General features: G+C 37.2%; 2 protein-coding genes and 1 long non-coding RNA gene across 6 annotated transcripts; 1 reads left to right on the top strand and 2 right to left on the bottom strand.

Moving 5' to 3' along the window:
* Nucleotides 1-18,906: 18,906 nt before the first annotated feature.
* Nucleotides 18,907-47,389, top strand: LOC148127390 (uncharacterized). 3 transcript variants are annotated; one of them, XR_015742325.1, is made up of 3 exons: nucleotides 18,918-19,745; nucleotides 27,120-27,277; nucleotides 28,704-28,840. It is a non-coding gene; the product is annotated as an uncharacterized LOC148127390 (long non-coding RNA). The 3 variants fall into 3 exon arrangements; XR_015742323.1 differs by lacking the exon at nucleotides 28,704-28,840 and adding an exon at nucleotides 47,059-47,389 and having other exon boundaries at nucleotides 18,923-19,745; XR_015742324.1 differs by lacking the exons at nucleotides 27,120-27,277; nucleotides 28,704-28,840 and adding an exon at nucleotides 47,059-47,389 and having other exon boundaries at nucleotides 18,907-19,745.
* On the bottom strand, nucleotides 25,189-53,139 carry GCNT4 (glucosaminyl (N-acetyl) transferase 4). 2 transcript variants are annotated; one of them, XM_026717972.2, is made up of 3 exons: nucleotides 52,675-53,139; nucleotides 29,081-29,252; nucleotides 25,189-28,882 (listed from the first exon to the last, which is right to left on the bottom strand). In XM_026717972.2, the coding sequence occupies exon 3, from the start codon at nucleotides 28,879-28,881 to the stop codon at nucleotides 27,526-27,528; it is 1,356 nt and encodes a 451-aa protein (XP_026573757.1). In that variant the 5' UTR covers nucleotide 28,882; nucleotides 29,081-29,252; nucleotides 52,675-53,139; the 3' UTR covers nucleotides 25,189-27,525. The 2 variants fall into 2 exon arrangements, with proteins under 2 accessions (XP_026573757.1, XP_087783308.1); XM_087927182.1 differs by having other exon boundaries at nucleotides 52,670-53,139.
* A 6,540-nt stretch (nucleotides 53,140-59,679) lies between these two features.
* On the bottom strand, nucleotides 59,680-115,262 carry ANKRD31 (ankyrin repeat domain 31). Its single transcript, XM_087927175.1, has 17 exons — nucleotides 114,646-115,262; nucleotides 109,854-110,101; nucleotides 109,490-109,617; nucleotides 107,501-107,644; nucleotides 106,869-107,011; nucleotides 95,063-95,207; nucleotides 89,234-89,452; nucleotides 87,785-87,973; nucleotides 84,747-84,889; nucleotides 83,764-83,923; nucleotides 80,096-80,196; nucleotides 78,282-78,369; nucleotides 75,540-75,636; nucleotides 74,187-75,171; nucleotides 70,475-70,615; nucleotides 61,410-61,500; nucleotides 59,680-59,828 (listed from the first exon to the last, which is right to left on the bottom strand). Exons 1-17 carry the CDS (start codon nucleotides 115,150-115,152, stop codon nucleotides 59,680-59,682), a joined length of 3,678 nt encoding a protein of 1,225 aa, XP_087783301.1. The 5' UTR covers nucleotides 115,153-115,262.
* Nucleotides 115,263-121,896: the final 6,634 nt, after the last annotated feature.

Raw genomic sequence — 121,896 nt, forward strand, 5'->3', positions numbered from 1 at the left:
TTAATTTGTTCAGGCCAGATTCCCCAGGACTGTGCTATTTAAAGCTGTTGTATGAGATCATTATTTATCTCCCAATGGTATTTGCAACATTTCCATTCCTTTGAAAATATCATAATTTGGGTTTTGGAAAAATTGTGAACCTTTCTTCCATAGAGTAAGCTGGCAGACTTGTAGACTTCTAAGGTCAACTTGGGTTAGAGAAAAGAGTTGCTTTTTGTGAGATGTGTTGCTATATAAATTTGATTAATAAGTAAAATAAATAAATTCTACCTTGGTTAAGGGATGACCACTGAATTCACAATGATGTTGAAAATACAAAAGAGATCAGAATACAACTGTTTTACCAGTTTCCGGATTGTGATGTCTGCAGGGAAATGATCACTACCACCACATATAATTGATATAACAGTGATCAAATGTAGCATCCTAATTGGGTAAATGAATCCTTGATCTATAGAAGAATGAAACAGTTTTGACCAGAGTCTTCCTACGGGGAAGGAAGGCTGACTTTAAATCAAGGAAAGCAATGTATAGAGAGTGAATGGATAAACATACTCAGATTCTTCTACCAGCAATGGTGGAATGACACATTTGTCCATCATTCACCCACCCTGTTACTAATATGTGTAAATAAGAATATTGCCTTTGCCTCATGCCTAGTCTACGGTAGAGGCAGCCATTTGCTTTAGCCATTCCAGTCTTAAAATAATATTCTCCCTCTTATAACACAAGTTTTTGCTGTATGGACAGTTTGCAACATTTCATCGATAATGTTGGTGATGATGGAGCAGTGGCTACCCAGCTCATATTGGGGTCACCCTCTCATCATTGCAATTGAGAAGGCTCTGTCTTCTCTGGTCAATTTTGCTTGGGCTGGAAGAAAGGCTGGACACCTAATGGCTAACCCACTTTGCAAAGTGCCTACTATGAAGGCTCTTTCTGAATGTGGGCATCACCAAGCAACTTGAAAACTGGCTGAAGCTTCTGGTATAGGCACACAGTCACATTCATCCCCACTTTATTGTGCATTAAGGAAAGCAATTGGTGGTTGATTGTCGTAGGGGCCAATGATCTTGTGGGAGGGGAAATGTATCAAGGGGACTCAACTAATCATTGCCTCTAAATTATCTGACTTAAAGCAATATGGGCAGTATTATTTGCAGTCTCTGCAAATAGTCTCCGATAGTTTCTATGCCATCAGATAAACTTGGTTTGAGCCAAATTCACTAATTAAACAAAGTCATCTGTCAGAACTCACGAAGGAGGCCTTTTCTGTCGTTATGCCTGCCATCCGGAAAAGAGTTGCTATGGCTGCTATATTGACTGTTTAAAAACTATTTAAAAATCTGGCTGCTATCTTGACTGCTTAGAAAGGTTTCTAAAAAGCTGGCTTTTTTCCCAGGCCTTGGCATAGGTTGGGTGATGAATCTTTTATAGGATTCTGAATGTTTGAATAGTTCCCCCCCGCTCCCCCCGGTTTGGAACATTCATTAGGTGTTTTTTTTATTCTTTTTAATATATGCCATCCAGTGCAGGGGTAGGATTCAAATTTTTTAACAACCGGTTCTGTGGACGTGGCTTAGTTGGTGGGCATGGTTTGGTGGTCATGTTATTGGCTGGGCATAGCCAACTCAATATCACTCACATTGAGGCACACATCTCCTCGCCTGGCCTCTCATGACTGTGGGGATGCTGCAATAGTCATAAGTGTGAAAATGGTCGTGTCACTTTTTTCAGTGCCATTGTAACTTTGAATGGTCACTCCACACAAGCAAAGTACCAGCAAAGGAGGGGGGAAAAACTTCAGAGAAGTTCCTGAGACAGGAAGTCTAGTCCTGCCAAGAATGTAATAAGGGATGACGGAGAGGCAGTTTCTCTAAGGAACACCAGAATGTTTCCTTCCTGCCTTCTTTACAGGATTAGGCCAGTAATTTCTTCTAACAACCGGTTCTCTGAATTGCTTAGATTGTTAACAACCGGTTCTAGCGAATAGGTGCGAACTGGTAGAATCCCACCCCTGATCCAGTGTCGTCATGGATTTAGTTAGCCCTATCAATATGGCCAACAAACAAATCTGACAAATAAATAACTCACCCTTATTATTGAGGCAGGCTATAAAGATAAAAGGTAAAGGTTCTCCTCGCGCATACATGCTAGTCATTTCCGGCTTTAGGAGGTAGTGTACATCTCCGTTACAAAGCCGAAGTGCCAGCGCTGTCCAAAGACGTCTCCATAGTCATATATGGAGCATGACTATACAGCATGACTAAACGCCAAAGGCGCATGGAATGCTGGCAGGACAAATTATTATAGCAAATTATTCTGGCATACTTTTCTACTACCTCAAAGACTGGAGGAATGCAGATAAATGTGGCCATCTGGCGTTGTACATACAGTAGGATGAGCGTCAGAGGAAGTGATGTAATCACAGAAGACATTTTGGTTTATTTATATACTGGAGTTCTTCGGACTCAGAACGAAATAGGCCTTGAAATGCATAAACAACTCAATTTATTCTAAGCCCTCTTTTTTCCAAAGAAACTTTAAGCACACATATTGATTTGACAGGGCTGGGATAAACAAACTGTACAGGCATCTTTCAAAAAAAAAATGTACGTAGCTATGAAGCAGCCATCCAGTTTTTGCATGACGGAATGATTGTCAACATTAAAGCTAAACATATTATCATAAAAACTTTCTGAGACTATAGTAATTATCAGTGAGGGGTGGGATTCAAATTTTTTAACAACCGATTATGTGGGCATGGCCTAATTTGTGGGTGTGGCTTGCTGACTGGGCATGGCTTGGTGGTCACATGACTGGCTGGGTGTGGCTTCTGTGTAAATATTGTAAATATTTATGTAAATATCAATTTTTTTATTAAAAAAAGAACAACTTTTACCCAAAATCAGGCAAAGCAGGCAGGCAAATTGAGTTGCTCACAGAATCACAGATTCACTCAGAGATCTACCTTTCTGCAATCTATTGCCTGAGTCTACAATGAAAAACAGAAGCTTCAGTCCTAAGGAAGGTTCAGCTCTGCTTTTAGATTCATTTCTTGCTTTCTAGCAAATCTAAATCTCCCGGCACAGCAGAACAGCTGATGGTCGGGGGGTGGGGGGAAAGGAAAGATAGCAACTTACCAAACTCAGGCACGCATGCCAGGTAAGGAATGAGTGGGTGGAGAAGGGAAGGGCCAGCCAGTGGCATGATTTATCGGTTCTCTGAACTGTGCAGAATCATAACAACTGGTGCAACCAGGTAGAATCCCACCCCTGGTCTTACCACATGAGTCACCATGGCCCCACAACAAATTGTAGTTTAATATGAGATGTATTGTAGTTTAATATTAGGGCCTGATACATAATTTTGCCTTACCTTTGGCCTGAAAGCAAATATGTGCAGTCATTTACAAGATTTTTGTGATTTTTTTTTCTCTTAATAGCCTATAATCTGTCAAGCTGGACAAGATGCCTTTCCCAGTTGAAAAGTTATAATTCTTTTTAATGCCCCAAGCAACATTCTAATAAGCTTTGACTGTTTTTAGGTGTACATTAAAAGCAGAAACAATAGTTGTTTAAACTCTCTCCAGAAAAAATATTACTTATCACATTTTAGCTTTTCTATAATGTTCTCCTGTCTTCTCCTTTCACTCTTACAATACTGTAAATTACTAACACCATATAGATTGTAAGGGCTGCCAAATATTGGGAATGACATGCATGAGCTAATGTTATGTTCTGGAATTGTTTACTCCTGCTCAGTTCATAGTTGTGAATTTCAAAGCAGGAAACATGAGGTCTGACTATTGAGGAGTATCATATGCCCGTGCAATGCCAAATGAGGCTCAGGCTATGCGCAACACCCTACCCTGTCTCAGGAGTTAGCACTTTCAATGCAAATCAGCTAATTATATCTATTCATTAATATCTCCATCGTAATTAAGGTTCCTTTTCAGGGCCAGGTTCAATAACATGCTTAGCACTGCTATGTAGGAAATGTATTATCTGTGGCTAGTCACACCTGCCCTTGTGCTGAGGATTCAACTGAATTTATCTTTCATTTGCAGTTACACTGTCCATTTTACAACAGTCTCTGATAATGGTTCATCTTTCATCTGTTGTTACAGATTTTAGATTGGTCTGAGGTATTTTAAGTTGACTTTCTTCTATCACGTTCTAATATATAAAATGTAACCAAGTTTTATATAACAGCGGCAGACAGGTATAAAGCTTACACTAGTAATTCCTCTTATATTTTTATTTTAATAATTCTTTATGGTTGACTGTAATTTTAACATTTTATAGGATGATTTATGTTTCTATTGTCAATCTTTCTATAAATTGAATATTTACTTCTCTTTTTAGATTCAGATACTAATTTTATTGAGGAATTTTAGCAGTGGTGGGATTCCAAAAATTTTACTTCCGGTTCTGGGGGCATGGCTTGGTGGTCATGGTGTGACTTGGTAGGCATGGCAGGGGAAGGATACTGTAAAAATCTCAATTCTCACCCCACTCCAGGGGAAGGATATTGCAAAATCCACATTCTGTATTTCTGGATCTCCCCTCCCCACTCACCTGCTTTCCAGCTCCGTTCTCCTCTGCAGAGCAACCAAAGAAGACCCAGATCATCAGCTGGGACTCAAGAGGCAGAGAATGGATGGGGCCAGTCAGAGGTGGTATTTGCCAGTTCCCCAAACTATTCAAAATGTCCACTACCGGTTCTCCAGAACTGGTCAGAACCTGCTGAATACCACCTCTGAATTTTAGCTATAATAATAAAGGTAGCCCTTGCTTTACAACAATTCATTTAGTGACTGTTCGAAGTTAAAACAGCACTGAAAAAAGTGACTTATGACTGTTTTTCACAATTATGACCTTTGCAACATCCCCATGATCATGTGATCAAAATTCAGATGCTTAGCAACTGTTTCATACTTATGACCATTGTCCCAGGGTGATATGATCACCTTTTGCAACCTTCTGATGATCAAAGTCAATGGGGAAGCCAGGTTCACTTAACAACTGTGTTGCTAATTTAACAACCACATTGATTCACTTAAAAACTGTAGCAAGAAAAGTCATAAAATGGGGCAAAATTCTCTCAACAAATTTCTCACTTAGCAATTTAGATTTTGGGCTCAATGTGGTCATAAGCTGAGGACTACCAGTATCTTATTATATCATTTATTGTATTTTGTTTACTCATGTCATATTTATGCATTGCATCATATTATACTTTGTATTTCCTTTTTCCTTTTTGTACATTTGTACATTTGATCTCATTTTAGATTGTACTTTCCCCCTTTTTACGCTGGTCATACTGAAAATGGTAAACTCTTACCTTATGGAACCTACATGCCAGTGGTGGGATTCAAATTTTTTTACTAACGGTTCTGTGGGCTTGGTGGGCATGGCAGGGGAAGGATCCTGTAAAATCTCCAGCCAGAGGTGGTATTTGTCAGTTCTCCAAACTACTGGTCCTCCAGAGCTGGTCAGAACCTGCTGAATACCAACTCTGCTACATGCATAGTTGTACAGACTGTGTGTTCATATATTTTATAAACACATAAATTGCACTAAAACTTTCAAACTTTAAAGTGATTTATTAAGTTTCAGTTTGTGTATTGATTCAAATATTTTTGTTACACTGTTCAAGGGGCCGGTAGAAAGGCATGTCCTCTATCAGTTTCCCCAGTTCCCAAAACCCTTTTCTTCAGAGGCTGGTCACTGCCAAAATGTTTACATTCCTAAAAACATACTGAGCAATACATGAGCAGAATGAATATTTCCCAGTAAATCTTTGCTGCAAAAATTGAGTTCCAAATAAACAAGCTTCAAACTGGCAGACTTGGGAAATATAGTGAAAATTGTTCTGTCCTCACTACACGTTAGTCTTGTGCAGTTCGATATGCAGCTAAACCCACCTATCCTCCAATAAAACAGACCAAGTGCATAGATGTGAATGCTTTATTGAAAGAACAGGATATGATGAAGCTGGGGAAAATAGGGATACATACAATAAGAACCAAATACAAGATAGATAGTATTGAGTTACTGCTGAACATAACAATTAATAAATACAAGCAATTTATATGTTACTAGTGATGCTCTGTGTGTGGGATGTGGGCTTGTCTTTGGATGACCATGTGCCACAGATTAAGATGGATTCTTCTTTGTGCTTCTGCCTTCTCCAAATGCTAAAGAAAATGAAGTCTGGCTTCCCAGTGTGCACTTGCGTGAGAGTACAGATTGATGAGCAAAATGGGTTGGGTCAGCTTCAAACAATATAATTAATATTTATCTCTCTGGCCACTAGATAGGGCTAGAAAGCAACAACAGTATATAAAGATTGTATGTTGGGGCATATTTGTCCCTTGGCCACTAGACGGGATTAGAGAGCAACAACAGAATATAAAGTTACATGCTGGGGCATGACGAAAATAATTATTATAATCATTCTATCACTTAATGTTATTATGCTTTAGCTGTAATCATACTTCAAAACAATTTATGGAATTCAGCGAAACTGAACTTAATTAAATGTAACCAAATATTGACTGAATTCCTGCATGGTGCTAAACTATAGTATATCATATTTAACAGCAATTGATAAACATGTTCATTGAGAAAACTTTTCCTCTGTAAAAATAATATTAGCAGAAGGAGGAAACCAAATGAAACCATTCATTATGAATTCTACTGATTATATCAGATACATATTTTTTTTTCAGGTGTGTCCTTCTGTGTGTCCTATGCCTAATTTCAGTCAAGGGGTTTTCCAAAAACAAAATGTATACGCCTAACACTGGGGTGAAAGAAGCGGTCACATTATTATATTGCAATTGCACATAACTCTGCTACCTTCCTCCTCCAGTGATAAGGTAGGCGTGGATAGATATCCTTTCAAGATTGCCTTTGGCCTGAAGGTGTAGTCTGATCTTTGACCTAGCAGCCTGCTGCCATGATTAGATAACAGAGTCCAAATGTATACAATTGCCAGCATTCCAGTAGTAGACAATCTGTAAGCAAAAATGATTTACCATCACAAGCATTGATCCAGGGAGGAAGAAAAAGTAATTTAACAACGTATTTTATTTTATTATTTTTTATTTTATTTCCATGAAGAGGAAAGGAATGTTTATTCACAAATAAACCTGGGGGGAGGGTCAGGTTAACTGGCTGTTAAGGAAACATGGAGTGTCGGGACTCTGTTGGATATTTATTTTGTTGCTAAACTTGCAGTTTCTGGAACTCACAGAATTCAGTATGTGAGCCATATCAAAAACTACAGAAACTACATCATAGTGTTTTTTTTAAAAAAACCAACAACATGGAAAATCCTATGTTTGTTCTTGACTTAGTGAAAATAGATAGATGGCATGTTCCGAGTCTCCAGCACCAAGAAAACCACAAGTGAGATAGTTTGTTTGGAAGCGCTGCCAACTCCCGAAACGGCAAGCCACTGGCGAGCTGTCTCAAGGTTGCCAGTAGAACACAAAAATAATAGAATAACAGAGTTGAAGAGACCTCGGAAGTCTCATCCAACTCTCTGCTCAGGCAAGAAAACTTGTGCCATTTCACACAAGCACCATTTGATATTTCTTCATGTTCCAACCTGATGGGATTTAAATGGGAGCCTGAACTATGCATGCCTAATAATGTGTCAGAGAGACTGCTGTCTTCTGATTTCTGTTTTCCCATTCTTTAATTCCAGGATTGATTTTTTATTTGTTGTCTTTGCATATTTTTTCACAAAGTAGAGACTCATCAAATTTTCCTTTCATTACTAATATTAATAACCTTTATCTTCTTTTGTATTCTTTCAACATCAATATAAAATATGGGCAGAGAAGGTAGATGTTCACCTATTTTCTTACTTTCTCTTATAAATATGTGCTAGCATATTTTATTTGCCTTGTCAGCTAGAATATTGTAACTATTTTATGGGTGTACAGATATACCCATAATTCTATCAGCAAAACAGTATTTCCCTTTCTTAAAAAACAGCATGAATATATTAGTTTATGTGACTTAGAATGAATGTACTAATAGCTATACCTGGTGATTAATGCAAATTTGCTATTAGTCAAAATCATACTCAAATATCTCTTGGTTTGTCAACATAGACCAATCTACCTACAAGATTGGAGCTATGAGGATATAGTAAGAGGAGACTGCCACACACAACATCTTGAGATCAGAAAGGATAAGCTGAATATTAATGTAGTACAAGGTAGGTAGAAAGATACAATGGGTTGGGAAAAAGGCAAGAACTAAACCCACCCACCAAAAAAATGTTCAGTGACCCCATGATAGTTAAACCTTTCCAGTTTTGCCCATTGTATAATTTATGAGAACTATTTTTCAGAATATAAACTCTTAAATTTTGAGACATACAAGATAATATGCAACAGTAATGGATACAATTAATATATATCCTATTAAAAGGCCTATGATATAAATGTGCTATTTATTAGTGCATAAATCAAAGAATCAAAACATATGTCTAGGCAACATTATACTCATTTCAGATTTATTTTGGAATATGCAGTTATTTTCCATGGAGACGTCCTGAGTAAAGCCATCATTTGAAAAAGCTGCATAACAGGAAGATGTTCTCACTTGTGAAAAGAAGTTTATCTCGATTTTGGGTCACTAAGGAGAAATCCCTTCTTCTGCAGAAAGCTGTATTATTATTATTATTATTATTATTATTATTATTATTATTATTATTTTGCAGAACTGCCTTGACTGGCAACCAGTGAATAAGGAATGGCTATCACCAGCACCTGAGAGGTCTATTGAGGAGACAACTGGCTAATTTCTATAAAAAAGCAAAAACAAATTTTGCTTTAAAAAACAAGATCTGCTTTAAGAGGCTGCTCTTAGGAGATTTCTTTAGCAGTTCTAATACTCTATAGGACAGTTTCGAACAGCCTTAGATGCTTCAATGCAGGTTCCCAAAACTGCCTCCAAATGAGGTGGACTGCAAATCCCCTACTCTCTAGCCAGTTTTATTGTGGAAGGCTGTTTTCACATTATGTAGATCAGGGGTGTCAAACTCAAGGCCCAGATCCAGCCCACAGGGTGCTTAAATCTGGCCCATGAGGCCAGCCTGGAAATATCAAAGGACCAGCCTGCAGTGCCTCTGCCAGCCAAAATGGGCATGACCTGTTTTCAGTCTCCCTGGCCTCCAGCATCACCCTGCTGGTCAAAAATGGGCCCCATGGAGGCCCTGCGAGGCCCCCACGCAGTCCATTTTTCTCCCCCCCAGCCTCCAGCAGCACTGTGCCAGCCAAAAACGGGTCCCACGCCCCATTTTGGCCAGCAAATTGCTGCAGGAGGCATCTGTCCCATCTCTCCCCCCCACACTCCCAACCCCCCTGGTGCACAGAGGAGAGCTATAATGCTGATCCAGCACTCAAAGAAATCCAGTTTGACACCTCTGATGTAGATGTGAGGAATTAATTTATTACACTGCATTTGCTTTATTCGGAGAACATATATGATAGCTCATACAGCAGGGATTTAGCCCATTGCATTCCCATTAATCTGTAAAGTAACTTGGTTATATGCTAGTGCAGTGTTTATATCTACTCAAATGTGGCTATTCAACAACCCATAAGTAAAAAAGCCCATGACTCAGGACAATGAGTAAACCCACTTAGCAAGCACAAAAGTTTGTCTGTGCCTGTCCTTCAAGTGTGAATGAGAACAAGCTATGAATTCGCACGACTTCTTTCTCTTTGCATTGTTTTGCATTGCTTATTTGTTTTATTCAATTTGTATAGCCACCCATCTCAGCAAGTGGTTGGGCAACATCTTAAAATAAATTACAAACTTAATTTCCACCCTCAGTACAAAAATTAAAATGCTCAGCAGCAGCCTAGGAGAATGTTACAATCCATGGTTACTAATATAACCAGGAGACAGCGCCTTTTAGCTTACACACTGACAACTCTGCACTTTATCCTCCCAGCATTTTTTTTCTCCAGTCAGCTTAATCTATATACCATTAAAACTTCATTTCTATAAACTTGAACTGGGTGGAACAGGGCATCATAGGGCAACAATTTGTGAACTAGGGTGCCTGAATGGGCTAATTTACTGAATGTGCCAAAATATTGGGATCTATGACTCCCAAGGGTATGAAATTTGGGGAAGTTGTGGCTGTTTTAAATTGCTACTGAGCAGTTTAATTTGGGGAAATTGTGGCTGTTGCTGCAGCCTCATGATTTTCAACGTTCCAATTTCTCAGCCATTCCTGCTCACTCCCTCTCCCAACCAGTAGCAGCCATTTCTCTGCCTGCTGGGAAGGGAAGGGAAGGGGGAGGGGAGGGGAAAGGATGGAACATGCTACACATCCTTCTTGGTCCACACCGCCCACTTGTGTACTTTTTACAACCCTTTGGCTTGTTTTAAACACTCCCGTGTAACTTTGCAGTCTATGCCATCCCCCACACGCTTTCCCTGAAAGGTGAGCATCTCTTGCACACCTCCAGAGACTCCCAAACTCACATTCCACACACACAACTCTCTGGTCCTCGCAGCACCTCGTGCTTCCCAATCCATGCCATCCCCTGCATGCCATCCTTGACTTGCATGGCGCTTCTTGTGCACCTCCAAGCACACCTGACACCCTTCATAAACCATACCACCCCTGCTCACCTTTTCCAATCTGCGTTTGCACTCTTGCACACCCCCTTGAGCCCACATAGTCTTCTCAAAACATACCATCCCCTGTGAGCCCTATGTGACCCACACAGCATCTCTCACACATTACCCAAATATCCTTCCCAACCCATGCTCTCCCACCTGCAAGCCCTACGTAACCCAAGTCAGTACCTCTTGTGCACACCTGTGTCCCCTTCCCAATTTACACCCCCATGCACTCCCTTACCACCATCCAGCAGCAGCCACTTACCTGTCTGCTGGCTTTGGACTTGCAACTTTCTGAAAGCTTCCCCACTGATTTTCTCCCTGCAAGCTTCCCTTGGACAAAGTAAATGTGGAAGCCAGAAGAAATTCTTGATAGAGAGCGCAGGAAGAGGAGGAGGTTGGGTTAAGGAGGGTGGGAGGGGATCTGGAACTGAATCTTCGTGATTAGAAAACCTTCCCTCATTACAAATAATTATTATCAGTAATAAACTTGGCATCCCAAAGTGAAAATTCCAAAATGGTTCTCTGAAATCGAGTATCTTTAAACTGGATTGACACCTTGTGCTAAGCCACAAACAAATTATAGCTACTTTGAATTAACACAGTGTATGTATGGCTAAGTGGGTTGTGTGAATCCAAAGTACGGTTACCAGAAACCACGGCTTGGCACAATGTATCAAGCCAGTTTTATTAGTACAAAAGTCTCTGCTCTAAAGTTATACAACACTAATCATCTGGTAAATTATTATTATACTTCTTGAGCTTTGTAAACAAGCCAATCATGGCCAATTAGAGTCATAATTACTAAAATAAATTAATCTATTATTGTAAAGTAATTAGTTTAAACTTCACTCATTTGGAACTCATTCCAAAGGAGACATAATGTGATTGATACTTACAACATAAACTATGAATCTTAATTTAAAGATGGATGTATGACAACCTGATAACCCAGCCAAACTATTATTTATTAATTTGTTTATATTTGATATTTCTAAATCACTCATCTCCCTCAAAGAGGAGCTTGGGTGGTAAATAGATAGAAACATAGATAAGAACATAAAAAATAGCATTTTTAAAAATTGGAAATTAAATTAAAAAATTTAAAATTACAGAACAGCAATTTAATATCAAAAGTGGGGAAAACCTATGATGGCCATTTAACATTGGAGCATTACAGGATATAGTTCTGTATCAGAGATTGTAATAGAAAAATATATAATTTAAGGAATACTGGTTATAGGGACTATTTATCTACCCAAGAATTAATTTGTTGGGAACTTTAGACAAGACTACTCACATATTTACTGTTCCAATCAATACAAGACAAATAAACAACTTTGGGATGTGATGCATAAATATAATTTTATTTATGAGGAGTCCTTAGTGCTCTTAGAGCTTGTTGTTTTCTTCAGATGTTTCATTACCCAAATTAGATAACATCATGAGTGCTAGTAAGTGGGGTTTGCTCTCAATTTATATTTTGTTAGTGTTGGTGGGAGTGATCTTGGTGGGGTATTTTAAGTTGGGCTGTTTACTACAGGCTGTTCTTTGGTTGGGGATTGTTCACTTCTAGATTGTTGGTCTGATGTTTATCTTGCTGTTAATTTATGTTCATCTGGGTATTGATTGCTGGTGGGGAGGTGTTTTGGTTTGTTGATTGCCTCTTTTACACAGTATGTTGTAGATATTGTTTATGCCTTTGTGACTATTTGATTTGGCCAATTTGTCAAGAGTGCCAGGCTTCTAGGAATTTGGTAGCATTTTTAGACCTCACTTGGTCTAGGGTGGTCATTGTTTCTCAGTTGAAATTATGGTTAAGTTTGTCCAACTGTTGTGCAATTAAAGAGTATTCATCATGTCTTCTGACTGATGGTTGGTGTTCATGGATGCATTCTGCCAGTCATCTTGCCTGTTTGTCCTATGTAGTAGCTATTGCAGCACTTACATTACAGACTGTAGATGACTCCTATTTTTTCTTCTGAGTGCTGGGTCCTTTGGCATATTTAGAGATTTTTGGAGGGCTTCAGTTGTCATTTGTGCTGCACTGATGCCATGTGGTTGTAATAATCTGAATGGACCCACATGCTGGCACACAGAGAAGGGGATAGTCTTGTGGGAATTTGTTTAAAATACAGTGTTTCTAATACCACACATCTATTGCTCATTAGTAACCAAGTTCCATTCCAACAACATGCTTGTTAAATGACATAACAGCTAAATGACAAACACAGAGAGAATGAGAGAGATATTGCAAAGAGCAGTGGTTGCTACTATCTTGTTCAGACAGAGTTGTCTCATGCATCCATGGTAGCCTTATTCTTGCTCTGGCATTTGTTGTTTTCAGGCACCTGAAATAAGGTTGTACATGCATGCATTGGTTGGAAAATATTTTTTATGACTGCTTATTGCTGTCATATTTGCAAATGGTCACTCACTGAGGTAGTCATTAAATGTGGAGTGGGCAATACATCTGTAGACTGTATATATTAAAATACATGTTTTACCATTTAAAACAAACCATTTAAAAGAATAAAAATATATAAAACACAAAAGCCAGACCACTGTATGATGTTTCAGCAGTATGACAATTAACGTAGACCAAGGCATCCAGAAAACATCCTCGGAAGGATGGAAGGCTGAGTCAACCTTGACCCTGGTGGGATTTGATCTGAAAAATTGCAGTAGAAGTAACTTGCACTTCGCCACCAAGGCTGTCATCATAAAGTCTATTATTGATTAATATATAATGCATTTTTGATTGATGCATTTTTAGTTCCTCCTGTGACAGAGAAGACCCTCATAGAAATATAAACAGTGCCCTGTTTCATCAGACTCTTGGCCAATCTAGCCAAGAGTGGCCAACCAACTACACAAGGAAACTCACTAGTTTTCCACCAGATAGTCTTTGAATCTTCCTGACTGGTGTCTAATAATTACAGGGTGTAGTATGATTAGGTGATCTTTGTTGATTATTACAATGATCATCGGGCAGATCCATGTGGAACATTTCCTCAAGTATCCTGCCTCAAGCTATATAGAGCCTTCTAGAATATTAAATATGTCCTCGTAGCAAATGGATAGTCAATGCAGCTCTTTCAGTGATGATGGCATATTGTCATGTCTGGCTTAGTCATTGTATCAATGTAGATTCCATATCGTACAGGAAAGCCTCACATAGACTACATTAATCAAGATGTGAGGTTACCAATGCATGAATCATTGTGATGAGCTTATTCCTGTTTTAATCAGTTAAAATATTACACAATGGGATAATATTAATTTTAAAATAATGTAAGTCCATTTAATAAGTAACCTTGGCTGTCCTAATAGCTTTACCTTGAATCAATTCCTTTGTGAGAAAATCATTTTTAAAACTTGTGCAGGACTAACATTTAATTTACTGTAGCATGCTTGGTAATTTACTCAAGGATTTGCTGTTTGGCCCAACTGATCTAGATGCCATGGCTATTGCTGTCCTACAGGAGTTGGGTTTTTTGAAGAAGTTAATTATATGCTCTACAGTAATTTACAGGAACTTAAAGATGAGGCAATTAACAGTATTTTTTTTATACAAAGAAATAATTTAGAGACGCCCAATTTCTAATGAATTGAGGCAACTTAAAGTTAAAAAAAATACAAAAAAGAAAAAAGAAATGGTCAGATGACAAACATATAAACAAAAAAAAAACCTGTCTAACAGGAGCTTAGTTTTCACCCTACACAAAGACTGGGAAACTAGCCAGACCTTTAAGAGCTGCCTGAATGTTATCAGGGTAAACAATCAAGATCTGATATTATTCTAGAGGCAGACAATGCACATTTCCTTGGCCTACTAGATGACACCACCTGAAGCATAACCACTCTCACCAGGCTGACAGAAGCAACTGGAGACACACAGTTCCTCAAATAACCAGGTCTATACCAGGAAGTCCCTTTATAAATTATAATTAGCACTTTGAATTGCATCTGAAAGCTAAATGGCAGCGAGTACAGCTTGTGTAACAATGGGGTCACATAGGCATGAGGCACACCCATCACTGCTTACATCACTGCATTCTCAATAGTAGTTCTTCAATGGTCTTCAGGGTCTAGTCCCTTTAGATCAGCTTTGCCGGCTGAGGAATTCTGGGAGTTGAAGTCCACAAGTCTTAAAGTTGCCAAAGTAGGAGATCCCTGCTTTAGATTGCCTTACAGTAATCTATGAGATGTCAAAGATGAGAGTCTGAAGAGCCTCTTGGTCAAGGAAAGGGCACAATAGATGTACCAGTGCAATCCTTCCATAGCTGCCATTTGCTCTTCATGCAGAAGCTGTGAGTCCATGATTATGTAGAAAGGTAACACCCACTCCCCTCTTAGAAGAATGAAATATTTTAGGAAATATTAAAAAGGCAGAATATTATATTTCCCTGGATGAGAAATGGAAAAACATGGGGTTTTTTTTGAGGCAGGAAGTAAACTCACTCTTAAAGCCCCTACCTTCCTCAATAGCCCACAGTAGATGTCAGTACTTAAGAGATAAAGAAATGGCTAGCTCTATTCATAAGCAAATACCCTCACCCAAGATCCAACAAAAGTAGGATTAGCCCTCAGCCATAATAGGAATTGCCCAACACCCTTTCAGAACACAAGCTCTTTCATTGCATCATCTCAGTTGCACCTCACCCTCCAGGCTTCAACCAAACTTAATTCAGGCAAAGTTAGCTATGACCCATACAACAGCCAATAGAATACATGCTATTGTACAGGAACAGGAAGTTCAAGAGTAAGGCTCAAGAGAAGGTATAACTAACCTTCATTTTCAACTCCATGTGGTCAGCTACTCAGAATCACACGTGGTTGGTGGTTCTGCTTCACCATTAAACAATCCAATCAGCCCCCATGTTTCCAGTGTCTTTCTCCCCCCTTGGAACTGAATCAGATGGATATTTCTTCCAACAATTACCTCCAGATTCTATACCAGTTCCAAATGGAGAAGTACAATCACATCCAAGATCAATAACAGAAAATATCTACACATTTATCATGAGCAATGGTATTGCAACCTGCTAAGAGATCAGAGAGTACTCTGCTGGATGCACTATTCCTGTCCAACTCTACAACAGGTTGACAGGTGCAACCAATGGTATTGAAACCTGGTTTGGAGTTTTACTGAAACAAGCACTTCAACTGTATCTACCCAATTGGTATCCAACACCAAACAGATTTGAGCAACTTAATATGTCAGATAAGAAGAATAACAGCCCAATTGGTGTTCCAGTCGTTTCTTTCTCTCCACTGGAAATGAGATCTTAAACAGGACTACTAGATACATAACAAGTCCTCTTTAAGACGTAATACCTGGGTTGAATATCCTGTCCTATTTTAAATAATGTCAAGTGAATTTCTTAATTATTTCAGATGGTTATAAATACAAGGATGTTGCATGTATATTTCAGAGAAAATACATTTCGGAGAAGGCATAATGAGGGTTTTTTTGTTTTTATTTTGTAATTGTCTTGTTGCAGTTTAGGAGTTAGATCATAAACTATTATGATTTGGACTTAGTCTAATATTGTTGTATTTAGAGCTGAAATCAGCAGGCTAAGATTGTTTATAAGATTCTGGATTTATCACTCCATTAGAGATGCAAATATTTGGAAGATCTCTTTTTCAATTATATAACTATACCAAGAATTGCAGACTTTCAGCATGGGAGCTGGCTGAAATAATTATTATAATTTTTTTTGATGGTGCTGAGGAAAAATATCTTTTTGTTAGGAATGTTCTGTTTGCAATACAAATTTATGTTTTATTACCATAATTGATTTTGATGTTTCATTAAGTTGTTAATTTGATTAAAAGCATGTATATTTTTTTTCTTGTCTAAATTAGACTTGTAGGATTTTAAAAAATCAACAACAGTGAGAGCAACTCATCCAGCACAGTTTCCTGGATTAGGAACCAATTGCTGGATTAGGAACCAATAGGTGACCACTCATACAAGAATTCAAACTTAGTTTATTGGCATTTTTCCAGTTCACCATTAAATCCTGACACCATCCAAAGATCTGCTTGGATACTCTCCTGATTTAGATATAATGTGAAAAGTAAAGCTGTATGTCTACTCTATATCAGTGGTTCCCAAACTTTTTCAGTCCACCGCCCCCTTGGTGCTACAAACTCATCCTTGGTGCCCCCCACCCAGGGGTGGGATTCAAATTTCCATGGGCGTGGCCTAATTTGAGGGTGTGGCTTGCTGGTCATGTGACTGAGTGGGCATGGCTTGCTGGTCATGTGACTGGGTGGGCGTAGCTTGCTGGTCACGTGACTAGCTGGCGTGGCTTGCTGGCTGGGCATGCCTTGCTGGTCACATGACAGGGTAGGTGTGATTTGGTGGTCAGGTGACTGGATGGGCATGGCCAGGTGACTGGCAAACCAAATACAAGGGGTCCTCACTTAATGGCTGGTTGTTTAGCAAGTGTTCTAATTTATGACTGGCCTCCCAAGAGATCTTGACCCGTTTTTGGAGTTTTGACAGCTATGCACACACATACACACACACTCCCTTCTAATCCTGCTGGAGCAGGTCATTGCACTAGAATCGACAAAGCATCTCTGATTAGATTCTAGCAGTGAATAAAATCTAATCAGAGATGCTTTGCCGATTCTTGTTGATTTGTTTTATTTGTATCTCTTTATTTTATGTTGCTGAATTGTATTGACATGTGTATCCCTTCTTGTGCACAACCCAGAAGCTTTTGTGATTGTTTGCAGCAAAAATTACCGACCTCTGGCTTTGCTCTACTTTTCAAACATGACGACACTGCCACGTTCTAGGTGCCGGCCCCACAGGTCCACCCCATTGAGCCCACTGCACTGGAGGGATCTGCCCAAGCAAGTCAAGTCAATGGGGTGAGAGAGGGAAAGAGAGAGAAAGAGAGAGAGAGAGAGAGAGAGAGAGAGAGAGAAGGAAGAAAAGAAAGAGAAAAGGGAAAGAAAGAAAAAGGGACAAAGAAAGGGTGGTGGTGGAAGGAACAGAAAGAAAAAGAAATAAAAAAGGAGGGAGGGAGGGTGGGAGGAGAAAGATAATGAGATATCTATTCTAGTCCAATCACCTGCTCCAGCACGTTAGAAGTGTGTGTGTGTGTGTGTGTGCGCTCTCCTTGTAATTTACCAGTACATTTTGGTTTTGCTTTTTACAGAATTGGCACTGTAATACATTGGGGAAAAGTAATTTTTAGAATGGAGATCTGGTCCAATGGATCCTGTTTAAAGCCTCAACAAAATGTGAGAGCTTCCTGATAGTCTTGACCATGTTTTGTCCACAAAACCTTTAATTATAGGAGCCACAGATGTTTCAATGTGCTGGCAAAGATGTTTCAATGTGGAAAAGGGCCTCAGTCTAAACTAGGCCTCATTTCAATCTGATGCATTAGGTCTCTCTCTCTCTCTCTCTCTCACACACACACACACACACACACACACACTCCCTCCCTCCCTCCCTCCCAGACTGGCTTTGCTCTACTTTCCCAATGTGCCTGTGGGGCTGGCGTTTCAAACATGGATAGATGGATGGATAGAGAGACAGACAGACAGACAGAGATAGACAGGTAGGTAGGTAGATAGATTGGTAGGTAGATAGGCAGGCAGGCAGACCTTTTGGATGCATGTATGGATAGGTAGGTAGATCTATATCGGTAGATATAGAGTAGGTAGGTAGACAGAAAGACAGGCAGGTAGGTAGGTAGGTAGGTAGGCAGGAAGGCAGACAGACAGACAGACAGACATTTTGGATGGATGGACGGACAGACAGAAAGAAAGAAAGAATGCGACAGCAGTGGCACTTTGAGGAAGTAGAGCAAAGCTAGAGTGGGAATTGAAGTCCACACAAGTTGCCAAGGTTGAGAAACACGGGCTGAATATATCAACCCAGCCATTCTGGTTTAGAGTTTAGCATGCTGTTTGATTCCGGCTTAGTCAATGAATAAACCATAGCTAAGATCTTCCTGCCCCTCTGCCCCTGCTCCAGCGATGCAGCCGACCTCACTCTCTTTGCTTCAACCCAAGGTCCACTTCCATCGGGCCAAGCAAGGGGAGGTACTCTGCACACATTCAGAGACTCCCAGCTTCAGTGAAACATTCTGCCCATCTTTATGCTCCGCCCGGGAGGAGGAAGGTATGCGGAAGCAGTCCGGACCAGGGGAGGCGGAGGGAACGATTGCTTGGAAACTAAGCAAGCAAGCAAGCAAGTGCAGGGCTCAGTTGGAAGAACGGGGCTGCAGAGGGAGGCTGGGTTCTAGGTCCGGGACGGCCACGTAGAGCTGAACTGAACCAAGCCACGCGCCTTGGAGAACCGCAGCTGCACCCACCCGCTTCCTGCACACAAGCCCGGCTGGCTGGAGAGGCGGGGGCTGGGCAGGCGCTACGCGCTCCCTTGTTCTCTGGGGAAGGGGCCCTAACGCCCGACCACCCACCCCTTCCATTGCACGCCTTGGGAGGGTTTTGCTTTCGGGCCTCCTGGCTTGCCTCCGCCGCTTCCACCGGAGAGGGCAGCCTGCAAGCTAAGGCGCCCTCTTTCCACCACCTCCCACCTCTGCCCCCCACCCCCAGGTTTGGCAAGGCTCACTGCACGCGGGTTCCACATTCGAGGCGCCAGCTACGGAGTGATGAAACAGTCAAAGGGCTGCGTGGCCAACAGTCAGTGAGTCTGCAGGGGCGGCACCTGGAACGCCCCCCTGCCACCTCTTAGCGGCCCCCTTGCCTCTTACCGCCCCCCTAAGGCATCCCACCGCCCACTTTGGGAACCACTGCTCTAGAGCATATCAATATATTTATATAAATATAAATTACTTGTACTTCAAATTTTCTGAAATGATTTCCTGTTGCTTTGTATAGATATTGAATAGCACTGGATATGAGATAAATCTTTCTCTCAGTGCCGTTTGTTGTGATCAGCCATGCAGTAAAGTTTCCCTTACTCACAATTCATTACCTAAGAAGATACCATGGCCAATTAAAAGTTTCTGAGAGACAAAACAATAATAGGACTGCACCTTTTCTGGAAGAGTTGGAAAATATTTCCTCGAAGAGTAACCACAGGTAAACCAGCCACATCTTTAATTTGTTGTGTGAATCCATGATAATTTGTATACTATGGTTTGTATACTATACTTTTTGCTTCTGGCTTAGCCCAGTATTTAAAACTTCACTGCTTCAATGTACTAGCAAATGCTTCCTTTTACTTTCTCCTGTTGTTCAAACAGCAGTGAGTCTCAAAGGATATTAACTAATAAGAAAGAAGATACTTTTAATGAAACTATTTAAAGAAGGATTTTTAAAAGGCACCTACAGCAGGATATTTAAAACTATTTCTTTAAGCTCTCTCCTAAACTCAGTCAATGTTTTCAATGTAATTTCAGGCTCCATTAATTGGGTAAATAGAGATGCAAGCTTTGTAATAGTCTCAGCAGTTACTCACCGAAATGTGTTTTGTTAGGAAATTTATTTATTTATTCATTTATTTTGTCAAGCATATATGAGAAAACAAGTATAAGTATGAACATAACATAAACATATAAGTATAAACAGGTATAAGTATGTACATAATGTCAGATTGCGTTCACACAAACATCGACACGACACGGATCTTCGTTCAGATTGCTTTTATTCTACGATTCTGCAGAACGGGTTCACATCCAAGGCAGCAAGATGGAACCCAGAACACAGTTACACTCATCTTTTTATACTCTTTTACAAGGAACTAACGTTACAATGATTCATCTTAAAACAGGATACAGTTTGTTCTTTGTGGTTAAAGGTGTTTCAATAACTGTCACAATCCCTCCTTGGAAAACTACTTCCTCTAGAAAGTTACTGAAACATACTTTTGAAACACAGCTTACAAAATGAAGTCTGATCATAAAGTAATATTCTGATCAAAAAATGGCATGAAATGGCTTTACTCTTGTTCACTTTTCACAATAATAAATGAGTATGAATAAATGGATAAATGGGAACAGTAGGAGAGGAACGGTAGGCATGCTGGTGCACTTATGCACGTCCCCTTATGGACCTCTTAGGAATGGGTAGACAGTTTAAGATTAAAGTTTTGGGGTTTTGAGTATGTAACAACAGAGTCTGGTAGTGAGTTCCAGGCATTGACTACTCTGTTGCTGAAGTCATATTTTCTGCAATTGAGTTTGGAGCGGTTTACATTGAGTTTGTAACTGTTTGCCCATGTATTATTGCGGTTGAAGCTGAAGTAGTTGTGTTGTCCAGCCAGTTATAGTTAATGGGAATTGGTATAGTTAGGAATTGGGAGCTGTCCCCTTAAGAGAATGCATCATGGTAAATGTAGTTAAGGTATCATGGGAAATGTAGTTCATGTCATGTGGCCAAATCTGTAATTCTGATTGGTCACTGAATTGACCCTTGGTGGGTTGGGGAAAATTTCTTCACTGCTCGGACCCCAGCCTCATGCTGGCGTCTCTCCTTTGGCTGTACTACTATGGGATGAAATAGGGGAAAGATTACTATCATTTTACACTATGAATTCAACTATGCAAAGAATTGGACATTAGATGCATCTCGACATAAGTAGTCGTTGACAGATAGAATGTTGTAGCAGACAATTTTGTGCACTAATCTTAGATCAGACCATAGGCAGCGTAGTTCTAGATTGTCCAGGTCCAAAATTTCAAGCCTGGTAGCATAAGGTATTTATTAATTTAGCTAGGAAAATCAGCTAATTGCTCAGAATGCCTGGATGCACCTTTGGAACAGACTCTGTTTTCCTTCATCCTCTCACCTAAAGATAATCCAGGTTTCTGTTCCAAAAAAAAAGAAAGAAAGAAAGAACAATGTGTACACAGATTACATTGCTGGCTAACTCCCTGGAGATGTGATACGTACAAATGTACTTTGGCTGTCTGCTCAGTATGACTACCTTTGAGTTCTATGTTTCAAATAAAAGCAAACGTTTTCAAAAGCTCATGTACTTTTAACCGCTTGATTCTAAAGGGAACCAACCTCAGTAATCCCTAGAACTTCTCCAGTAATTAATTAATTTAATTACTGTCATGAATCTTACATTCATATTTGGGGATTGCAATTTGCAGAATCTTCAACCACCACAGGAAGGCTGGTCATATATACAATTCATCAGATACACACCCTTTTTGCAAGATTAGCTTTTCCCAACCTGCCATTCTCCTGCATAGCTGGGCAATACAATATATATAGACTGCCAATAAACTGGCAGTCTTAACCCATCTAGAGTTGAGGAAAATATGCAGGTTCACTGGAGGTCTAGTATTAATATAAGAAAAGCATCCCCATTTCATTATCTCAGCCTTTCTCTACTGCAGTGGTCTCCAGCCTCTCTGGCTCCACAGACCAGAAAAGAGCAGTTGTGGTGGTGATGGTAGCAGGAGGAGAGGATGATTTGGTGTGTGCAATCTAGCACAAACAAATCTTTGCATTCTCATCTGCCACTTGTGTGGCCTAGTTCCCAACAGACCATGGACCAGTATCGGCCCAGTATGGTCCACAGGTTGGGAATCCCTGCTCTATTGACACTCTCCAGACATAATAGTATTATATTCCTCATCATCATTTCCAGTCACTTCAATTTTCCCTCTCAGTGGAAAATCTAAGTTTTATTCCAATGTATTTGGAAGCCTTTCTCTTTACCCTATACAAGTTATTGGCATGGCTCTGTAGAGCTCTTATTCCTTAAATTAAATCTCTCTCACTCTCTTCACACACACACACACACACACACACACACACACACACACACACACACAGCTTTCTTCCTGAAGAAGCTATTTCAACTCCCTGCTGACTTTAGAATTTAGACTTCCCATATTCAAAGACGTGTAGATCTGCCTTGGTTCAAAAGTGATATTCTTCTTATATTTAATAAGGACCATGGCTTATTTAAAGAAAAGAGAATACAGATGCTCTTTTAAAATGCTACAGAAAACTATAAGGCATCAACCACACTTCTATTTGGAATAAGAGGAATTCTATTTCTTGTGATGCTGAAGTATCTTTACCGGCGGGATGGGTGGCAAGCAATTCTGATAAATAATAATAAATAATTATTATTTATTTGTGCTGTAATAAATAATAACTATTTATTTATACTGCTAATAAATAATAAGTTTTAAAAAATATTGCCACAACAAAATATCAAAATCCTTATATTTTTGAGATAGCATGGAAAAGGCACATAATATCAGTCCCAAGAGTTTAAAACCTGGCTAACAAAACTCTGAAGTAACCAAATATAGAATTTGCTGCTTGAATTCAGCATTAAAAAAAGGAGACCGCATGTAAGACAAGATCACAAATAAGCTGAGCAATTGATCCCAAAATTTCCCAAAAAAATATTTAGACACCTGCCCACCAAGCTGCCAGCTAATGCAATAGCCGACAATTATACATCCAGTGAAAACTATAAATTAACTTTCTCATAACCAAGGATAGTCAGGAATAACTATTTCCTGTGATTTATATAATCTTTTATCAATTTGGCATCCTATAACTGGGTTGAGGGTGCAATTCATAGAATTTTTAGAAACTAGGCATTCTGGTAGTTGCTGTCCAGCCCACATATTGAATTCAAGGTTAAAGCAGGTCACGTTAAAGTACAAAGAATGTTAAATCGTTACTGATTTCAGATTGAAAAAAAATGAGGTAAAAACAATAGGAAGGTTCTAGGTTTGAGTCTATTTTGAAAGCCAAATATTAATTAGACTTTTGTTTTTATTATTTTAGTTTATATTTTATTATTTTTATTATTTTTGTTTTATTTTTTATTATTTTATTTATTTTATTTTTATTGTTTTAATTGGTTAGCATATGGTGTACATAGCCAGGAAAGTCTACCCTGCTTTCTACCAGATTAGTTCTGGCAGCCTAAGATTGCTATTCATTTTGTTCATGCATGTGTGCTATCCACAGTATAGCCATGGGGGCCAAACTAGATTTGCAACTGCTGGTTAACAGCGTTTGAAGGTGTTGGATCATCCAGGCTTTCTTCAACCGACCTTGCCTTGCATCTGGGCAGGACTGGCACTGGCTCCTGCACGAAATGCTACCATTTGCATTTTTATGTGCTTTCAAACTGCCATGTGGAGCTAAGAGCAAATGATGGGAACTCACTCAAGGATGGATGCAATGAGTTAATGTAATATGAATACAAAACTGATTATGAAAGAAGAAATTTGAGGTGGTTTGTTCATAGAGTCATACAGAACAAAGATCAAATTGCTCAAATTGCCAACTACAGGAAGGAAAAGTGAATAGATTGAGAGAAAAAGGAAATCCGAGAAAACAGCGGTTAGAAGGAATTTATTAGATTTTCAGAAGTAATGGTGGGAAGTTTAGAGAAGAAAAGACAAAGTATGAATCATTATACATGGTAGAAATACAGATGATTTCGGGCACAGAAAGTATAATGAACAGTGTTGGTATTAGTTGAAATTAATTTACTTTTCTTTACTTGTATCTCATGCCTATTTTGTGATCAATGTTTCTTAAATTCTTTTTGCACTTTATATAATATTGCTTTCCCTCTATTTTAATGATACTTACTCCAAAGGGGAACACATGAGGAGTATATATGTATGTTTGTATATAATTCTCAGATAAAACCTTTGATGCTTTATTACATAAAATCAGAATCTTGTCAGAAATCAGAATATGCATTAATACTATTTATTTCACTCAGCTTCCTTGAGTAACTTTCTTTTGGACCCTCTGCAATTTCCAACATTGCTAGCCCACTAATGGCCATGATCTTAGCTGATTACAGAAGTGTTTTAAAAAATGATGGAATAAAAATTGTACCCATTTGTTTTAGAATAAATCTTAATGTTCTATAATTCCCATGCTTCTTCTTTCCAGTATAAAAAGATCTTGCACAACTATTTTAAAGAATTATAAAAAAAAACGGGGAAACTAATTTTTCTATAAAAATGATAATTTGTTAATTGGGTGGAAAGCAAATAATTAAAATGGATATGAGTATGCACTCTTCAAAGAAGAAGGGAAAATTGGAGTGAACTAATCTTTGCTCAGGTTTACCAATCTATTTTTAAAGTTAATATTTTTTTAAAAAGTGATTGAGTAAGAAGTGCTCATCATGTCTTATCAAAATATGATGTGCCATGCACTGCCCAACAGAATTGCAATTCTGCATTTTGTATAGAATTTATTCACCATTCTATTTGTGATACTTATTGCTGACTTGCAACAACAATGGTGGTACCAGCAAGATGAGAGAACTGCATTTAACCGGTATTGCTGACTTGATATCTTTCTTAGTTTTGGCAAAGGAGAAATTTGTGTAGAAAAAGCGGTATCTACATCTCTCATTGTTCCAGAGATTTTGTTCAAATATATTAAAATGATAAAATAAATTTTATTTTAATTAATTTTATTACATTTCATTTTATTTAAATAATTACATTATAATTACCCAGTGTACATACATACTTAAATATATATAATACACCTCATAATTGCATATAGATTTGGTAGAGTTTTCATTCATTTTGCATAGATTTAACCCATGATTATACCAAACTTCAAACTCAGTTTTTGTAAACAAGACAATAAGCAATAGTATAAATAAAATCTGATAAAAAATGTATGAGGTAAACCAGAGGTTTGAAAAGTGTAGACAGTTCTGGGGCTGGAGAAAGAATGAAAAATTAATAAGGGACAAGAGTTTGTGCAGATAAAAACTCCACATCAGCCAAAACCTGAGGGAGCATTGAACATCAACCATCAGAACACTTTTTCAAAGCATTGAATATTTCATGGCATTTTGGGGGTCTTATCCTTTCTTCCTGCTCACTTTGGCACAAAGTTAACCTACTGTCCATTTTTTAGAGCAGTGGTTGCCAACCAGTGGGCCGTGGCAAAATTTTGGTGGGCCACAGAGAAATCTCGCCCCCAGAGCACCCCCAAAGCAATTAATCCAGGCTGTGCAGAAGCACAAGGCTGCACCGCCCACATGGCCCACAGGAACCCTCCCCGCTCACTCATTCCTTATCTGGTAAACTTGCCTGCTAAATTTCTATTTTTCCTTTTTCCGACCATCATCTGTTCTGCTGTGCTGGGAGATTTAGATTAGCTAGGAAGCAGGAAATGGTTGGATTCCTTGATTTCTAGCTAGTCTTTAGATCTTCGGCTCTGCTTCCCTTAGGACTGAAGGTTTGCTTGTAAGCAAATTCAGTGCAGACTCATGGCAAGCAAATTTGAGAGACTGAGCTAGCTGATGGCAGATAGATAGATCACTGAATGATTCTGTGAGCAACTCAATTTGCCTGATTTTGGGTAAAAGTTGCTCTTTTTTAAATAAAAAATTCAATATTTACATGCATGGCGTGTTGTGAGTTAATTTTGTGAGTTTGCTTGCAAGCAAATCTTATGTGACAGATTGAGCTAGCCAATGGCAGATAAATAGATTTCTGAATGAATCTGTGATTCTGTGAGCAACTCAATCTGCCTGCCTGCTTTGTCCGATTTTGGGTAAAAGTTGCCCTTTTTTAAATAAAAAATCCAATATTTATATAAATATTTATAATATTTACATACAAACCATGCCCAGCCAGTCACATGACCGCCAAGCCACACCCACAAATTAGGCCATGCCCACAGAACTGGTTAGTGGCCCCTGGGATCTAAAATTATGAGTTTGGTGGTCCCTGAGGTCCAAAAGGTTGGCGACCCCTGTTTTAGAGGATGTGGCCTCATGATACAACCTCTGTCTTATCCCCAGTTGCCGAGGAAGGCAACCTAAATTTGTCTTCAGCTATTCCAATTTCAGGTAGTGTTTTCCATCTTCTCCCAACACAATAATGGGCATGCTAATGATCTACAAAGCTGAGTTCGTAACCTTGGTCTTAATGCAGTCTGCATCTGGCACTTGCCAAGGACCTATTGGGTAAGTGAAGATGTTGCAGCCACAACTTTCAGTCATAGGATGATGCCCTTCATTCCCATTGTGGGTTGGACTTCAGGAGAACCTGAACATCAGGTTTGCACAGAACCATCTGCCCTTCTAGTGCCTGACCTGCACTTTGCAATCTGCCTTTCGTTCTAATTCAGAGGTCTCCAAACTTGAAAACTTTAAGTCTTGTGAACTTCAACTCCCAGAATTCTGGGAGTTGAAGTCAACAAGTTTTAAAATTGCCAAGTTTGGGGACCCCAGTTCTAATCTGTTTATTATTATTTGCCTATTAGATTTTTAACCTGCCTTTATTACTTTATAAGTAACCCAAGGTGGCAAAAATACCTAATGTTACTTCTTTCTATTTTCCCCATAACAATCGTGTGAGGTGGCTTGGACTGAGAGGGAGTGACTGGCCCAAGTGATTACTGCTTTGTCTTAATGTTTCCCTGCACTTGGCTTTAAAAGTTAGAGCAATATTGTTCTTGCTTCTTTTCTTCTTTTAGTTTTGGACTAACATCCAAGCTGAACGCAAGAACAATCTATGCTGGTTAAAGGGAAAACATATGAAGTAAATGGGAGAAGTTAAGCTTGAGAACCATTGGCTTAAACAAATATAAATGAGCTCATTCTCACTAATCTTTTAATTACTGAAGTTGTACAGGTAAGTGCTTGTTTACTAACCGCAACTGGGATTGGAAACTTGGTTCTTACATGAAGGCATCCCTAGTGAAACGGCACTTGGGCTCGTGATCTTACTTCAGCTTTACTTTGCTTTACACTAAAGACCTGCAAAGGTCATAAATATGAGAATGAGTCATAAAAGTACTTTTCTGTTACCATCATAACTGTGAGTGAGCAATTCCTCATTTTAAAAATACCACATAATCGACTCATAACTATTCTATACTATTAGATGACACCCGTAAGTATTTTGTGAGTAACACGTTTTTCAGAAGCTAAACCAACCCATTGGTTTTGCTGTTGTGCAATCTTTTCTGCCAAACATTTTGTTAAAATAGGGTCCACTTTTGAGTCAAATTTATTGGCAAACCAATGCCCATGGTTGAGGAGCCATCTTATTTCTGCACTTCCATAGATGCACACACTGCGAAGATGTATACCAGTGCAGGGAGGATAGAGGAAGTTCTCATGGTAGATCCATTTAACTAAACGGGTTTTGCTCTGAAGATCTGTGATATCTCCAGCTCCTCTTGAAATCTGTCCAGGTACTCCAGGCATACGAACAAGAGTTGCCCAGAAATGTTCATCTGGTGAATAAGTATCCTTTGACCATTCCAAAAAATCTTGAACTTGGGAATTGCCAAGAATATATTGTACAAAAGCTCGACATAAAACAAAGTATGCACTGCCTACAAAAATTTCAATATTGTGTGGAGGTGGACTCTTTAAAATACTAGTTTTCTCAAGCACCTTCATATATTCAAGATACCTTTTTTGAAATTCATGGTGATAGGTAAATCTTTCTTTTTTACTACTGCTTGGTCTTATAGTCTCTAACATGTTACCTCCATTAAGTCTCTTAAGTTCATATACCAGTTCAAAGTTTGATATCAGGGGAAAATCTTGGCCACACAAATTAATTACATACTTCCATGGAACTGCAGATTTCAATAAATCAGATAGACAATTCAAGTCTGCCTGCAGCCTTGAAATATAGGCATACTCAACCACTTCCAATTTGGATGCAATGAATATATTAGAGAAACATTTGGCCAGATTCTCCAAAGCCTGTTTGAAAGTGTCAGAAGACTTTTGATCATAATGAATACAGTAGACATTCTGACTACTATAAATTGTATGAATGAGCCGCTCGACCATTATGGCATCTTTGTGAACAACCAGAGAATAAGCTAAAGGGAATTCTTCCTCTTCTGGAGAAACGGCCTTTAGGTGATATTCTCTAATTGTTCGGTATTCCTGGCAGTTAGTGGTCATTGCTATAACATCTTCATCTTCTAAATCAATGATCTTTTTTCTCTTTATCTCTAAGACCTTTCCAATTTCCATGGGATCTAGGTTATAGATGAAAGAACAATTAATTCTATATGGGTCATATTTTTTTACAGGGCTGTACTTGTTTTTCACAAATGATGAAGTACTTAAAAATGGTTCTACAAAGTACGTATCTTTATAAAAGAATAAAATCCAATCAGCTTTGAGCATCAAGAGCAGCACGACTGTTAAAACCAGCATTAAAATATGCCGTCGTATTGGACAAATATTGAAGCATTTGAGTTTCTTCATTCTGTGAAAAGAAAGAGTCAAAGACTAATTAAAGACCATTGAATATGTTTATAAACAATACAAGAGTTAGCAATATAACTATTTCAGTGATAACATAAATGCATTTCCTTGTATTTCTCTCCTACAAATGCCAGCAAAATCCTTTAAAATGATTTAATAAAGGTTTGTTTTCTTGATTCAAAATTTTCTGCAGTCTTACCTGAGGAATGGATCATCTATTGTGGGTCATCTATGATCTCCTTGGCCAACTTCTTTCACTTGCTTTCTTGCCATACTTTCTCTAAGAATTGCTGATCAGAACTGCCTCTTCTCCATTCCGGTCAGCAGAAGTGGCTTTTCTTCTTCCCTATCAGAAGATGCCTCATTTGCTCCTACAAGAGTGAAAAAAAGATTTCAGCATGCCTGTATTACAGAATACAACGTTTCATAAAATCAGTTTTGGAAGAAACCCTCCCAAAACATTACAGAAAATACTGTTAGATGGATAGTCAAGAGACCCAGTTTGGTCCAGTGGTTAAGGCACCAGATTGGAAAGTAGGAGACTGTGAGTTTAAGTCCTGCCTTAGCTATGGAACCCATCGGGGCGGGGGGGGGACCTTGGGCCAGTCTCTCTCTCTCAGTCCAACCTACCTCACAAGTTTGTTGTTGGGGAAATGGGAAGAAGAAAGTGTGCTTGATATGCTCACTAGCTTGAGTTATTTGTAAAAATAATAAAGGCAGGATACAAAATAAATAAAATAAAAATAAGGACTGTGCTATTCACTTTATGATGATTGCTAGAATCTTGTTGACACAAGCTTTTCATTCTGTCCTGTCCATCAATGGGGATGGAACCCTCTGAAACCTGTCAGTGACTCTGATGTTATTGTGAGACAAAGAATAGCAATAGCACTTTAGCATATACCACTCCATAGTGCTTTACAGAACTTTCTGGTTTACAAATATTAGTATATTGCCCCCAACAATCTGGGTCCTCGTTTTATCTTGGGAAGGTGGAGTCAACTTTGAGGCAGTCAGGATCAAACTCCAGGCTATGGCCAGAATTTGCCTGCAATACTACATTTCACTGCTTCTGAGCCACTACTACGCCACCATGGCTCAAGAGAGGATGAAAGCAAGAGAATAAATAATCACAAATGAAGGTGAATAGGCATGTCCAAGGATAATATTGCAGGATCCAATCTCCTTGTGACTGAACCAGATTGAATCCTGCAGAATAAACAGTGTAAATCGCACTTTGTAATGACCCATAACTCCCGTTGTTCCTAGCTACTGGCCATGCTGCTAGAGATAGTAAATTGCAGTCTAAAATGTCTCAAATGTTGCATTAGACTGGGGAAGGATGGTTTAAAAAATTATCTTTCTCTTTACTTGTGATCTGCTAGTAACAATAAACATTTAACTTTGTTTATTGTTTTGGGGAAAAAAATGCAAACCGTAGTATGACATAAACACAATGCCTGATTGTGAGTTAAATGTATCACTCCGAGACACATCTAGGTACCATGGCAATGTTGGGGGAAAAAATCCATTCTGGAATAAGACAATTGCAACTAGAAAACATTATTACCTTTACATCAGTTATAGTTTTGAATGATTAACATATAGGTACTCCTTGATTTGTGAGACAGTGATTAAGTGAGTTTCGCCCAGATTTTATGACCTTTCTTGCCACAGTTGTTAAGTAAATCATTGAAGTTGTTAAATTAGTAACATGGTTGTTAAGTGAATCTGGCTTCCCCATTGAGTTTGCCTCTCAGAAGGTTGAAAAAGGAGATTGTATGACTCAAGGATATTGCAACTATCATAAACATGAACCAGTTGCCAAGCATCTGAATTTTGGATCTTGTGACCATGAGGATGCTGCAATGGTCATAAAGTGTGTGAAACGGTCAAAAGCCACTTTTTTCAATACCCTTGTAATTTTGATTAGTCACTAAACAAATAGTTGTAAGTTAAGGACTACTATATTCTAGTGTGCATACTTATTTATTTATTTATTTATTTATCACATTTCTTAACCGCCCACCTCTCTCAGATAGGGACTCTGGGCAGTGTAGAAAAGATCTAGAATTATTCTAGTATGACCTCTATTTTATTTTAACAAGGTGCCTTGTTTCTTATGAAAAAGGCTTAAGAAGAATAAAACGGCCTAATACAAAGATGCTTGTAGAATAATAGCTAAGTATGAATTAATCTAAAATTGTGTTAATGCATTCTCTTCATTTTCTGAAAATCCATCGCTATACATATAGGCTATAACATTTGTACAAAAGATTATATTATCCACTTGTGACCCCAAGAAAGCTTTCATATATAACCAACAGAGCCTGTACAAGAATTGCAATGTTTAGTTTTCAGCAAAGAAAACTTTTTAAAAGCATGGGAAAATAACCATATTAAACATGGTTAAATTAATTTCCCCCAGTTTCTCATGTCTGGCATATCACTCAAAGGACAAGTGTAGTTTTCGACGTGAAAAATATTACATACTGCTGTTGAAAAGAGTTGTGGCAAACTTGTCCCAATTATATTGTATTTAGAAACAACTTTATTAAAAAAAGGGGGGGGGAAGAAGCACCATGTGCACATAGCAGAATTCAATCCAATATTCCCCCTCTAGTATATTAAGTGCCTGTGCAAATGTTATCAGTAAGGAAGCCCAAACAACAGAGCAGATCCTCTCTAATTTGTTGAAACAGACCGTTCAAAAACACACTGTCAGCAGAGGATACACATACATGGGAATTGGCAGTATAATGGCTTGTTCAGCAATGTTCAGAAAGTATTGTTCAGTCTTTATTCAAAATCTGCAACAAGCTGAGAACTTTGACTCAGATATACTGATGAATGAATAAAAAGTAAACCAATGTTTGACTGATTCTGAAATAAATGTTGAATACAGTCATGTGTTTATAATGAAAACAAAGCAAAATGAGGTTACCTCTTCCTTTAAAGCATAAAAAGGCTGGATTTAACTGCAAGGTAGAGTATTTTAACCTTAGAAGTAGGTAGAGACATCAGAATAGAATTCAAAGATGATAAGATATAGCTGATAGGACAATTATGGCCTTTCAGATGTTCCTAAATTACAACTCCCCTCATAACCTGCCACTAGGTCATACTAGCTAGATCTACTCTACAGCAGGGGTCTACAACCTTGGCCACTTTAAGACTTAACAAAGCTGGCTGAGGAATTCTGGGTGTCTACAGTACTTCAATGTTTTTAATGTGAACAATGAGGCAATTTTTTCCTCTGCATATTTATTTGATTTTCAAAGAAGAGACTATCATTTAGAAAATTAGCTTTACTAAGAAATAACTATTTAGATTTTTACCAAAATATTCTATATAACAAAGAGCAATTAAGAGCAATAAAAGTACTTATATACAGAGGTGATAGATTTCCAATTTTCCTGACCTTCCTCACTGTTTATTGTTGCATTCTGCATGCTACACACAATATTTAACTGCATTACAAGGAGTGAGAGGATGGATACATACAGTAAAAAAAGGGAGAAAGGATATATTAAGGTGGCCTGGAAAATATATTACAGGTAATCCTTAATTTACAACTATTTGTTTAGGGACTTTTCAAAGTTACAACAGTGCTGAAAAACACTGACATTACGACTACACTTATGACTGTCATAATGTCCCCAGGGTCATGTGATCCAAATTTGGGTGCTTGGCAACTGGCATGTATTTATGACAGTTGCAGTGTCCCAGAATCATGTCATTGCCATTGGCGACTTTCCCAGCTGGTTTCCAACAAGCAAAATCAATCTGGGAAGCTAGATTCACTTAATAATCACGAGATTCACTGAATGACCACAATGATTGGCTTCATTGCTGCAGGTTATACAACTGGCACGATTCACTTAATAGCTGCCTTGCTTAGTGATGGAAACCAGTCTCAGTGATGGTTATAAGTTGGGACTACCTTTACATATAGAGTGTCTGTGACATTTGTAGTATAGCAAGACATGCCAACATACTTAGATCAGGGGTGTCACACTCGCGGCATCATGCGACATATCAAGACTTTTCTCCCATTCACTAAACTGGGCGTGGGCACGGCCAGTGTGTAACACATTCGGCCTGCAGGCTGAGAGTTTGACAGCCCTGCTGTAGATGTGTTCCTCAGAAGGGGTCCCTTTGCATCTGCCTTCTAACAGAGCAGATGTTTCATTGAGACATTGTTTTTAATAGTCAGCCAGATTTTTTAGATGCCTACAACATATCATAGCAAACCATCATGGACCTCCAAAAGGATACTTGCAGTAGCTTAATTCTGTCAACTTATTTAAAACTAAGAAACCTGTCATGGCCCCATCAGAGAAATTAGAATGGAATGGAATGGAACGGAACAGAACAGAACAGAATAACAGAGTTGGAAGGGACTTTGGAGATCTTCTAGTCCAACTCCTTGCTTAGGCAGGAAACCCTACGCCACTTCAGACAAATGGATATCCAATCTCTTCTTAAAAACTTCCAATGTTGGAACAGTCACAACTTCCGGAGGCAAATTGTTCCGCTGATCAATTGTTCTAACAGTCAGGAAATTTCTTCTTAGTTCTAAGTTACTTCTCTCCTTGATTAGTTTCCACCCATTGTTTCTTGTCCTGCCCTCAGATGTTTTGGAGGCACCTCCAAAGGTGGCAGCCCCTGAGATATCGGAACACTGCTATTATGTCTCCCTTTTCATTAGACTAGACATATCCAATTCCGGAAAACATTCTTTATATGTTTTAGCCTCCAGTCCCCTGATTATCTTTGTTGCTCTTCTCTGCACTCTAGTCTCAACCTATTTTTTATATCGTGGCGACCATTAATTGGAACTCCCCCTTGCCATGTTTAAACAGGCCAGGGTCTGTGGACAATGCTGTCGCATGCCCCTCAAACATTGGGGGAGATGATCAACCAAATGGGGAGCTACCTGCCTTCACAGACACGGGAGGATCGGATGCTGACAGGACTCCAGCAGGAGATCGACTCCGACAGATCTCCTCTGGTGAGGGACAACTGCCTCCTCCACTCAATCCAAGGGCAAGGAAAGCAGAGCAAAGGCAAGCTCAGGGAATGGCTAGGAGGCGACGTGGGAGAAGGTTGCCCCTCCCCTCCTCACAAGAAATACCTGGAGTGGAGTGATTTAAGGATAAGCCATGGGGAGTTAGTCTTGCCAAGAACAATTGTTTGTTTTGGATTACACTCCCCCCGGCTTTGATGTGTGCCTTTTTCCTTTGCTTTGAGGGCTGCTTTTCACCTTTGCTTTGAGGATTGCCCTTTATCTTGCCGTAGTCTTGTGGATTGCTTTTGCCCTTTGCTTTGCCTTCAGAACTGCCTCGGCCTTGTACCTTGCCTTTGCCCCAAGGACTGCCGTCGTCTTATGCCTGGACTTTGCCTTGTGGACTTTCCTGGTAATATATGGTCTGGGGGACTGAGGGTTGGCGCCTCCAGGGTAGCATGGGGGGAAGCCTTACTGCTCATTGGAAGGCCATTAGTTGAAAACTCCTTGGGGTCAATAAAGGACTTTCTAAAGGCTTTCCTTGCCTTGACCACCTGGGTCATAACAAAACCAGAGAACATTTCTTTGGTAAATATCTGCATTTAAAGGGAATTATATGAAAATTTCCCTTTTCTGCCATTATTTTCTACAAGGATGATTTTTTAATTCCTAAGATCTTATTGGTAAGAAAGTATGAAGGCATTTTCCTTCTCCATTTTCCCCTGCCTTTTAGAAAGTTTTCTTATATGAATAAATGGTAGAAAGGATCATTATAGCAACCAGTGAGTCATGCTACCAACTGCTATCATATCACTCATATTTTGTAAGTACATGCACCTCTTGTAAATTTTGTCTTGTTTTTGTCACAGTTCCAATTATGCTATCAACAAAGACCTCAATCTTCACGCAGTATAAAAAAGCTTAAAATATTAGAGTTTTCTCCACAGATGTAAACTTTTGGAAAGGAAAAGCAACCCATGTGACGTATATACTACAGGTAGTCCTCGACTTACAACAGTTCATTTAGTGACCATTCAAAGCTACAACGGCACTGAAAAAAGTGACTTATGACCAGTTTTCCCACTTCCCCATGGTCATATGATTCAGGTGCTCGGCGACTGGTTCATATTTATGAGGTTTGCAATGTCCTGTGATCAGCTTTTGAAATCTTCTGCCAAGCAAAGTCATTGGGGAATCCAAATTCACTTAACAACTGTGTTACTAACGTAACAATTGCAGTGATTCACTTAACAAATGTAGCAAGAAAAGTCATAAAGTGGACCAAAAATCACTTAACAAATGCTCTGTTTAGCAACAGAAAATTTAGGCTCGATTGTGGTCATAAGTCATGGATTACTGGTTATCTGTAATTTTGGCTCTATTAACTGAAATTTGGAACTTTCAATTTTGCCCTGTCCTCTGACTTCCTATTTAACATACTGACTAAACTTTTAAACACAGATCTATCAGACTAGATGTGTAGTGTAATGAATGAAGTGAGGTATTTTTGTGGCATTCTATATGTGAAATACATACATACATACATGCATGCATACATACAACAGGTGAAGCTGGGCAACATCAGATACCTGTACAATTAGCCCAGAAGCCTCCCAGGGCTGTGTGCTCTCTCCACTTCTCTTCTCTCTATATACCAATGACTGCATCTCAAAGGATCCCTCTGTTAAAATACTGAAGTTTGAAGCTAATACAACAGTGATTGGTCTCATTCAGACAACAATGAATCTGCATACAGATAGGAAGTTGAACAACTAGCCTTGTACAACCAGAACAATTTTGACCTAAATACACTCAAAACCGTAGAAATGGTGGTAGATTTCAGGAAAAAACCTCCTATACTACCACCTCTTACAATTCTAGACAACACAGTATCAACAGTAGAGACCTTCCAGTTTCTAGGTTCTATCATATCTCAAGATTTAAAATGGACATCTAATATCAAAAACATCATAACAAAGAATGTTCTTTCTGCGCCAACTCAGAAAGCTCAAACTGCCCAAAGAGCTTCTGCTGATTCAATTCTACAGAGGAATTATTGAGCCTGTCATCTGCACCACTGTAACTGTCTGGTTTGGCTCTGCAACCAAACAAGACAAACACAGACTTCAACAGATAATTAGAACTGCAATTGCTAAAAGCAATTGCTACCAACCTGCCTTCCACTGTATACTGCACGAGTCAAAAAGAGGGCTGTGAAAATATCTACAGACCTCTTGCATCCTGAACATAATTGTTACAACTTCTACCCTCAAAACGACCTATAGGGCACTGCACATCAGAACAACTAGACACAAGGGCAGTTTTTCCCCAAATGTGATCACTCTTCTAAACAACTAATTCCCATAACACTATCAAACTATTTAGTAAGACTGTATTACTATTATTCTTCTCATCCTTCCTATTACCTATCTCTTCCAACTTATAACTATAACCGTATTGTTTGTATTTTTATACTTATATTGTTTTATTTGTTCCCTAGTATGATTTGATTGCTTATTAGTAACCTATGATTATCACTGTTGTATCTTATGATTCTTGATGAAGGTATTTTATTTTTTCTTTATGTACATTGAGAGCCTATGCACCAAAGACAAATTCCTTGTGTGTCCAATCACACTTGCCCAATAAAGAATTCTATTCTATTCTATTTCCCACAATATCGTCGAAATGTTAAATTTTATGGTGTCTGCCTCCATGGACAGAGGCTTTTCAGTGGTTGCCCCACTGTTACTTTCTGTCATTGCTTGTAGAGTTTAAACAGACCCTAAAAATATTTTACTTACAAGTAGCCCCTATTTGGTATGTTTTAATTATTAGTATCATACAATCCTGTCTAATCAAAACTAAATTCCAATTCTGCACTTTTTATTCAGAGGTCACCACCAGTAAACATAGTCCTTGTTTCTTAGAAGACATGCATACTTTTAAGCTACAAATTTGCTTTTTTTAAAAAAATATATCCATCTGTTCTTTTATATTCTCAAAAAAAGTATGAAATTTGCTGAATAATGTAAGATGCTTTATTTTTTTCTGGACAAGAGGTGATAAATAACCTTAATGTATTTTAATCACTTCATCTGAATCAGACTGAAGTGATTGGTACTAGAAATATTTTTCAATTTCCCCCCCTAAATTTGAAATTATTGATTGGAGTAAATTAATTACAGTATTGATGTATTCCTCATCCATGCTAATAAATCTCTCATAGCCACATTTTATTGCCTGTGAATAACTTACTTGTAAGGAACATGTTTCTTTCAACTTAAAATATTACACATACAATGGAGTACAACTCTGCAAATGACCATCATTTGTGCTTGTTAAATCATGCTATTTATTGGCAACATCAGTTGTTATTTCACTATGGTTTGCATAAATCTAAAGATCTGATTCATAAAGTTTTTATTCCATGAATGGAAGACTATTAAGATATTAAAGACACTTTAACACACAGTTTACTACTATTGAGAAATGCAGCAGTACTGGGATTAGGAGATACAACTAAGTTCTGTTTTGGGGGAATAAAATAACCCAAATTATTAAGATATATATTTTATTTATTAAGCTATGAGTGCATTAATGCTGTATGATCTGTAGGCCATAAAAACTTATCCCTTTTAATAAAATGTATTAATTTGAAAAGGTGCTACCAGACTGGATTGAGATTCTGTGATTTTGGAGAAAAAAAAAAACCTGGAAAAATGTCCAAAAGTTCTTCTCCAAAGACAAAAATAATAGTTTTAATTCTTTGTTTATTATACAGTAAGGTATCCAAGCTATGAAGTATAAATTGTTTAAAATATGTTTTAATTTTATTTACGAATTACAAAAAATGAAAAAAAATGCTTAAATACACTAAAATAACCCGTATAAGAACGTTTATGCTTAGAAGAAAAAAATCAATAGAACCTCCACAAAAAAAGGAAGAATGCTTTTTTTTAAATCACAATCTAAGAAAGAATAAAAATTGACATTTTTAAGAGAAAAGCAAGCCAGCACATGACTCTAGTTTTGCCTATGACTTCACATGTCATCTAAACATATCCTATAGAAGGGTGTGTACACTCAATCTCATATATAATTTTAAAATGTATATTACAACATTACTGTATTTAAAACGTACAGTATCTCCATACTTTAATTCAAATAAAGGCAATAATGTTGTTTAATAACTTAAAAGATTGATTATATTATACAAATGTACACAAAACAATCTCTGCCATAGTACTTCGTATACATTAATGCATATACATTAATACATTAAAAGATAAAATGGAAATGTGAAATGGAAATAAAATATGAAATAGTATACATTTCATCAAGTTTTAGATTCAGATTTTTAAATATCATTTGGAGTTTTCTTTACCCTTTCCTCCACTTTTTTTAATGTATTACAGGAAATTGTGCAGTCACCATCTGGTTTAGTGGATTATATCAGCATATTATATTATTGTCGGATATCTCTAATTAACAGTGCTTTATCAAATATGTAGCTATCTTACATGAAGGAGAAAGACAACATTTCTCTCTGTTAAGAGAAAAAGAAAAAGAGGTTAAGATATTTTAAAATATTTACAATTTCATTCTTGCTTTCCTATCTAAGCTCTTCCAAGAATTAAACAAGAAATGTGTGAGTATCATGGGTGAATGTCAAATAACATGGGTTTTGTTATTTTAACTAACATAGTTACCTTGTATTTTAATTTGATTTATTTTCTCTCTTTTAAAATGATGTTCAGATTTATTAGCTTTTAACATTCCTAAACAGAAATCAAGCTGGAGACTACCTCCAGATAAGAAATATTTGTTAGTACAATTTGGAGTCTGGCTTATCTCTTTCATGAACTCTAAACAACCTTTCCCCCTTACAATTACGCCCCTTCTGATGTCAGACATCATTTTAATGAACGTGTGTGATATTATGGGATACAAATATGTAACATAATCAGAGTTGGAAGGGACCTTGTAGGTCATCTAGTCCAAGCCCCTGCCCAAGGGGGAGACCCTACACCATTTCTGGTAAATGGCAGTCCAATCTCTTCTTGAAAGTCTCAACTGGTGGTGCTCCCACAACTTCCGAGGGCAAGCTGTTCCATTGGTTGAATGTTCTGTCAGAAAGTTTCTCCTTATTTCCTGGTTAAATCTCCCCTTGTTCAGTTTCCATCCATTATTCCTTGTCTGCCTACAGGCGCTTTAGAAAATAGCTTGACCCCTTCCTCTCTGTGGCAGCCCCTCAAATATTGGAAGATCGCTATCATGTCTCCCCTTGTCCTTCTCTTTACTAGACTAGCCAAGCCCAGTTCCTGTAACTGTTCATATGTTTTAGTCTCCAGTCCCCTAATCATCCTGGTTGCTCTTCTCTGTACTTTTTCTAGAGTCTCAACATCTTTTTGATAATGTGCTGACCAAAACTGGATGCAGTACTCTAGGTGTGATCTTACTAAGGCTTTATAGAGTGCTATTAGTACCTCCCTTATGTAACTGATATCCTGTGCAAAGGGGAGGTTACTTTTATTCTGTCCGATCAACTTTCCTCTTGCATTTCCTTTGTTGTGTTAGCTATAAAAAGGAATGTAAGATGGGCCTTGAGGTTCTCCCTTTTCATAGAGAGATCCCACATTATCAGGGTACCCTAATAAACTGCTTTTAAATGATCTTCCGACTCAGTTGCTTATTGGGAAGGTAAGCTGAGGCAGAACCAAGAGCCAGATTTGGCTTTCATGGGAGAGGTAGCATAAACTTAACTTTGTTATTATTTTGTGTAATATAACACAAAATAATAAACATTGTGTAATACAACTTCATACTATTCATATTCATTATAAATAATATTATATAAGTATATGAACATATAAACATTCACCTTGATATTTTTTCTCAGCTGCCATATATATTTAATTTTGTACTACCCTGTAAATGTTTCTAATTGTTTTATGATTGTTCATCGCCTAGACTAGAGCCTCTTGTTTGCGATGGGCAGCTATAGACTTGAAGAAACGAAACAGAACTTTGTGATATAAACAACAGAATTAAGGAACAGACCTTTTAAGACAGCTGTTTGAATAACCAGGATTTAATTTACAAAGCTATTGAGCCACAATTCATTTCAAATGCCCTGTATTTATCTTCATTGTATATGGCTTACGGCAAGCAAATAAATCTTGCTAAACCACCTGGCTTTTTCAGTTGATGGAGAAAACATGCCTGGAGATGAAAGTTGTGACTATCAATTAGCAAAAAGAGGGTGGTTTCCAGTTTCTATCATGTTTCACGTACACGCATACATACATGCAAAATATTTGCTACACTATATTGCTACTATGATCATGAAAACCTATATCCATGTAACCCTTTGTTTATACTAAATTATTTACCCATTGAAATGATGGGGAACACTCTTTGTGCCTGTTCAGTTGCTAAATATATAGTGGAATATTATAACAATGATTCTATGGGGAAAAAAATTTCTATGGTATCTACTGATTCATGCTATTCTATAAATACGTATTTTAAACCAAAATATTTATCTCATACCCAAACAATAACAAATAAACCACAATAAATATTCTTCTTTTTAAATCATCACCATCTCTTCCAGCCAATTAGTGAATATCCACAGTAATAAGCAGAATTATAATTTACTTTCCAGATTTAGGACAGCCTAACATTTCAACTTCAAACAGTTTTTAAATTTAGATAAATATGTTTAAGCATATTTTTAAGTACAGCTGCAATGTTAAAATGATGTCGACCAGAAAGAAAATATATTTTCTTTGTGGCTGCATTTAGAAAACATAATAAACTCCCCCCACTAATACACACATACACCCCTCAACAACGCGGCTGGAAAACAGGCCACCAGGATGTTCTTGCTTAATAGTGCTCAGCATATCTTGAAGGCAACACTTGAAAGAGAAGCAGGGTGTCAAACTCACGGTCCGCGGACTGGATGCATTACGTGCTGGCCACACCCATCCCCGGTTTAGCGAAGGGGAAAAAAGTCATAATACATCATGTGATGTGATGCTGCGAGTTTGACACCTCTGCTCTAATGGATCAACTTTACCTATGATTTCACATGTCATCCAAACATATCCTATAAAAGTGTGTGTACGCTCAACCTCATATACAATTTTAAATGTTACATTATAATTTTACTGTGTTTAAACCATGTCCACTATGTCCATACTTTAATTAAAATAAAGGCAACAATGTTGTTTAATAACTTAAAAGACTGATTACAGATATACACCCAATCTTTGTAACAGCAGCTTAAAATAACAGCTGTCATAGATCCACAATTTGAGTACAACTTCATGCAATGTAGATAACTCAGAAAAAGAGAGTTAACAAACTACGGTGGTAGCATAAGAGGACATGTTTACTTACAGTAATGAAGTATTTACATTCTGAATTTGAAGCTGCTATAGCAGGAAGCAATATTTTCCTACAATTGTTCTAGATGCTAAATCTTGCTATTCAGAACTGACAGAGTTGTTATAATACAAAATATGCCAACCATTTCATTCAAGAGAAGCTCCCACAATTCTTGTCATACAGAGCTGATCATTTATAACTTTGTCTGGTCTTTGTAATACAGCTGTCCTTTGAAATGAACAGTGCAACCAAGTAATCAAAGTTTAATCTATTTACAACTAAGAATACGTACTTTCATGTAGAATAGATTTAAAGGTTCAGACTTTTAAATTTTCTTCAGGACAATCCTGATCACAAGAGACAGATCAAAATAAAAACTAAGTCATACTGATAATAATACAGGAAGTCCTCGACTTATGACCACAATTGAGCCCAAAATTTATGCTGCTAAGTGAGACGTGTATTGAGTTTTACCCCATTTTATGACTTTTCTTGCCACAGTTGTTAAGTGAATCACTGCAGATCTTAAGTTAGCAACACTGTTATTAAGTGAAACTGGCTTCCCCATTGATTTTGCTTGTCAGAAGGTCGCAAAAGGGGATCCTGTGACTCCAGGACATTGGAGCTGTCGTAAGTATGAATCAGTTGCAAAGCATCTGAATTTTGATCACATGATCATGACATGAGGATGTTAATGGTCATAAGTGTGAAAAACAGTCACAACTTACTTTTTCAGTGTTGTAACTTTGAACAGTCACTAAATGAACTGTTGTAAGTCGAGGACTACCTGTACATAGTTAATAAGAGTAACTTCCTCTTTCAATCTTTATGCTCTTTGTCATTATCAAAGATTCTGCACAAAATCCTTTGCTGCTGTCTTTTTTCCTTGTGTTTCATGTTAAACCCTTGAATTCCAAGATAGGCCACTCAAATTCTTTGATTTTTTTGATAGCTGCTGTTATTTCAAATGTTTCCTATTATTTTTTAGTATAGTACTGTATTTTATTATATTTCCTCCATGTCTATTTTTTTTTGCCTGGTCCACACTTCTGCAATCAAATGAAACATTAATGGTGCATTGTTTCAGGATTGTATTTCAGCACATTTTATGTTGGAGTTCCTTAATATTTTCTAAGAGAAGGCCCAGAGCTGTGATCCACGAGCACTGTATTCACCCTAGGTTCAATCTGTTTCTTGTATACATGAAGAACAATCTTATACTTAAACAAGTCTATTACACAACTTGTTAGCGTTTATGCATTTAGAACATACTCTGTTATTGAGCAGAACATTAATTCTAATTCATACGTATAAATGGATTATGAAACTTGGAACTATGTCAAAGAAACCACAATCCAAACCACATTTACTAGGCAATATGTCCCAGTACATTTAATAGAGCATGAAGGTACATGTTTAAACTGTTCTTGTAAATAAACAGATTTATAATGACTGAGTGTTGTAAATGTTTATTAGCTCTAACTAAAAGAGCACATACCGAAGGTTCTGCCATTTATAGCTTCTATTTTGTCTGAACTGACTTCTAAAAATGTTATGTGGTTAAAGTTTGCATATCATGTATACTTTATATGTTTTAAAAAACAAATATCTAGACTAGGTGTGTCAACTGACACATATGTTTACTTGAAATTTCAGCTTGTCAGCTCATCATTAGATTATGTTGATGGGATTAATAGATATTGGGAAAGGCTGGATTCCTTTATTCAAGAAGTTATGTAATGATCTGTGTTTGAAAAGATGATTCAGAAGGGGGCGGGGAGACACATATCACACCCATTGGCAACCTCTTGAAAACTTTTTCTCAAACTTGTAGTGTTTCAGAACAATCCTGAGAAAATATATCTTTGGTTTAAGGAGGTGCAAACAGAAACAAAGTGTGTATCAACATATGCTTTGAATCATATTTTTCTTTGTTAATCCACATATAATGCAAAACCCTGCTGTTTAAGTTAGCTTTTCCTTCTTTCTGAGCATATCTGACAGATTTTAGATCAGAATTCACTTCAGCATCACCATTTTCACTGTTATATTGCTACTATTTGAAAACTGGTGGTTCTAATTTAATATTGCATTATTTAAAAACAGGATATTGTTTAAAGGAATACAAAGAATAACATTACAAAACGCTATAAGCAAAAACATTTTCTTCCAAATTGTCCCAATTGTATTTCAAATATACAGTTAGAATGCATGTAAACTTAGTCAATAAGCTCATTTTAATACCTGGATTTGTTTTAAGAAAAAAATATATGAATAAGCATTCAAATTTAATTTCACTTTTCCAATGTAAATTAATTCACAGTATGTAATTATTTTTGCTGAGCCAAGCATTCTGCAAAAAAGCCAGGCTTGCTGGCTTTTGAAAGACCTGTAGTATCAGGGCCAGCTGTACATTGGGGTGGGGGTGGCAGAGGTGGCATTCAGCAGGTTCTGACAGAGAACCGGTAGCAGAAATTTTGAATAGTTTGGAGAACCGGCAAATACCACCCCTGACTGGCCCCGCTTCCATCTATTCCTGCCACCTGAGTCCCAGCTGATCGATTGGGTCTTCTTTGATTGCCCTGCACAGGAGAACGGAGCTGGAAAGCAGGTTAATGGGATGGGGAGGGAATGGGGATTTTGCAGTATCTTTCCCCTGCCACGTCCACCAAGCCACTCCCACCAAGCCACACCACACCCACCAAGTCATGCCATTCCCACCAAGTCACAGCCACAGAACCGGTAGTAAAAAAAATTGAATCCCACCACTGGGGGGGGGGGTGTAGGGTGGGAGTTAGATCACTACCAAGAACAGGGGCTGCGTGAAGAGTCATCACAAGGGGACATTGTTTCAGAGAAGAGACCTGAAGTACGTCCTCTTTATGGGGCATGTGGCCTGGGGGATACTCTTGGAACATGATGGCCTTTCAAATTTCCCACAAATAACAATGCCAGGTTGATTATAGGGTGGGGACACCTAAAGCCAGATAGATTCCCTAAGTCAGACCTACATTATTATGCTGTGTTTTGTCATTGGTGGCTGCTTCTCCTGTTGGCTGGAAGTTGGCAAAGCCAGCGGAGAAAACAGGTCACCTTGAATATAATGAGTGGAATATTTACAGACCAGAACAATGCCATTAACAGTGATTTAAAAAAAAAAGGCAGAGTAGGGACTGGCAATAGGGACAGCAGATTTTATGCTGCTACTGTTTTACACTTAACTCACTAGATGCAAATAGAACCGAATGCGCCAGTGGTTGGCTAGATTCCAAAAACATATTAAGCTACATACTAGCCAAACAACATCGTAGCCTTGCATGTTGTGAATGTTACTATTTATTTATGTGCGAGAAAGGCTGCTATGGCTTGCTCAACGAACTGTAATTAAGATAAACTGTGTTTTAACCTGGCTTAGCTGAATACAAAGTCTTGTACTAGATTAGCCAAAAGAGCTCTATGTGCATGTAGTCACTGAAAAGAAAAAAGAGGGAAGTGGGAGAGAATCAAATATCTTTTTAATTAAGTGAAGTGGCAGTAAATTTTAAAAAAATGAATACTGCAAGCATTTTGTCAGGATCTAGATAGTAGCAGTTTAGGCAGGCCTGCTCTGTTGTTTTGTGGCCTTCTGGAATCTTCTCCGCCTGGAAGTGAGATTTGGTCCATCCCTCTCAACGTTTTGCAATTCGCTCAAGATCTGGCTGTGTTGTCAGGCCTGAGAGCCCCAGGGGAGGGGAGAGATTCCGTGATGGCACCCTTACTGGAGTTAATATTTCATAGAATAACAGAGTTGGAAGGGACCTTGAAGGTCATCTAGTCCAACCCCCCTGCTCGAGCAGGAGAATCTATTCCAAATGTTAGCCTCTACCTGGGATCGAACTCACAGCCTCCTGATTGTCATCCTCTCTTCTTTTGTGTACCTTTTTAAAAGTCTTTTTTTTTTTTAAAGGTGACTGTTTTTAAGGTTTTTTTTTTAAATTAAGCGTGGTATGCTGCACAGAGTCACTTTCATCTGAGATGAAAAATAAATAAATAATGATTTTGAGTCTAGAAATAAAAGTTAAGAAGCACAGTGAAAAACATGGGACTAAAATTAAATATAAACAAAACCAGACAAATGATAACATGTAGAACCATTAGTTTTGGAACTGACATTGAAGCAGTGAATAATTTCTGCCCTTTAGGATCAATCGCTGACAATAAAGAAACAAGTAATCGAGTAGGAGTTGGTACAGAAATCATGAAGGCCTTGGATTCAGATACTGTGATATGTCTCTATCTACAAAAAAAAAATCAGAATTATGGAAGCAACGGTATTTCCTATGACACTCCATGGAAGCAGAGTTGGACTTTGAAAAAACAGGACAGAAGCAGTACTGATGTTGAACTTGGACATCGGAGAAGAGAAATAGATGATACAGCAAATCTATCTGGGGTTCATTCAAGGTGCAAATGACCAGGCTCAAATTATCCTATTTTGGACATATTATGTGAAGACCTAGGTCTCTGGAGAAGGCTGTAATCCTGGGAAATGTGGAAGGAAAGAGAAGAGACCGACCAGCAGCAAGATGGATTGTTACACTTGTGATATGAGGACCACTGCAATATCTGAAAGATCAGAGTAGGGACAGATCATCACAAAGAAAATCTATGTGATCACTAAGAGTCAACACTGGCTTGATGGCACATAATCATAGCATTTGTGATATCTACAGTGATGATGTAACTAGCACAAGTACAATCTAGTCTATTTCTACAAAAACTAATTCTATATTATAAACTGCAACTTACTCTTAATAGACAAAGGCCACATACTACAATGATTTGCAAATACAAAAATCATCCTATTTAACCACGCTCAGTAACTAAATTATGAATAACATAAAAGCAATTTTAAGGAAACTGAAAATCATTAAACCTCCTTGCAGAACTTCTATGTCAGTGACTGTGTTCATACAAAATTCATAGCTTGCTTAATCATTGTTCAGTCAGGACAATCAGTCACAGTGTGCCCATTTCACATACTACCAAGCCATGAACTACAGTCAGAAAGTAAAAGTGAATGAGTTCACATATCACAATAAACCAAAATTAAACAAACCACACTGGGGCTGGACAGACAGCCATCTCCTCCCTCCTCTCTTTTGAATTACAGGATATCTGATCTTTGACTCCCGTATATTATTCCTAATCAAATTAATCATATAAGACAGGAACGGGCATAAATTCTCACTTTTGATAGCAATAAACCAGAAATCTGGATTTGGCCATCATGCAAATCTTTACAGTTCTGGCTTGATGTTTGTGTGAAGGGATTAAGAAAGAAGCGGTGTATATCAGCATATGGCCTGCTTATCTCTAGGGACTATGGTGCCAGCTCCCAAATACTTTTCAGACATTTCAATATGATTTCAACATATTTAAGAACATATTTATTTCCGTCAAAGAGGTTTTACCCTGGCCAGGGCAATACTATAAAATCCTATCCTTAACTAATACTTTATTGCTTATGGATTCTTTATATCATTGCATTTTTTCATAGTAATCTACATAAAACATGGATTTCTTGTTTAATTGAACTGGTTGTACTTTATTAGGTTGTAATGTTTTTATATTTTAATTATGTAAAATTAATTTTATCTAGTTGCTTTGGTTATTTTGAATTGATTACTCATTACAAATTTGTAAAAGCAATTAATTCATCTATCATTTACACTAAGGAATAATTTTATTGTTCATTGTTTAATCCCATTTTCCAAATATTTGTCTTCCAGGTATCTCCTTTGAAAATCTAAAAATTACCTGGATTATCTCTTGACTGTTTTGGAAAATAGAACACTACCACTGAGTGAGAAACTGCTGCTCAAATACACCATCATATTCAGCCCATCTTGGAAAGTCTCAACAAACACAAAGTTACTTGATAGGATACTTGTACCCTATTTCACATGTAACCTGTATAAACAAACTGTGTTCTTACTTTTGCTCTTCCTCTCTCATCTTTATTTAAATTCCACATCACTCTAGATATACTACATACTTGATTATGTGAGCTGCAGTTCACAAAAGCTTATGCCTATTAATAAAACATTGTTAGTTGAAAAAGGCGTACCAGACTGCTCTGATTTTTTTCCAACAAAGACTAACTCAGCTCTCCTCCTACAATATCTAGCTAATTTTTAGTTTTATCTATCTCCTCTCAGAATCAAACTTACATTCATTATTACCAGGCTCAGTATGTCATTTTTCTTTTCTGAGAAATGCTTTACAGCATGAGAACACATAACCACATAGCAGGTACAAAGGGCAGCCAAGCAATCCTAGGAAAAAAGACAGACTGCATCCGCCTTCCAAAACTTCAGGAAAACATTATGCTCATTTTCACACAAGTTCCAAATCATCTTTTCCAAATTATTTCTGAAGCACTGCACAGCCTTAATGTGTATATATTGCTACAGTGGCTTTTCTCAATTTGATATCATTCAGATATATTGGATCTTAATTCTAAGGCAGACCCTCTAATTGAGTTCTCAGCAAATGTGGCTTCAGCACTGAAATTCTATTACAGGTAGTTCTTGACTTACAACGGTTCATTTAGTGACCTTTCAAAGTTACAAAGGCACTGAAAAAATGACTTATGACCATTTTTCACGCTTACGGCTATTGTAGCATCCCCATGGTCTTTTGCAACTTTCTCACAAGCAAAGTCAACGGGGAGGCCAGATTCACTCAACAACCATAACTTAACAACTGCAGTGATTCACTTAAGAACTGTGATAAGAAAGGTCTTAAAATGGGACAAAACTAATTTAACAAATGCTTCACTTAGCAACAGAAATTTTGGGCCAAATTATGGTTGTAAGTAGAATAGAATAGAACAGAACAGAACAGAACAGAATAGAATAGAATACTTTTATTGTCATTGCATTCTACAAATACAATGAAATTTGAAAGCTACTCCAGCACAGTGTCCCAAACACATCACAATCACACTACAGAGTATTTAAAAATTAAAATAATTAAAATAATAATTAAAAACCTAGTCTAAAACATATCTAAAACATATAGTAAGTTAGATAGTTTAAAAATGCCACAATATACGGAGGGCTAAATCACATGTGCATTGTTTGATTCAAGACAATTATTGCCTTGGAAAAGATACTTTTTCTCAGTCTATTAGTCCTCATTTTAAGACACCTATAACGCCTCCCTGATGATAACAGTTCAAAATATGAATGTCCAGGATTAGAACGGTCTGTGGAGATTTTTAGTGTTCTAGAGAGGAGTCTGGTCTTCGCAGTCTCTTCCAAAGAAGAAAGAAAGCAACCGATGATTTTTTGTGCTGTGTTTATAACTCTCTGGAGCATCTTCTTATCCACTTACAGAGCATCCACCATACCACACCATTACACAGTATGCCAAAATGCTCTCGATGGTAAAAAGTAACCATCAACTTCTTACCCAGACCACTCTTTTTCAGCAGCCTCAGAAAGTGCAGGTGCTGTTGGCACTTTCTTTGCAGTGGCCATAGTGTGGACCAACCAAGTAAGGTTGTTGGAAATATGAGTTCCTAGAAATTTAAAACTATGAACTCTTTTCACACAGTCTCCATTGATATATAGTGGGAGAGGCTCTATTTTGTGGAGCTGGTGTCGCGACGATACGGCATGAGATCTTGGAGATCGCTGCCAATATCTTTGCTCCTGGACAGTCCATTTGGATCCAAACCGTCCCGAAGAGACGGTGAATGCAAAGAGCGCATCCTGTCAATCCCAGGGATACCACAAAGTCCCTGGTTGATCCAAGAGAAGCTCTTTTTGCTAGTGGCAAAGAGGCAACCATTAAAGCTGCTGAAGTTGGGACAGCTCTGAAACGAAAAAGAATGGAAAGAGAAAGTGTGCTGGTTTGGTGAGAAATTTTTCGTTATTTTTAGATTTGAAAGGACATCCTAAGGAAAAGAAAGAATCTGTAAAAGTTTTGACAGAAGTGATTAAGCAGCGATTTTAAACAGGAATGTCAAAGTAATATTTTTATTTTTTTTTCTTATTGCTGGATTTTCTACATACAATTTTATATTTTGAAACTGGACTGTTTTTTTTTCTTCTTCCACTTATTCTTTCTCCTCTTTTTGATTTTATAATATTTTAGGCTAGAGACTCCCTTTTAGTTATCTTTTTTAATATCTCATTATATATGGGAGTCTCTGTGGTTAAACTGGGAGAAGACTAAAAGACAATGTTATTTGAAAATTCCAGTCTGGCTATCGACTATTGAAGCATTTTCTTATCCTATAATATATAAAGAGGAACAGTTAGATATGGTGAAATATTGAATGAAAAGGGTGAACTTAATTCTATATAATAACTAGAGGAACAAGGTATAAAGATGAATTGGTTTTCATATGCGCAAATACATTCAAGGTATGATAAAGACTAAAGCAGAAGGTTTCATTGATAAATCGACTGATTTAGATAAGATTTTGACAGGTACTGATGAAAAGGTGATTAAAAAATTGTATGGATATTTATTAGAAATTAAACTAGAAGAAGAACAAGTTAAAGAAACAATGATTGCTTGGGGGAAGAATTTTGGATATGGGATTGATCTAGAGAAATGGCAAAAATTGTGGTCTCAAAATTATAAAATGACAATGTCAACAGCATATAAAGAAAATCTGTATAAGATGTTTTACAGGTGGCATTTTCCCCTGACAAGAATAGCAAGAATGTTCAAGAACAAATCTGAAAAATGTTGGAAATGTCATCAGATACCTGGCTCATAATTAACATATGTGGTGGACTCATGCGGATGCTAAAAAATATTGGACTAAAATCCACACATGGTTGGAAAAAATGACAAAAAAGCATATAGATTTGAAACCAGAGATATTTTTATTGGGAATTTTACCTGAAATATATAGTAAAGAATTGAAATACCTGATTGTAAATGTATTAACAGCGGCTAGGATTGTATTTGCCAGAAATTGGAAAAATGAGAAAATACCATCACCGGAGGAAATCATTAAGAAAATATTGGAATGTGCTGAAATGAGTAGATTGACATTTGAAATCAGAGAACAAGATGATAAACAATTTTATAAAATTTGGGATCTATTCTATCAATGGTTAGACAATAAAACATGGTAATGAATTATGTAGTTTCTTAGAAAATAATAAATATATAAAGAGGTATTCTTTTCTTATTATATCTACAAAATGATCATAGGATAGATTTGAGATGATAATACGAACTATCATAAAACAATTTAAGTTAATATGATTATTTCATAAAACATGAATGAATAAAAGTATAGTCAAATGATTAACAATGATATTAATGTATTTAATACTTGATTGAAAATATGAGAATATGTACAATGTAATTGTAATTGAACACTATGAAATCGAAGCACAAAACAATTGGTAAACCAACCGGCACACTGTATGTATATATAGGGAAGATGGCTTGATGTTTTTATGTTTTGTTTGTCTATGTTCGTTTTAAAAACCAATAAAAAAAAATTAAAAAAAGAAAAAGAAAGTGCAGACGCTGTTGGGCCTTCTTTGCAGTGGCCATAGTGTGGACCAATCAAGTAAGGTTGTTGGAGATATGAGTTCCTAGAAATTTAAAACTATGAGTTTTATAAGTCAAGGATTACCTGTAGTTGATTTTATCCTTTTACTTTCTTTCATAAAGCATTGTTGGAAAACATTGGGTGGTTTATTTCTCCTTCAAAAAAAAACCCAGTTTCCAGACAAACATAATAATATTTAGTAGTATCTAGGATAATCAAAATAAAATGCTATTCCACTGATTTCTCATTATCGTTATTCAGATCATATATACTTCAAGAGCCACCACTTTATACTCTGTAAAGTATAAAATATACATATAAGTGCTTTCCTGTAACTTAAATCCATCATTTCAAAACCTGCGGAGAGGAGGTTCTGTTCTTCTTCAATGAGACATCGTTGTAGGATTTGTAGAACACCATCATATTCTCCTAACAATCTATTGAAGGCTAAATATGCACAGCATCTTCACTCCCTCAACGTAAGACTTGCCCTTTAATCTTCCTTTTCTGACCCTGTTCCAAAGCATAAAATCCAGAACTGGGCAAATCCTATATACTTCCTTTATATTAATTTAATTAGCGATATAAATGTATTATTTTAACTAATTGGGTGCACGCATTGGCCTAGCACTGCATACAGAACACTGTTCCTGTACTCCTTATGTACACAGCCAATGTGTACTTCTTCTGACTGATAGCAATTTGGCAATTCAAATCTCACCAGACTCAGGGTTGACTCAGCCTTCCATCCTTCCGAGGTGGGTAAAATGAGGACTCAGATTGTTGGGGGCAATATGCTGACTCTGTAAACCGCTTGAAGAGGGGCTGTAAAGCACTGTGAAGTGGTATATAAGTCTAAGTGCTATTAAGTCAATTAGAATGTTGCAAAAATTGAGGCAACTGCTAGATCAGGGGTGGGCAAACTACGGCCCGGGGGCCACATCCGGCCCGTTGGTCTTTTTAATCCGGCCCGCCGAAGATTGGTACAGAATTAAGGCTTGATGTGAATGATTGAATGATTGCATTCATTTGATTTTGACTTGTAATGACAGGCATTTTGACACCAGGTGGCGGCCCGTCTGTCAAATTTTAAAAGTCAATGAGGCCCCTGAGCCAAAAAGTTTGCCCACCCCTGTGCTAGATGAAGCAAAGAGATATAGAAAACCCTCAACTTTTTACTGCCCTCTAGTCATCCCCTGCATTTTTACAATCCAGGTTTCACACCTTTGTCAGCAGCCTAAATATGATTACACCCTGGACAACTTCCTCAAATGATTATTTCTGTGGACAAAACATCATCAGAACTCAATACCCTTAACACGCCCTGCAAGGTAATTACCACTGTACGTTAGGAGAACACTTCAAAGACTACATGAGAAGAGGGCATGCTCATATGCAGCAACAAGCTGAACTTGTATGCTGGCTGAGGAATCCTACGTGCTATACATGCAAAGCTTTTTTAAAAAAAACAACACAGCACCCCTGAATATGAAGATCTGATTTACAGACTATTCTAAAGTGATGGCTTATCCCAAGTAGTTGGTAATCATGGCTAATAGCTTAGCTTGCTGTACAAACTGGCTCCCAGAAATGAAACAAACTTAATATTTTGCATTGTTAAAAAAAAAAAAGGGCAAGAATCTTGCAAAAGTCCTACAGCAGTGCTAAAATTAAATCCGGGAAATGGTCAGTCACATGCAATCACAGGAAGCTCTCAAGAACTTGCCTGAGTTTCCCAACCAAGTGCTGGAGAGCAAAAGCCAAGCCAATTCCAAACTGAGGTGGGAGAGAATCGGATGGAAAGCATTTACATTACCGTCCGGAGGAAAATCTTCCCAAGCAGGCATTCAAGGCTGGTCAGCCTTGGTTTCTAAAGTGAACGGGCTCCTCTCGTTTTCTCTCGGTCCACCGGAGCGAAGACACAGGCAGATGGAAAGTTCTTTGCTTCTCTGAAAAGTGAACTCGCGGGCCGAGGCGGGTCCCAACCTGGCTGCGGTCGCGCCGAGAGAGGGAGCAAGCAGGGCGTCCTACCCCCTCCCCACCTGGCCTGGCCGCGCTCACGTGGCCGGTTCCCCCCCTCCTGCTTTTTCGCCCCGCGTCGGTACCTCCGAGAAAGGAAGCGCGAAGGAACAGTTTGCGGCTGCAAGTGAAGCTTCCGTGACGCGGGCGGCGGAGGAGGAGGAGGAGGCGCGGCAGTAGCGCCTCAACACCCGAAAGGGAGGAGCGCAAACTGCAGCGGCACATTTTCCCACTCCGTCCCGGGCCGTCTCCGGCAGCAGCCTGAGAACAGCGTGACGGTTTTGCCCGCCAGCGCTCCTTCGAGCTGAGGGATCTGGTCTGCCTTTACCGTCGCCTCTACTCTGGCTTTGTCTCGGAAGCAGAGAGGAAAAGTCCAGCTCCTGCGGCCGGCGGTCCTCTAATCCCCGGCCCGCAGACCTTCCTGATCCATTCGCTTCTTCGGGGAAAGCCAAGCCTCCGCCCCGCGTTCATCCCGCAGTACAACAGGCATATATATACACAGCTTTACAGCCCCCGGTACCAACCAAAGCGCCTCTAGTAAAGCGCCTCACTCGCGATCGACTGGACCTAAATATCCGTTTTTCTGGGCAGCGAGCTGGTTCTTGCAGCGTTTTGTCCCCAACACGCCTTTTCCCACAGACAAATGAGGGAAACCCTGATGAACCCCGTTCCTGGGATACTTTCAGCCTCTTAAAAAAATAGCTGTGCCCTGATCACTTCACCTGCAAGGAAATGGAAGGGGGCTTAGTAGAATGTAGAGGTTAGCCACTTTCTCAGCAGTTGCCCAATTGCTCCTTCCATAAGGATTCATTAATGGGTTTTTCTCGATTATCTTTACTGCAGGACCAAGCTGGATCCAGCTCATTTTTAAAACTTTATCCTTCTTTTATCAGTTTTTCTTCTCTGGTATAGTTTGGTTCAGACTTGGGAGAATCCCAGTTTCTTCACGGAATCTCTTTCCAACATTACATTTACAATTTAAATGAAATTTAAATTTAAAATGAAATGGACAATTTCAGTTTTGTAATAGTTCTCACATTTCAACATACCTTTGGGACTTGGAGTATTACCAAGACCCAGAGAGACTGCCTTTCTATACTGTATTCAGCTACTTGAAAGTAATTACTTGGAGGTCACATCCAACATCAAAATAATTTGTTATAGCTCTAAGATATTCTGGGAAGTGAACAGAAGGTTAGCTTGAACAGCAGAGAAACTGGGCTTATCTGCGCAAGCTAGAAAATTGCACACTGTTAGGTGCCAAAATTTAGGATATCTATTAATTGCCACTCCTTTTTTCCTGGAGAAAGAATATAGAAAAGAAAGAACTGTTTGGAACTGCACAGTCTTCTGGGGACATACAGGAGTGAACAAAGAAGTAAATTCTATGATCATCTCCCAAGTATGTTTTAAGTTTGGGTTCCTGCCCAAGGAAGATTCCAACCACACCTGCAATGAATGCAATGAGTGCAAACTCGTTGCATTGCAGCAAGGCCTGAAAGTATGTTTGGCAATATTGAGACTCATCAAGGGAGATGATGAGCTTCTGGATTGATGGCAGAGAACTTAAACAGTCAAAGGACAGTCTGTCCCAGTCTTTGTAAGGAAGCAGCACAATCAGTTTCAGGACCTTCCCTGGAGGGTAACTCACTGCTGAGAGGCTGTATATTGTTGCCCAGGTACAAATATCTGTGATGTAATAGAGAGCTGGCTTGATTAAACAGATCTAATTACCATTATCCTTTTCCTTTTTGATGTTGGAACAAAGATTACTTAAAACAACAACAACTGAAAAGCATATTGAAGGACTACAAATAGAAGCCAGAAAGACAAAACAGTTTGGTGTACAGATGATATTTTTGTCCATGCTTCCAACTAAAAACCATAGCCCAAGAAAGGTACAGAAGATTTTGAATTTGAACTGCTGACTCAAGAAACTGTGTAACTCAGAAGATGTTGAATTCCTGTACCATGGTTTGCACAGCATCTACAGAAAAGCTTTTGGTAAAAGATGGGCTGTACCTCACACAAGATATGGAAGCCTGCATTTTGAAATACAAAATCACCTGTATTGCACTTAACACTTACCAATAGGAAGAAATGGCTGAGGAAGTGGAAATTATAGGAAGTTTAGAAAATAGTGATCATGTGATTCTAGAATTCACCATATTGAGGGCAGGAAGAACTGAAAGTAGTTGGACTGGTATTCTAGATTTCAGGAAAGCTGACTTCAGTAAGCTAAGTAGGAAAAATTACAAAGGTGGACTTCCTGAAGGAAAAAAAAGTTCAAGAAGGTTGAGAAATTCTGAAAAATAAATCAACTGCAAAAAAAAAAAAAGTTGAGACAAACGACGTGACCAGTATGGATGCATAAAGACTTTTCTGATGACCTTACAAACAAAAAGGATAAATTTGAAGTGTCGAAAGAGGGGCATATGACAAAAGCCCAATCTCAGGAAATGGCCCAAATCTGCAAAGATGGAATCAGGAATGAGCTGAGTGTTGCAGTGAACATAAAAATAACAAAAGGAAAAAGGCTTATGGAATTTGCATATGTGCAGAATAAAAAGTCATTCTACTGGTTGGGACACATGGCAAGGAGTGATAGCTCACAGGCATAAGGTTGAACTGTTTAATTTCTATCTTCATCTTTCTTTTCACAAAAAGAAAAAGTGGTCCAACCTGTCAGAAGATGTCCCATAGGGGATAGAAGTCAAAAGTTGTAAGAATAACAGCTCACTATTTTTAATGAATTCAAGTCATTGGAACCTGCTGGGAACGCAGAGTACAGAGAAGTCAGAATTTGGAGAAAAGTTAACATTGTTCCAATCTTACAAAGGGGGAAGGAAGGCGGAGCCAGAACAATATACCAGTCATCTTGCTTGACATCAGTTCCCCGAGGAAAATCCTAGAATAGATCAAGCTGTGGGTTTGCCAGTGTTTAAAGGAACAAGTGATTACTAGAAGCATGGAATTGTGTAAGTTGTGCTAGACTAAACTTACTTTTTTTTTTGACAGAGACTAAATTAGTAGAGCAAGGAAATGCTTTGGAAGGAGTATACCCGGAGTTCAGAAAGGCATTTGATTAAGTTTATAATAGCTGCCTTCTTGATAAAATGGGACCTTGTGAGAGAGATGGTCTCCTACCACATTAAGTATGAACCACCATACTTAACATGTATCCTTAATATATCCGTGTCCACATGGAAAATTCTTTGTAGTGAAATACCTCTGGGTTCTGTCTTCAGCTAGTGTTTGTGAAGTAATCGAGACAGGAAAAAGACCCAGATAACTAATTCTACTTTATGTAAGGTTATGTAAGGTTTATATAAGGTTATATGTAAGGTTATATTCACAGAATCTTGCAAATCTGAAAGTACATTTCTTCCATTGCTTTTATAAGCCTGAGAAACTAGGGAGAGTCCTTCTTGAGATGTCAGGCATGCCCACATTCCTGCTGCAGGCTAAGCTGCATCTTCCAACCACTCCCCTGGCTCTCCCTTTTCTCCTAAGGTAATAGTCTCCCAGAAACTATTATAGTCCTCTTCAGCATTTTTTATAAATGACATAGGCAAGAGAAAGAAGGGATGGTCAGCAAATTTATAGACAACCCCAAGTGGGGATTTTTAACACTTTTAGAGAAAAGGCTCATGTTAAAAAGGATCTCGGTAGACTTGAACCCTGGACCTTTCCCAACAAAATGCAATTCAATGGTGAGAATTATGGATTCTGTAATGAGGCAAGAAAAAAAATCAGATGTACAAGTTAGATATTTAAGTGGCTCAGTAGTAGTACTTGTGAGAAGGATGATCCCCCAAGGTGCTGCCGCCACCAAAAGAGCCAATGTAACCTTAAATTGCATCAACAGAAGCATAATGTTGAGAGCATGTAAAATGATATTTCTGCTCTCAGCTTCACTGCAACTAAATATATTGGTCACAACAATATAAGGATACAGAGGGGCTAAAGAGAAGAACACCAAAGATGGTGAGGGGTTCAGAGGCTAAATCGTATCAAGAGCAGTTAAAAGAACTGGATATGTTTAACTGAAAGAAGACTGAAGGGAGACATGATAGCAGTGCTCCAATGTTTAAAGGGCTCTCACAAGGAAATGGGGTGTGGATTTATTCTCTGTAAGGCCCAACTGAAGGCAATGAATGGAAGCTTTATGGACAGACCTCCAAACTCAAAATAAGGAGTAATTTTTTAATCATGAGAGCTACTAAAAAGCAGAGCAGACTACTCTCTATGATAATCATCATGGAGATTTTCAAGAAAAGATTGGACAGCCATTTATCTAGGATGGTTTGAGGATTTCTGTCCAAGCAATGAGTTGGACCAAAAGACTTTGAAGATCCCTTTCAAATCTATGATTCTATGACTTCTAACTAAATTACAACAGGAAAGGGTGGAACTTTTAATAAAGTATCAGGCATTGTTAGCAATGGGAGGTGCTTTTAAAGAAGTCAAATAAAGAATTTGTAATCTTTTTCATGCAAACTTTAACTTGTCCCCTGGGAAGCTCTTATCTGTATTTAGTCGGCATGGTTGTTTACAATTCCATCAGTTGTTCACTGAAAAATTTCCAGCATTGTCAAAATACATTTGAGATATATTTCATTTTCAAAAAGTATTTTGACAATGAAATATATCTCAATTATTAAAATAAGTCTTAATCTCATGCTAGCATAGCTTGAGTGTTGGAATAAATCTGCTCAAAGCTTATCTACATCCCATATTTTCCTAAATATATTTATTTATTTAGCATATGGATTCCTAAATATAAATATGGCAATATTTTTTTTCTTTAAATTTAATTATTTTAAAAAATGTAGTGTATTATTTTTTCAGCATCAAAGTATTATATACTACCAGCTCCTATAACTTTTACTAAATAGTGATATTTGTAAGGACATAAATCCAAGTAGTGCTCATAACAGTGTAGGATTTAAAAGACACTATAATTCTCCAGTAAGATCCATCAAATTTACAAAATAAAAGTGTACTTACTTGAAAACAAATGCCATTCAAATCACTGCTCTTTTCTCAAAATAACATATTTATTTTATTTATTTCCAATAATCATATCCTATTCAAATTGAATGGACTCTGGGTACGTTATAAGATGATTCATACAATATAAAAACCAAAAGAAAAAAAAAATAAACATGTCAGAAGAATCTTCTGATTCTTCTGAATTGTGAGCCATCCAGAATCATTTTCTGAGATGGGTGGCTATAAAAATCAATCAATCAATCAAATAAAACTGCAACTGATCTTTGCATGAATTACTATTGATGGTCCAAGGCCCCAAATACTATCTATTGCTAAAAAAGGAACTGAGTGGCCGGTGTATTCAAGATCTTTTTGCTATGCTAATTCCCTTTTGCTATCTCAACCATTGCTCAAATTGAAAACATAACAAACTAAATTATGTTTGTTCCTTATTGGTTTTTAATGTAAACATAGTATAAATTCTTTATTTCAATTATGAATATATATCTATTTCAATTGGGTTTTTTTAGAAAACTGTACTTTTTCATCCAATGTATTTTGGATTTGCCCTTGAATTTCATCCCTAAGAAAAATAGCAATCATTATGCTAGGCAGTTTTGTACTGTACATTTTGCACAACATTTTATAGATTTTGCCTTCAAGAAAAGATAATAACATTAGGGTTTATACTTTAGTAAGACCAAATACAGAGAAAATAGGGATTAACGAATGGCCTCTTCCATTTCTAGTACCCAAAAGTCAATTCCTACTTATCTCTCTTGATCATGTTATGTTCATTTATAAGACGGACTCTAATCCAAAAAGTAACTACAAAATCTGATCACTGAAATATTGCTGATTTATTAAATGTTCTGACTTTTACAAACAAAACAGGATAAACAATTACTCAAGTAAACAGTAAAATAAATTGTTCGTACATTTAAAGCTTTGTACATATAAAACTTGAATATGAAGTAATGCTTAACGATTAATAAATGTTTTCATTCTGTTTCTTGTCACAAAAGAAAAACATAATTACAGTACAACAGAATTGAAAGTGGGATACAATAAGCCTTGTTTAATCTCAGTCATCCAAATGTACTTTTCTTTAATTTCATGACAATTTTGGCATTTGAATTAATTACTACCAACAATTTCAAAACAAAACATTTTCATTCCTTCCTTCATATTTTTTACCCCTATGATATCTGATGTTATCTTGTTGCCTAAGCCAACAATCAACCACTTAAGTACTGCTATTTTAGCATCCATCATAGCTAGCTGTTGAAAGACTACTATGAAATACTCTGCATCATTTCATTGACCTCTTTACCAGCTGGAGTTCACACATATCTTCATTTAACAGCTTTAATATTTTGTTTAATCCAAGGAACAAACATGCAAAACTACAGATATTCTAGGAAACAAAAGCAATTGTAAGACATATGCAGTCCTTTCAGTGGCTGATACATAGCATAATACTGCTGATATGTTATATAGCTGATACGATACTTAATTCAAGAAGGTTATTCTAACTGAAAAAATGCGTTTCGCTTGGTAAACCTTCATAGGTGAGTTGAACAAAATACTGATAATTAAGCATCCCTCTTTGTGGACATATTTATTGACATAATGGTTAAAGTTCCTGTCTCCCACAGACCATAGTCAAAAAATTTCACTTTTTAGATTTTAGAAGAAAGTTGTTATATAATTTTTGTAAATTAAAATATTAATAAAACTAATTTAAAAAATTTAACACACAAAATGTTTGTTACCATGGAAAAGGAAATGTATAGTAGGTTGCACTTTAAAATCCAAAATTTTCACACTTGACAAAGAAGTCCCAGTATTTTTCTCCTGCATGCCATGGCAGAAATTCTTCATCTGTAATTAACCTTATTTTGTTGAAGTGTAGAAAACAGGGTATTTTTGAAGAATTAGCCTGACAGGATGAGTCTATTAAACATGAAACACACACTAAATTAAACTATCAAGCCTTAAATTTAAAATGCCCATAAGTGATCTTGTTCCTGCAGTGAGCAAGACAAATTTGCAGTCAATTCTATAGTCTCTATAGATTCCATAAATTTCAACCACTAGTCCATTAATCATGTTCATTTATCCTTATTAGGCTAACCAAGTCCACCATACTCAAGGTGAAGGGATGAAGTAAATTGTACTGTATGTATGCATGGTCATTTTCTTGAAATGCATGCAAATGTTTTATGAAAATTCATTTAATTTCTTAGTAAATATTGAATAGTTCTGTAATATAGATTAGTCTATCATATAATGCTAACCCAAAATACTTAATGAATGTTTATCCAAATTTCATTTTGCATTAGTGGTTCCTTTCACACAGACCATTAAATTATGGCATTTGTATAATATTTTTACTCATATTAACTAGATTAAGTTTTTTTCCCCTTTCCTTTTTCTTTTATTCAATCATCTTTCATTCTAGGAGCCTGCCCATTCTAGGAGCCCTGCAGTTTAGTAAACGTAGTTTACTCAACTCAATTACTGGGCTAATATGCACACTGAACTATCCAATATCTAATGTGTAAGGTTCATTATGAAAATGTCAGAAAGCATGCAAAGTTACTGCCTCCCTCCTTCAACAATGACCATTATAACCAATTCTTGCCTTTCCTCTCCTAGACTAAGGGAATCATCAAGTCTTTCTTCTGTTAGTAATGGTAATATATTAAAGCGGAATGTTTCAAAACATCTGTCTTTCTGTCTGTCTGTCCATCTAGTTATTTTCTCTTCTAAAACCAATGAACTTGCCTAAAAGGTAGCCTGAATTCAGATGAATTCAGTGGGAGTTACTTTAAGCACAGATATATAGGACTACCCTGCTAGTTCTACAGTGATCACTTTTCTACCTATGGGCATACAAAATCAAAACAGGCAATTGAAGAACAGCAGGGAATACAGAGCCACATCTAAGTAACTCCTGTGATAAATCAGAGATAGATGGAGACAGCTTCATCTTTTGTCAGTGACCATAGACAGGTGTAGGAAAGACACAAAAAGCAAGTAAAAGGGTGTGGCATATAGATCTTAGTGGCTTTGTTTGGCTGCTAATACACTAGTGTGAGTCAGCAGAAGCAAAGAACAAAGAGGACAAAAGCTCAGGAATGGCCCTGGAATACAACTGTACTGTCACAAGGACTCTTGAGAATGAACAATCCTGCTAGCCAGGACAGTTGTGAGGCAGATGTAGGCAGCCTTCCCATTGGTCAAGCTTTGCATATTCTGTAGGTATTGCGAATTAAAGCCCTGGAGGGGAAAATATTCCAGTTCACTCATGAAAGAGAATGAAAAAAAGGAGAGAAAAAGAGCGATACATTACTGTGTTTTAGCAAATATTGCAGAATATGCTTTTGAAAATACTATGTTAGAAAACCTAGTAAGTGTGTGGGATAGTTTGTTTGTGCTGTTACAAATTCCTGCCCCCAGGAGAGAGGTGAGAATGAAGTGACTTATTTGCACTCTTTTCATATTGGAAATAGTACTTCAGTCAATACATACCAAGCAGATTTTTTGGTTGCAATACTTCTGATTCCTTAGGAACATGCATTTCATTAACAATTGTTGATAATGGCCTTCCACAGTATGTGACCTGAAAACAGCAGCCAATATATTAGTCGTCTGAGCTGAAAAAAGCTCTTGAAAAAAAATGTTTCACAATGAGCAAGAGTGTGGATAAAATGTCTCTCTTGGAATCCTAAAAAATAGCTGCATCTTTTGCAACATTCATGTAACTGCCCTTTCAACTAAGGGCAGGCTCAGTTATAAGAGTGAAAATTGGTCATAAGTCACTTTTTTCAGTGTTGCTGTAACTTCAAATAGTCACTAAACAAATAGTTGTAAATCGAAGGCTACCTGTACAAGTTTTGCAAAATATTGTGGTCATTTTAAAAATATGAAGAGATATTTCATTCACGATTCTGTGGGTTTCAAGGCATCTTTTTCAAGACTTACACTTAGACATTTGGGGTTTTATAGGTCTTTAATGATGAATCAAGAAACATTAAACTTTTCTGGGACTTCCGGTTTGAGCTTCTTCAGCGATGCATCGAAATCCACGATCGTGCGTGGTTTCGATCCATGCTTGCCACCGGAGTGCCCTGAGCCGGCTGGATTTGGGGCAAAAGCCACCCCGTAGAGGTGGTGAAGAGAGGAGAGACCACCAGTAGTGTTGAGGAGAGCCTCATCTCTCCTCCCCAGCCGGCCATTACTCCCTTTCCCGAAGGCAGTTGCAGCGGTGGTCAGAAATGGCCACCTCAAAGAAGAACTCGACCGGAAAAGATTGTGCAGGAGGAAGATAAGAAGAGAAAGTTTTGACTGACTGGGTTGAACTGAAAAAGCAACAACATAAGGTACCCTGGAATTTGAATTACAAATAATAACTTGTTCCCAAATAAGATTTTTGAAGCTGCAAAGGAAAGAGGGAAGGGGAAAGATTTAGTCTTTTTTTCTTTCCTTCCCCATATTGACAGCTAAGAGACTTAAGTAAGAAATTGATAAAAATTCATTTTGACATTAATAGGCATTTAAGTTGAAAATAAAATGTCAAAGGGATAATAAAGATTTTTTGGATATTTAAAAACTTTTAAAAGAAGGAAAGAAGAGAAAAGGAAAAAAATAAAAGGGTGGGATCTGGAAAAATGGAGGAGACTACCTGGAAGTAAAAGGAATTAACAGTGAAACTTTAACAAGATTCCTAAAAGATATACTCTAACTGAAACTTTGTAACAAGATAAATAGAACCCCAGGAAGAGAAAGTGGAAAAAAGAAGCAAGAAGAAACAGCTTTGGATTATTTGAATCACTTGGTGATTTTTGGTTATTGGATTTAAATGACTAAAATCAATCGGTTTGTTGTTTAAAAGTGTTCAAAATGGCATCACTCTTGGAAGAACCGAAAATTGAACTTAAAAAACAGAAAGAAGATGGACAAGAAGGAAGAGGTTAGATATTGAATGTTATAATTGTAAAGGCATAAATTGAAGTTTAAATAAGTTTTGAATGGACAAAAATCAAAAGGTACAAAAGTGTCATACTCCAATCAGTAACTACAGGGGAAAACTTGTTTAATGAGAAAAGAAAATATGAAATTGAAACAGGACAGACACAAATAAAATATAATGATTTGAAAGATATTGAAACTTAGAAAAAGATATATAATTGAATTTAGAAAGGAATGAGATAATTAAAAACAAGGTTGAGAAAACTAAGGGAAGGGGAAAATCACTGAGAAAATGCTAAAATAGTAAAAAGATGGAATAGAATACAAAGATGAATATGAACTTGAGTTTGTGTCTATATGGAGAAGTGATAACCCAGGATCATGCTAAATAAACATATTTTATTTTTATTATGTTTTGTGAAAACCCAAATAAAAATTTTTACAAAAAAAAGAAACATTAATCTTTTCCAAAATTATAGATATATTTTGTATATTCCCAGCAAGTCAAGTATAAGAAAATAAAAGGCCAGCCTCAAATGTAGAAAATGATAGGGTATGCATTTATTTATTTAATCACATTTGTATATCACGGATCTTCAAACTTGACAGCTTTAAGACTTGTAGACTTCAACTCCCAGAATTCCTCCTCCAGTAATGTTAGCTTAGGAATTCTGGGAGTTGAAGTCCACAAGTCTTAAACTTGCCAAGTTTGAATATAGCTGATTGGTATAGCTGATTATCTCACATAGTGACTCTGTGTGGGGTACATCATAAAACAATCAAAATGCACAAAAATCATTAAAACAATGAATTTAAATGAAAAATAAAGCAAAAAAATGAAAACAAAAATGGTGCCCAAACATACAAAGAGCTTATTCCATTAGTAAATGTCATACAGCCATCTAGCAGGCTTCATTCTGTCATGGGATTCCCAAATTAGAACCGTGTTTTAAGGGCCTTCTGAAAGGGGTGTGCATAAGTACACCACCCTGCCTCCCGTCCCTGTCCTATTGTCCCCATTTATTCATACCTATTTCCTGTATTCTTACTCATGTTCATACTTATAGCTATTATCTAGTAAGAGACTGACAAATCAAATAAATCAAATAAATAAATAAAGGCCAACAGAGTTAGGGCTAGCCTTGCCTTAGGGGGCAATAATATGGAATGGTAGCCACAGCAGAGAAGGTTTTCCTCCAAGGCCCCACTCTACCAAGCTCCCTGTCCATAGAACCTATAACAAATCCCTCCTGCCTGCCAGACCTAATGGGATGGGTGGGTATAACTGAGCAGTGGCAGTCCCTCAAATATCACAGCTGGTGCTATTTATGGCTTTATGGCACGGCAGGGACCGTCGAGCCTGAGGCCTCAGAAGGACACCGCGGGACTCCCTCTTCGTAAGATAAGTGTCTCTGTTGTTGTAGTTTGGGGGTTTGTGCCTGTGGGGTTGGTGTTTGTGATCTGTGTTGTTCAGTTATTGCGTGTCAGGTGTTTGGCTGGTTGTCTGCATTCGGGACCCAGACCTGTAGCTAATCGATGTGTCGCTCCCAAAGATTCCCTTTCTCCGTCTCTACTCTGTAGGACCGGGGCCCTGTGCTTTCAATCATCCTGACTGGCACCCAGATTGGTCCCCCAGTGTAATTGGGTGCGTAGACCGGGTCCCCTATGGTGAATTGTCTGCATTTCTCCGTGAAGTCCGGGGGTGTTTCTGTGCTGTAGTTGGGATGGACTCGGTCTAGTACAATCCGCAGCTGCCAACCCATTAACAGTTCTGCTGGGCTGCAGTGTGTTGTAGTGTGAGGTGTAATGTGCTAGGCAAGAAGCATTCTGTCGATCCTCTCCTGCCCTCCCCTCGGCCCATTCGCTGAAGCGTTCCCTTAGTGGATCGAACCATTATCTCTGCTTGGCCGTGTGTGACCGGGTGAGCAGGGCCTGATAACACCTGTCTGATCACCAGTTCGGCTAGGAAGGCCTTGAACGATTTCGAGGTGAACTGTGGCTCGTTATCTGAGATGATGACGTCTGGTAGTCCATGGGTGGCGAATAGGCACCTGAGTACTTTTATTGTTGCCTCCGATGTGTTGGGTTGCATTAAAATTACTTCCAACCACTTGGAGTATGCATCAACGACTATAAGAAATGTCTGTCCCTGGCAGGGCCCAGCAAAACCAACATGTATTCTGGCCCATGGTGTTCTAGGTGTCTCCCATTTCCTGGGTCTCGCGGCTGGAGGTGCTGGCCTGGATTCTTGGTAGGGCGTGCAAGTGGCGACCCAGGTTTCTATCTCCTTGTTCATTCCCAGCCACCATATGTAACTTCTGGCTAGGGCTTTCATCCAGACCATGCCGGGGTGGCCCTCCTGAAGCATTTCTAATATTTTATTTCTTAAAGGGGGGGATAGCTACCCGGTCCCCACACAGTAGACAACCTTTTAGTACTGACAGCTCGGTTTGCCTATTTTGGTATGGTTTATATTCCTCCCCCTGTGTTGCCTCCAGCCATCCCCTCCATACGCAGTTTGAAACCCGTGCCATCATTTTGTCGCGAGCGGTGACCCTCGCAATCTCTGAGGATGTCATAACCCCGGGCCATATGTACTCTGTTAACAGCACTGTTGTGGATGGCGCTGGGTCTTCGGCTGTGTCTGGGAGGGGGCAACAGCTGAGAGCATCGGCATGGGCAATGTCTTTCCCTGGCCGGTGGGTTAAGGTGTAGTTGTATGCCACCAAGAATACTGTCCATCTCAACATCCTGGGTGACAGGATGTTTGGTGTGGGTTTGTCACCAGCAAGGATGCCCAGTAAGGGTTTATGGTCAGTGATGAGGTCGAACTGCCTGCTGTACAGATACTCCTGGAAGTGCTTTACCTCTGCGCTTCCTTGTCAATCTGGCTGTAGTTTCTTTGTGTTTTTGTTAGAGTCTTTGAGAAATAGGCAATGGGGGCTTCAGTCCCATTGGGTAGTTTGTGGCCGAGGACTGCTCCGATACTGTAGGGGGAGGCGTCGCAGGTTAGTGTTCATGGTAGCATCTCGCTATATTGGATGAGAATGCTGTCCGATGTTAAAATGCTTTTTATTTTTTAAATGCTTCGGCCTCGCGCTGTATCCAATTCCAGCTCGCTGTCTTATCAAGCAGCCTGTGGAGTAGTTCCACAATGGTCGCTTTCTGCGGCAGAAACACATTGTAAAAGTTCAGAAACCCTAGGAACACTTGCAGCTCCACTTTGTTTTGTGGCATGGGGGCTTCCCGTATAGCTTTAAGCTTCCCGTTTGTGGGTCTGATGCCTGCGGCGTCAATTACTAACCCCAAGACTTCTACTTGCGGAACTGCTTTGTGGCATTTGTTTCTCTTTAATTTCAATCCTGCCTCCTGGAATCTTCCCAGGACTGCTCTTAGCCGCTCCATCAATTGGTCCCTGCTGGTGACTCAGATGATTACATCGTTGAAGTAGGGTATGACTCCAGGGATGTTGTGTAGCAGCATGATACTCTGGAACAGGCCTGGGCCTATGCTTACACCGAACTGGAGTCTCTTGCACTTGAATGCTCCCCCTATGCCTGACGATGATTTGCGCCTCAGTAGTAGCCTCGTCAACAGGCAATTGCTGATAGGCCTGGGCCAAGTCTAATTTAGCGAATATCGTCCCCCAGCCCAGGGAGAGTAGAAGGTGCTGGACCTTGGGCACCGGGTAGGCGCTTTGCTGAAGAGCTTTATTGAGGGTCGTTTTATAGTCAGCACAGATTCTTATTGACCCATCTGGCTTAACTGGAAACACAATTGGGGTTTCCCATTTAGCATGGTCCACCAGTTCTAGAACTCCTTGGGCTATTAATTTGTCCAGTTGTTCCTCGACTTTTGGTCAGAGGGCGAACGGGACCTGCCGTGGCTTGAGACGGATCGGGGCAATATTGGATCTAAATTAAATCATATAGGGGGCCCCGTGTACTTGCCCAGTTTGTTGTCGAAAACGTCGCTAAACTCCCGTTCCAGCTCTGCGATGTCTCCGGTCAGTCGGGAGGGGGGAGGTCTCTGTTGCGTGGATGCCGGTGACGCTTATTTGGAATGGTGGGAACTATTCTCTGCTGAGCAGACTGGGTAGGCTCCAGTCTACTATTGTGAGTGGTAGGCTTCCGCTGAAGGTGCCATATTCCACATGTGCGGTCTTTTCCCCCAGGACCGGCATGCAGTGGCCTTGGTAGTCTCTCAAAATAATGGCTTTTGGTTCCAATTGGTTGCGCCATTGCTTAGGTATGAGTTTTTTAAGGGTGTCCCATGATATCATTGATATGTAGGACCCCGAGTCCACTTCCATAGAGCAAGGCTTGCCCTCGACTCCGACCATGGCCATTATTTTGTTTTCTTCGAAGGCATTGGTACATCTCACTCTGGCCTGCACGTAGCCCATGAATGTGAAATGGGCTACCTCTTCCCTGGTGTTTTCCCTCTTTTTGAATCTCCCGCCAGGGTTCTAACCCTAACCCTAACCCAGGGTTCTAACCCTAACCCAAATCTTTAACCATACATTACTACCTGCACCACTACACTTTGTACCAGTGGAAGCTCCCAGATACTCTTCAAGGGCATTCCCATATAGAAAGCATACTGTGTTTCTCCAACAATACGCCCCCCCCTCAATAGGAAGACCCAGCATGTCTTCTAGGTATAAAATGAAATTAAGCCCCTCCCCCCAAATTTAGGCCTAGTTTAAAACATGCAAAATTGGGGTGGAAGGTGGGGGGAACTTGCCATTAGGAGTGCCCCGCAAGCAGCTACACATCACCATCAGCCGCTCCTAACAGCCAATCATGGTGGAGCACAGAGGGGTCCCTTACCCCCACCAAGCACCAAGTGCTGCAGACCTGGGTCAGGCAGTGTTGGCATGATGTCCAGCAGCGTTTCAGCTACTTCACAGGCTTTCGTAGCTTCCACGGTTCCCACCGGTGCTGGTGCCTCTCTTGCCAGCACCGTCTCCAACAACAGTGTCTAAGTCGCTCCCGCTTTTCCCCTGCCCCCATAACAGGAAAAAAAACATTTTGAGGTACCTGGGAGTGCTGTGTGCTGCGTTTTGGTTTAATCCTGAGCGGCTGGGTGGGCGTGAGAAAAGCCGAGCAAGCGTCTCTGCTGCTGCTACCCTTGGTGCTCCAGCCTTGGGCTCTGCAAGTTTGCAAAAGTCCCGGTGTGCAGCCCGTTCCTGCATTCTAAGCACCCAGGCCGAGCTGCAGCTGTCCCTCTCTCGCCAGCGTCATCTCCAACAACAGCGGCAGCAGCGGCGGGAACCGTGGAAGTGTTTCAGCCGCTTCTCGGGTGGGGGAGCCACCTCCATAACTTCCACGGTTCCCGTCGTTGCTGCTGCTGTTATTGGAGACGGCGCTGGCAAGAGAGGGACAGCTGCAGTTCGGCCTGGGTGCTTGGAATGCAGGAATGGGCTGCGCACCAGGACTTTCGCAAACTTGCAGAGCCCAAGGCTGGAGCACCAAGGGTAGCAGCAGCAGAGACGCTTGCTCGGCTCTTCTCATGCCCACCCAGCCACTTGGGATTAAACCAAAACGCAGCGCGCAGTGCTCCCAGGTACCTCAAAATGTTTTTTTTTTCCTGTTGTTATGGGGACGGGGCAAAAGCGGGAGCGACTCAAACGCTGTTGTTGGAGACGGCACTGGCGAGAGAGGCACCAGCAGCGGTGGGAACTGTGGAAGCTACAGAGGCCTGAGAAGCGGCTGAAACGCTGCTGGCAGACATCCCCGCGCGCCCGCTGACCTGGGTCTTCAGCACTTGATGGGGGTAAGGAAGCCCTCCGCGCCCCACCATGATTGGCTGTTAGGAGTGGCTGGTGGTGAGGCATAGCTGCCAGTGGGGCACCCTAAGCAAGGGTGCACAGGGGGAGAAAGAAATTAATTCACCTCCGAAAAGACGTCCTAGCCGTTTTTTCAGGGCTCAAAAAAAAAAAAAAAAAAAAGACCTGGCCTTATTATATGAGAAACACAGTAGAAGCCCATTTAGGATTTGACCAGAGCTTGTGTAGCTGAGAGCAGATCGGCAGCAATTCTTTTCTGATTTTCTGATCTTAAAAATTCAATTTGAACAATATGTTTATATAACAGAATATGCTTTTTATACATACCAAAATATACATTTCCCATTTGAGGTTTATGATATGTTTAGGATTTTTTTTCCAATTGTCAAGCTTGAAGCCGAGCTAGAAAGCCCTCTTCTCAAATCAATGCTACCCATGTTTGCTTAGTGCATGTTGATTTTCACAGCAAGGGTAAGTGGGAACAAATGGTTAAGTAAGTATCGCAATGAATATTCTGATCAATATGTGCATTGTGATATTACACACATTTGCACAAGGGATAGAACTTTCATCACAACATGCTAGTTTTCTGTCATTCTGACAAAATCTTTGGACTCTGCAGAAACTTTTGCAGGTGAGGTTGTGTTATATTTGTGGTATACTATCAGGTTCTAGTGCATAGGTGTCAAACTCAATTTCATTGAGGGCTGCAACATGGCTGTGTCTGACTTTGGAGGGAGTGGGAGGCATAGCCGGGTGGGAATGGTCAAGTCAACGTCACTCATGTTGGGGGTGCCAGCGGTGGCCCAAGTTCTCTGCCAGCAAAAACAGGCTCCCCAGGTCCATTTTCAGCTGCAACAGCCTTCTACAACTCTCTGCCAGTGAAAATGGGAGCTTGGGAGGGCCGCAGGCAGCCCTCTCAAGCTCCATTTTCGCTGGCAGAGGACCCATAGGCTGGTACTTCACTGTTTCCAGGGCAGCCCCATGGGTCAGATCTAAGCACCCTGCGGGCTGGATCTGGCCCCTGGGCCTTGAGTTTAACACCCCTGTTCTAGTGCTTTTCTTCACATACTGATTAACCCATTTCTCTTCTGAAACCTCAACATATCAATCTTTTAATGCCTGAGCTAAAGGAGTGCAAATGCTTTGCCATTTTATGCTATTTTGTTGTCATCTAGGATAACAAATCCTCCTGCTATCAATCAAGTCTTGACCTTCACCCAGGCATCTAGCCTCCTTTGAATAATGTGTAAATATGGTTTATTTCTATGTGTTTATTGATGGCTGCTGTGAATTCTGTTTTGACAATCACAAATCAGACATTCCAGACTAAAATACTTTTTTTAACATTACTGTAATATCCTAGTACATTGAAGTTTTCATTTTATTGAAATGTAAAACATCTAATAAAAAATCTATTGAAATTGATAACTCGAGCAGTAGATTTGTGCCCAAACAACACACTGTTCAATTGAAATTGGATTTTTTTGTCTGCTATAAAATAAAAACTTATTACAAAAAAAAAGAACCTGCCTGATCTTCCAGCTTTGCCTTACATTAGAAAGAATTAGGATGAACATTTTCTCTTTTGCAAGAAATCCACCATTCCCTGTTAACCTGCAGTTTATAAGAGCAGTAATCACCAAATTTGTTAACAAGGCAGGATTGAGTTTGGCAAAAGACAAGCAATTTTATCCTGATGTTTCTGTTCTGCCTTAAGATCTAGTGGCCAAGACATTACATCTTTTATAGATGTGCCTTAGATGGCACCTTTACTCCCAAATGGAAGAGGTAGATTATTACCATTATCATCATCATCATCTCATCATCATACCTTATTGTATACATATTTCCAGTTTACATAGATGTCTTTTCCTAATATTGCCTTTATCCATTGAACTGGATTTTGATAAACTGAACTGTTTCCAGTTTGGACTTTTCCATTTCCAAGAAGGCTAGCTTTATGTTTGGAATCCTGAAAGAAAAAGAAAACAGAAACAAACAAAATAATTATAAATTTCCTGAATTTAGCAATAGCAATAGCACTTAGACGTATACAGTATAATGTTCCACAGTGCTTTACAGCACTGTCTGACAGATTTACAATGCAACCATATTGGTCCCAACAATCTGGGATATAGCCTAGGTTATTAAAACACAAAGATTTCGATCTAAGTTTGTCAACTGGTTTTGTGTATCAAAGCAGTTCTAATAAGAAAGATTTCTCACATCACCAGTAACAGTGTTATTGCTTGCTTTATTTAAACCAAAATGTCTTGTTTAAAGATACTGAAAGTTAAACTAGGACACATAAGACCAAATACAAAAAAATGCTAATTCTGCATGAATTCAGTAAGGCATTTGACAAAGTAGACCACAATCTCCTTCTTGGTATGCTAGAAAATGTGGAATAGACAACATGACCACCAGATGGATTTGTAGACAAATAGTACTCAATGAGTAATCCTTAATGGTACCAAATCCATATGGAGAGAAGTAAGCAGTGGGGTACCACAAGGCTCTGTCTTAGGCTCAGTACTCTTCAATATCTTCATAAATGACTTAGATGAAGGGATAAAAGCAGAACTCATCAACTTTGCAGATGATACTAAACTAGCAGGAATAGTCAACACTGCAGAAGACAGTTCAGGACCCAAAAATATCTTGACAAACTTGGACAATGGGCCTTATCCAACAAAATGAATTTTAATGTGGAGAAAAGAAAAGCTTTATGTTTAGGCAGGAAAAATCAAAAGTATAAGTCAGAGGTGAAATTCAAAAATTTTCCCTACCAGCTCTGTGGGTGTGGCTTGGTGAGACTCAGCTTATAAAAGGAAGAAGGCGGGCGAGTGTAGGCAACCAATTCAAATGGTCATTACCCCCTCTCCAAACCAATTCAAATCATTCCTACCACCTCTCCCGAGGTAATATGAGGCGGTTGAATTTCACCCCTGCTATAAGTGCAGATTAAGTGAGACCCAGCTTAAAAACAGTAACTGTGAGAAGGACTTGGAGTCCTAGTGGACAATCACTTGAATATGAGCCAGCAGTGTGCAGCAGCCACCAAAAACCACTAATACAATCTTGGGTTGTATAAACATAGGCATAGAATCAAGTTCACATGAAGTGCTGCTTTACAAAACCCTAGTAAGACCACACCTGGAATACTGCAACTGATTTTGGTCACCATACTATAAAAAAGATGCTGAGACTTAGAAAAGGTTCAGAGAAAAGCAACAAAGATAATCAAAGGCCTGTAGACTAAACAGTATGAAGAACAGCTGCAGGTTTTGTGACACGATAGCAGTATTCCAGTATTTGAGAGGCTGCCACAAAGAAGAGGGAGTCAAATTATTCTCCAAAGCGCCAGAGGGCAGGACAAGAAGCAATGATTGGAAACTAATCAAAGACAGAAGCAACCTGGAATTAAGGAAAAACTTCCTAACAGTGAGGACAATTAACCAGTGGAACAGGTTGCGTTCAGAAATTATGGGCACTCCATCACTGGAAATTTTTAAGAAGAGATTAGACAGTCATTTATCAGAAATGGTACATGGTAAATGGTTCTCTTGCTTGAGCAGGGGGCTGGACTAAGGTCCCTTCCAGCTCTATTCTATTCTATTCAATGCAAAAAGATAAAAACAGGTACAGCCTTATCTCGAGGATCCTCTTAACTACTTAGTTGCTTGGTACTGTAGGTAATAGTAGCAGATATCACCAGCTATATAAAATTTATCTGGTATTTATCAGGACTGAATATGATAGGGAATTTCCTGTGAAGGACTTAAGGCAATAGACTGCCCACTGGTACACAAAACTCATGTTTCTGAGACTACATGCATAGAAAATATGAATTTTTATTATATAGGGTAAAAGTACTCTGTGCAGTTTATTATCACAAGACATGGTGATGACTGCTGATTTAGACAGCCTTACATTCATGAAGACAGGTCTGTTCAAACTAGTCTTGGTAGTCTCAGTCTTATCTCTAAGCTGGGAAGATATTATATTAGCTAAAGGAGCAGAAAATTGGGAGTGTGTAAATCTTCATCTCCTGCTTAAGAATTCTGTTGAGGCATGGCTGTTGGGAAAAATAAAATCATTTTTGGTTTAAATTTTTAGGTCTATTCAAACCTTGTTGTCAGTTTTTCCGCATTTTTCAAGATCGAGGAAAAAGCACACCATCTAATTAATAGATACATATTAGCCGTTTTTAAAATATATGGGACAATGATTTCCTAGAGCTGCAGTGGCACAGTGGTTAGAATGCAGTACTGAAGGCTACTTCTGCTGATGACCGGCTGCCAGCAGTTCGGCAGTTTGAATCTCACCAGCTCAAGGTTGACTCAGCCTTCCATCCTTCCGAGGTCGGTAAAATGAGGATTCAAATCATTGGGGGCAATATGCTGACTCTTTAAACCACTTAGAGAGAACTGTAAAGCACTGTGAAGTGGTATATAAATAGCTAGTGCTATTACTGAAAATGGAGGAAATGAAAAGGGTCCACTGGAACCAACTGTAAAAACCTCATGTTATCATTAGAATCAAGACAAGCCAATCAAAAGACAATATAGCTTCTCTCAGCTCTTATTTTTAGCATCAGGACAAAGAGCAGAAGAAACTGAAATTCTATAACAGAGTTCCTAAATCTTTTAAAGAAATTAAGATAGCATAACCAATTAATTTGACAAGGCTTTTCCAAAGAGGCTCAATCAAGTTTCTTTGCTGGAGTTAAAAAACACTACAATATTATTTTTATTTATAACGTAAGCATATTTTCCCCAATGATCTGGCTCCTCATTTTACTGATTCTGGAAGGATGGAAGACTGAGTCAACCTTGAGCCATTGGGATTGAATTCCAGGATGTAAACAGTTAGCCTGCAGTACTGCATTCTAACCACTGTACCACCAGGGCTCATTCTTCTGTAAAAACTGGTGTTTTTTCTGTAAATATGTTATGTAGAGCAGGGGTCCCCAACCACCGGTCTCCGGACCGGTACCGGTCCATGGAACAATTTCTACTGGGCCGCCAGTTTGCTGGGTGCCGCCATCTTGTTTTGATGAAAAAGTGCTTCCAGTAAGCTTATCCGGGTAGAAAGCGGCGTTTGGGTGCTGAAAGAATCCTCGTACCTTAGTTTCATCGAAGGTGGGGGGGCGGCTTCGAACAAAACTAAGGCACGAGGATTCTTTCAGCATGCATGGCAAGGCGAGCCGAGCGACTGTCCCGAAGCCGTCACGAAGCCCATCGACACAGGTACAAAGGAGGAGTTGAAGGTGGCGGGGAGAAGCGGAGGACGGCTGGCTAGCCGGTCGCTCGGCTCGCCTTGCCATGCATGCTGATGCCGGTATCGGGCTGCGGATGATTTTGTGATGCCGGTACCGGGCCGCGGCACAAAACCGGTTGGGGACCACTGATGTAGAGAACTTAATCATTAAGGAAATTTTTAATTATATAGAACTTTGATAGAATGCGATATTTATTGTTAAGATTTTAAACTATGTATTAATATGCAAATGAATATTACTTTGCAAATGAATTATTTACCTGTAGTGTGAATTCTAAAACATCATCTCCTGGCTTAATTTTTCTCAGTTCAAGCAGATCTAATAGTTGATTTTTTTTCTTCCTGTTTTTCTTGAAATGTAGGTCTTTCTCAGAATCTTGACTTTTTGAATTCTGGAAAGTATTCTGACTGATCGTGCTTTGTGATGTTACATGAGAAAATGGCCCTGGAGATTCTAAATTAACATTAAGTAAGATTCTTTTACTTGGGGCCATGTTATCTTGATCAGTACTAACAAAGCCACATGTGGATTCTAACTCTACAATTGGTTGTATTGAGGAAGCATTGTTCATATTTGAATATTGTGACAAAAGCATATTCATGCAAACATTCTGACTCTCAGTAGATGGCTGACAGATATTATTATTATCACTTCCAATTGTTGAGTTATTAAGTATCTGCAATCTTGATGTAGCACTTAGGTTCTGAGTTTCTTGTGGTGTCACCAATATACAATCAGTTTCTTTTAATTGTTGAGTAGAACAGATAACAGAATTTAGAAGCAATGTTGCTGAATCTGTAGTATCCAAGGACTCTGAATTTGTTACTTCTGCAGTGTTATATCTCTTCACATTGTTTTCAAATACCAAAAGCTCTGGACCATCTTTCTTTTGACTATTAATTTCTCCATTTTCTCCTGATATATCTGGAAATCTGTTTGGATGGTCTTGATTTAAAGAGCTATTTTCCATCTCCCAGACACTCTCATGGCCCATAATAATGTTAGGACATGGAACTGTTTCATCAGAAATTCTGTTTTTTGTATTGCTGTTTTCATAAGAATCAAGTGTGTCTGGGACTTGATTTGCTAACTGGAAACCCTCTTTTTTTGCATTTTTAAAATTCTGTATTTTTTTCCATAATTCTTTCTGTTTTCGTGCCATGAGCAAAAGTTTCTTTTGTCGGGCTGCAAGGTTTACTAGCTTTTCTCTCAGCACTCCCTGTTTAAAAGATTCCACAGAAGCTCTAAAATCAAATTTTAAAATATTAATTGAGTTAATCAAGAATACAAGATGTACTGCCATGAATAATTTATCCTTGTATGAACAATAATTTTAAATGTAATAAAGTTTTCAAAAAATTCTAAATGTTTTAATTTTTTTAAAACAAGTGTTGAGTAATGACCATAGTAGCTAAAATAATCATCTAAGATGCTTATCTAACGTAACACTTTGATATTTTTTCTGGGAACAGGATAGATTATAAAAATACAAAATTTATTATAGATGAATTTAGATGATTTTATTATAGATGATTTTATTTTTTATTTCATAATTTCATATGTTTTCTTTTTATAACACAACATTCAAAAATACATTTTTTCTCCCACTTACCTATATTTCTTAGCAAGCTCATCTCGTTCAGATTTTTGTCTGGTAAGTGTAGTATTCAAAGAGTTCTGTATTTCAGAAAAGTCCTGGATATACAGATCTATTCAAAATTTATATAATTTTAAGAATGGACATGAATTTTTTTTATCATTTGCTGCAAATGCAGTATAATGCTACAACAACAGAACAGATTGCAAAAAAATTAATCAATATTCTAAACACCATAATGGTTGTAGCCCATTTTTATTCTATAATTTTCTTTACAATTTAATATTTATTTTATATTTTGTGTTCAACATTTAAAAATAAAAATATGAATATGTTAACAATTGTTCAAATTATACATATAATTTTTCTTTTGCAAAAGAATTATAAATTGACTTCAGTGAAGCTTATTTCTGAATAAATATGCATGAGGTTGTGGTATTATTTATTAGAGTTATACAGCACAAATATAGCACATAGCTACAGCTCCTTAAAGCAACTACATCTTTGACCATGATACCCTGGATTTCAAAACTATTTGTTAAACTCTGATGGAAGCTACCGTGTTTCTCATATAATAAGGCCGGGTCTTATTTTTTTTTGAGCCCCCCAAAAACGGCTAGGCCGTCTTTTCGGGGGTGACTTAATTCCCCCCCTTGCATCTTAGGGCGGGCGGCAACGGCTTGGATGTTGACCTTGGCGTTGGTGGAGCACTTTGTATCAGGGTCAATGCAGGCAGCATCATATCAGGGTATGCAACAAAAGTACTTCCTAACAGAAAGCCCCTCCCCTGCCATTTCTCCCCCATTTTGCATGTTTTAATATAGGCCTTAATTTGGGGGGGAGGGGCTTAATTTCATTTCATGCTTATAAAACATGCTGGGACTTCCTATTGGGGGAGGCCGTATTGTTGGAGAAACAGGGTACTTCAGATCAAATGGCCTTAAATTCTGGAGAAAAGTGCCCTACAAAGTTGGGAATTCCTACAAAACCAGATGTTGAAGGTACAGTTACAAACAATTCCAATGAAGAGAAAAATGAGAGACAATCTGAATGACAGGTGTAGATGCATACAGAACTTTCTAAAGTCTTGTAAATAAAAACATGTATAGGCAAGCAACAGAAGGATCAATAAAAATTCTAACCATGCTACACCACAGGAACAACACAGTGGCCAACAGATTGGAAGAGGTCAATCTACATTCCAATACCAAAAAAAGATTAAAATTGTGTGCAAACTAACATGCAATATCCTTAATTTCACAAGCTAGAAAAATATTGCTTAGACTAATCAAATGTAGGTTACAGCCCTACATAGAAAAAGAGATGCCAGATGTACAAACTGGGTTTAGAAAAAGCAAAAGAATGAAAGTTACTATTGCTAAACCACACAAGATAATTGAGGAAACCAAAGAATATCACAAAGAAGTCACTATGTGCCTCGCTGAGTATATCACACAAAGCAGTGAAAAGTGCTCAGAAAAATGGGAACCAGTAACATCTCATTGTCTTCAGGACAAACTCATATGTGATCAAGATGTCATATGACTTTTTTGTTCAGTGGCTTCAATCTCAACACTCCCTGTTATGGTCATAAAGTAAGAATTGTGGTTTGTTAAATGGAGTCCCAGGTAAGGAGTATGGGGTGCCTCAAGGGGAAGGGGGAGGCCTAGGAAGGCCAAGTGCGTATCATGTACAAATTGCCATGGTATGGGAACCCTCAGCTGCCCACTCTACAGGGATGCTGCAATTCTCCCACCTATCTTCCCCACACCTCCAGTCTATGTCCTTTTAGCCACTCTGCGCAGTGACATTCATCCATGATAGTGCTGGAACTGTAGAGGCCTGGGGCCTTCAGCAGTCTCAGCCAGCTGCCACTATCCCCAAGTTCTACTTCAGCTCCAACTCCAGCACTATCACTGCTGCTATAAATGTCACCTCAAACCCACAATGCTGCCTTTTACTGTTCTCCCAAGCTGGCCTCTCATTCTTTCCACAAGCCATGTATCTCGTATCTTCTCCAAGCCAGCCTTTCATCATCATGCATATTTCATTATTTGACCTCCTCTTCTTTTACCCAAAGACGAACAAAGGACAATCATGTGTTAGGTTGCAAATATAAAGTTGTATCTTTTGTCAAATGACATTTGGAAATATGAATTATTATTTTAATGTCACTGTCAGCTATTGCAGATGACAGTGGCTATTGCTAAAAGAGAATTCGTTTGAGAGTGCTTTGAATATTAGATTGAAATGATATTGCCCTTTATTTTGGATAGCACAACATTCTAGGGTGATCCTACAATTCATGTCTGAAGTATTCCTGATGAACAGTAGCAAAATTCTAAAACTAGAGGAGGTCTTATATGGGTCTCTGATTCAATTTAGCGTCCATGAAGCATGTGTTAAGCAATCTTCTTTCTGCGTACTTGGAAAGCTCAGAGGAAAATCTTTCCAACAATACAGAAAAATAATAGGAACAAACATAGCCTCCACAGCCAACAAATAGCGTATAACATAATCGGCCACACAGACAAATCTACAGGATGCTGAATTGGTCAAGTTTCCAACAACTTTTCTCCCAACACCGTGCCAATGTTCCCCACAATTAACCTCATTTGTTACATCAGTCTCTATAATGTGAGGTCCAGCAATTGTTTTGCTAAGGTAAAACTCTGATTACTACAATGTAACTATTATAATCTATCATCAATTTATGGAAAACAAATCTTTCATAAGTTAACTGTGATTCATCCTTACCTGCATCTCTTTGGCATTTTAATTCAAACAGCAACAACCTCTCCTGCTTATTTTCTATGTCCAACAATGCTTCATTGAGTAATTCATGCTGTCAAAACCAAGCCATTGTTAACTCTATTAAAGAAAGACAGTTTGCAACTGAAGTAAAAAAAATACAAACACACACACTTCTGATTTGAAGGCAAGCAAGTCTTTGGTTATCAAGGACATTAATATAGCATTTGTCTGTAGCTTTTTAAGGAATCCAAGCAAACTCAACATACAGATTATAAGAGTACAACGAAGATGAAAATGTTAGGAAACAAATAGACACACAACACCTTTTCACCAGCAATCAACACCCAGATGAGCAGAGATTAACACTAACACAGGGGTGTCAAACTCGTGGCCGGATACGTCATATGCTGGCCATGCCCACCCCAGTTTTAGAGAAGGGGAAAAATCACGATATATCATGTGACAACATGACAATGCAAGTTTGACATCACTGCACTAAGGCAAGAACTGATGACGTTACTTAGCTTGGTAATGAAACAACTGCAACAAAACAACCAAGCTCAGGGAGTACCAAGGATCATCAACATATTTTAATACACTCCCAATAGCTGCTTTCAAGTGTAAACAAGCTTTTGTGAACTACAATTGTGCCCTTTTGAGAAAGACGCATTGACTAAAGACTAAAACATATAAAGAATGGTTTCTTGAATTGGGTATGTCTAGTTTAATGAAAAGAAGAACTAGGGGATTACATGATAGTAGTGTTCCGGTATCTCAGGGTTGCAACAAAGAAGAGGGTGTCAAACTAGTCTCCAAAGCACCTGAGGGCAGGACAAGAAGCAATGGGTGGAAACTGATTAAGGGGAGAAACAACTTAGAACTAAGAAGAAATTTCCTGACAGTTAGAACAATTTCAGTGGAACAACTTGCCTCCAGAAGTTGTGAATGTTCCAACACTGGAAATTTTAAAGAAGAGATTGGATAATAATTTGTCTGAAATGGTATAGGGTTTCCTGCCTAAGCAGGAGGTTGGACTAGAAGACCTCAAAGGTACCTTCCAACTCTATCCTAAACTAAATTATAGCCTATATTCTGTTATACTGTCTTCCTATGAGGACATAGATCTTTTTCATAACTTCACTTGATAAAATTAGACAAACTAATTTCTTTTATATACAGCTATTCCTGTCAAACCGTTCCTTTAAATATAGCAAAATATTGTTATGCTGTTTGTAATACATGATCCATCATGATACCCAGAATAATTTAGTTATACTTTTATGTTTATATTTTACTTGGAACAGAAACTGTTTTAATTACTTTGTTAATCTGCAGAATTCTGGTCAGTGACCATAATAAAGACTAAATTAAACTACCAAACTTAATTTTTAACTTTGTATCTCATGGGGTTGTTGTTTTATCTGAAGTCTACTTAGATAGATATGTGTTCCTATTTCTGCCTCTGTTACTGGGACCTAACAAGCTTTTATAATTCCTCCTCTTCTTATAATGAGTTCCTTTGCAATAGTGGCTATCTTTAGCAGCTGTTTAAAGGACTGTGACTCTCTTGGGAAATAGCAACTCTATTCCTGCTGTCTTTTAATACTTGGGAGGAAAAATCACAAGGGTTTGCTTTAGAAGAGGAAGGAGGATTTGTTCAAGTTGAACATTTTGTAAGCTTGTTTTAGGGGAGATAGGTTGAAAGGTAGCTTATAAACATAATATTACACAATCTTTGTGCTTAATTCAGGATCCACTGGTATAAATCAGGTAACACGGTTCTACTGTACTATACACTATTGAGCTATTATACTTACTGTGGTAAATTTTTGTCCAGCTAAAACCAGATCTTCCTTTTCTTGGCAATCATAACAAACAGATTTTCTCCTAAGCCTTGATCTGCACAGCTCTTTTTTCCCTAAATTAAGAACCCATCACAATAACAAAAGACATAGAAATTATTTAAGCCAAATCAAGATAATTGGGCTCTCAGTCAATTCCAGATTTATATCTCAAATTATTTTTCTGATGTGAGAATTCAAGAGGATTCTCTTATCTGTTATCTTATGATTTATCTTGTGCCATGAACACCAAATGAAACATACAGTGTGAAAGAAAAAACAGCATAAGCATCTGAATGTCTAGGAAAATTAAAGGTTCTTAATGCTAGAATATGTAAAGTACCTAGGAAAATATTCAACTTGTGAGTATGTATGGGAAACTCAATAATTGGTCTTATCACTAAATATAACTTTCTGGTAACTAAATGAACATATATGCTATTTACCACATCCTGTTCAATTGGCAAGCCATTCCTAACACACTATAGATTTAATCAGCTTGTCCTTTAATTCCGTTAAAAATGGTGGTGCACTCTGTTGCTGTGGCTTCTCACTCTCTGGTTTGGTGTGTGTGTTTGGTGATATATGTGTCTGAGTTTTGTTGCATGGGGGAGGTTTACAGCCGACAAGATCTAATATGCTATGGACTACAGTCTGCTAGAGCTATTGTGTCGGATTTTCAGAGGACTCACAGTATTCCCGAGGCGTTAGCAAGATCACCAGGATCTCCATAGATTGTAATGGGATCATTTAAATGGTGCAGGTGGCGCAGAGAGAGAAGGCGGAGGAGGGGCTGCAGAGAAGTAGTTTTAACTTGCTTAAAAAGACAGCCACATAAACCATCAAGTATCTTTCTCTCAAATGCTCGGTCACTCCTCAATAAAATGGATGAGATTAATCTGATGGCAGCAAGCAATCACATGATAAAGGACTGTTGTGTGATAGTTATTACAGAGAGCTGGCTTCACTCAGCTATTCCCGATGCCTCACTACAACTGGCATGTCGTACCATCCACCAACAAGACCGTAATAAGGACTCTGGTAAGACTAAAGGGAGGTGGACTTCGTTTATACGTTCATAATAACTGGTGCACCAACAACCATGTTATAAACAGATACTGCTCTCCTGATTTAGAGGTGATGACAGTCATGTGCAGACCTTTCTATCTACCTAGAGAACTGAGAGTGGTGATTTTTACAGCTGTTTATATACCTCCTGATGCAAATATTAGCACTACACTTGCATATTTGCATATTACAATAAATAAACAACTTAAGGCTTATCCTGATGGGGCTCATATAATAACTGGTGATTTTAATAAGGCACGCTTAAAGACTTTATTTCCCAAATTTACTCAGTATGTGACAGGTGCCACCAGGGGAACATCACACTTGATCATGTGTATTCTAATGTAAAGCATGCATATAAAGCAGTGTCACTTCCACATCTGGGACTTTCAGATCATTTATCACTGTTTGTTATACCAGCACACACACACACACACACACACACACACACCCCAGAACGAAAACTAAGCCTGAAATCAAGATCTGGCCAGAGGGAGCACTTGATCAGCTGCAGGACTGTTTCTCAAATACTAATTGGAATTTATTTGAACAAGAGGATTTGGAGGAATATAGAAAAACTGTACTGTTTTACATCTTGACCTGTGTGGATACAGTTACTGTGAATAAGCGCATCCGGATTTTCCAAACCAGAAGCCCTGGATGAAAAAGGATATGCAATTACTTCTCAAGACACGTGGTGTGGCATTCAGGTCTGAGGACAGGGTTTGGTATAACAAGGCAAGAGCGTAACTGAGGCGGGGCATCAAGGAGGCAAAAAAGGACTATAAAAGGAAGATTGAGGACTACTTCATAAAAAATGATCCACAACGGGCTTGGCAGGGAATTAAACACATCACTAATTACAGGGAAGCAACCCCATATCAATCAATAAGGACACATCACTGGCAGAAGAACTGAACTGCTTCTTTGCCCGATTCGAACTGAATAGGTCTTTGAACACACTGCCTCTACAAACCACCGGTACTCAACTGTTCACAGTACAAGAGTATGATGTGAAGCAGGTGCTTAGAGCAGTGAATGTGAAAAAGGCTGCTGGCCCTGATGGGATACCTGGGAAGGTACTCAAAGCATGGGCTGACCAGCTCGCAGCTGTGTTTACAATTATTTTTAACCTTTCTCTTACACAAGCCATTGTTACATCTTGTTTCAAAACTTCCATTATTATTCCAGTTCCCAAAAAGCCCTCTCCTGATACTTTAAATGACTATTGACCAGTAGCTCTCACACCCATAATTATGAAGTGTTTTGAAAGACTGGTCTTTAAATATATACAGGATTGCCTCCCATCAAACCTTGACCCATACCAGCTTGCCTATCGAAATAACAGATCCACAGAGGATGCTATTGCCATGGCTCTCCACGTTGCACTGAAACATCTGGAACATAGTGGAAGTTATGTAAGGATGCTTTTCGTTGATTACAGCTCAGCCTTTAATACCATCATTCCAGATATACTGATTAAGAAGTTGCTAGAAAAGGGCCTCTCCTCTCACATCTGCTGTTAGATAAAGGACTTTCTTACTAACAAACCCCAAACTGTTAGGATTGGCAGCTATTTTTCCTCCACTCTTGCTCTCAGCACTGGCTCTCCACAGGGTTGTGTGCTGAGCCCCCTTTTGTATTCACTCTACACTTGCACTCCCTCTTGTCCCACTAACTCTATAATAAAATTTGCAGACGACACCACGTTGGTGGGACTCATATCAGGAGAAGACGAGATGGCCTATAGGTCAGAGGTTCTCAGACTGGTCTTGTGGTGCAAGAGTCATAACCTCGCCTGAACATCAAAAAGACCAAAGAATTGATTATAGACTTCAGAAGATGCAAAGCAGAGCCTCTCCCACTATATATCAATGGAGACTGTGTGAAAAGATTTCATAGTTTAAAATTTCTGGGAATTCATATTTCTGACAACCTTACTTGGTCAGTCCACAATTTGGCCACTGCAAAGAAGGCCCAACAGCGCCTGAACTTTCTGAGGCTGCTGAAAGAATGGTTTGGGTGGGAAGTTGTTGGTTACTTTTTACCGTCTACCATTGAGAGCACTTTAGCATACTGTGTAATGGTGTGGTATGCTGGATGCTCTGTAGTGGATAAGAAGATGCTCCAGAGAGTTATAAACACAGCACAAAAAATCATTGGTTGCTTTCTTTCTTCTTTGGAAGAGATTGCGAAGACCAGACTTCTCTCTAGAGCACTAAAAATCTCCACAGCCCTCTCTAAGTGGTTTTACAGAGTCAGCATATTGCACCCAACAATCTGGGTCCTCATTTTACCCACCTTGGAAGGATGGAAGGCTGAGTAAACCTTGAGCCTGGTGGGATTTGAACTACCAAATTGCAGGCAGCTGATAGTCAAGCAGAAGTGGCCTACAGTATAGCACTTTAACCACTGTGCCACTGAGCTTGTTAAATTAAATTAAAATTAATTAAATAGTTAAAATAAATACATCAAAATAATTCTGGAACTGTGGAAAACAAATATTTTTTAAAAAAATCATCTTTAAAATATTGTAAAGAGCACAACAATTTACAATTTGTATGATGATAACATACCAGCATCATGATCCATCAAAACAGTCTCTTTAACTTCAGTAGCACCATAAGACTTAAGAAGCTTTTTAATTTGGTCACAAGTAGCTTCATCCAGGGCATTTTCCCCATTGTGGTTTCTTTCGTTGGGGTTTGCACCATGGAGCAACAGCAACTGTACTGCCTGCAATATATTTCTTAACAATTTCTTCTGAGAAATTGATTCAGAAACTGCTAAAGTTACCACATTTACCACATTTACAGTATGTTGTTATCTTATACCAATCTAGAGTTTGGCTATGTTCTCACTAACACACATTAGCCTAATACGTCTACTCAGTCCACATTTATTATTTAATATATACCGTGAACTTAAATACTTAGGTTAAGTAAACTACAGTTAATCATTGATAAATGTATTATTGAAATAGCAAAGTCAACATTCAATCTTTAGGTTCATATTTTGTGCAATATGGTAGATTGTATTAAATAACTAAAAACTGATTTACAAAACACACCATATCTTAAATTATGGTTCATAAACTACTGTGCTGGTTTCGTACATTTTACTTTCATGCAGTGAGAATCCAGGCAATGTATTTATGCATGAATTTAGTGAACTGAAACATTTATTTAATTAAAACAAATCAAATTATATGACAGCACTGAGCAAATTGAGGAGGAATATTAATGGTAACAGTTGAATTGAATGATAGAATTAATAGTGTAGTAGTAAATGATTCAAATCTCAAAATTAAGTTGGATCCTGCCTCACAGTACCTTACTTTTTTGCTCCAATAAGGGTATCCAAAAGCCAACTTTCTCAGACATTAGAAATCAGGACCTTGCATACTTGGTTATGAATCATTTATACATACCATCTGCTACAGATTTTCCCCCCACTACTTTTGTTAAGTCAAAGTCCTTCTTAAAAAGGAATGAAACTAGGGTCTGAAACCAAATAGCAAATCCTGCATTAAGTCAAAGTCTGGTTAGCGCCATATTACCTCAAAATGGTTGCCTGAAACAGCATCATGAATGGGCAAAACACCATCCAAGCTTTTACTGTTTACATCAGCACCGGATTTTAGTAATTCTGCAATAATCTCAGTAAATCCCCCAATAGAAGCTTCATGAATTGGGGTCCAACCTAGTAAAAGCAAATTCAGGCATGACACTGAATTTATGCTTCAATCACATATTTTTTTCACACATATATGTAACCATTACATGGATAATATTTTTAAAATTGTATCATATTAGCTTGAACTCAAAGAACTGCATAACCTGTTCTGAGATTGTAGAATTCGTATCAGGAAGAAAAGGGACTTTGTGAATACCATATGCAGAGGAAACTAGGTAGTCCAGTCCTCGCTTACTGATCACATTTGGGATTAGCAGCTCCACAGCTAAGCAACATGGTCATTAAATGAGATACGACTGCAACTTGTGATTTCAGTGCTAGGTTCTACATTGATTTTGCTTGTTAGAAGCTGGTTGTGAAGATCCCAAATGGTGAACATGTGACCATGAGGATGCCTCGACAGCCATCAATCCAAAACCCAATCATAATATCATTTTTTCAGGACATCTAAGAGAGACATGGCAAGCTCATGACCTCGGCAAAGAGTTTTAAAAAGTGAGTAGACTGGTTATCTAGATAAGGAGAGTGACCACATGGGCTCCAGATGGCTGCTCCTTATAAGGAGACTGCAGGTTAGTGGTCGTCTGTGGGTTTCAGCACCAGGAGAAGATTAATCATCTTGCTCACAAAAACAGAATCTTTTAAAGGATACCTAAATTTGCAAGTCTCAGTTTCTAATCCATTTTGGAAATTGCCTATCAACCATTTTAAAACTGTTATCTATAAAGCTAAGTAAGATTTTCATCTAAGAAAGTTGCAAACAGATTAATGATCCAGTTAATGATACAGGTGTGGAAGAAATTTTATCGGACAAGACAGAGAAAATACCAAAAGTAGAACTATAAGCCATAGGCCTAGAGAATTATTTGGAAAAATATACTTTATTGGATACACAAAAGAAATTGACTGTTTTTTTGTTTTTAAAATTGTAAGTTTTAAAAATTAAAGAGGAATTAACAAATGTCAAACCAAGAGAAGGTTTGTCTTAAAGAAGTCTGTATGAGGGAATAAAGAAGAATTGAAATCATACTCTACATCAATATTGGAATGAATTAAAGATTAATTGCTACAATAAAAGGAAGGAGTACAGATAGTCCTCAACTTATAACAGTTCATCTAGTGACCTTTCGAAGGTACAACAGCACTGAAGTGACTTATGATCATTTTTCACACTTATGGCCATTGCAACATCCCTACGGTCATGTGGTTTACATTTGGATGCTTGACTCACATTTATTATGGTTGGAGTGTCCTGGAATCATGTGATCCCATTGCGACCTTCTGATAAGCAAAGTCAATGGGGAAACCAGATTCACTTAACAGCCATATTACTAATTTAAGAACTGCAGTGATTCACTTAACAAATGTGGCAAGAAAAGTCATAAAATCACTTAACAAAAAAAGTTATAAAGTCACTTAACAAAATTCTCACTCAACAACATAAATTTTGGGCTCAATTGTGGTTGTAAGTTGAAAACTACCTGTATAAATTTAGTTTACTTGATCAAGATTAAAATAAGGTATTTGTTTGCAAAGTTCTTGAAATTCTTTATAGACTTTTTGCTGATACTAGGATTGAAAAATTAATATTGTATGGGTTTGTTTATAAAGGATGAGATATGGGTTGGAGAGATATCTTTAATCTTATAGGGAATGAAAAGTTCCTGAATTTGTCCATGCTTGTTGTAATAAAAGTTGGAAATCAATATTTATATATTTCTTTATCTTATTTTTTTTTGTTTTCCTTCTACTTTTTATTATTTCTTATCTGTCAGGTCCAAACAACCAGACTCAGACATGTAGAGTTCAAAGTAGCTACTTTAGTGTTCTCTGCCTATAATAAAGGAATCTCCCCAGCCTGGCAGCTTTCTCCTGGGAAAGACTAGATAAAGCTCTAAGGTATTCCAGAGGTCTAGCTCTGACCAGAGCTAGCCCTCTTGTGTTTATGTACTGATTCCAGGCTGATCCCTCGCTGGAGCCCTCCTTCCATCTGGGATGGTTGCTCTCCAAAATTATTCTTTTTTCTTTTCTTTTTTAGTTTGCATTAAGAGCCGTGGTGGTGTAGTGATTAGAATGCACTATTACAGGCAGGGGTGGGATACGACAGGGTTAACAACCGGTTTGGGATTTATGAGCTTCCCTGCCCACTGTGAGCCGCGTGCCTGTCAATCGTCATTAGCACATCATTAGCACGCTGCTGCCACCGCTGCTGCTGAGAAGCAGCCTTTGAAACAGCCTTTTCTCATTTTTTTAACTGCAGCTGTGCCTCATTCAGCAGCTAAAGTTGAAAAATCAGGAAATAAAGATCAGGTCACAGCCCAGGTGGGTGGTTCGGCAAAAACATCAGCAGACATAGAACCGGTTCTGTCTGCTGCTCTTCAGAGCTACCAGTTCTACAGAGGGGGACAGAACCGGTAGAAACCCACCCACTGTCGGGTTCTATCCTGACCACTCAAGGTTGACTCAGCCTTCTATCCTTCCGAGGTTCGTAAAATGAGGACTCCAAATTGTTGGTGCAATACACTGACATTTGTAAACTGCTCAAACAGTGCAGTAAAACACTATAAAACAATATATAAGTCCAAGTGCTATTGCTATTAGTTTTTACTTTTGTAATCAATATCTTTAATAAACATTACAGAACAAAAAGGTTACTTTTCAGTGCCATTGTAGCTTTGAACAGTCTCTAAACACAGAGTAATTAATCAAAGACTTTTTTTTCATTTAAATATATTGATCAAATAAATATTAAAACAGAGTCCCACGTTAACTAATTATACTGTTAGACATTGTTTAACTCTGATAACAGCAAAGAAAAGCAGCTGTAATTAGAAATTATTACATCATTTCTGAGCTTCAGTTTAGCAGAAAAAATTTCAACTAGCGGTTAAAATACCAGACCTGCATTATCTTTTTGATTTACACATGCTCCAGAGGCTATCAAAGATTTCACTAAAGGTAATTTTCCTTTTTTGCAAGCTAAATGCAAGTGAGTTTCTCCTTTAGCATTTCTCTTATTTATTGTAGTTGATGTAGTACTTTGCAGATGACTAATAATTGTTTTAGTCTTTTTCCTAGGTTGTGAAGAATCTGAAATAAAAGAAATAGTAAATGGTTACCAGAAGCTGTATGAGAGGTCCCCAATCTTTTTGAACTGGTAGTCATGTTTAAAATTTTGAGAGAGCTTATACAACTCTGACAAATGGTGGTCAGGAGGGAACCTCGTATTCACAAAACGTCCTTTTAACCTTTTTAACCCACCCACTAGAATACAAACTAACGGAGGCTTGCTATTTTCTTTGACCTCTATGGATGTTGCTTTCCACCAATTTATCATAATATTTTTTCAATAAATTTTGCATGCGCTAAAAAAAGAAAAGCTGACTGAAGAATGTGTGATAATATTCTTTACATATTGAAATAACTGCACATAGCAGATTAAGATCTTCTCTCTCATTCCAGAGTCCATAACACAAATAAATGAATTTCAGTTTTAAGAATTGAAGCATTTTCCAATTGAATATTAGAAGAAACATCCTATTAGCAAAATACTTTAACAGTGGAACAGTGATTCATAGTGATGGGATCCCCTTTATTGGATTTGTTCAATTGGAAACCACGCAGCCATCAATCTGGTATGCTTTCATTTACACACTTTACTAACAAATTAAAATATGGGGAGAACAAGAAAGTCTTTCAGTTAACAAAATGGTGGGTAACATTATATTGGAAAAGGCATCACATTTAAAAAGACTTCTTCTCTAATAATTGTCTTTCAACTTTTACAATAAAATAAGGATGTATCATGGAGATGATTCTAAAATGATCACAGGTCTGGATGGGCATAAAACTGAGAAGTATTGCTTCATCAATTATCAAAGTGATAAACCATGAAGACTTTTGTAAGTCAAAACTAGCACTTTCAGTTGGGCTCATAAATGAACTGGGAATCAGTCCAAACAGGGCAGGAGTGATGTAATATGATTAAATCAACTCTTCACAATTCTTGATGCATTATTTTGCATGAGCTTTAGTTTCCAAAATGTTTTGCAGTCAGGTCTCCCAGAACAACAGCTGGAACCCAGCCTAAGTTGGTAAAAGGTGCTCCATGTCACAGAAATCATCTGAGTCTTTATTATAAATGACTGTTATAATCCTCAAGCGATGAATTTAGTCCTCTGACAAAATACAATGTCCTCCAGAAAAGCTGACTTTATTTTTGTGAACTGAGGATCATTAATAAATAGAGGTTCAAGCTAGATAAATTAATCAAGTTAAATTAATAATAGCCATGTTTTATTTAGCTTGAACATCGGTTTGTCAATTCTCATGTATTTATTTATTGCTTACCTAGGATTCGTGCTGTATGTTGTTCTTCAATTTGACTGAATTGTGTATTACTTGAAGAAACATTCTTCACATTATTGCCGGAACCCAAATCGGCATTTTGACAATTTCCATTATACGTGGTCTGGACAGTTTTTAATGCAACTGATTGGAAAGGTACATCTGATGTATAATTTTGTTTTTCTTTCTCTTTTTCCATATTGCAACATACTTCCAGATTCTCTGTTTTCAATATTTAATAAATTAAAAAGTGAATTATTATGCTTTTCTCAAAAGAAACAATGTCTATAGAACTACTATATGGTATATTATAATGAACATAATATATTTAAAAAATATTTACAAATTTTGAGATAAAACACTAGAGGATAGTTCTCTAAAAAGTAATTAAATTTTCTGTTGCCTTCCCTGAAAAGAAAAAATAATTTTGAAATATTCAGTGGCCTGTTGGAATTTAATAAAAATTTGGAATAATAATAAGTTTATGGATTTAATTCTTATTTTATTGGAATCTTCCCTAAAGTATTCCTCTTATCAGTTCAGAGAAAACAGAAAAAATACACAGTAAATATGTAAAGAGACAGCCAGTTTTGTGTAGTGGTTTAGGCATCAGGCTAGAAACCAGGAGACTGTGAACTCGTTTCTGCCTTAGGCACAAAGCCAACTGGGTGATCTTGAGCCACTCACTCATTTTGTTGCAGAAAAGAGGCAAACGCAAACCACTTCTGAAATCTTACCTAGAAAACTGCTAGAACTTGTCCAGGCAATTGCTGAAGACTGACTTGAAATACATATATATATATATACTGTGTTTCTCCAACAATATGCCCCCCACCCAATAGGAAGACCCAGCATGTTTTCTAGGCATAAAATGAAATTAAGCCCCTCCCCCCAAATTTAGGCCTATTTTAAAACATGCGAAATTGGGGGGGGGAAGGCAGGGGGAACTTGCTATTAATAGCGCCCCGCGGGCAGCTACGCCTCACCATTAGCCGCTCCTAACAGCTGATCATGGCGGAGCATGGAGGGCTCCCTTACCCCGACCAAGCGCCTTTGCTGCAGACCCAGGTCAGCAGGTGGGCGACATCGGCGTGGATGTCTGCCAGCAGCGTTTCAGCCACTTCTCAGGCCTCTGTAGTTTCCACGGTTCCCACCAGTGCTGGAGCCTCTCTTGCCAGCGCCTTCTCCAACAGCGTCTGAGTCGCTCCCACTTTTCCCCCATTCCCGTAACAACAGGAAAAAAAACATTTTGAGGTACCTGGGAGCGCTACACACTGCGTTTTGGTTTGATCCCAAGTGGCTAGGTGGGCATGAGAAGAGCCGAGTGAGCGTCTCTGCTGCTGCTACCCTTGGTGCTCCAGCCTCGGGCTCTGCAAGTTTCTAAAAGTCCCGGTGCACAGCCCGTTCCTGCATTCCAAGACCCCAGGCCGAGCTGCAGCTATTCCTCTCTTGCCAGTGCTGTCTCCAACAACAGCGGCAGCAGCGGCTGGAGCTGTGGAAGTTATGGAGGCGGCTCCCCTACCTGAGAAGTAGCTGAAACGCTCCACCATGTTTGGCCGTTAGGAGTGGCAGGTGGCGAGGCATAGCTGCTGGTAGTACACCCTAGGTGAGGGTGCATGGGGGGGAGAAATTAATTCACCCCCGAAAAGACATCCTAGCCATTTTTTCGGGGCTCAAAAAAAAATAAGGCCCAGCCTTATTACATGAGAAACATGGTATATATAAAGACTTGTGAATTTTACCAATTTTGTGGAAAAAAATTAAAGATCTTGTAGAAAAAAAATCAATGAATTAGCTGTGAATTTCACTTTACATGATGATAACCAATTCTATGTATATGACTATAAAAGGCCATGTTTGAAAATCAAGCATAAGTAGCAGTCTTCAGCATTAATCTCTAGCTAAATAAGGAACTGTGAATATGGAAGTTGCCATGTGTACAGTTTTTTTCTCCCTATAAGAACTCTCAAATAGAACAAATTTTAAATAAGAATAACTCTACCTAGCAATTCAGAGACAAGAATTGGGAAAAGGTAGAGACTGCATTTACTTCCTTTTCTTGTGCATTCTTAACCTTTTGACTAGGCAACCAGTGGAATGTCTTTTTCTGAAGAAGCCTATTTCAGTGTAATATAAGCTATCTATTTTAATTTATGTATTTACAGGTAGCCCTTGACTAACAACTGGGGGTTAATGACCATTCAAAGTTACAATCTCCCCGCCCCAAGCTCCCTATGGACTACTTGTATTTCAAATATATCCATGCTGCTCTTAATTTTTAAAAATCCATAGATAATTTATAGTAAACCCCACCCCACAAAACAGAAATCAACAAGTAACAAAACAAATAAGCAAAGCCGCTTTATATAGATTTGAAACTCATACACTGTGTATGTATGTGTATTTATATGTAGATAAATGGGTTACCTTGAAATTTGCACCGAGACAAATTCCTTGGCCAATAAAGAATTGAATTGAATTGAATTGAGTTCTATTCTATTCTATTCTATTCTGTTCTGTTCTGTTCTGTTCTGTTCTGTTCTGTTCTATTCTAGCATATGTAAAATCAGAAGAATATTATTCTTCATCTTACTATCATTTTCTTCTCCTTTTGGACTTACCATTATATTCTCATGCATACCAAGACTGTAAAGTCTTACCATGACTTATCATTCAAGCTGTGAATGTCAGGGCTTTCAGAAATTTCACCTCTATTAATATCCTGAGAAAATGTACTAGTTGAAGATATTTCCATGCTAATTTGAGCTGTTTGTTCATGACAAATTCCAACAGCTTTTGAGGTATTTTTATCTGAGTTTTGGGCTGCATTTAAAGTATATCGTTCTAAAAGAATTGTACATTCTGAATCTCCCACATGTGCAATTCCTTGTAGCAATAGAATGGTTGTACTTTATGACTGTAGTAAATTTTATTTTAAATAAAAACATTTTTCAGTTGTAAACATTCTTTCAGAGCCTGCTCGTTGTCTATGTCTTTATGACAGTATATAGTCATATCTATACAAGCTAGAGAATGCATGTATTTTTCTGGTAATCTATTTTTTGTCAGTAGACTTTTTACTTCTCCATTTCTCCAAACAAGTCAACTTTTTAACCAGTCTGAATGTTGTCATTTATAGTAGCAGCTTTAAGACAAAGAAAATTCGTATCACATGGTTTCTCTCTGCTATAACAAACCTAACGTATTTGCCCAAAATATGCAAATTATGCTAATTTTTTAATCAATTACAAAAGATAAAGCTTGTAATAAGGTTTAATGACATATGTGAATCAATATATTGATTTCTATCTTTAACTGAAAGTTTTCATGACCTTTCTTTTCTGATGAGGCAGATTCCATTGGAGTTAAGTAGCCAATTATTAAATAAATAGTAATAATAATAATTATTACTTATAATCAAATATCTTTCTAATTTTCATTAGCTGTGTTCTTTGGTCATTTCACAAATTCACTCTGAAGTATATGGAATATTCCAAATTATTGCTTTAGTTTAAAGAAAGAGAAGATATTTACATGAATGTTCGATGGAATGGATTTTTTTTCTGCCCCTTTCACCATTTATGCTTGTTTTGTCATCCAAAGAGAAAAAATGGTCTTTCACTACCAGAAACTTAACATCTTTAACATTGCTATATTTAATATCTTAAAAGTATCATTATTCATGGAGATGTAATTATATTGGATAGCCAATTTGTTGTAGTTGTACACTGTATCAAGATATGAATGAGGACATATTCAGCTAAGCTGGTTTTTATTTTGTGGACTAAATGTGGATAATGTGTCTTTAAGGACAACCCTTCTTGAACATCATAGCAACAAAGGCATGAGCAAATACGCACAATACTGGTGATCAGCAATAGCTACAATTGGTGAACAAGATGTAATGCTGTAAAGAACTCTGGTCAGGGTGGCCATCATGCCACTGTTTCTTTGATATTATTTCCATTGACAATGGAAATAATGGAGCAGCCATAGCACTAACTATGCAGGGCTGGTTAAGCTCACAATCCCATGGCCAAGACAGAATGATGTCAGATCTTACTAGGAATAGTAGCTGAACAGTCTCCCTACCCATTGGTCACTCTTGCCATTTTGTATTCTCTGAACAGTGATAAGGGGCCATGCCTGCACTAGGAGATGGTGCTCAGCTGAGGGTTTCTAGTGAAGCATTCTACAACTAGAGGGGAAGGCAGAATTGAGAGGCAGGGTTGACCTGCCCAGTATGGCCAACAGAGCCCCCTAATGTGCAGCTTGAAGCCAGCTGCTATCAGAGAGGCCTGAAGAAAAAAAATTAGCTGACAAGTGGCAAAATTCAACAGCCTCTTCATGTCAGCCATACTGTGCAAGGTGGACAAAAGGGGGGAGATGAGGGGAGATAGCTGGGGGGCGGGATTGATGTAAAGACAGTTTGTACAGAATGGGAGAATGTGACCACAGGATTCTATGAGTTATAAATACAGGCTGGCTGGCAATTTTGATATTTGACAACAGGGACACCATAACAGTTATTACCTGTTGTAAGTTTTTTAAAAAAAAATATATTTGTATTAAAAATACAAACATACAAATGAATACTATATATATATATATAAAAAGAGAGAGAAAAATGGGAAATAAAAATATAAAGAAGAAAATCTGCAGGAAGCCTCAGGAGCTGTGTATTGAAGCAACTAATGAGCCGTTCTGCTGGAGAGTGGTTGAGAAGTAGCTGTTCTGGAATTTATTTTTCAAACTGACAATAAGTCGTGCCTTTCATTTCTTAATCATTTTATGGGATTATTATCTTTACAAGCTAAAAGTGCTTCTTTCTAGTCACAGTCGAATGGAGCTGCAAGCGCATGCACAACAATTGCAGTGATGGTCGCAGCCGTGCAGCGCTCGCAGCTTCTATAGGGCCACTTGTGGCGACAGCAGTGATCACGCAATGACAGTAGTGCCAGTGGGGGATGTACATGAACATACATGTGCGCACTGGCCAGCCAGTCATGTGGCCCAGTGGCCAATAGGCCACAGCCTGGTAGTGGGCCGTGGCCCACAGGCTGGGGATCATTGTTGTAAAGAACTTAACTACATCTTTGGAATACAAATCTGACACCAATCTTTAGCATGACAATGGTTTAAATACAATCCTCTCAGCGCAACTGAAACAAGAGCTCCAAGGAAATACACAATTCTCAAGATGGCAAGTTTGGGACTTTCTCTTCATGGATACCAACAAGGTAGAGAATTCTTTCAGAAAAATAGATTTGATAGACATTACAGAGAAGATTTTATTGTATGAAGATAACCTGAAGGGAATGACTTAAATGAGTTAATTGGAGTTAGGATGGATTTTTACAAGTCTGATATAGTACGTAATTGAAAGAAAGCTCTAATATAGTCTTGTGCTTATAAATGGAAAATGTTTATATACACACATACACACACAATGCTTGAGTCATTCTTACAGTTTGTAAAATGTTACTGAATTATGTTCAATTGATTTTAGAAATATTTTAAAGTCTTAAAATTAATATCCTAAAATGATATTTTAAAAAATTGTCCCTTTTAAGGTTAAAGAACCTGAGACTAGTAAATTTTGTTAATATAAATGATGACAGTATATTAATAAGTATAAACATAAATATATATTATTTCCCACAAAAAGAACAAAAGTAGAGATGGTTAAACTGATTGCCTTATTAAAAAAAAAAGAATTTTGTTTCTATTTGGAAATCACTTTAGAACAAATCCATACTTATATTTATTTTTCAAACCTTTCTTTTTCAATTGTGTATTACAAGAGTTAACGTTATACTAGCACTTTCCTACCTGATGCTGATCTTTTATCAGAATGAGCTATATAACTTTCCACCAGTTTCCTCATATGCTTGTCAGTAGCTTCTTCTAAGGCATTCTTTCCTCTTTCATTCTTGAACAGTGGGTCAGCTCCATACCAAAGCAATAATTCTGCCACCTAGAGGTAAATACAAATCTTATAGTGTTTTCAATGGTTCTTCTTTCCCTTTTTCATGATATAGATTTTCACTCTTAAGACTCAATTTAAAAATGTATGACAACTTAGCAGAGAAAAGCAAATGCTTTTTTGTGCATTGTAATTTTCTACTTGTAAAGTAAGCAAGGATGATCTGCATAAACCATTACACTGCATATTGACTAATCTGGAATAAGAGCGCTGAGCTGATATTACATTGTTTTGTTCGTTGTTTGAAAATTTTCTATGGTATAATGCATACTTTGAATTCAGCATCATTATTATTATACATTTAAAAGGAAAGAGAATGTTTCTGGCTAGGTTCCTAAGACAGTGATGACTTGGACTTGGCACATCAAAAATTCAGAAAATGCCTAACTCGACTCTCCTGGTGTGTCACACAACCTCCCACTGAACAAAAGAGAAACAATTCATTTAGGGAGATGGGTGGTTGAAAAATGTGAAAAATAAATAAATAAAAATTATCTCCCCTGTCCATCTAGACCACCCTGAACAGTGGGACTCAGCACAATACTGAGGCTGAGCCTGAAGTACCCACCTGGATGAACACAAAAATGCAGTAAAAAAGCTGGAACACACTTCCTCACTAATCCAACACATGAAAACCACAGGTCATAGCATCAACTTCAATGGCACCCAAACCCTAGCCACTATAGAAAACCCCGGCCACAGAATCATCAGAGAAGCCATAGAGATTGAAAAAAGACCTGAAAGCATGAATAGAAGAGATGATTCCACCAGACTGTCAATTATTTGGAAGCCTGCACTCACAAACAAAAAAACTCTCCACACCACAAGCCAGGCAAACAACCGGGCACAAACAGACTCCCCCGATACCTCCAGCTCAAACACACCCAACCAGGCACCCAGATGAAACCTAGCTTCCTAATAAATGATAGTCGTCCATTTACTCGGAGCCAAGCCGCACTAAAAGCTTCCAATATAGAAACACAATGTTGCCAGCCAATCAAGACAAAAAAAAGCCACAAAACAGACGGAAGATATTAGAAACACCAATCAAGCAGAACACAGCAAACTCCAAGACCAATAAACCCAGACCAAGACTCCCAACCAATCAGGATGAAGAAAAAAACCATTCTGGCACAGCAGTAGGCTAGCCCCAAGTTTAAAACTGAAACGGCTGTGACAGTCTGACTCACAGATGAACACAATACAAAAGCCTGATGATGGCAGATGAGATTCTGCCGAAAAGTTGCTACAACTTTAAAAGCACAACTAGAATGACGTGGGAAAATACCTGAATAAAGCTGAATACCATACATGTAAGTATCCGTGAAAACTTAAGAATATATATATATATATATATATATATATATATATATATATATATATATATACATACATATATATACATACATACATACATACATACACACGGTTTTATTTTTTAAGACAAACATATACAAACAAAACATAAAAGCCATCTTCCATTTTATATACATACAGTGTGTCAGTTGGTTACAAATCGTTTGTGCTATCCTTTGGTAGTCATTACTCCTAGTTTATATCAATTTTCACATTGTCAAACTAGCATATGTTTATATATTTATCAGTTATTAATCATCCATGACTAAACTGTTTATTCCATCATTTTATACAAGATATTCCAAATTCTGTTTCAAAATTTATATTATACTTTCATCCAATGGTTATATATGTTTATATTGTATCTACTAAACTTCTATTAAAAAATTATCTAGTCTATTACATTACCATGTCTTTTTATCCAACCATTGATAAAAGAAATCCCATATCATATAAAATTGTTTATCTTCTTGTTCTCTAATTTCAAATGTCAATTTGCTCATTTCAGCACAGTCCATAATTTTCTTAATAACTTCCTCCTGCATAGGTATTTTATCATTTTTCCAATTCTTAGCAAATACAATTCTAGCTGCTGTTAAAACGTTTACAATCAAATATTTCAACTCTGTTGTATATTTCCGGTATAATTCCCAACAAAAAGATCTCTGGTTTAAAGTCTATATGTTGTTTTATCATTTTTTTTCAACCATGTGTGGATTTTAGTATAATATTTCTTTGCATCCGAGCATGTCCACCACATATGGTAATATGAACCAGGTATCTGATGACATTTCCAACGTTTATCTGATTTATTCTTAAACTTTCTCGCAAGTCTCGTCGGGGGTAGATGCCAACTGTAAAACATCTTATACAAATTTTCTTTATATGCAGTTGACATTGTCATTTTATAATTCTGAGACCACAATTTTTGCCATTTTTCTAAATCAATCCCGTATCCAAAATTTTAGCATAAATACCTTGTTTTAGTATCTTTGTCAAATCTAGATTGTATTTGCAAATATGAAAACCAGGTCATTTTTACACCTTTTTCTTCCAACTCTTGCATAGATTTAAGTTCACCCTTTTCATTCAATATCTCACCATATCTGTTTGTTCCTTTTTATATATTATTGGATAAGAAAAAGCTTCAATAGTAGATATCTATAATGGAATTTTTAAATAGTGTTGTCTTTTTATCTTCTTCCAATTCAAAAACAATGCCTCTCGAATGTAATGTCTTCTAAAATACCCCTGTGTTTTAGTTCCCTTGTACCAAAGGAAAGCAAGTCATACCCTTCTAAAGTCAATAGTTTACTGCTTTTTTTTTTTTGAAATTTTTATTTGGGTTTTCACAAAAACAAAATACAAATAAAACATCTTTTTGAAAATAGCATGGTCCCAGGTTATCACTTCTTCATACAGACACAAAACTCAATTTCATGCTCATTTTTATATTCTATTCCATATCTTATTACCATTTTATATTTTCTACAGAATTTTTCCCCTCTTTTAATTTTCTCAACTTTGTTTTAATTATCTCAATTCAAATCATTATATTTATACTTTTGTCTGTCCTGTTACAATTTCACATTATCTTTTTTTATTAAGCAAATTTTTCCCTGTAGTTACCAATTAAGAGTATGACACCTTTACATCTTTTAATTTTATCCATTCAAGCTCTTATTTAAGCTTCAGTGTAAAGCTTTAAGATGATAGCATTCAATATAATACATAACTTCCAATCAAATTCTGCTTGGTACATTCTTAAAATAGACACTATATTCTTAAAAAGAAAAAATTATATATATATGTAAATAAAACACATTACATTCCAATTCAATTCTATCATTAATATGCATTAAAATCTTAACATCTTTAACATTTCTTTTCAATTGAATATCATACTTCCTTGGGAACACATAAACTTTCCATAGTTAATTCTTTTTTCCCCATATTTCTCACTTATATTTTTATAAATCATTAGTAATAATTAAAAATGTTCCCTTTTAATTCTCTCAATCATTTTAATTCATTTATTTATTAACAAACATCCCACTGCATTACAATAAATATTTTATCCATCATATTTTCTAAAGTTATAATAGTCTACTGCTTCTTAATGTTATCCATTTCTTTACCCACATCAAACTTGTCGCCTGGTAATACAACTCCCAACTGGGCAAAGCAAACCCTCCTCTTATTCTTGCATCCTGTAACAATTTTAGTTTTATTCTTGCTTTTTTACCCCGCCAAATATATTTTGGCACAATTCTATTTAAGTCTTCAAAAAACTCTTTCCCTAATCGAATTAGAACTGTCTGGAAAAGATATAAAATTCCAGGTGATACATTCATCTTAATTGTAGATTTTCTCCCAATCAATAATTGTAAATTTTCCCATTTTGTTAAATCTGTCGCAATCTGCTGCTTGAATTTAAGATAATTGTCCTCCTTCAGTGTGCTACATCTTGGTGTAATTTATATCCCTAAATACTTAATCTTGTTTGTGACCTGTATTTCTAAAATTTCTTCCAGCTCTTTCTTTCTTCTTACTAACATATTCTTTGTTAATATCTTTGTTTTATCTTTATTTATTTTCAAACCTGCTACTTTTCCATGTTCTTCTATTTTTTCTATTAGTTTAGGTGCTGTTTCCAATGGATCTTCTAATATAAATACCAGGTCATCTGCAAAGGCTTGCAATTTATACTCTTCCTTTTTGATTTTCATTCCTTTTATTTCTTTTTCTTCTCTAATGTTCCTATTCAACACTTCCAGTGTTAACACAAACAGCAGAGGTGGCAGCGGACAACCTTGCCTTGTCCCTTTTCTTATATCTATAGATTCTGTTAGTTCTCCATTTACCATAAGCTTTGCAGTTTGTTCATGGTATATCGTTTCAATGGCTTGGATAAATTTTTTACCAAAGCCCATTTGCATCAATTAAAATAAAATGAATCGCCAGCTCACATTGTCAAAGGCTTTTTGTGCATCTAGGAACATCAAGGCCATTTGCTTTTCAGGATGCACCTCATAGTATTCCGGAATATCCAGAATAATTCTCACTTTGATTTGTCTCTTTGGCGGAAATCCATTTTGATCAATATGGATAAAGCTATTTAAATATCTTTTTAGTCTTTCTGCCAAAGTTGAAGCAAAGATTTTATAGTCTGAATTTAATACGGATATGGGTCTATAATTTTTAACTTGCTGCAGGTTTGCATCCGCCTTCGGTATAAGTGTAATATATGCTTCTGTCCATGTTTTGGGTATTCTTTTCTTTAGCATAACTTCGTTCATGACTTCTAACAGGTGAAGATTCAATATTTCCTGGAAAGTCTTGTAAAATTCCACTGACAAACCACTGGACCGGGTGCTTTTCCAACATTCTGCTTTTTTAAGGCTTTTATTAATTCCATCATCATTATATTCCTTTCTAGCATTGTTTCAATGTCTTTAGGTATATGGGGTAAGTTCGCTTTCTGTAAATATTGTTTAACTTTTTCTTCTTGAATATTCTCTTGAAAATATAATTTCCAATAGTAATCTTGTATAATTTTTTTCTTCTCCTTATTTCCATAACATGTATGTCCTTCTTCATTTAGGATTAGTTGGCTAATCCTTCTTGATTCTCTCTCCTTTCTCAATTTATAGGCTAGCCATCTGCCTGGTTTATTTGCATCTTCAAAGTAATTCTGTTTAGCATTTTAAATTAATTTTTGTGCTAGTTCCTCTTTTTCCATTAGTCCCATTTTATGTTTAATTATTTTATTTTTAATGTCTTTTTTTTGCGGGAACTTCTGTAGATCTTTTTCCAATCTTTTATAATCATCCTCCAATGTTTTGAAAGTCTTTTTCTGTTTTATATTTCTTTTCCTTGTATAGTCTATTATCAAGCCTCTTGTGCAGGCCTTCATCGTGTCCCAGAGATTCTGTAAAGATGTATCCTCTTTTCTATTTTTTTTAAAAAAGAAAGCAAGTTCTTTCTCTATTTTCTGTTTAAAATCTTTTTATTTTAATATTGTGTTATTTAGAGTCCATCTAGATCTCCTCTTATATCTTTTCCAAATAACTGTCACAGGATTATGGTCTGCCCAGGTGCTTGTTTCTATTTCAATCTCTCATATATTAGCCAGTAATTCTGCTGACTTTCATATCATGTCTATTCTAGACCATGATGCATACCTGTTTGAGTAAAAAGTGTATTGCTTGCTTTCCACATTTCTCTCTCTCCATGCATCTTTTAAGTTAAATTCTTCTATTATTCAAAAGAAAGATTTTGGTAGTATCTCTCTAGCTTTCTTTGTTAATTTTTGTGTTTTATAGTCCAACCGATCATTAATTATTCCATTAAGATTTCCCATCATACAAATATTAACATAATCCTGTTCAATGATTTTCATATGTAATTTCCTGTAAAATTCTTAATTATCATTCAGAGCATAAATTGCAATTAAAAGTGTTTTAACATTATTGTCCATTATTTCCATCATCAAAATCCTTCTGTCGTCTCTGTGTAAATTAGTTCTGCCAAGATTGCATCTTTAATGTACAATACCACACACCCCTTTTTAGATTGTGCCAGCAATGTAAATAATTTCCCTATTTTTTTTGTTTCAATATATATTCTTGTTGTTTTTTGATGTGTACTTCTTGTAAGCAAATTAATTTTCATTTCTCTAGTTTGTGAAATACTTTCCTTCTTTTAGTAGCCAAATTAAGTCCATTTATGTTAATCGTAATCAATTTTCTTCCATCCATGTTATGCTTTGAGGGGGGGGTTATTGCTCTAGTAGGTCTTAATTCTCGTTGCTCTCTGGGTTCACGACCTACTGCACCTTCCTCTTTTTCTTTTTCAATTACTGCTATATACTCCTTCTATATACTCCTCCTGGAATTCAATTAATGACTCTCCCTTTCTTGCTTCTTCCTCCTTTCCTCTAAGATAGTCTAAGTAGAATAACTCAGCTTTTTCAACTGTGTCAATTCTGTGTCTTTGTTCCTGCCAGGTGAACAAGAGTCCTTCTGGCATCAACCATCTGTAGTCTACTCTTCTTTTAAGTAACCCTTTGGTCAAAAATAAGTATTCTCTTCTCATCTCTCTTACTCTTCTTGGTACCTGTTCAAGCACCACAATTTGTCTTTATACTTTAATATTTTCTCTCTTGCTACCTGCAGTATCTGTGCCTTGATGATCTTTTTAGTAAATCTGATATGGAGTTTTCTTGGTAGTCTGTTTCTCATTGAATATCTTGTATAGATCCGGAAGATTTCATTCATCCCATCCATCATTTTCTCTTTGGTTATCTCTAACGCTGCTGCCGGTATTTATGTCATTATTTCAGCAAGATTTTCACCTTTTCCTTCTTCTACATTTTGAAATCTTAAGTAGAATTCTGATCTATCAATTTCCCATCCTAATGGTTCACACCTGCCCTTCTCAACATCGCTCAATCGAGTATCAATATCTCCAATTTTCTTATCCCTTTGTATATCTTCTTCAATTTTTTAAAATCTGTCTTCATATTTCATTATCATCTGTTGAATATTTTCTGCTTTCTCCTCTGACTTTTCAGTTCTTTGCTCTATATTCTCCATTCTCTTTTCAATCTTTGGAATTCCTTGCATAATCATCTGTAATGTCACCTCCTTCTCTTTCTCCTGTTGTAGGATTGTCTGTATTGACCGTTGTCCTCCAGATGGTGAAGAGGCTATTGGTATTGAGGAAGCTGGGGCTGTTGTCTTTCTGCTCATCTTGTAGTAGTTATCTGTAAAGAAAGAAAGAGAAAAAAGAGAAAAGGAAAAAGAAAAAAAAAGAGCAGGACTTCTGGTTTGGGTTTCTTCAGCAACAGACCAAAGTCCGCGATCGTGTGCGGTTTCGATCTGCACTCACCGCTGGAGCGCCCCAATCCTTTGGATTCGGGGCTGAAGCCACCCCGTAGAGGTGGTGAAGAGGGGGGAGATTGCTAGCTGAGTGGAGGGGAACCGCATCTCTCCTCCTTGGCTGGTCTAAGCTCCCTTTTCCGAAGGCGGTTGCAGCGGTGATCAGAAATGGCCACCTCAAAGAAGAACCCGACTGGATTAGATTGTGCAGAAGGAAGACAAAGAGGAAAACAGGACAGACCGGGCTAAACAACAGAGAACATCTAAGCAAGGTACCCTGAATCTAAAAGTATCTAGAGGGATACTTCTGAAAGAAGATCTTTAAGTGGCAAAGAAGAGAGAAAAGGAGGTTAAAAACCCTTTTTTAACCTTTATATTGACAATTGCAAATGGTATGGAAAGAAATCTATATTAATTTATTTTGACACTAATAGGCAACTTTAAGCTGAAATTTAAGTGTCAAAGGAGAATAAAGATTTTTTCTTTGGTCATTTTAAAGCCCTAAAAAGTAGAAAAGTGGAGGCAGAAGAGTGGAACTTGGAATAATGAAAAAATGGAGTACCACCTGAAAAAATAAAGATTAACAGAGAAACTTTGAAAAGGCTCCCAAGGATACTTTGTAACTGAAACCTTATTAAAAGATATAGTAATCCACGGAAAGGAAAAGTAAAGGAAAGAAACAAGAAGTTTTTTTCTCAGTCTGGGATCATTTGGTGATATAAAAAAAAGTTTTTGGCACTGGTTTTTTCTTTCTTTTTCTGTTTTTACTTAAAGTCAATCGGGTGGTTGTTCAAAAGTGTTTAAAGCATTACTCCTGAAGGAATTGAATATGAGTCTTAAAAAACAGAAAGATGCAGAAAGGGGAGGAAGATCCTTTGGCTTCGTATTTGAATTTCTTGAAATGGAGATCCTGAACTATGAAAAGAAAAAGCTTCAAGAGCAAGAAGAAGGGCAGGACAAAGAAGAAGCCATTTTCGACGATCAAATAATGCAAAGTATGGTAATAAGGGGGAAAAGGGGGAAAGGAATTATAAGTTTGAGATCAAAGGGAACAGCCAAAAAGAAAAATAGCCTGAAAAGGAAGTATAACAGCAAGAACAAGCAGAAAGAAAACCACAGAAGAGAAAATTAGAGAGAGAAGGGTATAAAAAAAGGGATGAGAAAAAAAGGGGGGGGGGAGATAGAAAGGGAAAGAACTTATGAGGGACAAAAACAGGAAAAAAGAAAAAGGGGAAACGTACTAGGATTAAAGGTATTTGCTCAGCTAGAAAACACAGAGACAATGGCTAAATTAAGTTAAAAGTGAGGATTTTGCAAAGGTACAAAAGGTAGTGTTGTGACAGTAGAATACTGTAATGAGTTAGAAATGAAATAAGTAAAAAATCTATGAGATAAAATTGTATTGTTATGTAATGGTATGTTTATTTATAGTTAATGCAATAATAAAGAAGAGAGGGAAACATCGTAATTGTTTCTAAAGATTGATAAAATATTGAAAAGAAATGTGAAAGATTTACAAGGAAATTTATACGTTCTAAAATGAATTTGAATAATTATTTTGCTTATTAATAGTAAATAACTAATAAGATAAAATTGTATGACTATTCAATGGTATGCTTATTAACAGTTAAGTAATAATGAAGAAGGGAGGGAAACATTTCAACTGTTCTCAAAGATTGATAAATATTGAAAAGAAACATGAAAGATTTACAAGGCTCATACCAGTACCAGAATGAATTTGAATAATTATTTTGTTCACTAATGTTTTTATATATATATTGTCTTTGCTATGTTTTTAGAACTTTTCTTTTTACATTTTTAAGGGGAAGTACCAAGCAGAGTCTGAATGATTAGATTTACATGATATAAAATAGATATTAGAAATTTGAATGTTATAATTTTAGAATACTTAAATTTAATGTTTAATGAAATTTCATATGATAATAACAATAAGACTTAAAGGTGTTGCACTCCGATTGGCAATTATAGAGGAAATTTTGCTTTTTAAGAATATTGGAAGAGAACATACTGAAATTGTAAACAAGACAGACGAAAGTATAAGTGTAATGAATAAAAAGATATAGAAATTTAGGTAAAAGAAATACAATTAAATAAGAAGAAAATAAGATAATCATAAAATAAAATTAAGAGAAATAAAGGGACAAATAGCGAGAAGTTGGAAAAAGAGTAATAAGATATGAAGCTGAATATATAAGATGAATATGCATATGAAATTGTGTCTGTATGGAAATGTGATAACCCGGAACCATGCTGTATTCAAATAAGATGTTTTATTTGTTTTGTTAAAACTCAATAAAACTTTATTTTTTAAAAAAAAGAAAAAAAAGAGCACAGGCAGGCAATTGCCACTCCAAAAATATAAAAAGAGAAAAAAAAATCTTCAGGCACTTGTATATCTTAATCCAATTATTTCTCTTAGTAAGAAAGAGAAAAGGAAGAGAGCAAAAAGAATAAAAAAATTACATTCTAGTTCCTGGAGTAAAAGGTTGAAATCCAAATATAAAAATCCAACTGGAGTGGGAGTAAAAAAGGAAGTGAAAAATAACAAACAGTTCTAATGTAAAGCCAGTCACTGCCACTAAGTATCCAAGGCTCTTTAATAAGTCAACTCAAAGTTTTAGATCCAGTATTTTCAAGGTCACTTCAATCTTCTTTCTTTCAACTTCAACTCCAGACTCTAGTTATCAATAGTTTCACAGGTGGGCACCTGTGTAAACAATCTGCCATGCTCATCCCACTATCTTTTCCAGTGCAAAGCTCAGAGTCCTTGAGTATAGCACAAATACATAAACAAATAGAAGAAAAAAGAAACAATATATCTAAGCCTCTAGATGGCAGTGCTACTTTTTTTTCAGTTCCCATTTGATTGAAAAATAATGTCAGCATGGTAAACCTCATTAATGAAGAACTGAGTTATATTCAGTTGACACCTTTTCCAAGCCTCCAGTTCTATGAACAAAAGATAACAGAAGCAGCTGCAGGTGAAAACACTGAATAGGAAAAATATCCTACCAATAAACCCATGAAAACGAAGTTATCCTAACCTTGAATCTGCAGACAGAACATGATAAATTAGCAAATATAATTTGTGTTTTATTTTATAGCTTTATGATGTGGTAAATATCCATATGGTATCTTAACCATTGTCATTATATTAAAAAAAGAGCTATCCAGAAGAAAAGTATCAAATATATCCAAGTCTGCCTAGAAGATAACTCATTAAGTGAAGTAGGTAGATTTAGAATTCAATCCTGAAATATATTCAGGATTGAATATATATTTAGGGGCACAGCAAATGAAAAACACTTAGTTTATAAAAGAGATGTGATAAGTACTGCCTTTTGACTACGTTGCAATACTTTTGCAAAACATTAAAAATCAAAAGTTGAGTTGTATCATTAATACTATATGTAAAAAGTCAAGTACAAGCATGTAGGGACCAGGCAAGATGAAAACAATGAATTACTTTAGGATTAACTAGTGACTAGTAGTCACTAGCAATGAGTAGTGAGAAGAATTAATTATTTTTAGAAGAAAATCACTTCATAAATCAGTAAGTCAGATGATTAATAAGAAAACTGTTCAGAATGTCCACATTTATGGAATATGTATCTACATACATATTTTAATTAACTGTCAAGTAACTAGAAGTAGATTAAAGCAAAATTTGCTAATTATTTGGAGGCAAAAAAAAAGGCATGCTCAGGAATACAGATTTGGAAATGTTACAGTGCCCCCTGCTGAATAGTTACTCTCATATAGGAAAGGAATACATTGCAACAGAACTTGTAACAAGTCTTGGAGCAGATGTATGTACTGCACAAGAGAACTTAGGCTTCCTGCATTATCATTCCCAAAATTGGTGCAAAGAATAATTCAAAACTGAAGAAAATGAAGCTTCTTTATAGTATTAGACAGTCATAACTAATCTAGCTAGTATGGCTTAACAACATATTTTACAGACTCAACCTAGTTGATAGTTGAAGAGATGATCTCTTCTTCAGTTAGGATACTGCAATCACAGATTGCAGTTCCTTTCTTTGCTTTACAACACAACCTCTAATCTCACTGAAAAAAGATCATTAAGACATCTATTACTTGGACCGAAACACAGTCCATTTCCAAAATATAATGCAGCAGCCACAGAGACATCACTGTGTGCTGCATTTCCACTTAGTACAATAGGGAAGCCTAGAAAATGATGTATTTTTAAGTTCCTGCAAATTAAAAGCTGAATCCTATGGCAGAGAGAAATATATGTTTCCTGGGAATATCAACTCAACTTATGTTAGTTTTTAATTACTGTAAGCACAGGTAAGGAAACATGCAATGTGACGTGCCGAAGCATCATGCAAAACATTTTATAGAATACTTTCAGGGATAGAAGTTATACCTTGTAGTGATCTTCTTTAACAGCATCGTGTAATGGTGTTACATGCTCATATCCTTTACAATTAACATCAGCTCCTGCTTTTAAAAGTTCATTTGATATTTCAAACCAACCAGCCAAACTGGACTCATGTAACGGAGTCCAACCTATAGAAGTGAAAAATACATTATTATTTTTCTAAGTGGACCAAAGTCATTATTGTATAATTATTTTCTACAGACTTACTTTCCATTTCAATACAATTTATATACTAAATTCCCATCAATTTCAAAAAAAGTCTGCTTAACATTAGACTCATTTAAGTATTGTTATGAAAATCAAGTTTTACTCAGCCATTCAACTTGCTCATTCTTTTTTGAAAAAAAGCAAGATACTCCCATTTATTCCAAAATACATCAGAATGTATTATAGGGAGAACACAATCTGCTGTTTGTCTATCTATATTCTGTTTTCTCTTATAGTAACGTTTAAAGTCTTGCATGAAAGTTACATCTAAAGAAACTATCATTCCAGTTTGAAGCTGAACACTAGTTTCACTGGACAAAATAAAATCATAAAAAATGTGAACTTTCAGTTTAATAATACTGATTCTGTAATTTTTATAAAACTAAATTTATGTTGGATATTGTACTTACCTGCATAGTCCTGGGCATTAACATTTGCACCAGCTTTTATCATTGCACACACACCATCTAAGTCATTTTCTGTAGCAGCTCTATGCAACAATGTCTGACCAAAAGCATCTCTTCTGTTGATTACAGACAGTGAAGTGTAATTACCTGAGGAATCATTGGAGTAATAATTAAAAATAGTCTGCTTTCCTAAGAAGTAAAATAAAATTGGAACAAATGAAAAAATTTTAATGGCATTAAATGGCATGAATTGTTGTGTGTTTTTGTTTTAGTAATGTGTAAAGATGTAACAGTTCTCCTGCTTCTAATTTGTTATGCAAACTGTAACAAGAAATGTAATTGACATTTTACATTTGCATACATGGTTAAGTAGCACAATTCATGTCTCTCAGTAGAGATTGTTGTACTTCCAAATAAAACTTCTATTGTGCAATCACCTTGCCTCCTTAATACATTTTAAAGGAGAAACAAACAAAATGGTTTTCTATTTGCAACCTGCCATATTTTTCATGATTTTATATTTTGTTTCCAAAACATCTTATGGAAGAACTCTATTGGATAACATCAAGAGTTACTGACTTTGCATCTGTAAGAATTAAAACTATTCATTTGATTACTTGTCACAGAGTAGTTATTAATACATAAAGTTATATATAGTAGTATATAAGGTTAAAAGGACATATATTAAATAAAGTATCAACTGATGTCATTCATATATCTGATAATATGCTAAGTGAAGCCTACAAAAGAACAGAGGAATATGGTGGTTGAGATGAAAAAACTTTTGGTAATGCTGTGTTTTTAACTCCCCAAAGGAATGTATCCCTGAAGATGAATGGGACAACTTGCCACAGTCAATTTGCCACAGGACAATTAACCACAGTCAACTCACTATGGAACAATTTAACAATTCAATTTAATTATTTAAAATAAATTTAAAAAATATCTTAATATTTGCCATATGACAATTTACCATTCAGATTTGAGGGAAAACGATTTGAAAATGATTATATATATCTCCGTACTTTGCTACAAAACTATGTGGTTGGGCTTAGTTTTGGGGGAGGAAAATTAGGGGAAAAATTCTGCCTCTGCCTACCAGCATCCATCATTATCCATCTGGCTACAGTTGAGGGCTGTTTGGAAACTGAAACAGTATTTGCTGTGTGAGCAAGGAGACAGCAAGGAGACTGGGCATGGCTTAGCTCAACTGTTCTGTACTAAAGCTGCTTGGTTCTGTGAAACTAAAACTGAAACTCCCCTTCTCTGCTTGTGTTTTGCATTTAGAACAGATTTCTTTTCAGGTGGGGAAGGGGAGTAGAACTCCTTAGCATCAGAAGGTGTTAATAATAATATACAAGATACTAATGCTCTGATGGTCATTTCGAAAAATTTCTTTCTTAGTGAACACCTAGAAGCCAAGAGGAACATACATGCTAAATTTCAAGTTTGTAGGCTTTATAGTTTTGGAGATTTTGTGATGATGCGTGAGTGGTATTTCGATATATATATATATATATGTGTGTATGTGTGTGTATATATGTTGGAGTGGGATGTACGATTCTCAGATCACAACTACAAGTATGTCTATAGTGGGCCACATTCCCACTACTAAACTTTTTATCTAATCATACAAATTATCTAGATCAGTCTTGTATGTCCTTGGATAAATAGGGATTAAATGCAGATGATGAGAATTTACCATTCAGATTTGATGGAAGATGACATATCAAAGTACACCATAATCTGAAAGTATTTATGCTGATTGCTTTTGCATCTGAGTCTGAAAAAAATAAATCTTCCTTTGTCTCAATGAAATTCTACTTTTAATTGAAACCATTTCCTCCAAAACAATGCAAACTTTAAAAAATATTCACATTTTAATACAAAGTTGTACATTGTAATATGAACTCATACACTTTGCTACAGTAACATATTTTAAAAAGTAAATTGCCTTCTAGCTGTAAACAGACCATCAAAAACAATACTTACTGGTTTTCTTGGCAATCCTCTGGCTCTTCCTTACTTGCTCAATTTTGGTATTTGCATCTGAAGATGAGCAATGGTATGTGCAAATTCCCAGTTGCAAAGATTCATATTCTTTATCTCTATCATTAAATCTGCCGACAAATAAATGGTTTGAAATTACAAAACATATTTTGAAAGCGCCACAAAACTTTTTCTTGTAATTAACTAAAATGGAAATTTTATCACCAAGGATAAGGTTTAAACTTGTCTAAATTTTAAACTGGAATTGTACATTTAAGTACCCTAAACTGGATATGTAAAAATAAAATTCGCCAAGGTAAAAAATACTTAATGATACTTTATTCAAATATTTAACCAATTATTATACCTGTGCATCTTCTGATGCATTCCTTCTAAAAATGGTTGGCATTCAAAAGTAGCATCTGTATTATTTATCACAACGGTCTTTCTTTGGTGCTCTGATTTCTTTAATGTATATGAAGTTGCTTCAAAGAGATGCTCACAGGAATGAATGTCTTTTAAACTGGAATTTCCTTTTTTAAATGGTCTGTCAGGAAAATCAGTTTTTTGAGGATCTGGATGGCACAATGGATGCATACATTGTTCATAGTCGATCTATGAAAAATAAATTGCAAAATGTTTCAAAATATTTGTAAGAGTTTAAAATATTGACACTTCTAATCATTATTTTTTCTGTAGCTTTAAAAATAAAGGATTTTAAAAAAATAAACCTGATAATTGGTAAGGAAAACAACTTTACATATGCAGCTAGTTGAATAGCTATCTTTTTTGCAGTTATATACAACATTTTCAGTCTTAGGAACATAGATTATGATGCCATTAAAGTCGATTCTAAAGGTTTACAAAACAAATTTCTTCTAGAAACTCATCCATGCATTTAAATTCATTTAACTACAATTTACAAAAACTGACCCAAGCAAATGTGTTATCACAGTGGTATTTGTGAAATGTCTTAATGTTTTTTCATTTTGACTATATTATTAATAGGAAAACGTAGCTATTTGGACCCACAAAGGAAAAGAAAGTAAGATTTAATGTAGATACATCCATTGTTCCTGTCAGTGCCATACTAAAGAAGCTGCTCATCCCGGATCAGATTTCAATAGCTACATATTCCTAGTTGCCAAAAATGTATTCCAGCAAAATGACATGTCAATTTTCTTGACCCATTTAAGGAAAGTAACATAATCAACTAGTTTGTCCAGTTTTTAAAACAATTTTATGGAGCATAACTTTGCTTAGAAACCTTACAAAACCAGTTATTAACTTCACATTTGTAAGTTATGTCAGTAACAGCATTTAGGGGACCCTTTGCTGTTACCATTCTTCCTCATTCTCTAAACAAAATCCAAGCTAGAGGAAATCTCCATTAAAGTTATGTTGCAAGTCATAGTTCAGCAAAGTAATTCTTAACCTTTTATGTTTTAACCCTCACCATTACTCAATTGAAGAACCTGGGCCCCAGTAATTACAGAGTATGAACTTTTGTAAGACATACAATACTGCTATTATATTAATCATTCACACTAAAGTCAAAAGATTTAACTAAAATTTCTACAACCATCTCAACTACATCTGAGTTTGAGTAGTTATGGTACATATGCTGCAAATTGAAAACTAATGTTTCAGCAGATGTTTCAAGGTATTTTTCTTCATTGGGAAAAAAAACATACCGTAGAAAAAATAAGAAGATTTTGGAATTCTTTCTAATCTTTTTACCAACAGCAGTCATAAGAGGTATAATTTTCTGCATAACAAAGTTAACATGTTGCAATTGTTTGCATGTGCCTGTTCTCCCCTCTTTTGCACCTTTTTGTGTTTGTATTTATGCACCCTGAGCAGCACTGGGTAAGCTACATATTCTTTTGCTCTGGATCACATCTCCAAGATGGAGCAAGCCCTAGAAGGCAATAGTCAATAACATTCTGAAGAAAATTGTCTCTCCCTTAGGGAAGCACTGGGGATTTATTTTTCTGAAATTTTCTCCACAGCACCCAGGCTGATCTGGGCCATTTTCAAACTTGATTTTTTTTTAACAGCTTCTCCCCAGATAGAAAATTTGTTCCCATCATGTTCAGTTTTCAGTGTTATCCTGGTAACAGAGAGATAAAGTTATGCCCTTTGCATAATTTCTTTCCAAAATTCAGTTGGATTGGAAAATATAAAAACAAAACTCCAAAATGTGTCAATGATTAAAAAGAAACTTTAATATATGTAATTTTAGTTTAGTTTAGCTTACTTTATTGTCATTGTCATCTTCAGTCTACATTATAACTATACAAATAAAACACAAACACACATCCTTCACATTCTATACAATTGAATTGAAACCTGATATTGCAATTCTGATCCACCTTGTACCTTTTTTAAGGCAAAGTAGATTATGGTTTTTATTGGGTGTCATGCTAAATTTGAGATCTCTTCACTTAAATTAGAAAGAGGTTTGGGTAATAACCTAAAATATAAGTTTCAAGAACAAAGGATTTTCTCAGTTTATGTTCACATTTTTAGGATTTTGTTTTTAACAAATATAAACTCTCTAAGAAGGAGCTAGGTTAACTTATACTGTATAACTTAATATAGTATATCTCCTCTTTTATGTATCCAAATCCATATGAAACACAAAATTAGCAGGCTTGAAATATATGTAACAAAACAAGAGATTCTCAAGGGTGGGTAAATCAAAACAAAGATGAAGACTAGATGCCCAAATGCTGAATATCTATTGGCAGAGAGTATAAAATAATTAAATACATATGGGGATGTAATAGTTATTGTTAAAATATCCAGTTATCTTTATTGATATTTCACTGACATATTCAGTCTTGTTGTATGAGGCCTACTCAAATAATTGCATACCCTGAAAATCAGATTTGGTCATAATCCATAAATTATGCTTCCTTTCTTTCCAAAGGCCATATTTGTCTCTGAAGTTCTGCTGATATTAGTTATACAAATTATACTTAAACGAAGCGATTAAAATCAAATTTCTGATTATAAAGTGAGCCCGTCCTAATAAATTATTCATTGATCATTGAGATTCTTTAGAAAATCAAATATTCTTTTAATAAACACTGAACACATACATGCATTAAAAATTATTTAACAGACTTGAACTGTCTGCTATGAATGCTGTACATGTTCTGAATGCCTCAGCAGTTGGGAGCACTCAATGAATCCTATTTGGGTACAGGAACTAAACTAGATTGATATTAAATAATATTTTACTGCATTAGAGTCTACCAAAGAATATTTGGACCCAGTACCAAATTGAAGAGACAAAATTCATATCTGAAGCTAATAATTATTTTTGTAGTGTTTCCCAGAAAAATGCATTGTTCATTAAGTCATAAGGAGCTGAGTTCAACTCAAAGCAGCCTGCATCTTTACATATTTTCAAAGATAGTCTTTCTTTATATGATATTCTTTACCCAGAGATATCAGGAATTGAATCTGAGAAATTAGGCAAAACAAATTTGCAATCACTAGGTTTTTTTTTGCATTTTCTGTACTATTTTTCAAGTATTTTTAAAGAAGATATGTTAGCCATGACATTATAGTGTATATAATAGCAGTGAGGTTTTCCTCTTCTTCATTAAATTTCCTGCTGACAGATGAAGGAAAAAGTTGTTAAACCGGACTTGCCCCTATGTTCCTGTTACAAACATAAAGTTTGGAGTTGCTTTGTTTTGTTTTAAGAATACGTAACTAATGATCAGCTTCTCAACATGGAACAATGTTAGACTTACAAAGAAAGCCTCTTCAATTCCAACTATATTCTAGGTTTGGGGAAAAAAGGGATATACAGTAGAATTCACCATATGGGTAATCCTCAATTTACAATAGTTCATTTAGTGACCATTCATAACAGCACTGAAAAAAGTGACTTAAGACTGTTTTTCACACTTACAACCGCTGCAGTATCACCTTGGTCACATGTTCAAAATTCCGATGGGTTCATATTTATATTCATATTCATAATGGTTGCTGTGTCCTGAGATCATGTGATCACCTTTTGCAACCTTCTGACAAGCAAAGTCAATGAGGAAACCAGATTCACTTAACAACTATGCTACTAACTTAACAAATGTAATGATTAACTTAACTATGGCAAGGAAAATGGCACAAACATTTCATTTAGCAACATAAATTCTGGGTTCAATTGTGGTTGTTAACTTGGGGACTACCAGCACTCTTATGCTACTTTATTCATGAGACTTCAGATCAAAGTTTTTGGGGAAAATATGATATCAATATCAATTAATACAATGGAAAAGTCTCGTTACAACATTTTTATTTCAAACTTAATTTCAATTGCGCATGCATAAGCAGATTTTAAAAACATAACTGTACCAAGTTTTAAGTATAGGTGGTCCTCAGATTATGATGGCATTTGTGATTGGGATTGCCATTGCTAAGTGATGTATTTGTAAATGATGGATCATATGAATGAATTCCTCAGTGACAGCAATCCTGACAGGTATTGTAATCTCAGGACTGTGCAAATCATTAAGTGGGAAGAGGCGAAAGTCCCAGGTAAGGAAGATGGTGTGTATGTGTTGTGGGGGAAGCTGCAGGTAATTGCCATAGAGCCAAGACAGATAGGGAGGTATGAGTGAGTACTTGAAATAGAGTGAAGTACGGGTGATACAGCATATGATCCCTGGGATCTCATACTGTATAGGGAAGCTCTTCAGGAGTAAAAGCAGCAGGAGCGACTTAAAGAGGTAAACTGCAATTTTTCCAAGTGTGTGGCCAAATTAATAAAAAGGAACCAGGGCATATAGAATAACTTTAGCACACTTAATTTAAATGAATGATTCTGACAGGTCAATTTAACATATTGCTTATGCATTTCCCTTCTCTCAGTCCTCCTCTCTCAGTCCTCCTCTCAGTCCTTCAGTTTATGAGAGAAGATGCAGACTAAATTCCCAATCCCCAGGAAACATTTTGGCAAAGCCCAAGGAAGGTTCTGGAAAAATAATTTTTAGCCAGTACTCCGAGATAACAAGATATAAAATATACACTGCTGATGTAAGAATATAAACTTGTGAACATAAGATGAAAATGTTTCCTAATAACACTCACTCACACACACTCTCTCTCTATATACTATATGTATGCATGTGTGTACATACCTGTTCGCCTGAAGTGCATGACATCTTGGCTATCATTACAGTTTTTGGTTCTTCATGGCATTGCAAATAACACTGAGATTTCAAATCAGTTTTTATTATTTCTGTGGCATCATCACGTGCCTGTTCGGGTGTTAGTTGCTTCACTGTTGTGCTTGATCCAGTTCTGCCTTCTACTGCAACTACAGATTCTGTCAAGGTGTTTAGAGCTGTGAAAAGTTCTTCTGGCAAAGTATTATTCTCCTCATTTACAGATGTATCTATAGAAAAATCATCATTCTGATACTCTAACATGTCAGGTATTTGGTTGGTTTCAAATTCATCAAGTGGTTTTATTACAAACATTTTAGCTGACACACTATTTATAGTCTCATTAGATGCTATTGCTTCATGAATTAGATCGTTATCTGCTGCATCACTCTTGCCACCAATCATTCCAACACTTTGGAAAGCCACTGATGTTTCTGGGTATTTTGGCACATCATTTGAGAATGACTTTACTGCATTCATATTTGAGGGAAGAGTTTCTTCTAGAGAATCACCCAAAAATAAAATTAAAATGTCTTGGTTACAATAAAGAAGAACTCACATTATTTCTATAAAGATACTCTTTAGTATAAATTTAATTATATTTTTTGGCATTTTATCATTTTATTACAACCATTTGAACACATTTATATTTCTCAATACAAGTTAATCTAATAGTAATTAAGGATGCTTTTTTTACAAAACGTTTTATGCTGCCATAACACAATGACCTAAAATTTCCAATAGTTTCTATTATTATCTTTAATTGACTTTTCTGATAAATTATGGAAGATTATCTAAGATTTCATCGGCCATATATACAAAAATAATCATTTCATTCTTAGCATAATTATTTATATAGCGATGAACTATAGTAAGCCAGCTTGATAAGTGCAACTAGTTCTGTAATATCAATATTTTAATTAATTTAAATATATAATAATTCCAAACAGGGCACAGCAGCTAATTCCCCTTTATTATATTGATCTATGCTGAAGTTCTGGGGGGAAAATAGGGAACAAGTACTAAAAATTTTGGAATAAATATCTGGGTATTTTTAAATAGATAAACCTCGAAAATCCTATTTGTTTTACTGTACATTTTAGCAGAACAATTTTTGAGTCTAGCATTTTGATGGATATTTTGTGATTAAAAAAAAAAGATCAACAAACCAAAAGAGTAGATGAAGCCATATAATGTATAGTTGAAATATCATTGGCAACTTCTTTTAACTTTTAATAAGCCTGGTATGTGGCAGCAGTGAATATTTGTAAAGAGCCTTACTCCTTTTTCAATGCCTTCTAGAATGATAACATAAAATCGCTGCCTTGTACATTAAAAAAAATACTTTACCTTTGGAATTCAAGGGAAGGGAGGATGAATTTTGTTGTGCAATGTATTTCTTGGGAGTGAAAACTTCAAATCTGCTAAGTATGAGTAAGCCGAGTAAAAAATCTCAAATACTTTGGATTTGAAAATTTGCTTCACTAGAACTTTTCCTTTTTTTTCATGTTTACTCTGTGGAACCAAAATTATTTGTAGATCTAAAATAGTTGTTCGGTAACAGTGCCTAGAAAGTTGTAGTAACAGCTATAATTTAAATTGCAACTCTATTAATTGTGGAGTATTTCCAATTAATATTTCCAAAGTTCTTTATGCTGAAATCATAGTATTATTCATTTAGAAAGCTCTGTAAATATTTTGTATTATAGCCATAGGTATGGCATATTTATTATTTTGTGTTATAGCACAAACTTTGGATAATGATGTCAGATGTAGGATTTTATGCTAGTCCAGTATAACAAGAACAATGGAAGGGTTATAGAAAATTACATGACTTTATTTTAATGGCCACATAGATTACTTGATCGGTCCAATGTGTTACGATTTTTAAGCAATATATAAAAGCACTGCTTCAAAAGTAAAATTCTATTTTACTAGGCACTAGGTTATTATATGACTTTTAGAATGCTCCTGATCTGAGTAAAATATTGTTCTTCAACTAAAGATTTGTATTAATTTATAAATCTTTAGTTGAACAATACAAATGTAACTATTTACAAGCAGAGAACCATTAACACACCAAAATTTTGATATGACATCTTGAGAACTCCGGGCACTTTATGTTCTAAATCTAGAAAAATAACAAACAAGAATTCTTTAAACTTCTCTGAATAAGATTATTTTAGATTTTATCATTATATTTATTTTTAAAAATCAAAATTTCATTTGCTTTCTGAATTATTCCAAATCCAGGGTGAAGATGGTTTTTAATTATGCATCAGTTTCTTTAACTCAGAAAATCCAAGTCCAAATGTAATATTAAAAATCTTTCTGTATAATGCATAGTTGATTCAATATACACTGCTCAAAAAAATAAAGGGAACACTTAAACAACATAATATAACTCCAAGTCAATCACACTTCTGTGAAATCAAACTGTCCACTTAGGTAAAAACACTGATTGACAATCAATTTCACATGGAAAGGTGGAAAGCATAGGCAGTTAGCAAGACATCCCCAATAAAGGAGTGGTTCTGCAGGTGGTGACCACAGACCACTTCTCAGTTCCTATGCTTTCTGGCTGATGGTTTGGTCATTTTTGAATGCTGGCGGTGGTTTCACTCTAGTGGTAGCATGAGACGGAGTCTACAACCCACACAAGCGGCTCAGGTAGTGCAGCTCATCCAGGATGGCACATCAATGCGAGCTGTGGCAAGAAGGTTTGCTGTGTCTGTCAACATAGTGTCCAGAGCATGGAGGCGCTACCAGGAGACAGGCCATACATGAGGAGACATGGAGGAGGCCGTAGGAGGGCAACAACCCAGCATTTAAGTTCACCCTTTTTATTCAATATTTCACCATATCTGTTTCTTCCTTTTTGTATATTATAGGATACGAAAATGCTTCAATAGTCGATAACCAGACTGGAATTTTCAAATAACATTGTCTTTTAATCTTCTCCCAGTTTAACCATAGAGACTCCCTATATAATGTCTTCTAAAATACCCCCGTGTTTTAGTTCCTTTGTACCATAAAAAAACATGCCACCCCAACAACAAATCATGTCCTTCTAATGTCAACAATCTAGTATTTCTTAGTGTTATCCATTCCTTAACCCACATCAGATTTGTAGCTTGGTAGTACAACTCCCAATTAGGCAAACCAAATCCTCCTCTAATTCTAGCATCTTGCAAAAGTTTTAACTTTATTCTTGCTTTCTTACCTTGCCATATATATTTCAACACAATTTTATTTAAATCTTCAAAGTAGTCTTTTCCAAGCCTAATTGGAATTGTTTGAAACAAATATAAAATTCTGGGTAATATATTCATCTTGATTGTGGAAATTCTCCCTATTAGTGGCAGTTGTAAGTTTTTCCATTTCACCAAACCTAGTGCTATCTGCTGTTTAAGTTTAATATAATTATTCTCTTTTAATGTACTACATCTTGCTGTCAAATATATCCTCAAGTACTTGATCTTATTTGTGACCTGAATTTTCAATAGGTCTGCCAGTTCTTCCTTTTGTCTTAATAGCATATTCTTTGTCAAAATCTTTGTCTTATCTTTATTTATTTTCAAACCAGCCACCTTTCCATATGTGTCTATCTTTTCTATCAATTTTGATGCTGTTTCTAAAGCAGGGGTCTCAAACTCGCGGCCCGTGGGCCCATTGCGGCCTGCAGGACAATATCCTGTGGCCCCCACCATGATATGAAAGTATAATATTAGTGCGGCCCGCAGGGGGAATGGACCTCTGAAAGAAGTCCCGCCCGCCGTTCCTCGTCGTGGCTTTTTCTCCACCCTGAACTTTAACAAGTCCAAGTACAGGTCCAGACTTACTGATGATCATCTTCAAGCCATACTGAGGGTCTCAAGTGCCTCCTCTCTCAAGCCAAATGTGGCTCAGATATGTGAGAGGAAGCGTTGTCAAGTCTCTGGCAGCAAGGAGTAAGCTGGAGAAGCCATGTTCTGAGGAACTGTTCATGATCTTCATTCAATGTTCCATTCATGTGTTCAGGACAGTTCATGTATTGGAGAAATCATTAACTGTTGATGAAGTCCATTATTTTGCTTCTTGAGTGCTTCAGTTAACTCCATCATCGTTATATTGCTTTCTAACATTTTTTCAGTCTCTTTAGGTATCTGAGGTAAATTAGCATTCTGTAAGTACTGCTTAACTCTTTCCTCATCAATATTCTCTTGCATATATAATTTCCCATAGAAGTCTTGAATGATCTTCTCTTTGCTACCATGGCAAACTTGGCCTTGGTCATTTATTAATTGCAATATTTTCCTTGATTCTTTCTCCTTTCTCAATTTGTATGCTAACCATCTACCTGGTTTGTTTGCGTTTTCAAAGTAGTTCTGTTTAGCACCTCTAATTTTCTGTGCTAATTCTTCTTTTTCTATTTGACCCATTTTGTGTTTAATTATATCCATTTTTAGCTTGATGTCCTTTTTCTGTGGCATTTTCTGTAGCTCTTTTTCAAGTATTTTATGCTCATCCTCTAGGGCCTTAGAGGCTAACCTTTTCATAGTATTCCTTTTCCTTGTATAGTCTATTATCAAGCCTCTAACATATGCCTTCATTGTATCCCACACATTCTGAATTGATGTATCTTCATTTTTGTTTTCTCTAAAGAAAAAAGCCAATTCTTTCTCCATCCACTGTGAGAAGTCTTTTTCCTTTAAAACAGTATTATTTAACATCCATCTAGATCAGGCTTGTCCAACCCGCGGCCCACGGGCCGCATGCGGCCCAAGTTGCCTCGTAATGCGGCCCAGTGCCCACCCCAACCTTCGTGCCAGAGCCAGCGAGGAGGAGGAGAAGAGGCAGGTGTGAGGCGGGGCGAGGCGAGCGCCAGGCCAAGCAACAACAGAAAAGGCGGGCACCGTCAGAGCGCCACCTCCTACTGTTGCCGCCGCCGCCACTTCTGCACCCGTCACTGCCGCTTCTGCCCCTGCTGCTGCTTCTGCCCCCGCCGCTGCCCCCGCCATTGCTTCTGCCCCCGCCGCCGCTGCTGCTTCTGCCCCCACCGCCGCTTCTGCCCCCACCGCTGCCGCCACTTCTGCCCCTGCTGCTGCTGCTGCTTCTGCCCCCGCAGCCGCTGCTGCTTCTGCCCCCGCCGCCGTCGCCACTGCTCTTCTGCCTTCCAGTCCTGCCTCATCCAGCCAGGCCATTTGCGGGAGGAGAGGTAGGCGCGAGCTTTCTCCCCCCCCGCCCCCCACAAAATTTGGCCAGAAAATAAACTGCAATAAAAAAAACCGTGATAAAAAAAACGTGATAAAAAATAAATAATTTTTAATAAATAATTAATAATAAAAACATCTCACTAACTTCATTTCCAAATAAATTTAATATGTTAACTATGTTTTCTATGTTTTTTGGGGGATGATCAGGTATCGTTACTGTTATTTTATTTTACGTGCGGCCCAAACCAAATTTTCATCTTCTAATGTGGCCCAGGGAAGGTGAAAGGTTGGACACCCCTGATCTAGATCTTCTTTTTTGTCCTTTCCATTTAATTGTCATTGGATTGTGATCTGCCCAAGTACTTGTTTCAATATTTATTTCTTGAATGTTAGATATTAATTCTGTTGACATCCATATCATATCTATTCTGGACCATGATAAGTGTCTATTTGAGTAGAAGGTGTATTGTTTAGTTTTAGCATTTCTTTCTCTCCATGTATCTTTTAAGTTTATTTCATCTACCATTTTAAAAAAAGATTTAGGGAGAGTCTTTCTGTTTTGCTTTATTGTTTTCTGTGCTGTATAGTCCAATTTATTGTCTACAATTCCATTAAAATCTCCCATCATAGCTATATTAGAATAGTCCAGTTCAATTATTTTCATATATAATTTTTTTTGAATTCTTCTTGTTTGTCATTCGGAGCATAAATTGCAATCAGGACTGTTTTCATATTATTGTCCATTATTTCCACCATTAGTATTCTTCCATCATCATCGATATAAATCAATTTTGCTGGGGTGGTCTCTTTAATATTTAAAATCACTCCTCTTTTCTTACATTGGGTCAAGGAAGTAAATATTTTCCCTAATTTTCGCTGTACCAACAATTGTTCATATTGTTTTTTAATATGTACTTCTTTGTAGACAAATTATATCAAATTTTAATTTCTCTAATTTATGAAAAGTTTTCCTTCTTTTAACGGCTGAATTAAGTCCATTTATATTAATTGTAATCAATTTTTTCTCTTCCATGGTTATATTTTATAGTTAGGTTTAGCAGCTCTCGTAGATCTTAGTTCACATTGTTCTTTGGCTTCCACCTTTCCACCTACTGCGCCTTCTTCTTTTTCAGTCGCCATTTGGCAGTCCTCTTGGAATTCAATTAGTGAGATCTCTTTTTCTGCCTCTTCCTCTTTCCTTCCAAAAAATTCTGTATAAAATAATTCCGCTTTCTCAATTGAGTCAATTCTATGTCTCTGTTCTTGCCATGTGAACATTAAACCTTCTGGAATCAGCCATCTATAATTCACCTCTTTTTTAAGTAGCATTTTAGTCAGGAATCGGTATTCTGTTCTCATCTCTCTCACTCTTCTGGGTATTTGTTTCAAGACCACAATCTCCTTGTCTTTGTATTTCAATGTTTTCTCTCTTGCCACTTTCAATATTTGCATTTTAATGGCTTTCTTTGTAAATCTAATGTGAACTTCTCTTAGTAAGCTATTTCTCATCGCATATCTTGTGAAAACTCTATAAACCTGATCTATTCCATCCATCATCTTCTCTTGAGTTATTTCCAAAGCTTCAGCTAGTATTTCTATCATTATCTCAGCTAGGTTTTGTCCTTTTTCTTCCTCTACACTTTGGAATCTAAGATAGAATTCTGATCTATCTCCCATCTCAACATACCACTTTTATCTTGTTCAACCACCATTAATCTATTATCAATATCTCCAATCTTCTTGTCTCTTTGTTTATCTTCTTCTTCAATTTTTTGTTATCTCTCATCATACTTCAACATCATTTGTTGGATGTTCTTCACTTTTTCATCGGTTTTCCCTGTTCTTTGTTCAATGTTCTCTGTTCTTTGTTCGATGTTCTCTATTCTCTTTTCAATATTCTCTGATCTTGTTGAATATTTTGAATTCCTTGCATAATCATCTGCAGAGTCACTTGTTCTTGTTCTTGCTTTAACATTGTATGTATTGAACGTTGTCCTCCAAATGGTGGAGAGGAAGAAGTAAAGTTGAA

This window comes from Pseudonaja textilis, chromosome 2 (assembly GCF_049901715.1).
Source record: "Pseudonaja textilis isolate UNSWEBS1 chromosome 2, rPseTex1.2, whole genome shotgun sequence".
Taxonomy (NCBI): domain Eukaryota; kingdom Metazoa; phylum Chordata; class Lepidosauria; order Squamata; family Elapidae; genus Pseudonaja; species Pseudonaja textilis.

Bases quoted from the DNA above. Each gene is read 5' to 3' on its own strand.
- GCNT4 (XM_026717972.2), bottom strand. From the start codon at position 28,881: ATGAAGAAACTCAAATGCTTCAATATTTGTCCAATACGACGGCATATT.
- ANKRD31 (XM_087927175.1), bottom strand. From the start codon at position 115,152: ATGAATGCAGTAAAGTCATTCTCAAATGATGTGCCAAAATACCCAGAA. The intron at 107,645-109,489 runs GTAAGTATTGTT...ATGATTCCTCAG, and splicing joins GAGGATTGCCAAGAAAACCA to GTAATTACACTTCACTGTCT. The intron at 75,172-75,539 runs GTAAGTGGGAGA...ATTTGATTTTAG, and splicing joins GAGCTTGCTAAGAAATATAG to AGCTTCTGTGGAATCTTTTA.